This window comes from Mirounga leonina, unplaced genomic scaffold (assembly GCF_011800145.1).
Source record: "Mirounga leonina isolate KUSES-001 unplaced genomic scaffold, KU_Mleo_1.0 Mir_53, whole genome shotgun sequence".
In the NCBI taxonomy this organism is placed as follows: domain Eukaryota; kingdom Metazoa; phylum Chordata; class Mammalia; order Carnivora; family Phocidae; genus Mirounga; species Mirounga leonina.
Genome location: NW_023270807.1, coordinates 71441579 through 71585757, shown reverse-complemented (window position 1 = coordinate 71585757; position 144179 = coordinate 71441579). Strand labels below are relative to the sequence as shown.

The following is a 144179-nucleotide window of genomic DNA, read 5'->3' as shown; positions in this document are numbered from 1 at the left end:
CTGAATAACGTGATTATACAACGCTATCTCCATCACCTCCATGTGCTGTTTTAAAGACTTCCTCTTGTACAGATAGTAACACAGCCAGCTTGAGATGCTAAGTGATATTTAACCCTTGGCATTTTCTTATTGGTATTTGATTTTTGTGATAAGTAGGTCTTTTTTCTCTCAATGAGAACTGATTGACACTTATGTTCCCCCTAATGCAGTAGTAAAAGATTTAATAGAAGTGGAACATGGTTGCTACAGTATATTTTCAGGCACTAAAGTTCAAGCAAAATGGAATAAGGGCCAGGTGGTGGTGTCTACAAACTGTGCTGATAGCTCCATCAACAGATGTTTAATGTACTTAGAGTTATTCTCCACATCCTACTGTTGCTAATACATTTCCTCCCATACCTCCTCTCAACACAAAAATTTTGAGAGGAAAGGAAACATTAATAACCCCAAAGTGTTTAATTTTAAGGGATATTTAAATCTTAATACGGGTCATAGGTGACCTATTTGACCACTGGATGGCTTATTGCAGGCTCCAATAATTTTGTTGCCATCATTAGTAGAAGTTGTTAACCAAGGGAAAGCTTAAAAATGTATAGGTCTTCTCCTTTATTTACCCTTGGATTGCACACTGCTTTGAAGTTATTTTTTGATGGATCAGAAATCTAGAGGTGATACAGAGTGATGTTTTAGCCTTGGGTGCAGGCGAGGCCAACCACCTGCTTCACCATGTGTGAGGAGGGTGCTGGCCTGCCAGGGAGAACTCCTGCTTTTTATCCGGAGTTTTCAGTTCTATGGTCAGTCCATCAAGTCAGGCAACCAAGATGGAGTAGACAATTTTAGAGAGTCCCAAGTCAATTATCAGGGCATGCATTTATTCTTTTACTACAGTGGGAAAAAAAGGGTGAAGAGGTGACTCCCAGCTGGTGCAGCACCATCCGTGAATACCTTGGGAGGTTTATTTATGTGATTATCCAGGCTCCAGGTTGCTAGATACAGAGAATAGGGGCCTCCAGGGATGGGGGAGGAGGGGGCTGATGAGCTAAAGGACAGAAGAGATGCTGTGAGAGAGGAAGGTAAGCAGGCAGGATAGTTTGGGAGCATGTGGGGGTGGCCTTCTAAAAGCTTCCTAGAGCAATTCGAGGGGAATGTGGCAAGGGAGGGAGTGGAAAAATGTGAGCCAGCCCATAGAGGAGTCCTCTACCCAGGCAGCTGCATGGACAGATCCTTGTTGTCATGTACCCCATCCTTGTTTCTCCATTTCATCCCCTTTCTTTCTTTTCCTCACCTGATCAGATTGTCAAGATTTTCCATTTTTAGTATTTTTATATGGAGGAAGAGGCCTAAACATAATACCTCAGGCTCATGAAAGTCATGGTACAGCCGTGCTTGAGCATTCCCATTTGACAAATTTTAATCTGTTCTATAATTTAAAGTCTTCTCCAGGTAGGTTAGATATAATTTGGTTCATTGGTAAATGAGCACAAGAAGAGAAAGGCATCTTAAAACAAAATGATAGCATCTGGGTTTTCTATAACATTTCTTTTAAGTTAGATGTCAACAACAATAGAAAGAATAACTTCCTCTCTAAAATTAGACTGAAAAGGAAACACCATAGGGTGGTTGAAAGAGCTTTGGAAAGGAAGCCAAGATGCCATCTCTGGTTTGTTACTGATGAGGCCTTAAACAGTTATGAAAGTTTGGGAAGATCACCCCAACCTATGTGGTCATCAGTACAATTCAATGACCACTGCTGTCCTTTCTAAAGTGGGAAATGTCTCCCGATCCTAATCATTAGGTTTTGTTTCTGCTTGAGGGAATGCCCACTGACATTTCTGCTTATAACCAAGAACAAAGGACAGGTTAAAGTAGAAGCAAAATTGAGTAACATGAATTCTTGTTCTAATGCAGATTAAAATTGTAGAAGTGCTCTGTTTTATGTGAGATCCTATTTCTATTTAGTAACAACATTAGCAATTATAATGTAAAATATTTTCAATGTAGTGTAGACATGATTTGTCTAATTAAGGCATGAACTTGAGAAAAGACATCTTAAAATGAAGCAACAGGATTTGGTCTTTCCATAATAATTTAATTCCACAATATGAAAAATATCAACAATTGGCTTGGCAGGAAAGGCTGTTCCCTTGAGAAGCGAGGGATGTGCTGACTCCGAATAATGAATTTTTCTAATGACGAAAGGCGCAGAGTAGAAGTAGAAGACCAAAGAGAGTGGAAGACAAAGATATTAAAACAAAGTAGTATTTGAAGAGATTACAATATGATTTAGCTCAAACTATAGATAATAGTTCTAAAAACAGTGATGTGACAATAGCCAAAGTGTGGAAGGAGCCAAGATGTCCATCGATAGATGAATGGATAAAGAAGATGTGGTATATATATATACACACACACACACACACACACACACACACACACACACAATGGAATATTATGCAGCCATCAAAAGGAATGAGATCTTGCCATTTGCAATGACGTGGTTGGAACTGGAGGGTGTTATGCTGAGCGAAATAAGTCAATCAGAGAAAGACATATATCATATGACCTCACTGATATGAGGAATTCTTAATCTCAGGAAACAAACTGAGGGTTGCTGGAGTGGCGGTGGGGTGGGAGGGATGGGGTGGCTGGGTGATAGACACTGGGGAGGGTATGTGCTATGGTGAGCACTGTGAATTGTGCAAGACTGTTGAATCACAGATCTGTACCTCTGAAACAAATAATGCAATATATGTTAAGAAAAAAAAAAAGAAGAAGAAGAAGGTAGCAGGAGGGGAAGAATGAAGGGGGGGGAAATCAGAGGGGGAGACGAACCATGAGAGACGATGGACTCTGAAAAAACAACTGAAGTTTCTAGAGGGGAGGGGTTGGGGGGATGGGTTAGCCTGGTGATGGGTATTGAAGAGGGCACATTCTGAATGGAGCACTGGGTGTTATGCACAAACAATGAATCATGGAACACTACATCAAAAACTAATGATGTAATGTATGGTGATTAACATAACAATAAAAAAATTAAAAAATAAAAACAGTGATGTGAAATATAATGGGAAAACACAATTGAAATATAAAAAAAAGAATCTTTTCTAACACTTTTAACTCATGTCAATGAGACAGAATTCATAGGTTACATATTCTCTTTTTTCACTTACCTTTTTCTGATTGTAATATCCTTGAAAAATACAGAAAATATAAAGAAAAAACACCCTAAACCCAAATCATAGTAACAGTATTTACATCTGGTGTATTTCTTTTCAGATATAACATTTAAAAATAAAATTTGGGTCATACTTTATAAATGGTTTTATATACTTCTTTTCCTTATTGATTTTCATGGCTATTTCCCCACAAGATCAAATAGTATTTAAAAACCTGGTTTTAAGTGGGCCTATAGCATTTGTTGTCTGGATGAAATCATTCCCCTATTGTTGTAAAAATGTCACTATTTGGGGCACCTGGCTGGCTCGGTCACGGTCACGGTCTCCGGGTTGTGAGATCAAGCCCCGCATCAGGCTCCATGCTCAGCATGAAGTCTGCTTGAGACTGTCTCTCCCTCTCTCTCTGCCCCCCTCCCCACCAGCTCATGTGCTCCCTCTCTCTCTAAAATAAATTAATAAATCTTTAAAAAATAAAAGTCACTACTCATCATCACATGGTATTGGGCAGTTGGAAGCAACAGACTCAATATTCACATAGCAGCATGAACAGATCTTAATCCTAAGTGGGAAAAAAGTAGGAAACACAATAAGGTATATAACATAAAACCATTCATATAAGTAAAAACATGTACATTCAAAACAACAGTTCACAGTGTACAAGATCAGGGCTCAGGGGCACCTGGGTGGCTCAGTCGTTAAGCGTCTGCCTTCGGCTCAGGTCATGATCCCAGGGTCCTGGGATCGAGCCCCGCATCGGGCTCCCTGCTCAGTGCAAAGCCTGCTTCTCCCTCTCCCACTCCCACTGCTTGTGTTCCCTCTCTCGCTGTGTCTCTCTCTGTCAAATAAATAAAATCTTAAAAAAAAAAAAAGATCAGGGCTCAGCACACACACTCATTCTGTAACACAGCCTCAGCCGCATTGACTAATGGTAAGCATATTGTACCCACTGTGACTTACGGTTCCACTCCTGGGCAAAGACCTGACAGAGCTGTGGACATATGTTCACCAAAAGATGAACCAGAAGGTTCTCAGCAACACTATCAGCAAGTGCAAAACCAGAACCTACACAAATCCCAACAAGAGAATGGAAATGAACAGTGAATAGTCACAAACTGGGATGTTACACAGCAGTAAAAATAAACAACCTTCACTTGCCCACAAAAACATGAATGAATCTTAAAAACACAATGTTGAGCTAAAGAAGCCAGATATGCAGGAGTGCAAATGGTATGGTCCTGTTTATAGAATGTACAAAACAAGCAAAAGTAATCTCTCCTACTATGTCAGGAGAGAGGCTCCCCTTAGCCGACAGTGACTAGAAGGTGCCCAAGAAATGCTTGTGGGGTGCTGGCCACATCAGCTCCTTGATCCCAGGGCCAACGGCACAGGTGTGTTCAGACTGTGAAAAATCAACAAGCTACACACTGAGGATAAGTGGAACTGTCTATACTTTTATGATATTGCAGTACAGAAGGTTTTTTTTTAAGTTCTACATTAAATACGTTAGAGTGGTTGCCTATCAAGGAGGAAGCGAAAGAATGAATGAATCAACTTTTTTTTTAATCAACTTTAAATGTATGGTTTTCAAGAACTTATTGCTGAGGAATAACAAAGAATTTCTTAATTTTATTATGGGTTTTAGAAGAGTAGGTTGTTCACTTTTTGCTTCAGGGCTTTTTAGAAAACAAAGTCTTGTTACTAATAATTCGGGTAATTAAATCTTAACCCTTCTCCAAAAGTGAAATTAAAAGTGGTAATTATGATTCAGAAAGCAACTTCCTTTGCCTTAATGTAATGTTTTAAAAATTGCACCTTTTTAGTCATTTTCATTTTTAGAACATAGTATTTATTTCCCTTTACTTTTTCTTTTCTCCACATTTTAACCTCAACACCAACCTTTCCAAATGTTGTTGAACATCATCACAGGCACTTCCTGCTGGAATGGAGCATTTTTCCTTCCCGAACAACCTAAACAAATTAGAAATCACAAAATGCTTCTGACTTTAATTCCCTGAAGAGAGTTGCTAGAAGAGTTGTTTCAGGTTATCCTGGTGACATTTATTAAAATCAGAAGGTGCAGAGATAAGACCGTCAGAAATGTTTATCTTGTTTAACTATTTAGATCCTCCCACACCTGCTTAGCTCAGTGACCCTAACTATCCTATAACTGCCTATATTAAATGTTTAGTGGGTATGAGGCAAGAACATATCAGCTGAAGCAAAATGCATGTGGTTTTCTTTTACATCAGTTTTTTGTGGATGGTTCTAATTCCGTTTCATGGATAAAATGAAAAGAATTTCACTAATTGAGTCACTTATTATATGAGTGTATTGCTAGGCATGTAGGAAAGTTTTCGCCAGGCACTCTAATTTTATTTTTCAGTAGTATAACTGTAATTGGAATCAAAATTTAATCTACAAGTAATTTTTTGTCTCCTCCAACTCTTTCAGTTTTGGAAAAAAGATAACTTTTATAAAGAAGGTCAACTTAAATTTTGCCCTCTCATGTGACTCTTTTAAAAAGCAACTTTATAAAATTTATCTAGCAATTGAATCATTTCTTAGCATGTGATTGCTTTTTCTTTTACTTTTAAGCAAAACTGACAATTTAATGTTGGACATGTGACTTACGAACATATAATTTCAGAATGACGTCCTTTTTTAACGAACTGCAAACTCATCCCCGCTACAAACTCCTTCGCTGCATCCTTATTTTTTCCTAATTGCTCAGTTTTGCTAAAATTGCACACCGTGTCATGACATTGGGTTCCAGTAGACCTCCTCAGGTCTTGTGTATGTGCATCTATCGCATAGGGAAATAGACACACATGTATATAACTCTTCGTTCTTGAGGACATGCAAGGAGTCGGAACACAGAATCATGTGCTCTGTGGTTTACTGAAGCCCCATGGAAAACCCTACTGCAGTAGCTATGCAAAGTTCTGGTTAAACATTGTCCTAGCGTTTGCACTGCTCCGTCTGTTGTTTTTACGCTAGACTCAGCCCAGGTCGGAGGCAGTATTGACTTTGTAATTAAACCATTTTACCTTCAGAATTTTGTAATCACTGCATTTAAAGCCATCTGTTGTGGTAAGAAGGTAAACTCTTTTTCCTTTCTACTTTGAAAGAAAAAAATCTACAGTCGCCTTTTTTTTTTTTTTTAACTTTCAGAGTCCTGATTTTAGGGCCTTAATCTGGTAACATATCCTTAGAAAAAAATGGAAGAAATCCTCTCTGAGTGATAGAAAAGGAAGCCTGTCTTAGAATTCACAGTAAATATAGACAAAATACCTGCTCGTTTTTTCCAGGGGTCTATTGTTTCCTCCTGTACAGGCAGAGCTATTGCAAATTTATTAGAGGGGCCATGGCGTGATATTAAAGACAGGTTTTGACATATTTCATGGTGTTGGAAATTTTCTTTGCTAACTTGCCGTGATATTGTCAGGACGGTGAGAGTGTGCCTTTGCTGTGGGTAATGTGGTTCTTATTACAGTGAGGAAGGAGGGCTCATGACACAAGCAGAATGTTCAGGGAAGGGGAAAATACTTTTTAAGTAAGTGGCTTATGAAATGTATTGTCTTTGCAGTGATGTAGAAGCTCTAGGCCTGGCCTTTCTCTTCCCCCAAAGAAGAGGCAGAAGCGTGGCCTAGTATGCGCCTCTGTTAAACCTCTTTTTAAAGGGCCTGAAACGAATCCCATCCCTCACACCCACACGTGCGTAGTGTCTGAACTACCATAAATCGCACCTTTTGCATTGAGGAAATGTAGCAAAAAGAGTTTGAAAGTACGACCTTTAGAGTTAGAACAGGGCCCAAGTCATGGCCGTATCACTTTTTAGCTTGTGGTCCTGCGGAAGTCACTTAACCTCCCTAACCTGAGGTCCCGTCATCTATAAAATAGTGAAAATAGAAGTATTTCTGTCACAGGGTTGCTGTAGGGTTTTTATAAGACAATGGGGTAAAATGCCTCGCACAGTGCCGGCCGTGTGGAAAGCACAGAGAAAATCTGTCTGTCTCAATCAATTTCACCTCTAACTTGCAGTGTAGCTCATCAGTCAAAATACCTAGATTTGTGGTTTAATAGTGGACCGCAAAAGCAATTTCATAGTTCTCTTTGGCTGACATCTATTATGTATGTCCACCTGGGGAGAGAAACAAAACAGGGAAATAACTGCCAACTATCATAATTCATTATTAATTGAATAGTTCTTCCCCCCCCCCCCAAATAATTTGGAGACTGAGCAAAAAGTCCAATTCAGAGATTCCCCTTAACTGGCCCACGGCAAGCCAGCAATTGTTGACTATCACTTGGGACTGGGGTGCGATGGGGGAAGGAACAGGGCACAGGGTCAATCCCAGGCAGAATGGTATTGTCTCAGATAAGCTTTAACCTCAAGATGCCTGGCTTTAACTCAACCCTGTTGCTTACTAGATCCGTGACTTTGGGGAACCCACCTAATGTCTCCAGTGTCTAGTTTCCTCATATGTAAAGTGGAGAGAACAGAAGTACCTATCTCAAAGAGCTAACTCGCAGATTTACTAAGGTAATGCCTATAACCGGTTTAGCACCATGCGTGCCACATGGCAGACACTCAGTAGATTTATTTTGTATTTATTTTTATTACAAGAGCACCATAATAAATATGTGATGACTGCTTACTGAACATCAGTTCCTACTGACGTCATGAAGGTTTAGAAATAGTGAAGAGTATCCAATTTCTCTTATAAATTTACTCATCCTCTGCCAAACTCAAGGATTATTTTTTTCTTTTATAGAGTTATCGTGACCATATTAATAGGAGCTATTTTTAAAACCATGCTGGGGTGCCTGGGTGGCTCAGTCGTTAAGCGTCTGCCTTCGGCTCAGGTCATGATCCAGGGTCCTGGAATCGAGCCCCACATCGGGCTCTCCGCTCTGCAGGGGGCCTGCTTCTCCCTCTCCTGCTCCCCCTGCTTGTGTTCCCTCTCTCGCTGTGTCTCTCTGTCAAATAAATAAATAAAATCTTAAAAAAAAAAACATGCTCATGTCAGACAAACAATAGGTCAATGATCCTTTTTACCCTGGAATGGAAGATGAGTAATTTACCTTTAGCAACACATAAAAATTACTAGGCACATAAAAAGTACTTAAGGAGTGTGCATTCAGTTGAGTGTATCAATAACATAGTTGACCCTTGAAACCGTGGATGTGAGAAAATGTTTATAGGATGGTTCTGATTACAAATGATATAAAAAGACAAGCAAAAACTTCATAAAAATGTATCCTATTGATGTTTAGGAAAACAAGATATGCATAATTTTATGATGCTCATAATAATCCAAAACAATTCTGATACCTATAAAAAGTACTGTATAAACTGATAATCCAGCGGCACATTAGGATATGTACCTGTTCTAACTGGTAGAAAACTTTAGAAAATTTATGAAAAAAAATAAAAGTATGTACACTTCAAAAGAAACTAAAGCTAAGATGAAGAAAAGTATTTCTAAGAAATGGGAATTATTTTGGCAACTGCCGGGATTTCTAGCTGTTTGAACATTCTGTGGATTAAAAAAAAACCCTGACATTCCACAATCAGTTCATAAAGCAATAACTTCTAGAACTCTGAACATCAAAGAATTTCTATTTTCCTTAAAACTCAATCTGGTTTACAATCCCCACGAAGTAGGAAATTTCTCCTGGTTGAGAAATAGGTGCTTTCACGAACCAGTCATAGCTTAGCAACAGATCAGTGGTGCCCCCTTGAGCTGCGGACAAACTCCTTCTCTCTGAGCACAGGAGGTAGGGAGAGGTGGGATGGAAAACCCTGAAGTCTTTTGGAGGAAAAACTGTGTGTCCAACACAAATCACAGCTAAAGGATCGATTTGGCACTGCTTGGGGGAGTTACAAGTATTCCTTCAGGCGTGTATGTGAATATATTAATAACATGCTATCATTAGCCTTTGTCCAGTTCAAATACTTTTCTTATTCTTATCAGCACAGATAAAATGAGGTAAACCAGATGTGAGAGAAAGCTCGGGAACCCATCAGCTGTGCATCAGCCACCCAATTGTTCTTCCGTGGCTGTGCTTTTCCTGCCAGTCAACCAGTCCCAAAGTCCACTGCTTTGATCTCAATCGGACTCTATTTGACAAAGCCAGTTGCAGATGCTCTTCATGGAGACAGCAGATTACAGACAATACCATGTGAAAGAAAAGCTATCTTCTAGCAGTGGATACACTGACAGCTATCTCTTTAATCAGGGATATGCTTGTTTCAAGGAGTCAGAGTAACGAAGCGGCCGTGGAATGGAAGGCATCTATTTAACCCAATTACAAAATCTCTCTGAGAAAGACCAAAGTCAGCAGCAACAACTAAGTAAAAATTGTATATGCCATAAAATCGTGGAGATTCATTTTCAAAAAGTGGCTAGAAAGACTGATGATCCCCCAGACAGCTAAATATGCCCTACTTTGCCCCAAAACACATCCATTTTCAGCTGTTGCAAGTGAGTCACAGTAATAGAAGTAGATGATGGGGAGTTAACTTGCAGGCATGAGATATAAATCTTAAAAATCCATTTTGACCTTTACTATGCCCATGACTTAAGAGAGAGATCCTGATTCACTTTGGCCAACAACTACAGAAGGAAGAGTGTCACTTTAACAATTTAGTTCAAAGTAATCCTTACTACAGAATACAAGGCTTCAAGTTGTCAGAAAGTGCAAAGCCCTTTTCTTTGTAATTTGAAATTATACTATCAGAATTGAGCAAATGACTTTGTGGATGTCAAAAGAATGATCTTTGAGTTTAATCCTCCTGTTGAAGTGGGCACGTTGCACACTGCTCAAGTCCCTCCCCACCTCAGCAACGCTAGAATGTCAGATAAAATGGCACTGTGTTCATGCTGGACTTCAAAATCTTTGTCATTTTTAAGATTTTATTTATTTATTTGGCAGAGAGAGAGAGACAGCAAGAGAGGGAACACAAGCAGGGGGAGTGGGAGAAGGAAAATCAGGCTTCCCACTGAGCAAGGTGCCCGATGTGGGGCTCCATCCCAGGACCCGGGGATCATGACCTTAGCCAAAGGCAGACGCTTAAGCCACCGAGCCACCCAGGCGCCCCCAAAATCTTACTCTTTAATCTTTTAAAGTTAATGAATAAAACTGAAGCCCTTTCTCGGTTTCACTTCCCTTTAAAAACTGAAAGAAGATACACTTATCTTCAAGACACGAAATCTCATGCTCTGAGTGACGTCACTCTAGAGCTGACTTGATGCTTCTCCCCCACTCTTATCATTCCAGCCACTCCTCTTGTCATTCAAATTTGAGAGCTTCTCACATTCTAAGCTTCCTATTTATTTACCTCCCCTGAACACATTCTCCAAAAACTTTTACTTGTCCAAATTAAGCAGTTACTGTTTTAATTCTGGTTTCAGCTGGAAAGGTACAAATAGTCTGCTATATTTTGGTTTTTGTCTTGCCTTGGGCAATTGCAACAATATCTCTAAAATTTATTTTGTGCGTATCTGTCATCAACCAATTATTCCTCTTGACTTGGGACCAATACAATGGGATAATGCAAAGAGTTTCCTTAAGAACAAGGCAAGTATTCAGGGTTTTTCTGTCTACCTATCTGGTTCATCAGGTTCAAACAGGGCTGCTCAGAGGCAGAATTGTCAAGAAAACATACTTTAGCTCCAGGCCACTAGCAAAATATTTAACATTTTTTATGAAAGCTACTGTAACTACACTTTAATTACCAACTCCTACATCTTGATAGTGTATACATTACAATACAAGATGTTTTATATTTTTTCTAATTACAAAGTAATCAACAAAATTTAATAATTATAAGAAATCATGAAACAGAAGGTCTCATATAATTTCCCCCACTCTGGAAAATCACTATCAACAAATTGAGGCCTAATTCCCTCCCCAGAGTTTTCTTACTTATGGTTATACCCCCCTGCCAAATGTATGCTTTCAAGAAAAGTGTGATATCGTGTATCCTAATTTGCAATCTGCTTCCCCACCCCCTACCACATGGAAATGTTTTCATGAAGAGCACTAGGTTTTAAAACTCATTTTGGAGGGGAGGGAAAAACATCTCATTTTGTAGAGTCTTTGCTTTCAGAAATATCTACTGTCTCCAAATATCTACCAAAGGTGTTAAGCTCAAATGGACAGCAAGAAGATATTGCTCAGTGAATAGATTATCCTCCTTAAATGATAGCATTTCCAAAGGCTCAAAGAATATGGAGAATTCTAAGCATGACTTCTCATCCTTATTGCAGATAGGCAGACCGCAGCGGTGGTTGCATGGACCCCTGGGAGAATCCGTACCCTACCAGGGGATCCCTGTGAAGTCATGAGGAGTAACTGTTATCTGGCTCTTTCCCTATTCTTTCTTTTCACCCTTCACCCTTTTCTTCTTTTTTCTATGTACATATGACATTTCTAATTTGAATTTGTTGCAGGATATTATCATTTCCATGACAGCAAGAGTAAAGGATTTATTGGGAGCCACTCTTATTCCATTTTCATGCTCTTTTTAAAAAGTGAAGAATTTGAACGCATGGAACGTGTCCTCAGAGACGATATGCAAATTCATATAAGAATATCTATCTTGTCTTACGTCTTCTTTCTGTTTCTCTTTTTTTCTTTCCTTTCTTTCTCTCACTGTGGTAACCAGGGCCTAAGGGCAACTGGAACATGTGGCCTTTTATTTGATCAAGGGTAATGATCAACCAGGCCCAGAGGAAGGTAGCCCCGCTTTCCTAGCTCACCTGTGAAATAGAATCTTCTTACGTGATCTCCAATTGTGAGTCCATCTGTGCCACCATTAAGAAGGAAAAATGTACAGAAATAAAGGGGCCTGAACACAACAGGAATGAATATTTAGAGTTTATTTGAATATGGATATGTAGGGGCTGCCACTTGATGAATGGAAACGTGTCCTTTATTCCTTTCTGTGAATTAAAAGAGCCCCAGATGGGTTGCTTTTGTTGTGTTCTTGCTTATTTTCATTTTCTTCTCTTGTATCATCATTTTTGTCTTGAATTTCATTTGTCTTTTTTTTTTCTTTTTTAGATTTTAAGCTGAGGGCACAATTCTCAGGATTATTCCAAGAAACATTGAACCATGCAGTTATATGTTTGCTAATCATAGTTTCCAGAACAAATGGTCTTCATTTGTGAAGAAAGACAAAGTAGGGGAATTCATTCCTGGGCTTTCACAATATATGCTACCCTAATATGTTTCTTCCAGCACTTGAGGGAAATTTATACAGTATCTTGGAGTTCCTATGAATCCTATTTTTCAAATACAAGTCATTCAAAATTATGTTAATACATCAGATTTCCCAAGTTTCTGATGGAACAGCTTATTAAACACCACTGGGCTTCCAGGCCATTCTGATGCTACAAGCTCCTTTCTTGCCCGTGTCTGATTCTAGATGCTATTTCTGGGGTGTAAGACTCAGATTTTAATTATTAGTACTGCTCTCTGTGCAGACAAGAACCAGAAAATAAAACGAAGCTTACCTACCAACGGCTGCTGGCTCTGGAAACCTCAGGTTACCACACCTCAGAGCAATAGTGCTTGGTGCTTAACAAGACTTGTTGAGTGACATACCAATGACTTCAGAAAAGGCTTCTAGAGCTGCTAGTGGAAGGAAGTGATAGTTGGCTGTGGGATGAGGGCAGTGAATAAAGAACTGTCTTATCAGCTATGAGCTTCAGAAGGGAAAGATAGGGAAACAGAAACAAGAGAGGGTCATCAATAGAAAGTGAGATGATTAGGAATGAGAAGAAGACAAAACAAAGACATCGAGAAAAGTCATATGCCATCCTAACAAAACTGTTTTGATGGCACTATTTTCATATTATGACTATTCTAAATTTTATGTGCATTCATGAAATTAAGAAGATAAAGCATTAAATTTCCAGGTTAAAAGAACAACCACGTTACAAGCATAGCAGGACACCTTCACCACGCTCCTAACCCTCACTCTGTCCTCCAGGTTGCGCGTGGAGATGGAGGAGTGAGTCCGGAAGCTGGACTGGGGGTCAGGAATGGCATACGGATATCTACTGTGTACTTTATAAAAAGCTGAAAGTTTTAATATCCACCTCTAGATTAGCTTAAGTATGTCGATGGCATGTTATTCCTATATCAGAATTTCCTACTCCACCTAAGTACCAGGAGAACAATATATCTCTGCGTGTTCTCTGTACCTGTGTGTGCAATGCATTAGCCTAAAACCTACCCTAATTTAATTCAGGAAGTCAGAGAATCCTATGAGATGTGCCCATTAACTTGGATTTTGCAGAAATCTCCACCTCATCATAAAGCTTTGTGTCTGCGTTGCTTTGATAACTGAGCTTGTCTTTTAGATGAGGAAAACCAGACCATGTGGTCATTTTATTACTGATGTAGCAATTAAGAAAGAAAACAGAATCCGGTAGAGAAATCTTTCTGGCTAGATCCTGCTTTTCCTCACCAATCACCAGGCCCAACCCATTTTTCTTCTGCCAGGATTTTGCAGGAGAGCTTGGAAGAACAAGACTCACAAATGGCTGGGTCCTGTTACCGGTACTGCCAACGCATGTGAATAGATAAGGAACAGCATGTGAATAGAGAATGTTATGGCACGGTAGTGAGAAGACAAACAATAACCATCAGTGCGTCCTAGTGATGCAGCTAAGCCCGGATGAGAACATCTCTTCCAGTACGTCACTCCTTTGTTACCTCCACCTCTCCTACACCTTCAATGCCTTCCACTCTGCCAGTGGCTTCTCTATAATCCACTCAAAAAGAAGAAAACCAAACAGCCCTCTTTTAACTCTATAGGAAAAGTTTTTAAAGAATGTTCCATACTCACAATCTTCCGTTGCTCACTTCCCATTTACAGCTCAGTCCAAATCCATACAAGCTGACTTTTGCTCAGAACCCTCCACTCGAACTGCCCTCAAACAGCCCACCGATTTCCATCTTCCCAAACCCAACAGATATTTTCCAAACCTTTTCTTATGGGGCATCTACACTACATTTGTCGCTGCTGACCATCACGTATTCTTGAAACTCTCCCACTTTCTTGACCTCAGGTCACAGCTTTCCCCTTTCTCTGCTCCCAGCTCTGACCATCAGTCTCCTTCATGAATGTTCTCTGTATCTTCTCTTTAAACACAGGACTTTTCTCAGGGATCTTCTTTTGGCCCACTATTCTGCCTACCTATGATTCTCCTTGGGCAATAACTTTGTCACTTATAGTTTTAACTAACATGTTATCTTAATGACCAACAAGTGCAAATTTCCAGCCTTTGTCGTTCCCCCCGAGTTTTAGAGCAGAAACAGGCCCATCCAGGCATACCTCAAAAGCACCTCAGAATTAATCTGCATAAAATGATTACGTTTCTTGTGACCCTTCACCCATATATCCCTCATGGAAACACCACACTTGCTCGTATTTCCTAATTCCTTGTTGGCGTCACCACAAACCAAGTCTCAGATCAGCTCTTCTCTTTCTCATCATCCTGCCCTCCAAATCCATCCCCCACAACCAATTAGTCAAGTCTGTTTTCTCTTGTTTTGAAACCTGTTGAATTCATCACAAGAGTTGAGGCCTAAACCACCTTTTACCTGGAATATTGTAGTATCTTCCTCACTGATTATACAGGTTGTAGAAGCCCAAAGAATTCCAAGTACAGCTTTTATATGACACACAGGGCTCTGTCCCATGGATTATTTGTACTCCAACAGAGGCACAGGCCCATAGACCTGCCTCAGGAAATCCAGCCCAAGAATGAGTTGGTTTCTTCAATATAACTTAGAAAAGTCCTTAATTGTTGCATGCTATTGTTTGCACTGACCTTGGGTGGAAAATTAGATTTTATTCCTTCATGGGGATGTGTGGAAGATTTGTCCGAATCATTCCTTTTATCCAAGGGAATGTGTGATACATCTAGCCTTGAGAGCAGAAGGCAGATGAGTTGCTAGGCTATTGAGAGGTGTGTTTGCACGGATAAATACTTTCAAGGGAGGGAGCCATGTGTTTATAACCTCATCAATATTAACTGAACTTGAAAGAATAAATTGTGACATTGACATCGATAGGGGATCAAATCATGACTGCCTGAATTTCACTCAGCATTGTTGCTTGATTTACCCTGCTTCACTCTACTTGCTTGTGTTCTCCTTTGGGAATTGTGTTCATCATCTCTTGCCTAGACCACTAGCATATCCTCAGGGATATGTGAACATGGATATTCATGTGTTAGAAGGTCTTTTTTGACAATGAGACCAACAAGACTATTTTGTGATTGTCTATTTTAAAGGAATCATAAAGCAGTTTCTCTTTACCTTCAGCATGAATGTTAACAAAATTTGTTTAAAAAATGATTAGAGAAGACAATTTCGGTAGTACAAACAAGCTTTATTTAACACTTCATGACATGAGAGTTTCCATTCAGAGAACTGCAAAATGGGACACAAGGCAGGAAGCTTTTATAGGATAAAGAAAAAAGAACAAAGAAGGAAGCAGTAAAAGCCAGAGCTGGCCTGGCGTTTAAGGATTGGCTGACTGGTTATACTGCGCTATTGGTCAAGCGTAGCATTTACAGAAACACTTAGCAATCCAAGTTTCTGTTTGCTGATGTGGCACCCTGGGCAGGAGCAGCTCCATCTTGGACCCGGAAATTTATTTCAACAAATACTTTACATAAGGTTGTTGTGAGTCTAAAAGTTCATCTCCAGTATCAGTATGGAAATAATTCCCATTTAAGAATATTTAAATAATGTAGTCATCCCCTAAGAATTTTATTTTAAACACTTTCAGTGTGACATCCCTTTTCCCCACTCCCAAAGTAAGCAGGTAAAAATCATTATGAGGATATAGTCATTATGAGGATATAGGCATGCCAACTCCCAGACTTGCTAATAGCTAACCGAGATGTCACAGGATCTCCTGGACATCAGACGTGCCAAAAGCATGGGAAATTTAGTTCATCATCTGGATGATTTCGTGTGTTTAAAACAAAAATCGAGTATATGTGTTTTCATGGTGGGATTCAGTGAAAACAATGCTGAGTTAGAAAATATTCTAAACCATATTATTTCCAGTGAATCAGAAAATTACTGTTTCTTTTCTTAAGTCTAGATGTCTTTTTTCAGTCTAAATATTCATCTGTAGGAAATTGGTTAAGTAAATTATAATATATCCCTCTGAAGAAATTCTAACAGCTACTAAGAATCTTCTGGCAAGGGAAACTAAAGAACAGAAAAAATGTTCATCATCTAATACTAAGTGTAAACCAAGTATGCACAGAGAGATGCTCTTAGGTTGTATATGCATAGAGGCATGTGCATGTGTGTAAAAATTACGTTTATAGATTTTATTTGTAAGAATAAGATTATATGTGGATTTTCCCTGTTGTTTTGCATTTCTGAGCATCTTTTGCTTTTGGAATTAGGAAAAATATTTAAATTTCTGTAAGGAAAAACATTCTCCCCATCTTATCTAACAAACCCATTTATTACTACCTAACTGCGTCCCCCAAGATAGGAACATTTGCTAATGAGACTTAAACTGCCAATAAGATATGGTTTATTCCACTCGCTGCTGCATTGCTGAACTAACATGTCTGGGTAAAATTGTAATTTTTTAAACCAAATAGGCTCTCCCCATTTAAAGCTCACTTTTCTCCATTGTAATTTAAGAAATAATTATGAAATATTTAAATCGATTAAAAAGTACACAGAATGACATAATAAACACCAATGTATCCATCACTACACTTTAACAAATATATGGCATTTTGCCACATTTGCTTCACATCTTTTTTTAAGAAATAAAGTGTGTAAGGTAAAATCGAACCTTTACTCAGTCTTCTTATCCTGCCTCCCTCCCCAAGGTAATCCTTATACTGAAGATAATATACAGTGGACCTTTTGAACAACACAGGGGTTAGGGGCACCAGCGCCTACCCCCATGCAGTAAAAAATCCACATGTAAAAAAAAAAAATCCACAAGTAACTTTTGACTCCCCTCAAACTTAACTAGCCTACTATTGAATAGCCTACTGTTGACCAGAAGCCTTACTGAGAACATAGTCATTTAATACTATTTTGTATCTTATATGTATTACATACTATATTCTTACAATAAAGTAAGCTAGAAAAAAAGAAAATATTAAGAAAATCATAAGGAAGAAAAAATACATATATAATGCCATGCTCTATTTATAGAAAAGATCTGCACGTAAGTGACCTGGGCAGTTCAAACCTGTATTGTTCAAGGATTAACCATACACACCTCCCAACCATATATTTATACTTCTACCACATATGTATATCCATAAACAAGAAATACTTTGTTTTGTGGTTTTTTAATTTACATAAATCTTAGATTTTTACCTATTCTCTCCAACTTGCTTTTTCCACTCAACATGATTATGTAGTGATTTAGTCTTGTTAATATGTGTAGATTTAATTCATTAATTTTGCCTAAAGTATAGTATTATATTGCATGAATTTTTTTTTTCCTTATCCATCTATTGATGGTCATTTAAGTTCATTCTAATTTTTTTTTCTGTTACAAATAATGTTGTTAACCCTACCATCTGTCTTGTTAAGCAAAAGTGCAAGCATTTATTTAGGATGTTTAAGTGGATCTCATGACTTACAAAGACATTTTCCAGTCAACCAATCAACCAATCAGTGAGTTAATCAATATTTACTGAGGGCCTAGACTACTAAAATAAGCAAATGGATCTTAGTTTTTAGAACCGAATTGCATTTCACCTCTATGATTCAAAATCAAATCTAAAGACAAAAAAAGTAGCACAACTTTCTTCTCCAAGGAATGTTTCAGATTGGTGACTATACCAGGGCAAGCCCAGTCTCGATCAATGTTCCTACTTTGTGCAGTTCTGGGCCCCTGTTAGATGACAGTGATTTTTGATTCACCCTGCCTCTGGCTTCATTGTGTTGTTTGGTACACAGCATCTTGAGCAATGAACCCAAAGGTGATTATTCATTCCATGTTCAAAAGTGTTCCTTAACAAGCAATTTTAATAAAACATGTGTTTATTGTAGAAATGCGTCAGTAAACCTAACAATCACCTCAGCCATCCCAGAATTTATAGTCACGTTCAAAAGACAGAAAAATAATACATTAAGTGTCACATTGGAGAAGTAAGTCTAGGATCTAAAGGGAGCTTATAGGAGGGACACTAACCTGGACTTCGGGGTTTCCAAGGAAACTTCTCAGACAATGCAACATCTATACTGGGAGGCTGAGTAAGAATCATCCAAATACAGGAGAGGCAGACGAAGAGGAATAGAGTTTATTGTGTTTATTGAATTCCTGTGTATTAACTTGTTTTAAATCTCAACCTTGGCCTCAATTAAGCCTCTATCTGCCATACGTCATTGAGGTCTATCAAGGTCTATTTCCTTAGCCTTTCAATATCACTTTGTCACACATTAGAAAGACGGAGGATTGAGCCAAAATTTTCCATTAAATAAGGTTGCCTTCAGTGTTGTTTGTGTCAAGTGCTAATGTCCTGAAGTATTTTAAAGCCATTAAAGCTATTGATTTTTATAAGCATTTTCTCTCTAGTGACCATTATCATTCATATTCCTACACTTTCTACTCTGATCATAAAACATAAAGGAAATCCCAGTACCTACACAGTGATTACTTTTGACATCTAAAAATCCTATGAACCTTCCATCTGCAGACAAAGTCCCAAAGAGCATATGCATTATATTGATTAATATGGGTTCAAGCAGGAAGAGTGAAAAAGCTAGGCCCATGCTAATGAGTTTGGGCCTTGTTCTGAGACCAAAGAAGAGCCAGAGAATGGTCTTGAGCAGCAGTATTTAAGGAACATCTTTCTGGAAGTGATGGAGGAATGGACTGAGTTGGGGCTAATACCATCGTCCTGATAAGAGATGAGAGTTTGCATTGGGATGTTGTCTATGAGTACGAGGAGGATGAGAGCTCAGAAAGATAATTAGAAGGACAAAACGACCAGAAAAGGGGGAAAGGAGGGAGAAGTGAGGATAACTTTCTGGTTTCTGGCTTCCGGAGCACTGTAATGACAAGAGGGAAAACACAGTAAGAACACAATCTGAGAATGAAGCAAATAGCTACTGCTCTGTGCATGCTGAGCCCTAGGTGCCTGCACAATATCTTGGAGAAGACGCTCAATAACCAACTGTTGATATTCAGCTTAGTGGCTTGGGAGAGTGTTTTTGGCTAAGGTAAAGTTTTTCCTGATAATAATAATAAAGAGAACAGAAAGTACCTTGTCCCCAGCCTTGCGGTTATGAAGGCATTAGAAATGTCCAACACTTGATAATTTTTTATTATGAATGTAAACATTTATATTTTTTTGAAATACTAATTTAATTGATTTTTAAGGGGGAATCAAATTAATCAATGAAAAATATTTTCTTCCTAATAGAAATTTCCACAGAAAAATCACAAATTTTCTTGAAGATTTTATTTATTTATTTGAGAGAGAGAGTGGGAGAGAGAGAGAGCACAAGTGGGAGGAGGGACAGAGGGACAAGCAGACTCCCTGCTGAGCAGCAACCTGAGTATGGAGCCCAACAGGGGGCTCAATTAAGGGTCCATCCCAGGACCCTGCGATCATAACCTGAGCCAAAGTCGGATGCTCAACTGACTGAGCCACCCAGGTGCCCCAAAATATCACATATTTTTATAGCTGTTTATTACAGGTCTGTGAAAGCAAAGACAATCAGACTGAAATAAACATTGACAACTCACTCCTAGAATTATTGATTAATCGAGAAAGAATTTACATCATTGAATGAAACCAGTAAAATACATATAAACGCAAATTATTTTTCAATATTGCTTGTAATAATGTTTTCATATCTAACAATCAGACCATATTGTATCCTGTGAGTGTCACTTCTATGTAACCATATTGGAATAGTTAATGATTTACTACATTTTGCTTTTTTCCTTTACTTTTACATAATAAATTCTTATTTAATTACACCAGCTTAGGTTATCTTGCTAGACAACTCTAGCAATATAGTAGTCTACATTACACATAAAGGCACACAAGAACAGTTTGCATTGCGTTCAATAACATTACTGATTCCATTGGGATTTGAAGAATAATGATAATAACAGTTACCATTTGTTTAGCCTGTGCAATATGACAGAAACTATCTTGCTAAATATATTTTAAGCAGTAGCTCAGTTAACCCTCATAAAAACCTTTTGTGGTAGATAGTATTATTAAGCCCATTTTACAGATGAGAAAAATGAGTCTCAGGGAAGTGAATTGTCACACAGCTAGTATGGTTTCAAACACAGATTTGTCTGACTTTGTAGTAAGCATTTTCAATTGCTTCATATTTTGTCTCTACTTGGAACTCATACTTTATGTTAATCCTATCTGCATATTTTAACAGAAACTTGAAAAACCACTTCAAATAAAAGGCAAATCGGTGGTTCTTGGGAAGATGCCTTTCTTAGAACTCAAGATTAGGATACTTCTTAGTCCTTACTGCACCCTATATGAATCTTTAATGGTCTTATCTTTTCAAATGCAGGGAGCCCAGGAAAAACCATACAGGAGTTTCACTAGGGCAAACCACTTAGTATTGAAGCCTGTGACAAAGACAAACTATTCTTTTTGGTTTCCCCAATTCCCTGGTCCATTCTTGGCCGTTTTTCCCTTATATTCCCTGGGGAGCATTAGGATGCGAGAGAACTGCTAATATGCCAAGGGGTTATCTTTCATCAAAGGATCAATGAACTCTTGGAGGGTTTTCTTTGCTAGTTTGTTGTCCAAATGCCCCCAAGCCCCCAGGCAACAGAAAACTCAGCTTCCTGTGAGAATACATCCGGTACCATCTTCAGGCACATGTTCTAGGTGAAGTTTCTTTGAGGAGCAGAGCGTTGAAATGAATATTATAAATTGTAGAAGTACCCAGACAATGAGTGATAGTGAAAAACAGCATATGTGTGGGGAAAGGGATGGCAAATAGTACAAAAATATTACCCCCAAAATTCAAAGGCAAGGAATCTTGCCTTTTTGCAATATAAAATATAGAAACAGTTTTATTTTCCACAGGGATCACGTGTAAAGCATTAATAAGCTAAAGCACACAAAGCTAAATGACAAATCTTGATTAACAAACTGCCCACGAAGCTCCTATTTGCCTCGCTGTGTTTAAAGATGCTTGAAGGCTGTAAATCTCTGACCCTCATTCTGACTATTGATTGGTAAGAACACCACCCTTGTTTTTAACTAATAAAAACAATGGTTTCTCTTTACTTTAGAACAAGTATCATATTGAGTAGTTAATTTTTCACTTTTGTAAACATGTTCCTCACCCAATTCTCACTTAAAGACACTATGACATCTATTTTAAGAGGTAAAGTCACCACATCACACTGAGAAATCTTGGTTTTGACCTTCTCTTCACCTTTAGTTCCCTTCAACTTTAGGGTCAAAATTAATCACATAGGCAATACAGAAAAATGCCATTTAAAAGCAATAAAATATTTTTTTCTTACCTGATATTTAAATACACTTTTCAAGGGAGGAAGTCTGGGACTGAATTTGTGGAAAAGGAATAGAGAATTCCATTAAACCTAGTTTTATTGGCTGAAATCATCATTTTTGAAAAGAGAACCAAATTAAGACCTTCATGAAGAAAAGCAACACCTAACACTAATACAATGTTAAATGTCAATTATATCTTAATAAAAAAAGAAAACCATGAGATTAATTTCCTTAATTATGTGTTGTCACAGAACACATAAAAGAGGCTTAAAGGCTATTTTTAGTAGTAGATTATAGGAAAGCAATGGTGTTTGTTGAAAATATTTTAGCATTTCAGAGTTTATAAAAATCTCAGCTTGACATTCTTACCAGCCTCATCTAATACTTTATATATCTTCGCAACCATGTTTCTTATGTTTCATCAATAAATCACTATGATCATCATTAAAGCTGAAAGCCTCAGGATTATCATTTGGGCCGCTCTTCCAAACTCTCCAGCGTCTGCCACATCTTTTTTTTTTTTTTAGATTTTATTTATTTTTTTGAGATAGAGTGAGTGAGAGAGCAGGAACAGGGGAGGAGAGGGAGAGGAAGAAGCAGGCTCCCCGCTGAGAGGGAGCCCCATGCAGGGCTTGATCCCAGCACTCCAGGATCATGACCTGGGCCAAAGGCAGACACTTAACTGATTGAGCCACCCAGGTGCCCTCTGCTACAAATTTTTATCTTTTACTTCCAGTCATAGGTTCCTTATAGGCTGCATTCCTGTCCTGCTCAATCCTTCCCCGTCCAGCACCTCCTTTCCCAATCTCACCTGCTTCCCACTTATTCTTCCATTCTCAGTATGTCACTTCTTGCAAGCTCTCCCCACCCCATCCCTGCCCTGAACACATCTCCATAGGCTCAACTCTTGTTTCTCTGAGCAGCTTTTACTTCTTTTCACAATGTCAATAAATTATTTCTTGGTTGTAACCAGTTGTGCAAATGCTTAGCTTAATGTCTGCCTTATCTCATAAAATGTAAGATCTATGAAGGGAGGGACCTTGTTCTTGTTATCAATGGGAGCAGACATCATTTGTTAAAATGTGGGGTGAAACTATCTCTTGGAACCTTCAGCATACTAACTTCTTAACAAAATTTAACAGAGCCTAAGAACATGATCAAGACATTTCATTAAAATATTCAAGCTACAAATAAATTTTAAGTCTTGACATTAAATGAAATATTTATAAATAATGAGATAAATTTTTAAATAGGAACAGGAATCTAGAAGTATTCTATATTTATATATATGTCCGAAGCTTCCCGTGCTATTGAACGGATAGAGAGAACTAGAACCTTCTAGTTATGATAGAACTTTTGGATATGACAAGTAAAATGGTCAAACTAATGAGTGGTCACTTTTATCCCCATAAACACCTGCAAGAATATGATTGAAATTATAGATATTAGAAGAGAATTTTGAGGAAAAAAATCAGAGATCTCTCCAACTGGATTAGATTCTACAAAAAAACCCCCACAAAAAACTAAATAAATTACTTTGCTTATGCTGGACTATTCTTATAATGAGAAACATTTCTACCATAATACTATATGCCCAAGATCAATAAAAATTAGCACTATTTATAAGATTTTGATACTAGAAAACTGAAAACTTTTTTACCAGTCAGAACAGAGATAGGACCTTATTTTGTAATGAAATATCTCAAAATTAATGAATAGATTACTCATTGCAACTACCAATCTTTTCCAGCGATTGCTAACACCTATAATCAAAGAGTAACTGAAATTTATTTTCTTTTCATTTAATCGGTGTGCTTTTGGAACAGACAAGTTGTGTTCTCTGCCATTTACAAACTTGAGGATTTAATTTAGAATTCAATAATTGAATGAGACAGAACAATAACCTTTTATATAAACTCATCATTTCTTATCTTTCTCAAAGCACAAAATGTTCTGTATGCCATAATCATTACTGTTTACTTTTCTGGAAGGTTTTTGTTTAAATTTCTATAACTCACCTGGGATTATAAATCTGCCTTCAAAATATAGTACAACCAGTTTGCTACTCCAGGTCTTAGAAGAGCTCATAGCTGTTAACGTGAGACTTGTATGACAATTAATTTTGCTCCTTGTTATATAGAAATCTTAGTGCCTGTAATATCCCTTTCCAGGGAGTTCAGTTATCATTCTCATTTGTCTCCCGCTTTTTTGAAAAGTTGGAACTCTGGGTTTGGGTTTCAGAAATCATTTATCTCAAAGGGTTTTTCTTTCTTTTTTTCTTTCTTTCTTTCTTTCTTTCTTTCTTTCTTTCTTTCTTTCTTTCTTTCTTTCTTTATCTCTTTTTCTTTTCTTTCTTTATTTTGGGGGGAGGGGGAGGGGGGATGGGTGGGTGGGGGAGATGCACTACCTGGACTCACTTCCAAGAATTGGCAGTCTTCTTTGTCCCATTTTTGTGGACTGCATTTGTATGAGCATAAACTCAGTAGTTGAAAGACATCACCAGTGAGCCTCTAATTTACTGTTTATCAAGTTTTTCCGAAGAAGCGGAAGCACATGCTGCTGTGGACTGGTGGTGTAGGTAGAGCAGATGCCCATTGAATGGCTAAATGGAGACCCTGCCAATAAGGGCTCTGAGGGTAAATTTGAGAGGACAGAGGAGTACTGGGCATTATGCCTCACTGCTCAGGACCGCACAGTGTCAGCTCTGGTGTTCTAGAGATCTAGCTCTGGGCACCTGTTGTCTTGGTGTCCTGTTGAGGGACCTACCCATTGCTGCCTGCTGGAACCCTCTCACAACTCGGCTTCTCTCTAGCTCTCCTTCTCTCTCTTTCTCCCTGCGTTTAGTCGTACTCTACTGCCTGTTTGCTTCTCTAGGCTGTGTGTACGAGTTCCATAGTCACAGTTCCTGAAGAAATCATCCAATTGGGTTAGGTAGATACCATTTAATATAGAGCACCACTACTGGGCAAAGTTTGGGGACATTCGCCTCACAGCCTCCTGGCCTACCACCATGTCTCCCTAGAAGTGTTATTGGCTTTTGAAGTGGGACAGTTCTTCATTGTGCAAACCTGTTCCACACATTACAGGATACTCACATCCCTGGTCATGACACTAAATGCCAGTGCATCTGCTCTCTTTAGGCAACATGGCAATAAAAAATGTTCCCCTTCCCATTTCCAAAATGGGCTCTTGACCTGGGCGACCTTGAGGGTCTCATGGACTTTTCTCTTTCAAAGTGGAAACAAAGAGAAAGATTTTACATCACTGTAATTGGAATTTAGCTTAAATAATTAAAAAAAAATCCTTTCTAAGCTGAAAGCATACTTGGGAACATATAACTGAGGAGAGCTCTAACTTTTCTGAGTGTAGCGCTACCTGGAGAGAGGAAACCAGATCTCTCCTGACCTGTAATTCTATATTAATGATATACCTGGGTTTTTGTTTTTCTTCAAGCTATTATAAAACAGGCTTTTGGTGCCTGAATTATATTAAGAATCCACTGAATTATTTGAAACATTCATTTTTCATTATGCCATTTATCTATAGTAACTACTGTAACACAAGACTTGAAAGGTAGTATCCCAAGAACTGAATTTATAAACCTCTAGCTTTTTTATTTCTAACCTTAATTTTGGACTTCCCATAAGCATTAGCTTCAACAGGTCACTTCTTTATAATTGATACTCCACAACTTCTAAAAATTACTTGAAGAATCATTTATTTACTTTTAAAAACAGAAACACTAAAAAGCTAGGCAAGATCCTTTAACTATATTAAAATTAACCTAAAGAATAGCAGAAAGTGCCTTGAGCCTCCAAGCTTTAGATTCATGAAAGAAACAATTCTCAAATGATCAATGTAGCTGAAGGGCAGAAAGGTATTAAATGTCTCAAGGTGCTTCTAGGTAAAATTAAAGATGCTGTCACTTTTAATTCATGCAGGACTTGTACCGCCTCTCTAGTAGCATTTGGAAATATGGAAGATGTTTTTAGTTGTCACAAGGTTGGGTGACGGGAGTGCTTTTGTATTTAGTGTTTGAGGGCTGGAGATACTCAATCTTATGCAATATGCAGAATAGTCCTGCAAAACAAAGAACTGTCCTGCTTGAAAGCCAATAGTGGCCACACTGAGAAAATTATTATATGTCTAATAAAGATAAACTCAAGTACCACTGCCTGGGAAAAAGAAAATTAGTCTTCTTGATGTCCAAATTTAGCACCTTGTCATCAGCCAGATGCACATGAGGCCCAGAGACAGTGTTCACTTGTCTTCTGCACTTCTCCCTGCTCCAGATCGTTTTCCCTCATCTACAAAGGGGCTATCAATCTACGGTCAGCTATTTACACTGAAATGCTCTGCAAATAGGGTTAAGGAAAACTTTAGAGCCACTACTAACATATTCCTTTTCAATCCCTTATATCTAGTCAGTCGCCAATCCTTCGTACTAAATGATGCTCATGCCTCTTTGAAATGATGCTTAACCTTTCTCTTGTTCCTTTCACTAGGCTTCCATGTAGTCTCTGAGCTTATCTGCTGGACATCTGGATAAGAGAAACAGCTTCCAAAATAGCTATTCTTGGGCTAGTTCCTCTTCTGTCTGGTCTACCTCCCTTTCCAGCTGCTGCTGGCTGTTCCCTAAACATCACTTCTCCCATATTGCTTTTTACTCAAAAATCTTCAGTGAGCTTCTATTTCCTATCATCTCACCCCTTCATCATTACATCAGAATTTAGTAAAGGTATTGGCAGAGCTTTTTTACAGTCTTTGTATTTTCATTTTCGTCTTTTTCAAATTGTATTTTCCAATGTGTCTCTACAAAACAGATGCTGAATATACATATTTAATTACTATACAGTGGAAATTTGGTTCTTAATTTTCAAGACTTCTGTCCAAACATTTTTTAAAGCTGTTTTGTTTTTTACTTCAGTCCAAGCCCTTATTAATTTCACTCCCCTTTGTACTCTTACAATATTACTACAGCAAATAATAGAACGTTTATTGCTATTTCTCATGATTTGTTACTGTTGCAAAATTTTTCTGCTCAATTAATTAGCTCATAAACTACATGCTACTAAGCATGCTACTGAGCAAATGGTAGCAACACTCTGACAAGTCCACAATTCATTGTTTATTACTTGCTGAAAACAATTCCACAGTTTGTCTTCACCAAATTACATCATGATGTATAATGGGTATTTGGGGCTTACAAATCCTTTAAAAATGTACCTGGAGGTCACAGTATAACCCAATCCATAATACAAATAATCTAAGGTCTGTGGTGAGACTATAGGAAAAGCCTGTGAAGTTAATGGAGGTTTGCCATTACAGGCCATGAGTCTTACAACAGACCTCTCAGCTAAGACATATGATAAAGAAAAAGAAACAGAGCTAGATAGATGGTGTATCAAATTCTACTAATGAATTCCTCACTTCTGAATTCAGATGATCCCTGAACACTCATTCATTCTCAGTTTCTAAGCCAAGTACTTGATGAAAGACTGCTTCCAAATCTGTAGAAGTTCCAACAGTCTATCAGCCACAATTTCCTTATATTTAAATGCAGCGATATGATATGCAAATATTCTTGAATTATGATGTTTTGACCAACCAGCTTTAGTCTTTAACTCAATATCCAAAGGAGCTTTGCCTGCAAATCCCAAGCATTCTTCAGAAATATTAACAGCTCTGAGAGCAATTAAGCCTTTAAAAATATTCATACTTTATTTCTTTCATTTCTTCTTATCTTTCTTAAATAAAGAGGGAAAGCATTTATAATCTCCGTTCAGTTACATAGAATTGGAATACTGCTATGTAACAGAAATCATCACACTAATGCACAGGATTGAAAGTCAAGCAACTTTGGTCTAGGCTGAACTGAATTAAGTCTTAACCCTGTAAACATTTCCATAGGAGGTAGAACATACACATTTGACTTTTGGTCAAACAAGGGATAGTAAACAATGATTCTGAGACCCTAATAAATTAAATTAAAGTTATTTTAAGGCATTAAATATTTTTTCCTTTTATAGACCAAAGATGAAACAGCACACAGATCTTCAATAAATTAGGAAGCAAAATATTAAATCTTCATAGTTGAAATGTTTGCATCTCCAAAGCTCCACTGGTTCCACTTGATAATGTTTGAAACTCTAATTAATAATGAGATCACATTTCAAACAATTTGTGTGCAAGGCAAAGTCTGCAAGTATCTCCACTCATTATGGAGTTGTCCATGGTTTTGTATCAGTGACTTGAAAACACAATGTCCTGTCACTGTATATTCCATTTTCTTTACCCTGATGGCAATCTGAGTGAATAATATTCGAGCAGTAGAGATTGTTGGTTTCATTCCCCACCCAACACTGTTGGTTTAAGTGCCTCCGGCTGCTGTTCCCATGAACACAGTGTTAATGGGTGGTAAAGAGGACACCATTTCTCTACCACTCGCTCCGTGGGAATCCAGGGTCTCTTGAGCTGGATACTGATTGGAAGTTCCATACATACACTGAGATGCGGAGGAAGGAATTGGTGTTTGCAAGCTGGATGCTGTAAGGGAAAATATAATCAGCAATTGCATATTGACTGATATGTTTTTTTCTTTAAAGTGCCACTCACATTAAGCCTCTGTATTTATTTTTTGCATTTATCACACATATCTGTGCTATTTTCCTAGACATTGTTTTTTCTTCTACACATTTCACAAAGAAAACTCAATTTCAAACTTAAATTAAGAGACAACCTTATCACCCAAATATATCCCAAATCTACCTCCTCGTTCCATCTACACTTCTTCCATTGTTCAAACCACCATCTTCATCACTTTCTTACACCACACACAAAAACAAACTCAAAATTAACGAAAGACCTAAATATGAAACAGGAATCCATCAAAATCCCAGAGGAGAACACAGACAGCAACCTCTGTGACCTCGGCCACAGCAGCTTCTTGCTAGACATGTCTCCAAAGGCAAGGGAAACAAAAGCAAAAATGAACTATTAAGACTTTATCAAGACAAAAAACTTTTCAACAGCAAAGGAAACAGTCCACAAAACTAAAAGACAACAGACAGAATGGCAGAAGATATTTGCAAATGACATATCAGATAAAGGGCTAGTATCCAAAATCTATAAAGAACTTATCAAACTCAACACCCAAAGAACAAAAATAATCCAGTCAAGAAATGGGCAGAAGACATGAACAGACATTTCTCCAAAGAAGACACCCAAATGGCCAACAGACACATGCAAAAATGCTCAACATCACTCAGCATCAGGGAAATACAAATCAAAACCACAATGAGATACCACCTCACACCAGTCAGAATGGCTAAAACTAACAACTCAGGAAACAACTGATGTTGGAGAGGATGTGGAGAAAAGGGATCTCCCTTACACTGTTGGTGGGAATGCAAGCCGGTACAGCCACTTTGGAAAACACTATGGAAGTTCCTCAAAAAGTTAAAAATAGAGCTACCCTGTGACCCAGCAATTACACTACTAGATATTTATCCAAAGGATACAAACATAGTGATTCAAAGGGGCACCTGCACCCCAATGTTTATAGCAACAGTGTCCACAAGAGCCAAACTATGGAAAGAGCCCAGAGGTCCACTGACGAATGGAATAAGAAGATGTGGTGTACACACACACACACACACACACACACACACACACACACACACACAGAGGAATATTACTCAGCCATCAAAAAGAATGAAATCTTGCCATTTGCGACAATGTGGATGGAACTAGAGGGTATTAGGCTAAGCAAAATAAGTCAGTCAGAGAAAGACAAATATCATGATTTCACTCCTATTTGGAATTTAAGAAACAGATGAACATAGGGAAAAGGATGAAAAAATAAAATAAGACAAAATCAGAGAGGGAGATAAACCATAAGAGACTCTTAACAATAGGAAACAAACTGAGCGTTGCTGGAGGGGAGGTGGGGGGGATGGGGTTACTGGGTGATGGACATTAAGGAGGGCACTTGTAATGAGCACTGGGTGTTATATGCAACTGATGAATCACTAAAATCTACCGCTGAAACTAATAATACACTATATGTTAATCAGTTTATTTTAAATACAAAAACTTAAAAAACTAAAACAAAAAACCACTATCTTCTCCTACCTGGACCAACACAGCAGCCTCCTCACTGGTCTCATGACCCTCACCTTTGCCGTACCCTCTCATTCTGCAGGGAGCCGCCAGGATAATGTTGCCTAAGTGTACAGTACATTGTCACTCTTCTCAAATGCTACAATGACTTCCCATTATTCTTAGAACAGAATCCAAGCTCCTTGCCCTGGTTCACAGCACCTTCTGTGAACTGGTCTCTGTCCGCTGATTTTACTCTACTGTCTTCATTCACTATGCTCAAAACACACTGGCCTTCTTTCTGCCCACTGAATTTTCCTTGTTCTCATTTCAGAAACTACGCACTTATCATTTCTTCTGCCTAGAACTCCACCATCAGACCTTCATGTCAATGCTTCCTCATCACTCAGCTTTCAACTCCAATATCTCTGTCTCAGGATTCCTTTCCCAACTATCTTACCAAAAGCAGTTTCTCCATAACTATTTGTCATTTTACCCTATTCAACAGATTTCAGAGTACCCAACATTATCTTTTTAATGCATTTGTCTATTTATCTATTGCCTTATCTCTCCTTACTAGAATGTAAACTTCTTATAGGCAAGAACTCCATCCCAATCACCACTATAACCTCACGCCTAGAATGAAGTTGGGCACATACTAGTAGGTTCTCAAGAATTTGACCAACTGGCTCTCTGACACTTTTCCTGCATGTATGGTTGCTGACTTCTCATTGCTGTTTTTCTCATTTTTCTAACTACCTACTCTATCCCTGAAAACCAGTCTTTATAACTAAGGAAACAGACAGTGGGTCCTACCTTCCCTTGCACTCCTTACCCACCTACTCTAGTCCCTCTTTTCACTCAGAAGCCCTCTTTGCTATTTACTTGTAAGCCAGCTCTGACAACTAGAGCTTAGAATCCCTCCTACACCCAAGCTATGTTCCAGCAAAGCTTCCACTATCTCTACGAGTAAACAGAACTAATAGTAACAATAGCAGCAAGGTACATTTTAATCTCACGGTGAGGAAACTTCCTGAAGTGGAATTTTCTGCTTCATTAGAGTAACCTAGAAGCAATGACCATCTGCAGATAGCATGAGATGAGCTGCTAGACTCTGCTCAAGGAGCATCTGTGATGGTCACGGGAAGGGAAGAAGTGCTTCCTATTGAGTTATTGGAAAAGCACACTGAGAGGGGAGAGATGGAATTTATCTCATTTTCCCTATGCTCCAGTTGGGTGTCAATGCCCTTGAAATCTATTCCACTGGAAGATTTCAACCATCGCATAAAAGCATTAACACTCTGCCTTGATATTTACATGCATCTATACTTGTCCTGTGATCCCTTATTAGTAATATGGGAAACTAAATCTATCCATATATTTTTGCCCCTTTTTTTCAACTCACTGATGTATGGAGTTCCTACTATGTGGCAGACACTTGGCTGGGTAGCTGCTGATGTATCTAGTACGTTGCAGGATTTTCCCAGGGAGAGCAACCTGGTTGCAAGAAGATGCTAGGGGACTTCCTGGCAAACACAGTTTTGCTAATTTTTACTTAAACTGTATGTAGCAGAACAATAAAAACAGCAACATTTTCTACAGAGCTGTCTAATTACATTTTACATATAATTGAGAAAATGACCGTAAAGTCAGCACTGTTTTAAACCTGGAGTGGTTTTAGGGTACTGCTGGAGAATACGGGGTCCAAAGACACCTCTTGGCACTGCCCCTGGGGCCAACAGTGAACAAGAGAGTGTGAGAAAAAGACAGCATTCCTGCCCTCGTAAAACTTAGTCTTTTAGACTGCATCTGACGGGCTATATTTATTTTTTGCAAACATAAAAGATGCCAGCTATGCTTTGTGAAAGAATAACAGATTTAGCATTAGGATGCACAGGGACATATATAATGGGAACTGGGAAGACGTTACTAATACAAAAATAAGACTTGAGATCCAAAGTGATGAATCACCCGTGGGAACATGAGTGCCCCGTTCACCTCAACAGTCACCCTCCAAAGTAAAACCACGTACTTGAGGTTAATAGCTTTTGAAAATGTTTTTAAGAACTACTAAAATAATTTACCTACTACTGGAGTTCGACACGCAACTGAAGGTGATGTGTCTGCGTAAAACGAGCTGGTCTGCTTTCTACTACTGTCATCTAAAATGTTAAGTGGATCGTGGATGTCACTGTAAGGAGGCAGTGAGCGAACACTGCTGATGACGGAAACATGTTGATTCACCATCGATCCAAGTCTATGAGACTCTGGGTAGTTTATGTTGCTTCCATAGTATCCTATAACAGAAAATGTCAAGAATGTACCATTCACTTACTACAAAGAATATTCCAGGAAGGAAAAAAGGACAAGGTAATAGGGTACAGCCCTAAAGATCCCCTGTTATAAATATGACATTCACATCTCCATTTACTATAGATTTGGATTCGTACTTGTATATGGATATGGTTCACTAGGCTGGTTTTTTGTTTTTAAAAATACAAAGCCGTTATCCTATTGTTAAGTTTCAGATATAAGACTACACCTCTCTCATGTTTTCCTCACTTAATTAACAAGATCTTCCTATAAAGAAAAAAAGCACTAAAAACCTCTCACAAAGACTACACTACTTGTCAAATACCAATTTTATCTACAGATTTATGTTTCTGGAAGAAGGCCTGGCCTACACTTAGGAGAGAGAACACAGCCTGCTTTGGAGGCTGAAGAAGTCCACAGATCTTTCCAATTCCCTAAACTCTAAGTGTTTTATCAGACTAACAGGGGGCACTGTTTGGGTCCTAAACTGTAAGATCTGCTGCTAGTTCTCCAGAAGAAACATTATTCACTAGAAATATTTTCAAAGGACAAAACATTCTTCTTTTGGGCTTATTCAGGGAGATCTCAAACATAGTTTGACGTAAAATATTTTTTCATCATTTGTGGCATTTAGAAGGGCAACTTTAAAAAACCACAAGAATTAGGGACATGTTTGTATGTGGAAGAAATGAGCTCCAAGTATTTAAGATTCCATGAGCTTTAGAAACTTTACATGGGATGACATGCTGCTCAGCAGATCTGGAGCTCAGTGTCTGATTTTGCCTTATTACCATCTCAAAAACCGGGGAAAATTCTTTAAAAATTTCGATACCATTAGGTGAACTAGGAGGCAATGCTGCTCCTTGACAGTTGGTCGCCCCTGTGTTGCTCAGGAAATTGAAGCTTCCTGTATTTAAAAACTGCATACTGTGTGAATCTTGGCTGTGTGAGGATGGTCCATAGCTGGAAGGTGGTCGAGAATTATATGGAGGCCCAGCACAGCTGCCAGTGAAGAAGTCTCTAGAAAGCTGCTGTTCACTCCAGGCCATGCATCGACTATGCTCGGGGCGATGAGGATAGAGTCCTGATGGGGGGTGAGGCTGTGCCCTAAACACAGTCTGATAGTTAGAGTTGGTCCCATAAAAGTCATGATTGCCTTGAGGATGGGTAGGATAAATGGACTCTGGGAATGATGAGCAGTGTGATGGCACTGACAGGACCGGGCCCACACTTGGAGGTCTCCCCGCCATAGGCCCCTGGTTAATGACGCTTCCTCGGCTTGCCATGGCTGGAGAAATGGGTGGTGTCATCAGATGACCAGTACTCTGGGAAAGCTCCATTTGACCTGGAAACAAATTCACAGAGCATTCACCAGTGGCAAATTAAAATAAATGGGCACACATCTTTAAAAATTATCCAAAAGATGTATTAATATACTTTTTTCCAATTTGGTTCATTCTCACTCTCTAAAAATAACAGAACTGGGGAACACTGAAAACCTAGGTTTAAAAGATACCATCACAATAAGTAAGTAAGTAAATAAATAAATAACACGATTGCAATATATGTATATTTCACAACAGGGAAGACTTTTGGTGTCAGTAACTGTGGAAAAAAGTCTGGGATGTCTTCATGTTTCCATGGCTATGAAGATAGTTAGAGCTCAAGCTTGGGAAGGTCAAGGGATCTGCTCTTCACATTTCTCCATAATTAAAAACCAAGCTAGGGGCGCCTGGGTGGCTCAGTTGGTTAAGCGACTGCCTTCGGCTCAGGTCATGATCCTGGAGTCCCGGGATCAAGTCCCGCATCGGGCTCCCTGCTCGGCAGGGAGTCTGCTTCTCCCTCTGACCCTCCTCCCTCTCATGCTCTCTGTCTCTCATTCTCTCTGTCTCAAATGAATAAATAAAATCTTTAAAAAAAAAAAAAAAAACAAGCTGAATGCTAAATGGTTTGATTTTTAGGGTAAAAGGAAAAGGCAATAAAGTCAAAATGACCACAGCTTCAAAGCAGCCGATTCAAACCATCATGCAAACACCACTGATGAACAATGAGCTATGAATGCCACCAACTCCCTGGATGTCTGATTTTCCATTGGTAGAATTAGGCCCCTGAACTCAAAGGCCCTTTCAGATTTAAAATTCTGTGTGTCCAATGAAGTTATATCTATGAATTTCAGAAAAGACGTAAGGCAAAAGCAGACTTAAAATATTATCTAGTAGTGAGTTCTAGCCACTAAACATTCAGATTGATACAAAGGGGACTCTAGACCAGAGAGGAAAATTATTGTCATCGTTATCCTAAAGTGACCAAATCTACTTTTTAATGGAGGAGAAATAAAGTCTCCTCAAGAGCCAAAAATAAACAAGAAGCCCATTTTTTGACTCTCAAAACATCTTCAAGATTTCATATATACCAAATCTAATTTTTTCTTCCACCAAATGAAAATAACTTATTATTTGTATTTCCAACATACCTAAGCAAGCACATCACAGTGTGGTACCTATGTTAATAATGGTATTGACAAAAGTGTGAATGACAAATGCTGAAAGTCACAAAAAATATAAAGCTTTAATAAAAGTTAGTAAAGGCCAGCCTTTTTTATCCTTGGAATGGCTGGATGTTACCAGGTTTGAAGAAAACAAAGGAACGGGCTCCTGAGAGACGGCGTGAAGCCCAAGTGTTTCACAGCGTACCTGTGAGTGGCATGGTGTCCGTATTCCCAGCAGGGAATGGGTGCAGAGCAGAGGGTAAGCCTCCAGGATGACTGGATGACAGAGGAAGATAGGCTGTTTCCACATGGCTTTCATTCTTCACAGTGTCACTGGAAACAGTGCTCCCTTTATTACGGTTGGCCAGAAAGCATGAACTTGGAGAAGCAGTGAAGGCAGCTTTACTTGCATCTGGAAAGATTTTTTTTAATGGGAAAGCTAACATCATTCCCATATTCCTAATAAATAAGCCCAAGAAAATGAAACTGAAAATGTTTTAGGGTTGTGTCACAAATCCAATGTCAGAGAAATATCTTCCATGGGAAACAAGGCCGGCAGATCTTTGGTCGTGGCAGTGGTGCTGGGGATTCTGTGGTCATGGTTATCTGTACATTTGTAAGTGTCACGTGTGTTCTGGGGGGGCACTAAGGAATCCACACTGGAGTGGACAGTCTTCAAAATGCAAATCATCACATCCCAAATAGACATGTTCTCTTCCTTCTCCAAATTCCTATAGAACTTATTTCTACACCATTTATAAGGTGGTATACCACAGGTGTTGTCTTGAATTATGGTTATTTTTTATTATAATCACCGCTCCACCTTCATTTCAATTCTCACAAGAACATCGATTTTATATCCTCCAGAGCTTCCAGCAAAGTCCCTTGACTACTCTATGTGCAAATGGTGGAGAGAAAAAAATAGTGCTCCGATAGTGTTCATATCCTGAGTTATTTGTGACATGCTTGGGAAAAAACCTCTGAGACTATTACAGACCCACTACACATGTACTTACAAATTCTTAAATTTAGGTTTAAAGAAAGAAATATGCAAAGCAAGATATACATTTTAAATTACCTGAATTCTTCATATACTTGTCCAATAAATTCTGTAACTCCTGCTCTTTGTCGTTATTGAACTGGGTCTCCATGGCGAGGAGAATGTATTCATCAAGGAGCATTCGGATCAAATGGAAAGAACCTTGTTGTGGATGGGAATGGGGAGAGGACAATGTCAGATGAAAGGAGGGAGAGAAGGAGAAGGAAAGAGAGAGGGAGAAGTCGAGTTATCTTTGTGACCATCTCACAACACTTTACAAGGAGCAACTGAAATCAACAAATACTTGTTGGACTTTAAATGACCTGCTAAGACCAACATGCTTAACTTGAGCCTCTAATCTTTCTGTGTACCGCCTGCTCAGCTTACTGTGTGTACTGTCCTGCCAGCTCTTTGGCCACTAATTACATCAAAGGAAAATACGGATGAAAGTGAGACATACTTTATGCTCTAAGAGGGCACACACTGGAATGTGATAAGCTTTAACCTGGGGAGAATGAGCTCTACTCTGCTCTATTTCTGTTTGCTTTGTACTAAATAATTAGACAATGGCCACCATGGTCTGAAAAAAGTATCAAGTAAGATGCCTTCTAGCCTGAAACAAAGTTCTCTTTGGTTTGGACAAAAGCAAAGAGTCATTTTCATTTGGAAGTTGTCCTGGAAAACCTTAAACTTCTTTGAACTATTCCACAGACTTCCCAACAAAAGTCTGGTTTCATCACAAAGTCAGGCTTCAATGTTGTATATGTTAAGAAACCTTACATATAAGTAAGAGATTTCAAATAAAAGGCTCAAGACATTTTGTTCACCCTCCAATGCAAGTTCACTGATTTTATCTAGTTCCACTGAGAATTAAATAAAAACAACCTAGTTAACCATAACCTATTTATAATGTGAAAATTTCTTGCAAAGCAACTACTAAATGCAGAAGTACTGTCCACGAGCTAGCATTATAGCTGCAAAACTAAGAATCCCAGAAATTTTAAGAAAACGAAGGTATTCAATTTTTGAAAGAGCTAATTTGACTCAGTTTATCATTTCACAAGTCAAATCGATCAGGAAAGATGTTTCAGAAACATATGAGAGCATGTCTTCTCAGCTGCTCTTTGATTCTCGCAGTGCAGCTATGTGGTTCCTAGAAAAGATGCAAAAATTTGCCATACTGCAATGAGTAGTGCCTCTTGAAAATAATGTACTAATTATTGTTTACTTGCTTGTTTAACAAAAAAAAAATTATCCAAGTACTGATGGCATGTAATGATAATAGCTGCTATTCATAAAATGTTCACCAGGTACTAGACTGTGCTTTTGTAAGTATCATCTCACTAAAGTGCCTACACAACCCAATAAGAGCAATATTCGTCCTCTTTTTTTAAGTGCTTGAAGTTTTTATTTAAACTCTAGTTAGTTAACATATAGCGTAATATTGGTTTCCAGAGTAGAATTTAGTGATTCATCACTTACATATAACACCCAGGGCTCAACACAACTAGTGCCCTCCTTAATATCCATCCCCCAGTTAGCCCACCCCACCCACCTCCCCCCCCACCCCCGCCAGCAACCCTCAGTTGCTCTATAGTTAAGAGTCTCTTATGGTTTGCTTCCCTCTCTCTCTTTTTTTCTTCCTTCCCCTATGTTCATCTGTTTTGGTTCTTAAATTCCACATATGAGTGGAACCATATGGTATTTGTCTTTCTCTGACTGACATTTCACTTAGCATAATACACTCTAGCTCCATCCACATGTTGCAGATGGCAAAATTTCATTCTCTTGTATGGCTGAGCAATATTCCATTGTATATATACCACATCTTCCCTATCCATGCATTAGTCAATAGACATTTGGGCTCTTTCCATAGTTTGGCGATTGTTGATAATACTATTATAAATATTCATCCTCTTTACAGTGAGCAGAACAGCTTGGATTAAAACCAAGCCAGAGAGAAGCAGTGTTAGGATTTAACTGCATGTGGTCTGACTCCAAAACCCAGGTTCATAACTACCATTCTCTACTGGCTCAATAGTCAGATTTGAGAAGTGACAGTCCCCCATGTTTAAAAACTGACAGGAACTGTGACTGGAGAGTGAATGATGTATTCAGGGAGGAAGAGCTTTATAAAGCACATGAGATACCAAAACTGGATGCATTGTTCAAGGTGAGGTTATGCATTACTCGAGCACCAAAAAAGCTCCACTTAAGCAGAAAGTCTTGAGCCCTCTTCTTTAATGATCTTCCATTTTGTTTGCTGGTCTACAAGTAAAGGAACAAAACGAAACTATAAAATCTGTCATCTCATTACTACATGCATCCTACATAAAATCAAGAGGTTGATAAGCTGTCTGACAAATGGACAGATGGCATGACATGCAATTTATTTATCAGATATAATGATCTGTCCAGGGATTTTAATGTTCATCTGTCTTTGTTATCATTTTTAAGGTTAATAGATCTTTATTCCGTATGGTTTTGTTACCGAACAGAATTGGACAACAAAATAAAATAATTCACAAAATAGTTTATCTCATTTTCCTTTGACAGAACTTTAAAAAGAACAGAAGGTGAAGTGTCAAAGAAGGGTTATATATTTCTGTGAATGATTAACTCTGACTTCTCTGGTCCTGAATGATAATCTGTTTTCCTTCCAGGAGAAAAAAAAGTCCCTACACTACAACTAGTTTCCTTGATATGGAATGGCTAACACCAACTAGTGATGGATCTATTTGCTCTTATCGCCTTGTTTCATGAGGGATGACTTGCATGTTAACAGAAGGAGTTGAAAAAACATAGAAAACACAAAATACTGCGCTCTCAGAAATTAAAAATGGAAATACTTAAAACCACATTTTCTGTCAGCATTTATGAAAATTTACTGTTTAGAAAAGGGCCAAATCTTTCCAGTTTTTATCTTTCACTATTGATGTTACTCTGCTGTAAATTCATTGACCGACAGGGAAGGCATAGTGCCTTGTAGTCCTTTGTCAAGAAATGACAAATAGAACTGAATCTATGCCCAACACTCTCGAATCTGGCCTATTCCTAATTTGGATATTTGGGCCACCTTAGTTGCAAGTCTTCAAAAGCTTTTCAAAGCATTGTTACACAAAATCACCCCTCCTCCACCATTCAAGAAATTACAGCCAGTTTAACAATTACTATTAACAAAAATTCTATTTTGGGAATCTGTCACTGAAAAATACCTTAATAACTCTCTGCTCTACCACGGTATCCAACCATTCAATAAAAGCCTCCACTGTGGCATTCTTCTTAAGAAGATCTTTCAGTTCTTGGAACACTGTGATAGAGTCATCTACCATATTAAAACAAAACAAAACACAATATTACTCTACTTTGAACCCAAGAGAAAACCTAAAACTAGAAATCATTAAGAATTTTATAGCATAAAAGAGAAAGACAGATGAAATTAAATGTGTTAAAGGAATTATTTCATATCCTAAGAATAAATAACAAAAAACCCTTAACTTCTTACTCTTCAAAATTTTAATAATGATTGTACATACCTTGGTACATATTGAAATATAGGCTTATGTATTATATAAGTATGTATATACTGGGGAAGAGTAAGTTGTCATTTATAGTTGATTATTCATTCTGAATCCAAAGCTTTCATTAAATGCAACAGATTCACTGAAAACTGATGAATGAATGCTGATTTCCTGCTTTCTGACCTATCCCTTACCTTTAGCAAAAATTAAATTCTGCACTGTGAAACTGAGCCACTTACATGAATAATCTTTTATCTTGTAAAAGTTAAAGGGACCATTTAAGGCTATCATTTATTAAAGAGTTTAAAGTTTCCTGAATCCCAAAGGGTAATATAATTTTCGCTAGGGAACCGAAAACAAGGCTGAAGTTGGACCACCCCAGGGAGCAGCCCATCATTTGTTCAACAGTCTATCGGAGGCTGCACTTGTCTTTTCAGAGAGAGGTTGGGGAAAGAGTGGGTTGCTATCCCTTGAAAACAGAGCCTGGTTGTCTAGTCATGCATATTGCCTTGGTAAATTCTATCAGATTGTCCAAACCTGGGCAGGGAATTTCTGCTTGGAAAACAGTATTGTGTTGAGATATCATTTTGATATGCATCATATACCATATGAGGCTAAGAGTGTAAAACTCAGGAAAATGTGTATGCATGTGATGTAAAATTGGAAGAAAACTGGGACGCCTCAGTGGTTCAGCCGGTTAAGCATCTGCCTTCAGCTCAGGTCATGATCTCAGAATCCTGGGATGGAGTCCCACATCAGGCTCCCTGTTCAGTGGGGAGTCTGCTTACTCCCTCTGCCTGCCACTCCCCCTGCTTGTGCTCTCTCTCTCTCTCTCTGACAAATAAATAAATAAAACAAAAAAAAAATTTAAACAAACAAAAAACCTGGAAGAAAACTCACAATACTCAAAAACATTTCCATTATTCCCAGGTTATTTCTAGGCAATGAGATTATGAATGGCTTTTATTTTCCTCTTAATATTTTCTATATTTTCCAGGTTTTCTACAATCTGTAGCTACAATTGTTTTAAGTAGAGGACAATTTTTTAATTAAAAAAGTTTCTATAAACCAAGGTTTCTCAAACAGATATTTTGTAGTCTAAGGGGACTCCCACCCCCACCCCCAACAAAGAGTTATCCAGCCCAAAACGTCAAACAGTGCCAAGGTTGGGAGACCCAGCTCTAAACACAGGGAAGACTTACGTTCCGTGTAGATATCAGATTCAGTGTCTGTGCTGCCAGAAATGGTGAGAAGGGCCTGTGATCCAATACTATTCAAGTCAACCTTTTCAATATCAGATACCATGGAATTCACAACATGCTGGTCAAAGAGAGCTGGTCTGGCAATCTGCATGAAGAAAGTAAAAAGACACTAAACCATATTGTTGATAGTCTGTCTAAAGGAAAGCTTTGGCTACTAGAGAAATAGTTCCTTGAGAGAAGAGTATCATAAATGTTTTTTTTTTTATTTTAAAACTAAAAGCAATAGCTGAGACTCACGATCATTGTTAAAGCTTTGAAAACTATTTTTGAAATTAGAAAATGAATTTTTAAATCCATGTTCATACAATAAGGATTTCACAATGTTATATTTCTTATCTGGAACTATCCCAACCAAGTCTTTTAAAATTTAGGGGACTAGAAACTTTCACAAAGCAAACAATCATTTGAGAGGAGGGGAAATATATTTTAACAATATACAAACATACAAACAGTAATTGAAGAATTACTTTTTTCCTCCCTATTTAGGAAAACCAAATTAGTAGGTAGTTTAACATGTGTTGTTTGTGGATTTCACAACATCAAATATCACATGGGTGCAGTCCCCACATGTTAATTTTTATTAACTGGGTTCATGTAGCAAATAACAGTTTTGCATTTTACACTGCATTCAGAAGTTTTGTGGTTTTTTTACTTTTCATCCTGAAATAATATTAAATTTACAAAAAAGCTGCAAAGATAGTGCAGAATATTTCCATATACTCCCTATTCATCTTCTCCTAATATTATCATCATACCTAACCATTGTTTATTGCCCAAATCAGGAAATTAACATTGCTATAATACTGAGAGTAATTCAAATTTCCATCAATTTTCCCACTGATGTCCTTTTTCTGTTCTAGCATTCACTCTGGGGTCTCAGATTGCATTTAATTGTTGCCTACTTTGTCTCCAATCTCTGAAAATTTCTTACTCTGCCACCAGATAATTCATTTTTTATATTGGTGATTCAAATACCAACATACCTGAGCAAGGTGTAAGAAAGATGTTTGTCGTTTCAGGGAAGATACAAATCTTCGCACAACAGGTATCTTCTTATCGGTTAGAGCTTCTGGCAAGTTTTCCAAGGATGAAACAACCCACTGTTCCCAATTTTTAGCAAAATTCCTTATATCTGCTAATAAGCTACACACACACACATACACAAAAAAACCCTATGTATTAAATGCTAAATTGCTCAAAGTGCATTACATAAATGTAGTTTAATGGAGGTATACTGTTATTCTATGATTCTAAGAACATGACTTTGAAGTCATATAGATTCAGCCTAGGTCTGCCATTTATCTCTTTGGTCAACATACTCAATCTCCTCAAGCTCTGGCTTCATTTATTAAATAGGAATAAGATTAGTATCTATGTCACAGGATTATTATGAGGACTATATAAAATAATTCATGGAAATTTCTCTGGTCAAACCTGGTGTGCAGAGGGTAATCAATAAATAATACCTTATTATTAACATTAGCTCATGGTTCTGTCATTCTCTATAAAATATTTCTGGGGAAATGTAAGTATGCACTTCATTTCACTTATCTTGGCTTCTTGAGAAACATCACAGAGGGATCATAGTGTCATTTCAAGTATTTACTATTAGTTTCTAGTAACCGATTTTTATAGTCCAAATATAACTGTGGGAAACATTATCAAAAAGGTACTATAGGACTATTTAGAAAATTGCAAATGTTCATTGTGCATACACACAAACATTTATATATAAACACAAAAATTTAAAAAGTAGTCAACAATCTACACACTCTATCTCAACAAAACAGATCTAAATTTACATTTGGGATGGCGCATACGCTGGTGAGCAGTAACATAATAGAGGAAAAAGAATAGAAGTGGAGTTCAACAGCCCTCAATTAAAATCCTGGCTATGCTTCTTACTAATTAACTGACTCTGGGCAAATAAATTAATTCCTTCTGCTGCCAGTTTCCTCATTTGTGAATATGGGATCATAATTGTTACTGGGGAATGGTCTGACAGGTTGTGTTTTTAAAAAATCTAATTGTTCAATGATAAGGAATTGGTTAAATAAAGTATAGGGCACCTGGGTGGCTCAGTTGGTTAAGTGACTGCCTTTGGCTCAGATCATGATCCTGGAGTCCCAGGATCGAGTCCCGCATCGGGCTCCCTGCTCGGCAGGGAGTCTGCTTCTCCCTCTGACCCTCCCCCCGCTCATGCTCTCTCTCTCTCTCTTTCTCTCTCTCAAATAAATAAATAAAATCTTTAAAATAAAATAAAATAAAGTCTAATATTTTTCAGGTGCTGGAAATCTATGCAGCCATTTAAAAAGATAATGTTGATCTGTATTTGTTGATATGAAAGATTTTCTTTTTTTTTTTTTAAAGATTTTATTTATTTATTTGAGAGAGAATGAGAGAGAGCACATGAGAGGGGGGAGGGTCGGAGGGAGAAGCAGACTCCCTGCAGAGCAGGGAGCCCGATGCGGGACTCGATCCAGGGACTCCAGGATCATGACCTGAGCCGAAGGCAGTCGCTTAACCAACTGAGCCACCCAGGCACCCTGAAAGATTTTCACAGTATGTCACACTAATATATATACTATGGTCCCGTTTTTTAAAAAATGTGTATATTTACAGGTATTCTTAGAAAAAGTCTATGAAATACTAACCTAACACATTAAGAATGTGGAGAAATTATGAGTTTTTAATGCATTTATGCATGTTTTTCATTTTCTACAAAGAACCAGTGGCATACTTAAGAGATAAATACATAAATAGTCACTTAGGAGTTAAGTGAAACAATTCATGTGGTCTCAAAGCCCATGATGTGTTTAATAAAGGCCAGCTATAATTATATCAGTTGCATGGCCAGATATCTGCCACTAAGTAAGTGCAGCCATTCTGTGACGTGGAAGTGTTTTGTTTTGTTTTTTAAGATTTTATTTATTTATTTGAAAGCAAGAGAGAACATGAGCAGGGCGGAGGGAGAGGCAGACTCTCCGCTAAGCAGGGAGCCCAATGCGGGACTCGATCCCAGGATCCTGAGATCATTACCTGAGCCGAAGACAGATGCTTAACCGACTGAGCCACCCAGGCACCCTTGTGACATAGAGGTGTTAAGAGTACTTATTCCTTCATTAAATGAAGGTGGTAATTCTGTTACCCTACCTTCTGATTTTGCAATTAAGACCAAAGTTAATAATAAAGATAAAATAGTTCTTTAATTTTTATCATTGTGGTTATTTTCCATCAATTATCCCCATTTATATTCTTCTAGCCAGTTTCCACAAGGTCAATGACCCCTTAATATTTATTTTTCACTTGGGCATCTCTCATATTAAAAGGATTTCAGGATGGTTCCATCAATTTTGTTCATTGCGGTTTGACTATAAGCATTGAGGCACATCATCTAGCTACTACAAAGGGACAGGAGCAGGCAAATAATCTTGATAAACAAATGAATTTCTATTTAATGTTTTCCTTTAATATAATGGATAGGGTTAAACCCTACCCTAAGAAATTATCACATTTTATTGACTGAACCTACCTTTCAGGCATTTCTTGCATTGTTGCAGGAATGAGTACATCTGTAAGAACCTTAATCACAGCAAAAGAGAGTTAACATATATCCTTACTTAGTATTTTTGTAGAAAGACATTTACTTGTCAATTACTTTTTAATTCCTAGCTTTCTAGAGAATAATATGTTAATTCATTTCTGGAAGTTATATTTTTATCTCTAAAATTAATGTACATGTAAGGGGTGTGTGTGTGTGTGTGTGTGTGTAAAAGGCGGGGGTGGGGATCCAGAAACATTGCAATACTAGGTTAAGCAAGCAACACTAATATACTGGATCCAGAGAGTTAATTATCAGAACAGAAAGAATACTGAAAGAAAGGGCTAGACTGAGACCGAAACATTGATGAGATGGGTAGGACCTGAATGAGAACTGGTAGAAAGAAGAAATTAGGTAGTGCTGACTGATCCCAGCTCAGGAAAAACTAGACTAAGTAAAGGAAGTGGGGACCAAATAGGATATGAACAACGCAGATCCACGGGGCTGGCTGATAAACTGAGTGGTCCAGCCTGACAAAGAGGACCAAGGGGTCTGGAGAGAAGATATTTCAAAATGTGGGTAGACACTAATCTACAAAGGCCTGTGTATCCTACCAGCAAAATGCACATGTATTCCATGTGTATGAGACAGTAATGTATATACCCAGTACGTTAGTTACCAATGAATTGACCTTGGTAATCATGTGTTGTTTTATAGACTAAAAGCTGACCATTCTTTAGAGATGGAATGAAGATCTTGCAGAAACTCATTCTACTGTTCCTCCCTGGGTCCGCTATGAGGAAGGAAACAGTTCATTTAAAGGTACTTAAACTCAGGACTTTTGTGTTGGACTAAAAATAAACAGACCATTTGTAAAAAAAATAAATAACATGTTTTAAAGAATATTTCTGGGAGGTACTGAATGACAGTCCAAACAGATTTATCCAGATTAAAATGCAGTTTTCTCCCTCAGCTTGGACCTTACTGCTGCTCTAAGTAGAGGTCAGACTACCAAGGAATTAGTGTCCCCTCTTCCCAGATAAATGTTTGGCTAGAAGGCCAATCAGCTCATCTTTGTTCGTGATGTCTTCAGGAACCTTCTGTAGACACTTGAGGACTCTTACTTGGTTTGAGAACAGAAATTGACGTTAATACATTAAAGCTAGAGGTTTCCAGTATTTTTAAGTTGTTAATCCGATAAGAGTGGTTAATTCTGCTTTTCCCCCAGAACACCGATAGTGAAAAAGCCATTCTGTTATTCACTCTGAAAACACCTTAAACAGTTAATAAAAATTAACTAAGTTTTCATGTATTATTAGTGAGTATGGGACATTTAGAATCATTCTTAACTGTAAGAAATTTGTTTTCATGTAAATGTACATTAAAATACACACCTACTAAATATTGCTTTCTCATCAGAAAAAAATAACATTATATCTCCAGCCAGAAATAACAAATTTATTGAAAATATAATGGAAAAATGTAGACAGAATGCTCATTAAAACAATACATGGTTCGTGTTTAAGATACCCCAAAGAGCTTACCTTATAAAGAATTGAGTCACAAACACAGAAAATGTCAATGATAACAGGGTTTTCAAGCAGGGGAAGAAGATGATCAGGCATTCCTTGCCAAAAGTGTAATAAGAAATGCTGGATCTAGTTATAAAGCAAAAAGTATGTACATTAAGATTCTTCCTTAACACGAACTCATAAAGAACAGGACGAGAAATTACACATAATATGATCAGCAAAGCATTCTTTGTCACCCTTACCTCTTCAAAGTTTCCATTAATTGCATTGTCCAGGATGCACTGGCAGTGAGTTTTATACATCATTATGAGGGTATCAACCTATTTCAAGGAAGAAAACGCTTAACCAAAGAGTCCTTTCAACCCTGCCTTCATTTGTTTATGCATTCATTTGTTCATTCATTTATTCAGCATGCATTTTTTAAGCTCCTGTTAGGTACCAGGCATGGTGCTCAGTGTCGAGGAATCAAAACCAAAGGCACAGTTCTTATTTCCAGGAGCTTACTGCCTTGTGAAGGGAGAAAGGCAAGTAAATAGACGATTACAATATAGTGTCATATGAACAATGAAAAAGGTGACTGTGCAGGGAGATGTGGGCCAAAGCAACGTTGAATTTTTCTACCTAATAAGCAGATTACCTTCGATTGCGGAAATAAACGTAAAATGGTAAAATATATCAGCTCTTCATACAGTAGAAATAAGTGAGTGCTTGGGCAGTGTGGCATAGCAGTGTGAAGTCAGCTAAAATCCAGCACCCAGTTCCCCTGCACTACAGTGCACAGGATGCTTGGTCTCTGAACCCTAAGCTTTTTCTCTTTAAGTAGGGTATGAATAATATATTACCCAGATTAAATAAGATATGATGCACATAGAGCAGTGCCTGGTACACAGTAAGATCTTACTAAATATTACCTGAAATTAGTAATATCAAATGACTCGAAAATTTACCCAAAGAAGATTTGAACGGTGAGTGTCTGTTATGAAGAGTCTCTGTTTCCATGTTACCACAGACATTTGGATAGCATAGGTAAAAAGTTGTAAACATATTCTAAAATGGACTAGAACTAAATAGTATTTTAACAGACTAATAATATTCAAATTCAAATCTCTTTATTTTATCAGCTAGAAATATGGCTACTTGTTGCTGGTTGTGTAGTCTAAGTGAACAAGAAGTTGGGCTTAGAGGTTACAGGTGTGTGCTTTGCCCATGGACTACCTGGATTTGAAAACCAGCTCTGATCTGCCACTTACTAGCTATATGATGTCAAGAAAGCCACGTAACATTTGCGTGTTTTAAATTCCTCATCTGGAAAACGGAAGTGATAATAACAGTAAATTTCTAATAGGGCTGTTATGAGGACTAAACAAATTAACACAAGCAAAGTGGTTGGAATAATCCATAATACATGTTAAGAGATTGACCGCTGGAGCTAATTTTATCCCAACAGTACCTAGGGTGATGATGGTGACGGGAGTGTCCTACTCTAACCCTCTCCTCTCCAGCCTTTATCCCAACAGACTAGTGACAGCGCACATCTTGTAGTTTAGCTCAAGGCTATATCACAGTGACGTGCAAATTACTAATCTCCCTGCAAGGAGGTATGCTGATTATAGGATACCTCTAGTGGAATATGTCACCACTGATGCAATTGAGACATGCTCCATACTTTAGGCAATGATATCATATTTTTAGATAGGTTGCCAAGACATATTTTTAAAACTAAGGATAAGGACCATATGAAAGATAGAAAGGAATTCATAACTGCTGTCAAAAATTAACCCTTTGATCCCTGAAACCTACTGAAGTACAAGTAAGCTTTTATCCTCACAAGTATTTCCATTTATGTGTGTCAAAATTCCTTTATACACAAATCAGTAAGAGTTTTTAATCTTACTATTGGTACTACATTTGCTTATTTAATATTTACATAGTTTCAGGACAATAAATTTTTATTGTGGCATACTTTTATTTCTAAACTTAATTTTGCTCAATTTTCTGAGAATAGACACCACATTTATAGAGCGGGCAAGAGCAGAGGCAAGGTTTATCTTGAGAAAAGTTAGTGAGGGGGGTGGGGGGTGGCAACTGTCTTGAGTGATACCATGATGAGGCAGAAAGTGGCCCAACCAATCCCCACCTCACTGGGATCAACTTCTCCCTGGAAAGTCCCATCCTTTCTGCTTCAAGAAAGGAGGTGAATAAAGTACTTAGCTCCAGCCCCACGCCTCTTGCTAGAAATTGACAAGTTACCTGGGGAACTTGGCTACTGGCTAAGAGGGTGAACAGCAACGTCCAGCTGTCTTCAAGGGACAAAGAGGAGTGTTAGTCCCTGGTGCTCATGATGAGGACCACTGGGAATGAACTTAGAAACCAGGGTTTTTTTAAGCATCCTGATACCTGGGTGAGAAATGATCTACAGACCAGTTTTTCAAGTTGACAAGTAAGGAATTCCTTGGAGACTAGCAGAGAAACTGAAATAAACTACTGGAACATGTCCTCACTTCTCTTTTTTTCTTTGTTGCTCTCCCCATCCCCCTCTCTCTCACCAGGAATATTTACACAGCAAACATCTTCATGATACGTTTGCATGTAAGCCATTCTCTTCACAAAGGGGACCTAACAATACCCTCCCCAAAGAACCATGTTCCCTGGACTGTCACTGATTTCCACAGGTTCCCCCACAGACTGCCACATGTTAACATGTACTGGAGATGTCTCAAATCTGAAGTCATAATATCATATAATATCCATAAGGTTTAAAAAAAAAAAGGAGACTTGCTTGGAATCAACATCTGAGAATTATCTTCAATATTTTGCCTATTTTTTTTTTAAGATTTTATTCATTTTTAGAGAGAGAGACAGAGAGAGCATAAGCAGAGGGAGAAACAGAGGGAGAGGAAGAAGCAGACTCCCCGCTGAGCCGGGAGCCTGACGTGGGGCTCCATGTGGGGCTCGATGTGGGGCTCGTCGTGGGGCTCCATCCCAGGACCAGGAGATCATGACCTGAGCCAAAGGCAGACGCTTAACCATCTGAGCCACCCAGGCGCCCCTATTTTACCTATTCTTAACAGGAAGAGTAAGTCATCAGAATGCACCCCGGAAGTTACTGTTATCTGTCAATAGATCTTTTTATCAATGTGTTATTTTATTGCCAGTTTCCCCAGAAAGCCCACTACTAAAGTAATCAGTTGGACATTAGTTACTCATATTCCTCTTGAGGTGCTGTCTTTGCACCTCAAGAATATGAACTGACTTAAAAATATATTAAAGATATTTTCCTGGGGCACCTGGGTGGCTCAGTCGTTAAGCGTCTGTCTTCGGCTCAGGTCATGATCCCAGGGTCCTGGGATCAAGCCCCACATCGGGCTCCCTGCTCCACAGGAAGCCTGCTTCTCCCTCTCCCATTCCCCCTGCTTGTGTTCCCTCTCTCCCTGTGTCTCTCTCTGTCAAATAAATAAATAAAATCTTTAAAAAAAAAAAAAGATGTTTTCCTTAAGGGGCACCTGGGTGGCACAGTTGGTTAAATGTCCGACTCTTGGATTCCTCTCAGGTCATGATCTCAGGGTTGTGAGATCAGCCCTGGGGTAGGCCCCACCCCCGGCTCCCCACTCAGTGCATAGTCTGCTTGAGATTTTCTCTCCCTCTCCTTTTGTCCCTTCCCCCTGCTCATGTGCCTTCTCTCTCTCTAAAATAAGTAAATAAATCTTTTTTAAAAAGATATTTTCCTTAAGTACTAATGAAAAATTAACTTTGGTTTAAGAAGAATGTAGAAATCATTATACCCTGATTTAATACTACTAGCAGGAGCTATCAATCATTCAGTAGATACCTAGCAAATGACTTTAGAAGTTCAGAAATAGAGGAGGATTTGCTCTTAGATTTTATTATATAAGCATTGAAAAGTCACATTGAGGATTATTTATAAACTGAATCCTATGAAAGTGTTTCTTCCTTAACTTTCAAAAAAATTGCAAATATATAAGGGAACACAGAATTTTCAAATGGAAAGGAAACTTTGTCAACCTCTATACAGTCGTTGCATTCATCTAGGTATCTCCCCCTCAATGCTTGGAAAAAATTCTGTCCCAGAGAAGTGTCTGATGACTATTTACTGAAATTATACGAAGCTAATCAAAAACATAAAGCTTATAATTAAAGAAATTGCATGTGATAGACACATTCTAGTATTTTCTTCCTTGATATTGAGTTTTAAATAAAAAATAATCTTTACTCTTTTGAGGTTTATTTTACAAACTTCTGATTACATACTATCATGGAGATGGTAAATAATTAATTGGAAAGTGTTTAATCAATGGTAGTAAACATTTGTCCCTCCTATAAATCAGTCAATTATGTGTGATTATGCAGATTTCTGACTGCTTCCTGCAAGTGCCATGAGATTCCCAGCAAATTGAGATATGGAAACAACATATCAGAAAATCAATAGAGAAGTATCTTTAATTGATACCTTGTCTTTAGAAATGCATCCTTGGTACACAAGGTGTTGAGCACTGGGGAATTCTGGAAGAAGCGTTCCAGTTTTTGAACTTAGTGAATATTTACGAGTGAAGCCACCCTGTAATTGGAAAAATGAAAAGAAATAAGTCATGATCAACTATTTGGCTCCAAAATACAATTCTAATAAAATAGAAACCCACAATTTAAACAATTTTGCTTATTACTTTGGATTTTAGTTTTGAATATTTGTCAGTTTGCACAACTTTTAGAAATCTAATTTTAGTTTACATTCGTTAATGGCATAAATTTTGAAAGATCCACTTTTAAAACTGTTGAAATTATTTTAACTATAAGAGGATCAAGGATTGCCAAATCCACTTATGGATTACTAAATCCTTTATGGATTAAGTAAACAACATGATAAGAAGTTAACTAACTTATGTAGTCTCAGAAATAATTAGTGGTAAAATTGTGAATGGAGTCTAAGTCTTCTGATTCCCAAATTAGTACCATGGACTTTCTCACCTCAACCTTCCCCCACCCTAAATTTAGTTATGTGTTCTTTTTTTGAATCCCTTTTGGGGGAAAGTACACCTCTGGTAGTCTTCAGAAAATTAGAAAAAATGACAAATGACAAAAATATATAATGTTGCAGGATTGACATACCTACAAAAAATCCACACAGAAAGGGAGAATGCATATTTATGACAGAACCAGAGCCTCAGCAAATCAGTCTCCCCAGGTCATAACTACTCGTTCCTGCCCCTCAAATAAAGTTTTAACAAACTGATCTCTAATCAAATGTTTGGGCAAAGAATGAAATTGTGACTATGGTAAAGGAAGTAAGGTATTCCTGGCAAGGACAAAATTTCATTCTTTCTCATAGTTTTCCTATATTTTCTTCTAGAGTTTTTGTGTTTCTTTGTCTCTGTCATATTGAACATTTAATACTTATATAAGTTGGGTTCCTACCCTGCCTTATCATTCCCAACCTTTGTAGACTTGCAGACTTACATGCTAAATCAGGAAGAAGTTTGGAGGACTTCTCAGTCCTTAAAGCAGATATTTTAGATATTTTGATTTCTTATTGACTGATTTGATATAAACTTTCCAAAGATTTTATATTAAAAGTGCAGTAGAAATATATTTCTTTCAGGTTAGGTTTTAGTTTTCATCCTTGCTACTCTCCGTTTTCAAGTATAGATAGAGAAGGCTTATCCTGATTAAGTAATTTTTAAGAAATTAATAAAGAACTACTATATACATGATTAACTATCATGAACTGATATATTAGCACAGTTTATCCCAATCCATTCTATTTAATCAGTCTTAATTATTCAAGATATGCACACAAATTCTAATTTCAGGAAAGTTTACACTTTTTTCTTATACCTTTTCTCATGGGTGGAAAATCATGTTTATTTGTCCCAAGAAAGTAATTTAGTGAAATTGGAAGAGAGAGAGAAACAGAAACAAAAAAATGTCAATACATAGTGTTGTGTTAAATCTAAGTTAGGAATAAGAGAATATTCTCATTTCCATTAGCAAATATAATTAATAATCAAAATCTTACTGCAAAGGGGGGAAAAACAGGTTCAGAAGATTTTTAATAGGTGAGTTTTATCAAGCATTCAGGAGACAGATATTTTCAAACTTTAAAAGATTTTTTTCAGATAGTGGAAAAGAAGAACCTTGTCCCAGTTCATTTAAAAACTTTTATGACAAAGGTGGACAAGGACAGAAAAAGAAAGAAAAATCATAGGCCAATCTTGGTTACTATCATACTTGAAACAGTACCAAATGAAACATTAGCAAACCAAACCTAGCAGTCTATAAGAATGATCATAACCAAGTTAGGCTTTAACTCACCACATTGACAGAAGAAAAAAAGGGGAGTGGAGAATACCATATATAATCATCTCAATTGATAACAGAAAAAGCATGTGTTAAAAATCCAACTACCATTCACTTCTCTCTCTCTCTCTCTCTGCCTATCAATGCTAGAAAAGAAGAAAATTTCCTTAATCATTTAATAATCAAAATATTAAAAAAATCAAAATAATCTATCAAAAATCCATAGCAAATACCATACTCAATAGTAAAATACTATAAATGTTCTCTTAAAAATCACAAATGAGATAAAGTTGCCTACTCTAGCCTCTTTTGTTCAACAGTTAATAGCCAGAGCAGTAAGGCCCGAAAAAGTAATGAAAGAGTAAGTTTATTAAAAGGGAAGAAAAAAAACTATCATTATTTGCAACTGATGCAGTTGATTACATTAAAAACTAAAACAAACTGCACAGAAATTTTTACAATTAACAACAGGGGTTTTTTTAGCAACAATGCTGGATACAAGATCAATGAAAAAATCAGCTGAATTTCTAAAACCAAAGAACAAACATTGAAAACATGCAATAAAAGAGACACTGTATAAAGTAACAACAAATATTAGAAGATGCCTAGGAATAAGTCTAACAAAAGAAGAGCAAAATATTTATAAGAAAATGATTAAACTGGGGCACCTGGGTGGCTCAGTCAGTTTAGTGTCTGACTCTTGATTTCAACTTGGGTCATGATCTCAGGGTTGTGAGATCAAGCCCCATATTGGGCTCCACGCTGGGCATGGAGTCTACTTGAGATTCTCTCTCTCCCTCTCCCTCTTCCTCTGTCCCTTCCCCCTGCTCACCCTCTCTCCCCTTTTCTAAAAAAAGAAAAGAAAATGATTAAACTTTATCAAAAGATATTAAATTATGAATAATAAGATTCAATGTTGTAGAAATGTCACAGATTGATCTATTTCTTCAGTGCAATTCCAATCAAATCCCATCAGGGTTTTCTGTGAAAATTAATAAGCTGATTCTAAAATATGTGTAGAAATGCAAAAGACCAAGAACACACAACACTCATGATAAAGATGAACCAGCAAAAAGAAAACAGGAAAAATTCATATATTTGTGGAATTTAAATATACTCTTAAACAACCAATAGATCAAAGGAGAAATCACAAGAGAAAAGAGATAATGCTTAGAAATGAATTGAAGTAGAAATATGACACATCAAAATTACAGGATGCAGTAAAAGTGGTGCTACAGGGGAAATTTATAGCTATAAATGCTTACATTAAAACACAAGAAAGATCTCAAGTCAATAATCTAAAGGAACAACTTAAGGAACTATGAAAAGAACAAATTAAACCCAAAGTGGGCAGAAGAAAGGAAATAATAAAGATCAGAGCAGAGATAAATGAAATAGAGAATACACAAACAATAAAGAAAATCAATGAAACCAAAGGTTAGTTCTTTAAGGTCAAAATTGACAAACCCATAAGTAGATTGACTTAAAAAATAATAAAGAAAATTCAAAGGACTAAAGTAAAAAATAAAAAACTACTGATTCCACTGAGAAAGGACTTTAAGAGAGTACATGAACAACTGTACATCAACAAGTTGGATAACCTAGATGAAATGGATAAATTCCTAGAAACACAAATTCAACTAAGGTGGAATCATAAAGAAAGAGAATAACTGAATCGGTCTTACCAGTAAGGAAATTGAATCAGTAATCAAAAATCTGACAAAGAAAGGCCCTGATCCTCATGACCTCACTAGTGAATTATACCAAACATATAAAGAAGAAATAACATCAGTCTTTCTTGAAGTTTTCCCAAAAATTGAGGAAGAGGGAACACTTTCTAACTCATTCTATGAGGCCAACATTATCTTGATACCAAAGTCAGACAAAGACACCACGAGGAAAAAAAATAAATAAATCTCATGAACACTCATGAGGCTCCCTGCTCAGCGGGAAGCCTGCTTCTCCCTCTCCCACGCCCCCTGCTTGTGTTCCTGCTCCCGCTGTCTCTCTCTGTCAAATAAATAAATAAATAAATAAATAAATAAATAAATAAATAAATAAAAGAACTAAGTTGGAGAATTAACACTTCCTGATTTCAAAACTTATTACAAAGCTACAATAATCAAAAGAAACTAGAGCTGACACAAAGACAGACATATAGGTCAGTAGAACAAATTAGAACACCCAGAAATAAACCCTCACGAAAACTGCCAAATGATTTTTGACAAGGGTGCCAACAACATTCAATAAGGAAAGGACAGTATGTTTAACAAACGGTGCTAGAAAAACTAGATATTCACATGTAAAAGAATGGAGATAGACCTTTACTTAATACCATGTAAAAAATTAACTCAAAGTGAATCAAATACCTGAAGTATCAGACCTAAACTATACAACTCTTAGAAGAAAAGACAGGGCAAAATCTTCGTAACACTAGATTTGGCAATGATTTCTTAGATATGACAAGAAAAACAAAAATAGATAAACTGGACTTCATAAAATTAAAAACTTCATAAAATTAAAAACTTTTGTGCATCAGAGAACATTCAACAGAGTAAAAAAGGCAATCAATGCAATAGGAGAAGGTATTCTCAAATCATATATCTGATATGGGATTAATATGCAGGACATAATAAAGAACTTGTAAAACTTAACAAAAAACAAGCAACCTGCTTCAAAAATGGACAAAGGACTTAAATTGACATTTCTTTAAAGAAGATATATATTAATCAACAAGCGCATGAAATGGTATTCAACATTACTAATCATTAGGGAAATGTAAATCCAGGCCACAAGGAGATACCTCTTCACCCTCATTAGGACTACCAGTATTAAAAAAAAAAAAAAACAGAAAATAAAAAATGTTGATGAGGACATGTATGATTATATACTGTTGGTAGGAATGTAAAATGGTATAGTTGTTGTGTAAAGCAATATGGTGGTTCCTCAGGAAATTAAATAAGAAATTAGTATATGATGCAGCCATTCTTCTTTTGGGTGTACATCCAAAATAATTGAAAGTAGGGTCTCAAAAGAGATATTAGTAAGCTATGTTCATAGCAGCATTATTCAATCCAAGTGTCTGTTGACAGATGAATAAATAAGCAAAATGTTGTATATACAAGCAATGGAATATTACTCAGCCTTCAAAAAGAGGGAGATTCTGACTTATGCTACAACATGAATGAACCTTGAGGACATGATGCCAGTCCCCAAAAGACAAACACTATGTGATTACACATATATGAGGTACCTAGAGTAGTCACAATCATAGAGACAGAAAGTAGAATGGTAGTTTTCAGGGGCTAGGGGAGAGAAAGGGGAGGGAGGAGTTATTGTTTAATGAGCATAGTGTTTCAGTTTTGCAAGATTAAAAGTTCTGGAGATGGATGGTGGTGATGATTACACAACAATATAAATGTATTTAATACCACTGAACTGTGTACTTAAAAATGATTAAGATAGTCAATTTTGTTATGTATATTTTACCACAACAAAAAAAAATTGAAAACACTGCAGATGAAATAAGGACTTAAGTGTTAAGAGTAACTTTCTACTTTTAGAAGAATATATAGAAAATATTTTAGGATCTGGAATATACACAGATTTTTTAAAACAAGATACAAAAAACCACTAATCATAAAATTAAAAATTATCTTCATTGAAAGACACTATAGAATGTTGAGCCATGCCACAACAGGGTGAAGTTATTTACAACACATAACCTACAGAGTATTAGTAACTAGAATATTAAAGAACTCCTAAGAATTGAATTTTTAAAATAGAAAAATTATGTGATCTGAGCAAATTATTTCATAGAAGAGAACTGACCATTAAAAATAAAAAAAAAATGCAAGCTTATTTTTTGATGTAGTTATTAAAACAATTTTCAAATGAAAATCACAGGTACCATTTTACACCCATTGGATTGGCAAGAACTAAAATATCATTCGAGGCCAAGTATCAGTGAGAATGTGGAACAAAAGGAACGCTTACACACAGTTGGACAGACATAAATTAATACAATAATTTTGGAAAACAACTTAATCTTAACCAGTAAAGTTACACATTAAGCATATCCTAGAACCTAGAATTCCATTTCTGTACCTGTTCATAGAATGTTCATAGCAATATTGTTTTTCAGCCAAAAAAAAAAAAAAAAAGATTCACCAACAATGGAATAAATAAATGCACTGTGATATTTTCATACAGTGGAATATTATACAGCAGTACCAATAAAGGTATTAAAACTACATGTACATCAACACTGATGAATCACAAAATCTAATGCTGAATGAAACCAGAAAGTCACAAAAAAATGAATCCATTCTATGTAGGGCAAATAAATACAATAATAAACAATAATAAATGGCAATAATAAACAATACATAGAACTATCCACCACTTTTAAGTATACAGTTCAGTGGTATTAAGTACATTAATATTGTTGTGTAGCCATGGACCACACTGTTTAGGTATATATTCATAAGTGATCAACTTTAAGGAAATACAAAGGAGTGATTAACACCAAATTGTGGAAACAGTAACTTTTTGTAGGGAGGGAGGGAGAAGGGATTGGGGTGGGAGCACAGAGAGGACTTCTCTCTGTTAAACTATGAGGTAGGTCTTGAGTTTTTATCTTATGGCTATTTTAAAAGTGTGTGTGTGTGTGTGTGTGTGTGTGTGTGTGATAAACAATACACTTCCCAATAAAAAATATTAGAGTGCTAAGGAAATACATATTAAAGAACAAAGTATATTATATGTCTTTTATTTAAATATCTATTTAAAACTCTCATCTTGATAAAGAGTAGTTTTGTGTCCTAGCAGCTAGCAACATGGGGAACATCAACATGAGGCAAAAGTGCCCAAGGAAGAATTTTAAAAATTAAATATGTTGGATATGTAAACAATGGTGTGCAAAGTTGGTATAAATCAAATAATAATATGCTGTCTAGAACATGTAGCACAAAAAGAAAGGAGCGATTGATAAGCTGGGAAAAAAAGTAAAACATGATCATTTTAATTACACTAATACGTTTGCTATTTTAATTGCACTAAAATTAGTGCCAGGTCATAGGCCAGCTACAGAGGTCTGGGGTGTGTGTTGAGTGGGGGAGGGTTCCCCTCATCTGATGACTTCAGTACTCTTGGGTAAACTATTAAAAATCTTATGTCCAAAAGAAAACAAGAAGAAACCTACAGAAAAGAAACAATATGATTAGAAGGCAAGAGGGTCTGATTTATGAGGAAAGATTAAAGGCTTTAAGCAGCACAGTTTGACTAAGTGATGACTAAAAGAGAGCATGATAACACTCTGCAAATATTTGCAAAGCATATATCAAGGAGGGAGGATTTGTTATTTATCTTGGTGCAAAGTTGTTAAACTGGCCATGAATGGTCGATGTTAAGGAGAAGGAAATTCAGGCTATCAGGGAAACTTCCTGGTTGAAATGTACGAAGTCAAGGGGCTGACTCCCTAAGAAATAATAGCAACTTCACTACTGGAGCTTAGTTAAAACAAAATTTGGCTCACACTAAGAGATTCACAGGGAAAAAAAAGGCTTTCTTTGATCAGGGCAAAGTTTTGAGACTAGGCTTTGTTAGTTTTATTCCTGAGGATTAAAAGAAACATTCTCTAAGACATTTCTGAAATTTGAACCACTGCATTTGTGAATAAAAACTAAAAATAATTTAAAATAATCAAAATTCATACCACTAACTGATAATTACTCTTACAATCCTCTTCCTGTCTTTCTGTTCTGCTTTTCTCATGTTTTCATTGTTTGCTTTTATATTATGAACGATCTAAAACTTTAAAAAGCTGTAGATAAAAAGTAATAAATAGCCATGTACTAACCAACCTGATGGAGACATTACACATTTGAAGTATGAAATCAGCCTCTGTAGCCTTCCCTAATCTTATTCCCTTCATTCCCCACAAGAAATAATGTTCTTCGTTTAGTTTATATCATTCCTATTTAGACCTCTAAAACTTTACCTCATCTGTAAATACTCTTAAGCAATATAGACTATTGCTTTAAAATCAGTACCATACAGTATGTATCCTGCATTCAATGAGGTTTTTTTTTCCACCCAACTGTAGAGGTTTTTGAGATGAGTCTAATTTGATTCTTATAGCTATAGTACATTCATTTCCAAAGCCCTGTAGTATCACCTTGTATAAATATACTAAAATTTATTCTCTCACTACATCATAATGGACATTTTTTTACGAGCCTTCTGAGATCGCAAACACCACTCCGGTTTGCCTGCCTGTGCGGTGTGAAGGTTTCTGTAGGAATGCAGTCATAAGGTGCGTGCATCTTCACCTTTACTGGTGACACTCCCTCCTGCTGTTCCTGAGACTTCCTTTGCTCCACACTTGTAGCAACGCTTATTTTCAGACTTTTTAACTGCTGTTATTCCAATAATAGTGAAATGATTATTCATTATGGTTTTAATTTGCATGTCCCTGATTAAAATTTCCCTGATTAAGTTGAGCCCTCTTCATACGTTTATGGGCAAGAATGGTATTCAAAATATTTGTTGACCATATGTTAGGAAACCTGGTCAATCAGAAGGGGCGCCATGAACACCAATACTATTTCTGGTTATTCTTTCTCATCTTGTGTGAATTGCATGTTCATATAGCATGTTATATTTCTATTGGGTTGTCTTTTTATCATGGAGTTGAATATTTTACATGTTCTAAAACAGTGCTGTCTGACAGAACTTTCTGTGATGATGAAAATGTTCTATGTCTGCACCATCCAATACCATATGTGGTTTTTTTTTTTTTTTTTTAAGATTTTATTTATTTATTTGACAGAGAGAGAGCACAAGTAGGCAGAGTGGCAGGCAGATGGAGAGGGAGAAGCAGGCTCTCCCCTGGGCAGGGAGCCGGATGTGGGGCTCGATCCCAAGACCCCAGGATCGTGACCTGAGCCGAAGGCAGCCGCGTAACGGACTGAGCCACCCAGGCGCCCCACCATATGTGGTTATTATGGACTTGAAATGTGACTAATGTGACAGAGAAACTGAATATTTTATGTAATTAATAGCTACATGGGGCTAGTGGCTACTATATTGCACAGCATAGTTACACATATTAATCCTGTCACCCATCTATGGCATATAAAAATCCAATTTTCTTTACATCTTTGAAGCCATATATACATATATTTGCTTTGTGTCCTCTTTTCTTCCTAATTAATATTTTTCCATGTCATTAAAAGAGACTCTTAATAAATGAAATCATATTCAGTCCCATAAAAGTCCTATAAATGATGTAACCATTCCTTTATTAGTAGTAATTTAGGTTGCACAATTTTTCACAATAGCCAATTACAATTTTTGCATAATATTTTGTAAGCATTTTCTGTTACTTCTTTATGTGAGATTCATACAAAAGTGAACCTGTGGGAGAAAGAGTATGATCACTTTAAAGACTTGATACAGACCTTCCAACTATTTTCCAGGGAGTTTGTTCAGTGGTCACCAGAAGGATACGAAAGAGCTTATCTCACCAGACCTTCACCACCATCATAATAATTTCTTAATATGTGATAATTATATAATTTTAAATGTTATTTATTTTTTGCTTATTTGGCAATCCATCTTTTCATGCATTTATTGGCCTTTTCTTCCTTGTGTGTATTTTCTATTCATGTCTTTTATTCTTTCTTGTTGTCTTCGTATTTTTCTATAAATTGATAAGATTTCCTTATTAGTAGAAATATTATCCCATTGTCATATTTGCTGACAATATTTTCTCCAGTTTTTCTTTTTCTTTTTTTTTTTTAAAGATTTTATTTATTTATTTGAGAGAGAGAATGAGACAGAGAGAGAGAGAGCATGAGATGGAGGATCAGAGGGAGAAGCAGACTCCCTGCCGAGCAGGGAGCCCGATGTGGGACTCGATCCCGGGACTCCAGGATCATGACCTGAGCCGAAGGCAGTCGCTTAACCAACTGAGCCACCCAGGTGCCCTCTCCAGTTTTTCTTTTGACTTCAAATTTTATATATGATGCTTCTGATACAAAGTAGTTTTCAATTTCTCCCTTCTATATTTTTCCTTTGAAATTTCTTGTTTTCATCTTAGAAAATCATTCCTTATCCAGAAATGAAGTAGATACAAATGTTCCCTTCTAAGTATTGTTTTTATATTCAATAATTTATATGAAATTCATACAAGGCATGAGTTATAAACTTTTTTCCAAAATAGTCCATTTTTCTAACATTATGCAATGAAGAATTTTATTTATTTATTTGGTACTATATCTTCCTCCAAAAAGGACTTAAGACAATTGACTGAAAAAAAAATTTTTTTTCCTTCATTGGTTGTAATGTCTCTTTGGTCATACATTAAATTCTTATGTATACTAGGGTCTTTTTTCGGGTATCTAATCTCTGTTGTAGATTTGTTCCACCTACAGTTGAGTCTGTATCATAGTGTCATAATATTTTGGTATCTGCCAGACAGGTCCCTTTTGGCTACTCTTGTTTACATTTCTCTTAACTATTACTTTCTGTATATTGTTCTAGATCGAGTCTACAGCCATTTTAATCATTTCCAAAAATTAATTACCCACGCAAAATTTTACTGGGGTATTTTATGTCAAAATTAATATAGGAAGAATCGGTACATTTATAATAGCTAGCATAACTATCCAGGTATGTGGTATGTCTTTTCACTTAAAATTCCCATTTAAAATAGAAAGTTTCTGCACAGGGGCACCTGGGTGGCTCAGTTGTTAAGCGTCTGCCTTCGGCTCAGGTCATGATCCCGGGGTCCTGGGATCAAGCCCCGCATCGGGCTCCCTGCTCAGTGGGAAGCCTGCTTCTCCCTCTCCCATTCCCCCTCTTTGTATTCCCTCTCCCGCTGTGTTTCTCTCTGTCAAATAAATAAAATCTTTAAAAAAAAAAAAAGTTTCTGCACAGTGAAGGAAACAATCAACAAAACTAAACATTAACCTACAGAATGGGAGAAGATATTTGCAAATAACATATCCGATAAAGGGTTAGTATCCAAAATATATAAAGAACTGATACAATTCAATATCCAAAAAACAAATAATCCAATTTAAAAATGGGAGAAGACATGAACAGTCATTTCTCCAAAGAAGACATACAGATTGCCAACAGACACATGAAAAGATGCTCAACATCTCTCATCTTCAGGGAAATGCAAATCAAAACTACAACGAGATATCACCTCAGACCTATCAGAATGGCTAAAAATCAACAACCCAAGAAACAACAAGTATTGGCGAGGATCTGGAGGAAAAAAAACCCTCTGCATTGTTGGTAGCAAAGCAAACTGGTGCCGCCCCTGGAAAACTGTATGGAGGTTCCTCAAAAAATTACAAATAGAGCTACCTTACTATCCAGGAATTGCAGTACTGAGTATTTACCCAAAAATACAAAAACAGTAATTCAAAGGGATACATGCACCTTTATTTACAATAGCCAAACTATGAAAACAACCAGTGTCCATCAATAGATGAATGGATAAAGAAGATGTGATATATATATTCTTTTATATATATATGTATATATATAAGAATATTATTCAGCCATTAAAAAAGAATGAAGTCTTGCCATTTACAACAGCATGGATAGAGCTAGAGAGCATAATGCTGAGTGAAATAAGTCAGTCAGAGAAAGACAAATACCATGGGATCTCACTCTTCTGTGGAATTTAACAAAACAAACGAGCAAAGGAACAAAAAGGAGAGAGAGACAAACCAAGAAACAGACTGTTAACTATAGAGAGCAAACTGATGGTTACTAGCTGGGAGGTAGATGGGAGGATGGGGGAACTAGGGGATGGGGATTAAAGAGTACACTTACCATGATAAAAAAAAAAATAGTTTTAAAAAATAAATAAAATTTTCTTCTATGCCTGCATTTTTTTTGAAATAGGTAATATGCTTCTCTTATTATGGTTGCTCCTAAATATTTTGCATTTCTGCTGGTTCCTGAAATTTAGTATTATAATGCCCTACGTTTCTGGTTTTTCAGAGACTGTTCTCACCTCTCTAGTTGGGAATCCGTGAGAAAATTAAGTCCTACAGAAAAAGATTTGAATGACCACTTTCAGAATTTTCCAAAGGATAGCACTTAGCCAGTACCATTCTATATGCCTAAAAGAGCTTGTTCCTTACAAACCTACAATCCTTACATACAATGAGTCCCTTGGGCTACATCTCTGTGGGCATCCTGATTGAGAAGAACTGGTACTTTCTTTAAACTCTTCAAACTCTTTTCTTCCCCTATGATTTTTACTCACTGCAGGTGACTTAACTGACTAATAATACCACAGAGAGAAATATAAAATCACTGAACTACCTTAATTTCCTGCCACAAAATCTACAAATCTACTTGCAACTGAACTTAACCCTCTCCTCTTTCCTGTTTTAAGGAGAGAAGTGTTCCTTCTCTCTAGAGCCACTTCCTCCACTCTGAAGCTCTTCCCTGTGTACCCCTTTGGTGACTCTGTGCTCTCAGCTTTCCCCTCTCTTTCATATCTTCAGTCTCTACTCTTTACTGGATCTGTTTTACCAACATTGGAACGATAGTCTAATCATCCTTCAAAACTAAATTTCAAGTCCTCGCCCAACTATCACCCTCAACTTGACTAAATTTTCTACATTCACTGACACTTCCCACTCATTTCACAAACCAATCAAACCCCAGCTCTCCACTGAAAAGTTTCTTCCTAAAGTCATTAATTCTCTCCACTTAACTAATTCCATAGACCTTTTTCAGCCTTTATCTTGATGACCTTTTAGTGCCATTTTATAGCAGTAACCATTCCCTTTTTTTGAAAGCATTCTTTTTTCTTGCTTCTGTGCCACCAAATTCCCTTCCCTCTCTTCTTACCTCTTTGGGTTCCCTCAATTATCTCACTGATCCTTATCTTTCTTCCCCACTTTTCACAACTCTTTTCTCATAGCTTCTGTTATCATTTAATTTTTTTCCCTAGACAATTTTATCCATTACCATGGCTTCAATGCCCATCAAAGTAAATGTCTAGCTAAGTCCTCTGTTCCAGTCAACATATATCCAGCTGCTCACTTCAAGTTTATACAGGATATTTCGCAAGCACATCAAATATGATGAGTCCCAAATTGACCCCATTATCTTTCGATTCTTTCTACCTGCTTCTTTTCCAATGTTTCCTAGCTAAAATTCTCTCCATCCCTAGAGCTATTATCCTAGTCCAGAAATTCTCTCATCCAAACTTATCCATATACCTATAACATGACGCTCCTCTTGCTTGCCTTCCCCATTCCAGTGGTTGACACTTGGGAACCTCAGAGACATTTTTGGTTGTCACAAGGGGGAGGGTGTGGAATCTGGTGAATAGAAACCAGAGACCCTGTGATGTGGCTAAACATCCACAGGACATCCCCCACAACACAGAATTATATCGCCCAAAATGTCAGTAATACCAAGTCTGAGAAACCTTAACCTATACACGGCTACATCTACTTCATCCACTGTTCCTCTCTTCCCCATCTCCACTCCTCCAAACTCTCACTTATGCTCAGTTCTTTCCTTAAATGTCACTTCCTATGAGAAATGTCCTTAACCACTTCAACTAGGTTAACACCCATGACATGCTTCATAATTACATATGATTACTTTTAAAGACATATTTTCCTGCTACACTGTAAAAGAGCAAATCCATCAAAGATTCACTATTTGTCCCCTAGTACCTGTTACTCCATACACCTATTGATTAATATCTTGCCCATGAGTTTTAAACAATAGAACTTTATTCAGAATTTTTAAAAAAGCAAACACAACTCTTGTAAATTAGCAATGTTAACACCTATTTTCCCCACCTCACAGTTATTAATGTTCAAATGAACTGAAGTATATGTAGGTTTATACTGAAAGTCTCGCGTCCTGAGCAAACTGATGGTTGATCACCTCAGGTACAAAATAATTTTTTAAAATGTCAACTTTGTTAAACAAAATTCTATTATTGTTTTTAAAAGTATTTAGAGTAGTTCTGAGCCTTCAGAAAGCCCTCGTGTTCATTTCTGTAATCATCACAATAACGATACTCTAAAATTGTTTCTGGTGTCTTCGGAAATATAGGCTGTGTAGCCTAACAAAAATACTTTATTTTAAATTTATTAACAAAATCTATACCTGAATTTGTAGTGGACCCTTCCAAGGAGGAAACAGTACACTTGAGAAACGTTTTTCTTTTATTCGGTAGAGTGAGCCTTGCCGTACACGTGTTGTAACAGCTGATGGGGTCACCAGTACCACCAGCCTCATCAAAGTGGTGGAAAGAACACCTGAGAGAAATTACTGAAATTCCCTATTGACATAAACTTCAGTCAACTGAAGTGTATTTCTAAGTCAATATTTTTGCACTTTCGCAATTGTTTATCTAATAAAGAGCTATTATTTCATTGATAAAAAGAGCAATCTAGAGGATTTTATTATGTAATTAGCCATTAACTGTATTAAAAGCACTGGTGGGAAGAAATGGGTCATTTCAAAGGGTTGGGGGCTTTATATTATTTCTTAAGATAATATGCTTGCATCATTTCACCAAACTAATGGGGTTACAATTTACCCTAGGTCCAGATTTACCACACAACACATTGTCCTGTGCCCTTAGTTCTGTGGCACCTCTTTTTAATGATTAGATAACTTGAGGATAATGAAGGCCTTATCGTGTGCCTAATTAGCCATGCAGTCCCTAATGGTAGTCTAACTCATTTAGATAAAGGCAGTTTGCTGATCTGTTCCTTGGTTGGGGATGGAGAGGGGAGTCTAGGGAGAAAGTGTGTGAGTGAGTGTGCTAGAGACACGTACCCTTTCTCCCTAGCTCCCACCTCCACCATCCACCCCAACTCCACATTGCAGAAGAGATCAGCAAACTGACTACACACACACACACACACACACACACACAGTGGTTAAAACAGAAACAAACCACAGCATAACATTTGGGCTTGCTGATTACTATTAAAGGTTTTGTCTAAATGGGTATATTCCAAATACCAATTCCTTCCATATCCTCAGCTTTAGGCTTTCTGTTTATATTTAATGGAAATTTCTTAGATCAGTAATGGTCTTTTTTTGCCACCTCTTAAGTATCTGATATTAGGTAAGAATAATCGAAAAATTACCCTTCCTAGGCTAATCGGAAATTGTTCAGTAGGTCCATGTAAAGAAACATCAGTTGCCCCAAATCTAACTTAGCTCTGTCTGAAGTTCTCAGTCATTCACCAGGCTCCTCACAAATTAACATGGATTTGTATATTTGCCAACGAGGATGGTTAGCACTTATTGTCCAGTTTGTAGTACATATTATGGCAGACACAAAATAGAAATGAAAACAATTCTTACCTCATTCTTCAGCTTGCTTCCAGAAAACCTTAAAAATCAGTACATTTTCCATTAGTTAAAATATAAATACATAGTTACAGCAATCAAGGAAATGCAGAGGACCCACAAAGGTGGTGATTTCATATCATGATTAATGAAATAAACCTGGAGAAATCGATTTGATTTTCAGAGACCCACACATCCTTCTCAACTTACTTAAAAAACAAGCTATTAAGGGCAAGTAAAATGAAGAATATTTAAGGAAGTCAGATAGGATCTGAGGCAAGCAAAGCACACTTGACAAGAAATATTCGTTTTTGTTCCAGCCTGTACGTTCACTTTACAGTGAGTGTAGCCAGTAAGCTACCAGTATGTTCTTTACCATTTCTGAGTTCATCTTCGTATGACTCAGGTGACTAAAATGATTTTTTTATACAAGTTACTTTACTTTTCAAATTAATTTATTCCTTTGCGAGCTCAGAGCAGATTACCATAAGGCAACCTCAGATGCAGATTTAATTATTCAGAGCTCCAGTATTTAAAAAATAATAATTGTGTAGTATCAATGGTTTTGTTGGATGTCACCCCACTTATTCATGACCTCCCCTTGATAGCTAAGGGTAGATTAGAGAAGTGTGTTCTTTACATTCATTTGTGTTTTTCCTTTCATAAAGACTCAACCAGGTCAGTAACTTTAACTCACTTAAGGTAAAGCTGGTATTCAAAGTATGCATCATTAGAGATGATTTATAATAAACTTTTCATCTCTGTAAGGTGCTGATCAAGCAGATAGATTTTTATTTTATTTTATTTTTAGTAGGCTCCACACCCAATGTGGGGCTTGAACTCAGGACCCTGAGACCAAGAGTCGCATGCTCTACTGACTGAGCCAGCTAGGCACCCCAAGCACATAGATTTTTAAAACAGCTTATCTCTTGGAAAAAAAAATACATTTTCTGCCTTTATTTTATTGAATCCAGCCAGAAAACAGACTCCAGTCTTATGAGTAAATACTAATTTAAAAGCAATTCTGCTTCCTTGATTTCTCCTTTTCATCTCTCTGGGATACCTTGTTCACTATTAATTTTTCATTAATGATTGCAAATTATGTAAATTGCCCAGTAATCTAGACCACATCATTGTAAATGTCCATACAAAGTTGAAACTAAGGTCTGATGCTTTAAAGAAAACATTTCAATAAGCAAAATGAGAAAGTCTTTTACTCAATTGCTATTATGCATAGTTAAAGAAATACAGAGAACTTGTCTTGAAGAAAATAGAACTCTACCTTGTCAGGCCCTTTCCAGAATAAACGGAGTGGTAATATGCACTGCTCTCTTTGATGCCAATCCCATAATAATGATACCTGGAGCAAGGACAGGAACCAGCTCTGTGTTAATGAAGGAGTTTTTTGAAGGGGAAAAGGAAACTAAAGTATAGTTGAGGGGAAAGTGCAAGCAAGAACTGCAACCCCTTGATCACCTTCTTTTCCTGATTTATTTTTTCAAGTAGCACCTTAATGTGCTAAATTCCTTTGATGGTCATTAGTCCTACTTATGGTCATATTTCTGGCTCTGAGATTAAAAAAGGAGAGCCGCCTACCACCAATCCCCTACTGCCCCCTAAGATAATTAGGTTTCAAAAACCAAAACACTTGTCAATGTAGGCATTTAAATGTAACCACTTAAATTTGTAAATGTCAGCACCGGCTCCAAGTATACAAGCATCTATCTGCAAATTGCTGGTTCAATTTGCATATAGTCAATTGAATAAGAAAATGATAGTTTTCCTTTATGGTATATTTATTGGATGGAGAAAACAGTATGACACTGTATGAAGGAAGATATCAATATCATGCATAGGAATATGTATGAAGCATGTGATCTTTCAAAAATCACTTTCCTCAGGAAGAATGAGAAACCCAATTTACTGTCATCTTCACTTCAAACTTTTGTGCAACAATGAGGGAAAAATTATGTCATGAATCAATAAAATTTGAAACATGGAAAGTAACAGTGTTACAAATAATTTGTTATAAATGTGTCTATGGATCTTGAGTCACAGACAGGCATAGCATTTCATCAATTCTCAGGCTGTAGCTCATTCTCCTAAGATGCAGACTTCTGATTTATGACACACCCAAGTACAAATGCTACAACTATGATACAAAAGCTCATCAAATAGTGGGGATTTAGGAAGAGTGGCCAACGCCTGCTAACTTCTGCCTCCCCTCTCCTTCCCCACCCCTAACGCATGCAGCCCCACCTGCTTGGTTACCCATTGTTTCCATTTGCATTCATCTAAAACCAGGCAAGGAATGAAATAAAAGTGAATAAGGGGGTTTCCAGTGGAGTTCAGTGTAACCATATTTAAAATTTCATTACTTAGCATCATCATCTGAGTTTAAAGTGGACAAGATAGTGCAGGATCTGTTTTAAGGCCCCTTTTCTGATCTAGCAATAAAGAAAAAGACTTGGCAGAGCAAGTTCACCCCTAAACATTTTCAAGGTCCAGGACAAGAGTACAAATGAAAGCCCACATACCATATATCTAAATATTTAAGTATAAATCAAGCTAACAAACTGCTCAATACAATACCCCTGTTCTATCTTGACAATTTACCTCTGTAATGATCTGGTAGGTGGGTTTGAATTTAGAATTCTTCCACGTGTGAACATGGCAGTGGGAGAAAAGCCACCCTCGACCCTTCTCTTCCCAGGCCCTGCTCTTTTGTTCACTGTGAGGAGCCTCTTGTGAACACACAGCCTCCATGTCCAAGATCAATCCAACCCCCCAACCATCACCACCAAAGAGCTAGGACCTCCTGGTCACCTCTCAAATCTATGTATACTGGTGGAGCCCAGCACCCTTCTCAGGATGGATGGGGGAAGAGTCCCACATAGGAGGGAGAAGGCAGGCCTGGGGCTATTTGGACAGAGAATTCTGGGGCCCCAGGGACCAGCAATGTGGGCTAGAAGGAGAACATGGTCTTTCACTGGACACATTTACTCAGGCTATGAACTTGTCTCCTGGGGAAGAGAATAGCAGGAGGAGGGCCACTTTAAAGTGTGAGGCCCAGAGACAGGTTCTTTCCCATTAAGTTCTAAGGGCAAAGAAGTCACTTCTAATGACCCTCTTTGAGATGGAGAAGAAAAAGTCTTTAAATATGAAAACAAAAAATTAAATATATTATGATAAATGTTTTCAGAAAGAGCTGTTATATTTGAGAAACAATAAGGAAGGATGATCAAGATAAATGCAGATATTTTATGATTGCTTCAGATTGGGGACAAGTTTTCAATACAAGGACAATGAGTAGTCTGTTAACCTGAACAGAGTAGGTTTATAACCGCTCCTGTTTTATAATATAGAAAATACTCCTATAGTAGATGTGGAATAAAAAACCCCTAAGGTATAGTGGAACAAAGGGGGAAATGAAGGAAAGATGTAAGTGATGGAAACTCCAAAATATGGACATGACATAAGTCTCCAATGAGAAACTAAAAGAAGGAAGCTTATTTAAGTCACAAAGAAGTTAACAAAAGCAGCTATATTAACAGGAATAGATAACGGAAACACCTAAAAACCATGAAAAAAATGAGCAGATTCAGATGTTATTGGGCCAAGTATATTAGAATTAGTTAATGAGTCTAAGAGTCTGAAATAAGTATTAATATTTTTTTTAACATTTTATTTATTTATTTGACAGAGAGAGTGCACAAGTAGGCAGAGTGGCAGGCAGAGGGAGAGGGAGAAGCAGGCTCTCACTGAGCAGGGAGCCTGACGCGGGACTTGATCCCAGAACCCTGGGATTGTGAACTACGCCAAAGGCAGACGCTTAATGGACTGAGCCACCCAGGTGTCCCAGTATTAATATTTTCTTGATTAAATTTTGGAACAAAGATATCAGAGGGAATGTCTTTGTATTAGAAGAAATAAAGCAAGGGATGTTTGAGAACAAGGGGAATGATTACAATGGAAATATATTGTAATTTCATGTTCTCTGGCAAAGTTTTCCATTTATTCTACAGATGCTAGAGTTTAATTATATTTTAGCCACTTGCTGAAGTAATATATGTTAAACATTGCTTTAAAAGTTGATCATTTTCTTTTATTAGAACTTTGATCCTCTTGTTTCTCATCTATAATCCTTTTTTCAACATGCAGATAATATTATACCATGGTAAGGTGGTTTGTCATGCAGATTGGAGAAGAAATTACATTGTTTGGTGGTGGACAAAAATCACAGGACCAGTCAAAAGGATGAGCAGGAGTTCAACAAACATTAGAAGACATACTGCATCCTGACGACTATGCTAGATGTCAGTACAATGACAAAACAGACATGGAAGATCAGGTCAGGAATGTGCCTCTGAATTACACTGTTGTTCATGGCATCCTGAGCCAGACCACTTGCCAGACACGGAACACTGACCACACTGACCAATATGAAGGCACATTTTACTTCCATTTTTAAAAATCACCTTATGGTCACTTTTTAAAAAAAAACTACAACATCCTTTAGGACTCAGTAATACCGACTAATACGAATTTGTAAATTTTTTTCGTACTTATGACTTTAAGGAAAGGGTATTCTCATGACACAATTCATTTGTTCCTTATTTTTCTAAAATGACTGTATTACTTTGCCCCCTCCTTTCCAATCATTAGGGAAAAACATCTTTAAAAATGGAAGTATGTAATGCTTCCAACTACATTCAGACTCAAGATTTTACATTTTACTGCCCCCCCCCACCGCCCCAACCCCAGCAAAAGAAAATCCTTTTAATTAACAAAAATCGTGCCTTGGAAAAACTTCATTGGCTACGATACTGCCACTGTGCAAAGCTAGAAAATCCTTTTAAAATAGTGTATTTTAAAGATTTTATTTATTTATTTTTGCGAGAGAGAGCACGCACACGGGAGCCTGAGAGCATGAGAGTGGGGGAGGAGCAGAGGGAGAAGCAGACTCCCCACTGAGCAGGGAGCTCACCATGGGACTTGATCCCAGGACTCTGGGATCATGACCTGAGCCGAGGGCAGACGCTTCACTGACTGCGCTACCCAGGCGCCCTAAAACAGTGTATTTTATTCACAGGCCAAACGTAAATGACACTATCAACCCAGACACAACTGAGCCCTCTTTGTTTCAACCGGCCATGTTGCCTCCATACTCTAGAAACAAAAGATATATATATCTTTTATATAATTTTGTATCCTAATTTTGTTTGTAATTAGAAATTCTTAAGTGAAAATGTTTTGAATATGTTTGCGCTCAGCAGAAACACTCCTTCTAGCTCAGCATGAATCATATTAAGCAAGCATTGATAACTAACAGGAACCTCTAAGATTTATACCACTGATCTGGATTTTTCATATTTGATGATCCATGTATAAACAAAGACTCCTTCTAGAATGTAAACTCCCTATAACAGAAAATCAATAAATACTTGTTGAATAAATAAATAACATGAAAAAAGTTAGAAATAACAATGTGTCATAAAGAAAACTTTATAAACAGGAATTTCTCAATTAAGGCCACACATCTAGTATCATATACTTAAATATATTAGCATAATTTTAAATTTGGTAAAGATTAAAGAATTCCTTGTCTAACATGATATAAGGAAATATACTAACTCCTTTAACCCTACCATGAGCACTGTATAAACTTATCTATTACTGTCACAATTACTTGCACTCCATAAATAACGTGTTTTCTCACCTCGGCACCCTTACTTGGTTGAATTCTTCATTGGGAACGCCCTTCTTCCTTTCTGTTCTCTTTTCTTAAGCCTCAGGCCATAGCTTTAATGCATGAAGCTTGCCTGGTTTCTCAGACAAATCTAATCTCTCTGTCCTTTAAACTCCTCTCTTGGTCATTTATGCTCTATAGCTTTATACCTCATACCACTGGTGTGTGTATACCTGACTTACCTCTCCCACTAAACTATAAGGTTTAGAGGAAAGGAATGGACCTTTTCCTTCATTGATTTCCTCCATAGAAATTACTGTAGAAAAATCCTCACTTATTGGAGGATGAATCAATGTCTCCTGTTAGAAATTTAGACACTTATAAAACAAAAATTCCCTTAAGGCCAACTGTTTCACTAACTGCCTCGTAGCACTATGCATTCCCAGGTCACCAGTAAAATATTGGGGTCGAACAAGAGTTATATAGCTAAACAATGTATACAAGGGGCATGAAATCAGTGTATTTAAGTAGAAAGACTGTTGCCAGGAATATAAATTTTAATATTTTGTAATGACTATTGTAATGCTTTAGCACTTACATATCTAGTTTCTTCTGGAACCAATAAAATTAATAATCTTTCCCCCTTAACCTTCCTTTTAGTCTACATGATACATGTTATCACTTGAGTGATGATTTAATGTCTTTGAGAACAGAGAAGAGATAATAAATGAGCAGCTCTGTCTTCCTAACAGCTAAAGGTAAACCTCATAAAACTAGGGAGAGTAATTTCATGCAAAGTATACATGGATTTTTCATCTCAAGCCCAACATTTTACAACATTATTTTACTGTTAATATATTCGCCTAAAATAAATCTTGCTAGGAAATATTTGCCAGAAATATTCTAGTACAACAAAGACATATGGTTGGTGCATGTCAAATAAAAATGTGTCTGCCTAAGTGTGAGCTAGCTAGTTATTTTCATTTATATACCACTACCCAATGCTGATTCTGTGGGTTACTCTGAATAAAGATTCCCAAACATTTCACAGTTCTTTCTCTCTATATGATTCTTATCCATTTTTATTTTAAAATTATATGATAAGTGCTTAAAAATCCTGGGTATAACTAGCTAATTTCTCTCAGAAAATGTTTGCATAATAACAAGGATCTTTGTGATTATCTAATAAATTGTGTTCATTCATTAGTGTCAATTATCCTCAGCCTTACATCAAATGACAGCTATCATTTACATTTTAGCACGAAAGAAGATTAATTCATTAGTTTTTATGTCCACATTTTAAAGTGAACATGTTATAAAATATAAAAGATTTTTAACAGGACAAAGGAAATTATTGCTGCTCTTACTACTAAAATATTTACATTGTGTCTAACACTTTTCTTCACTTGTTGATAAACTTCTACTTGCCCCTATAGTTCTTCCTTTCCAGTTCAGTCCTTATATAGAATTCCTGAAACATATGTTTCCACTGAGCTAGTAGCCCTGATGTTAGTTTACACTGCACAAATGATCACTGATAAGGAAATGATGGGATTAAGCTGTTCAGGGACTTGCAATAACTTTACTATGATAAGAGCAGCTGCCGTATCAGTTTTATTAACCCACTAAATCACTACTAATAAATAAGATAATAGCTTTTGTCCATCATGTCTGAAAACCAAGATTCGACTGATCAAAGTCTACAAGAAATTAAAATGTAACTTCAAATCAAACAGTCTACCCTGTCTATGAAATCTACATGGTGGGTCTCCAACAGTGTTCTCCCTTAGTCTTCTGAGCTATTCTGAGCAAGGGTGAGAAGCAGGTGCTTTTTCTTCACCACTCTATCCCCAGGGCCTCGCCAGCACCAGGACACTCAATAAAATGCTCATTAAATAAATGAATATTAATAGTGAAACTTTTTTGATAGCACGTACCCTATCCCCACTACTTGCACCTTAAAAACTCTTCAGCAGCATGCTTTGTACGTTGATAAAAATATGAATGGATTGATTACTGATATAATCCATTCATAACATGAAACAGGCAAAAACTACTTTTCATTAGATACTCTTTTGTGCCTATCTGATTTTGTTTCACTGTTACTTTTTCAAAATCCAAATTTGAAAATACTGCACAGAAAAAAAATCAGGTGTATAATTTGGCATTGGTAATAAATCAAAGAGAAGACAACAAAAACCTCAAAAGCCAAGTCAGTTTTTATCTTGGTATTGAGAATGTGCAGAGTCCGCCGCTGGGGCTTCTTGGCAGAGAGGGGATGGTGATAGTGAAGGAAGGGATAGAGAGTGAAGCAACAGAGAGCAGAGCTTTGTCCCTGTAAACTCACTGGCTTTGTCCCCAAGGCTCACTCAGGTTAGATGTTCTAGAGCCAGGCTTTCTGACACCAGATGTTAACCTTTAAAGACCTTTTTCCGGAACCATTGGCAGCAATGACTTCTCATGTAGAACATGAGATGGGCCAGTGGAAACAAATTATTCAATTTTTAATTGTTTCTAATTTTGACAGTGCGTGATATCTCGTGATTTGTGATATCTACCTAGTGATTCTGTCCATCTGGATTTTTTGTTTGTTTGTAATGTATCTATTTTATATATTTTCTCTCTTCCTTTTGGTTGAATAAATTTTTGCCTCATTTTATTCAGTTACTTTTTCATCTTTCACTTTAATGAGGGAAAGAAGTAGCGCCTGCACAAAGGTGAGGACGAATCCTTTTAATACCCAGTGATGTCAGAACTTAGAGAAACAGAACCTGAAAATAGACACAAAATTCACTCCTATTTTTTAGATCCTACTAATCAATCTCTTCCTCACAAAGATCAGTGCTTCCCAACTATCAGATTTTATACAGGGAGTAAAATTTGAAGAGGTTCCATGAACCCTAAAGGCATCCAAGGACAGTTTTAGAAACAGTGGTGCTATCTTGTGCCCAGAATACAGAAGAATCTTTTGAGTTAATCATGATCTAAAATAAATTCTGTCTGAAGAACTCAAATGAAATGACTGGACATACTTTCGCTATTCTATGACATTTGGGCAAAAACTGAGAGCTTCTGTTTTTAAATAACCAACATTAAGCAGTTATATAATATTAATATATTTTAATATATGATCCACAGAAGTCAAAATAAATTAATATTAAGTTTATTTATATTTTTGAAATAATTCAATAAATATTTAGTGACAGTATGTTTAAGGCACTAGAATAAACACCACTGCAGTAAAATGCGTTTTGCAAAATTAATGGTAAAATTCACAGAAATTATAAGTTTCTCTTTCTCCAAGATATTCTTACTTCTTCATTTATATTTCTGTGTTTCACCAATTGTTCATATTTCCATAGACATAAAAATATTTTTCATAAGATGTGAATTTTTGAAATATTAACTAGCCATTAGAAATGATGATTGTAAAGATAATATACCAACACAGAAAAATGTTTAGGACAAAAATTAAAAGCAAAAAGCAAATGTGTGGCACAACCACACATTTATATAAAACATAAATATCTCTAAATAAATATAAAATAGTTTAAAGTGCCTTACGATTGAGGCTTCAGAAAACATTAGCTCTTTAGGAGTGCCTGGGTGGCTCAGTCAGTTAAGCTTCTGCCTTCGGCTCAGGTCAGGGTCCAGGATCCTGGGGTCCTGGGATCAAGCCCTGCATCAGGCTCCCTGCTCAGTGGGGAATTTGCTTCTTCCTCTCCCTCTGCCCCCCCACTTGTGCTCTTTCTCTCTCTCTCTCCTTCAAATAAATAAATAAAATCTTTAAGAAAAACAGAAAATGTTTGCTCTTGAAGAATTTATTAATAAGTTTTTAAAACAGATTAGGCAAAAAATGAAATTTATACCTCAAAAAATCAAAAGTTCAATTAAATAATTATTTTGTTGATATGACTGATACCAGAAAAAAAGTAGGATTTACTAGTTGACAAAGCACAAACTTTAGAGTCAGATAAACTTTGATTTAAATGCCAACATTGTTATTTTACAGCATGCGTGTGGCTTTGGGCAAGTCAATAATCTTTGAACTGCAGTCTCCTCATTTGTAAAACACAGTAATTCTTCTTTTTTTTTTAAAGATTTTATTTATTTATCAGAGAGAGAGAGCACAAGCAGGGGGGAGCGGCAGGCAGAGGGAGAAGCAGGCTCCCTCCCAAGCAGGGAGCCTGATGCGGGACTTGATCCCAGGACCCTGAGATCATGACCTGAGCCGAAGGCAGAGGCTTAATCGACTGAGCCACCCAGGCGTCCCTAAAACACAGTAATTCTAATCTTGCATTGTCTTTGTGAGGATTTGAGAGTGTGTGGTTGTGCACGTGCTGTGTGTGTGTGTGTGTGTGTTCAGTGCTCAATAAATAACTTTTAATTGCATTGCTGATGTTTGGATGAACTGAGAGATTAATTTCATATTATTAAGGACAGTCAGGTTGAAAGTATATTCATTTCTCCAACCACTCCTATACTTTAACTCATTTAATTCTCACAACAAACCTGTGAGACAGATACTGTGTACCCTCTTTACTGATGAAAAACGGAACAATTTATCTGGTGTCACACAGCAACTCCATATGGGAGTAATGGGATTAAAGCTTAGAATTGCCCAACTCTAAACTTCATGCTCCTAACTCTAGGCAACTCTTAGAAATAAATAAAGATGGGGAAACTGTCTGGCTAAGAATAAGTACATCAAAACATTGCCAGTTGCAAGATACACAAACTCTACATCTCGCCATTATCTTTCAACTTACTTAGTTTCCCTATGGAAAATATCTTTTTCCCCAAGATATCGAAATACCATGAATATAACAGGCAAGTTATAAAAAGCAAATGGCATATCAGGAAGGTAGAAAAAAATTCAAATTATTAATGCTTTGCTCTTGGGCACATCTGTTCTTAGATATCAAACACATTGCCTGAAGTTACCACATGTTGTTACATAAACCTAAACACTGGAGCCTCACAGTGTCACAATGGACAGGGTTAATGATTCATCCCTAATCCTAAAGGCTCCTTCTAGGATTAATTGACTTTCTCTGCAGCCTGCCTGCCTGCCCTCTTGCAGATCCTGTGAAGACGATTTCTCTGCATTGCTTTGCCTTTTTTTCTACTATCTACGTCAAACACCATCTGATCTTTCCTCCACCTACACAATTCAGTAGGAATCAAATTCAGTAGAAATCAGCCAGTTAAACTGATTCAACTTTGAAAAACAAGTCCTCACTTGGTTAGAAGGGAATTCAGTCGTTTTCAATCTGGCATTTCATTCCTCCTTCTCAGACCACAGGTTATTAACATTAATAGGAGTCAATTAAATAAGTTTTAATTGATCATCGATTATGTAGCCGACAACAGAAAGGATATGAAAATGAATGAGACAAAGTCTCTATCCTCAAAATATTATCTTCTGGGGCACCTGGGTGGTTCAGTTGGTTAAGCGTCTGCCTTCAGCTTGGGTCATGATCTCAGGGTCCTGGGGTCGAGCCCCGCATTAAGCTCCCTGCTCCACGGGAAGCCTGCTTCTCCCTCTCCCGCTCCCCCTGCTTGTGTTCCCTCTCTCGCTGTGTCTCGCTCTGTCAAATAAATAAATAAAATCTTTTAAAAATATATTATCTTTTGAGGGGAAAAGTTAAGTTAATTTCATATTAAGATAGGTACCAATGAACTGCTGTGAGGGTATAAAGAAAGAGCCTACAAGAAATCAAGAGGTAAGTAAAAATTCAAAAGAAGAGGGGGTTCATGAGGCATTTTTTTCAATGGATAAGCTTTCAACATACCTGTAGGGGAAAGGGCATTTTCCATGGAGGAAGACAGCATAAAGAAACAAATGACATTTGAGGGTGAAGCAGAGGGTACTGGGCCCTAATTTGGTGGGAACACAGGCTACAAGCTGAGAAATGAGAAGCAGATGATAAGGTAGGCAAATGGTTTGCAACTAAATCATAATGGACCTTGAAGGTCAAAGTGAGAAATATTCGCCATGAGCTGCTAAAACTTTCTGAGCACGACAGACATATGATTGAATGGAAACTTTAGAAGGTCGATTTGGAAGAGTCATACTGACTGGACTGGAAAGACAGAGTGAAGGCCAGATTATGAAAGTGAGAATGGAGAGAGACCAATTCAAGAGAATTCATAGAGTAAAATTTATTCTTTTTGGCAAGTGACTAAGGCTGAGCTATCCACTAGGGTGGTTCCGAGTCACATGTGGGTACTGACCACTTGAAATGTGACTAATCTGAATTGAGATGTGCGATCAGTATAAAATACACCCTGGAGCTCAAACACTTAGCAGGGGAAAAAAGAATGTAAAATATCTCAATAATTTTCATTTTGATTATTTGGTGAAATGACAACATTTTGGATATATTGGATTAAATAAAACATTAAAATCAAATAACATCTGTTCCTTTTTACTTTTTTAAGAGTGGCTACTAGAAACGTTTGAATTAAATATGTGGCTGCATTATATTCCCTTGGGCAATGCTGAACTAGATGTTAGGGCAAAGAAGACACTGGATGAGCTAGCAAACGAATGGTAGAACAGGGAAGAGGACTTAGCAGGTGCTGTGACAGAGAAACCAGGGGAGACACTTCACACGTTGATTTATCTTCAGAGGGCTCTGTCAGCAGGTTCACGCGCTAGATGGGTGCCAAGGAAGATGACTAATGGTAACAATGAGCCAAGGAGTTTCTGTCCAGGTAAAGACATGGGCTAGGACACAAGCATGTGAACAATGGTAAGGGAAGGAAGCAGAGCTACTCTTTCAAGGAACAGCAACGAGAAGCAAAATAACAGAGCAACTGTGAAGAGTAGAGCAGGTTTGAGAGGATTTTATTTTTATCCACCTGAAATAGACCTGAATAGGTTTGTAGGCTGGAGGAAAAAAAACCCTGAAAACGCCGTGGACAGAGGCAATCATGGATGAATCAGAACCTGTGCCTGGGGTCCTACAGAGACTCCCACAAGAGAAAAGAAAAGCTGAAGCTATCAAGAGAGAGAACTTACTTTATGTTTCTACGTACATGAAGAGATGACCAAAGAAGTCATTTGTGCAGGTCACTCGTCTTAAAGGGAAAGGAAGAGGATATTAAGAAATCATCACCTGGGAAAGAAACGCAGAGGAAGAACCTGAATCGTACTTCACCTCCTGGCTTTGGCCTTGCCTTTGGGAGTGCTGTGGGCTCCATCGGACCCCCTATCAGCCATAGACATGCCCCTTTCGTGACACTGGTGCCTTTGTTAGTGGCTTGAAGATTATGACAATGATTCATTTAAATATTTTATCGGAAGAAATAACATATTATGATTTTTCAGTATAAGTTTTGTTTTTTAAACATCATTCTAAAATCCACTTTTTTTTCTTCTTAGTTCTTACAGATGGTACAAATCTGCTTCGTCAAGAAGAGAATACCTGCTTCCACTCACTGATAAAGACAATCCTTATTTTACATGCGTCAGTCCTCATGTACAGTGTATCATATGTACAGATCTGATATATGCTCATCAGTGGGTCTTACTTTGAATGGCCTCTTGTTCCAAGTCGCCGAGTTGTCAAGAGGGGAAATTTCTGGCGAATTGTCTAAAAGGAAAGTCAATTACTTTAGTTTTTAGGAAGTGTGTGGTTCTATTGCAAGCAACTTGTAACCACTTAATTAGAGAAAGTAAATGTTAAATTTTGAGTAAATATTTAGTCTGGAAGAAGTAACATCATACATGTACCATATTGATAAGCAATAATACATCAGCAGAGGCAGGAAGATACTTTTTTGATGAGATGATCCTACTGCTCTTGTCTCAATTCCAAAGCGGATCATACCAGTATCTGCTTTCACTTAATGTGACTACGAAAGCAATTATTACCTTACTTACATACTTAAAGGAAAAATTTGAGTATCTTTATAATAATTTTATCCGGAGATTTGCCACAATTAAATCTCCATCTCCAACCCTGAGAGAACACAGGAAACTTTCTCTGCCTTACCAGATCTCCACAGCAGTGTTTTAAAGTTTTTCTTTTCTATGTTCTTTTCTCTAAAATTTGCTAAAAATTAGCATTAGTGATTAAAGAACGAAATCTTTTCTACATGAAACATGAAACTGTATGATCTCCTAAGGGCTCCATGGCAAACTTCTTGTATATGTTCATTTCTTGGGGACTGGTTCTATAGTTTTAATCAGATTCTCAAGGTGCTCCATGATTCCCCAAACAGGATGATTGCCATAGGTGGACTCATTAAATAGCAACGCTGAAGTGGACATTAGAAATTGCCTTACACAACTTCCTCATTTTAGGGAGTGAGTGAACTGAGTTTTTAAAAAGGTGAAGTGCTTTCAGAAGATCTCACAACAAATTAGTTAATCACTGTCTAGGCCAGAACCTAAAAAATGAGACTACCATGCAGCATATCACACTGACTCCCGTAAGCAGATACGTTTTCAAAATAAATTTATAAATTATTTTATTTTCAAAAACTGAGAAGCCAGACTACAGTATTCATTATTTTCTAGACAACGAGTCCCTCTACAGGTTAGAATTTGGATTTCAGTTTACATGCGATGCAATGTTTGAGACTTAAGCTTCCTATAGTTTTTCTTTTTTTTTTTTCCATGCAGAACGTGCCCTCTTTAATACCCATCACCAGGCTAACCCATCCCCCACCCCCCTCCCCTCTAGAACCCTCAGTTTGTTTTTCAGAGTCCATTGTCTCTCATGGTTCATCTCCCCCTCTGATATCCCCCCCTTCATTCTTCCCCTCCTGCGATAGCTTTTCTACGCGATCCTAGGTTCTTAAGACGGCAGAGCATGAGACGAATCTCAAAGAACAAGGCTTTCCCAAGAGACTGGTATTGTTTCCTGATTCTCAAAATAAGATCAACATACGTAAATATAGTAATGCCAATTCTATAGATTCCCATCCTAACCATACAGGTTGGGCAGAAAGGAATGTTTTTAAATGAGCAATATTTAATCAATCCTCTCACAACATCTTGGAGTTTGCGGTGTAAACATACCCAGAGTGAAATGGAGAATCAAGGGAACTATTTATGAAAGAAAGTAAAAATCTATTAAAAACCCATATGCTTGGACTAGCTAGACTATAAGCAAATCACCAATTGCATCAACAAGATACTTGTCACCTCCACTTAATTTTGCTTCTCAATACAGGCCATACCATACTCTTTAACATATTCCTCTTTGAAGGAAAATGTATGTCACTGCTCAAAGGGAGCTTCCTTTAATGTCACATGAACTCTTCTGATAGCCAGGGTTCTAATATTCAAAACATAAAGTAGTTCAAGGTAAAACCTATAGTAGGTAAAATCAAGACAAAACATACAGTAGTTCCAAATACATCCGTAAGAATTTCATTTATGCTTGTGAAACAAGTTTCTTAATACTCTGTAAGAAAACTTGCTCAGATGAATGTGTTTCCACACCGTCTACCTGACGTGAGTCGAATTGTAAAGTAGTGTAGCCAATATGTGTCATTTACCTTGCCAAAGGTGGCTGCGCAGGCTGGCTCCAGTTTCTCTTTCCTGCAGAAATCTAAGTAGTGTGCATAAAGGATGCACCGCGGTAAGCAGACTCCTTCACATACGATGTAATTCTCTTCAAGCCTAAAAAAAAGGCAAAAAATTGGGTCAAACCTTTTCTTTTTTTCTCCTTTCCTTTCCCCTTTCACATTGGTCTAATGACAGCTCTGAATACAAACTCTGTATAAATGGGTTCATGAGCAGACATGAGTAGACTTGCTCTATTCCGGATATTATTAAAAGTCAGATCACAAGAACTAATGTTAGAAGAGCAACAGGCCCAATGCACTCCTGTTAGTGCAGTTAAAATACCATGGTGAACATAATACCACTCCTACCTGGTCTATATCCCAAAGAACAAGGTCTTACTTCTATGGAAATCCTCACTATTCATTACGGTTTGCCCCGTGAGATAAAATGGGAATGATGAAATTGAAGATGATGGGTTTTTTTTAAAGGATATTCTCAACCCTGAAGGGCTGCCCGGTTTTAGGTCAGCAAATGTTTACAATCTCTAACTTTCATTCACAAACTAGTTCTAAACCCTAAATGGTTAGGGAAGCATGATGATGCATTTATTTGCAAAATACCTAAGAGTAAACTCGCTTCGCTTAAGTCTGAAATGGTACTGATCTATTTCTCTTCCTACGCCTTGTGCTGTGATCAGTACTGTAACTACCTAATCCATACCATACACTTGAAACACAATGTATGTCTTCAGAGACATTTCCAAATATGACATACATAAATTCAACTCTGTTATAAATATACTTACGTAAATTTTGAAAATTTAGACATAATTCTATTTAACTTGAATGTCTACAATCTCAATTAAACACGATTTACATAAATGTGATAATATATATTTAAGTATTACAAATATCTGAACAACAATCAAGAACTCAGAACTTGTAGATTGTATTCCCAGTTTTTCTAACAATTCAGTAGGTGATTTTGACTAAAATTTATGTATACTAAAATTATAATTATTCCTATATAGGAACAATGCAATATAGAGTATGCATTCAGATTAAAATTGAGTGCAACTATCCAAGATCTCTGATTTAACCTATTCCCAAGACACAGGAGATAAAAGCTAAAAGAGATGTTCATCAGATGTAAAGCATCAGATGTCCATTTTTCTATGAAGAAAGAAAAAAAAGAACCATAACCCAGTAAGATTTGCATCCATAAAACCAAACACCTAGTTGACAGTTGAAAACTGGAATTACTCAGCCAGATTTTTCACTTTAATTTTCAGCTCTAATTTTTAACATCCCTAATAATCTACACAACCTTAAGGGAAAATTCTCAAAATACAGATAACTCACATCATTTTTAAAAAATATATACATAAGACTCTTTTTTAGGAAAGGCTGTGGAAAATTCAAACAAAAATTACAGCATTTTATAGCTTCAAAAAATATGAAAATCACTAAGAAAACATTCAACTATTTAAAAATTATATTTTAATGGCATGCATAAAATGTCAACTGTTCCCCTGCTGTTTTGATGTTCTTGTAGGCATTGTCATTACCTTCAAAATACTGAATAATTCCAGCCCTGAGTACCATATTAATTTTGGGTATGACATTTTTTTCCTTTAATTATAATGCAATCATATTTACAAAATAAAAAAAAAAACAAGTTTGTTTCCACTTGATTTGAACTGAAAAACTGGAAGTGATCATTCAACAGCTCTCCATAATATATCTTTAATCAACACTTCTGCCCCAATTATCCTAATAAAGTAGTTGTATCCTAAATATTCCAGATAATTAACTCAAATATTTACTGCTTCAGTGTATTTTTAACCAGTAAGTGTGACATCAACTTCCATAGTTAAACCATAACCTTAGAATATTTGATTTATATTTCAAATATTTGAAAAGGTTTAGTATATAATCACAAAAATTTAGTATATGCAAATTTTAACTCAACTGAAAATAAAATTTACTAGGTTTTTCTGGTAATTTTTTTAGCTATTATTTTTTCTATTGTATTTTTCTAAGGTTTAGATCATACTTCACATATAAACATCTTATACAACTAATCAGTAAATAGACCTTTTTAATTATTTGCTTGTTATTTGTAACTTGGGAGGAAATTTATACCCCTATTTCTTCATAGTATGTAAGAAAGCCTAGAGTTTTTACTTTAGATCCCCCTTCCTTTTAGATAATATTACAAAATGCTCTCTATATGTAGAAAGCCTACTGATAAACTCTTGGTTTTAAAAGGTTTTCCTCAAAATCCAATTCATGATATTTCACTGTAATAAATCATATATGACAGGTGCTATAAAAATAGTTGAACACTTATTTAAGATAATAGTAATATTTTAACTGGTTTTTCTATGTCTTCTCATTCACACATATTTCACCTAATGACCAATACACAATTGTTAATTTGCCCTCATAAGGATAAAGACAGTATTAAGGTACTTCCTCCTTATAAGTTGTTTTAAAGAATCATGTTTTATAAACACAAAACTACCACATAACAAATATATAATAAGGACCAAATTGATTTTATGTTAAGAAACCAAGTCATAAAAACATTTGTCATTGCTGACATTTGACAAAATTATACTTTGGGTCAATAATGAACAAAGTGATGGGGTTTTGCATTGCAGATCATTTTTTATCAATACCAGACTATTTCTCCATACCAAATATTCAGTGAAAAAAATGGATAAATTTCCTATTGGTGTTTTAAACTTCCCCCAAAAAGTTTGAGGGAGAAGCAAACTGAGAAAAGCAGATTCTGAAGATACTTTTTTTTTTTTTTTAAATACTGACTTTTAAGACTCAACAGGTGCTGAAACGTACCCCTGTGGGAGTCTTACCATTGCAGGGTGAGCTGAGTCTGCTTCTTTTTATCCTTCATCATCTGCGTGATGGTTTTTTTCTGAGAGAGGTGTAGATCGGCTGCTTTGGTTTTGTTGTCGTGACTCTCTCCATCCTCTTCTTCAGAGGAAAAGTTACCATTGCTTAAATGCATTTCTGATTGCAAGTTGAAAGAATGATAAAGAAAATCAGAACGCGAAATCAATTAAATCGTCTTTAAAAGTACCCTGGCGTCAAACGCGGTGGTCTAAGGGGGGGTGGGGGCGGTGAGAGGAGAACTATGTAAAATCCCTCAGAGTTCATTTCCAGTTGACAAATCTTTTCCTAGGGAAAATACAAAGATCTGGACTGAACACTCTACATACATGTTATGCTTGCGATGTGTTTACTTTTATTTGCCCTTCTTAGAATTCACCCGCTCCCCAGTCCCATCCCCCGCGAGGGCAGAGCGCTCACCTGATTTAACTCCCACCGGCAGCTCCGGGTCTTGCCCTCTCTCCGCTCTGCCCAGCGCGCCCCCGGGCTGCGCTTCAGCCTCCAGGTACACCCTTTCCTCGGGGTAAATGAGCAAGCCCTTGCCCAAGAGCTGCACACAGCACTCCCCCTGGGCCTCAGGGGAGACTTGGGGCGAAGGCTGCGCCTGCAGGAAGGCGTCTTCCAGCACCGGGACCTTGGCCATCCTCCTGGCCGCGGGAGACCTGCGCACCCGCCGCTGGGCCGGCGCCCCGCGGAGCCCGGAGCCCAGAGCCCGGGGCGGGGCGGGGCGGGGCGGGGGCGGAGGCCGCAGGCTCCCCGGCCCCCCGGCGTCGCGGAGAAGGAAGGCGGTGCACAGGTCCAGCTCAGACCCGGGGACGGGGTGGGCCGAGGCGGGACTGCCTTTCTCCACCTGTCTGAGGTCTGGGCAGATGCTCAACTAGGAACTCACTTCCCCACCTGCGCCCGTCTCGCCGGGAGTCCCATTCCCATCTTACCCCTTCTTTCCTCCCTTTCTTACATCTTGCGCTGGACCGGAGGACACTTTTCACACCCAAAGCTCCCAGAAAGATCTGAGAAAACCCCACTCTCCTGTCCGAGGGAAGAGCGGCTGCAACTGTCCCCATCCCTAGTCTCTTCAGACACAAACGACGCCCTGGCCGGGCAGCCTTGATTGTGCGAAGCGGGGCAGAGGTGGACCCTAGAGCACCGCTCAGTCTTTGCACCCCTGAGCCTGGTTTGTTTTTTCTCGGATTAATCTTAGGGGTTGGTGAAGGCTCTTCTCAGAGACTTGGGGACAGACGCCATCGCATCACCCGCGTGTCCAGACTGCCCTGCTCGCGGATGCACAAGGGCTCAGAATCCCAGGCCTCGCCTCTTTTGAGGATTCATTTGCTCCCTGCAGTATTTTGTGACTTCAAGCATCCCTGACAATTCCTCATCTATTATACCTAGGGGTAGTGCAATGGACGTTTGTTGAGATGAAGAATGAAATCGCCGTATTTCATTTCCAATCCAAAATGACAAGAGAGTCATGCAGGGTGCAAAAAATGATAACTTGTGCTCTTTTGAAGAAGGAGAAATCAGTTTAGAGTTGGGGTGTGTGTTGCCTGACTGCCACATAATCTTTCATTCCTTCCATCTTCTGTTCTTTTGACAAATATGTCCTGTGCTTACTGTATGCCTAGCCCCCCCCCCCAAAAAAAAGCAAGGAATATGCTTTGGTTCACCTTGCCCCACCACAACCAACAACCTGCCATCCTCTCGTGGAGCATTAGAAAGAGAAATCACCCCTGAACTTGAATTTAATATTAATCTACATTACATCAAAATTTTACTTAGGAAAAACAAAATGGGACTCACAGGGGTGGATGGCTGAATGGGTGAATTATTGAGAGGGGTAATATAATCTAAGAGCATTACCCTGCTTAAGCAGCCGAGATTATGGACATATTTGAACCTTTCCTTGTTTTTAGCACCACTTGCTGGGAAAGGCATCACTTTGCTGTCAAAGATTTTCTTCCTACCTGGAACTTCCAGCAGCAGGTCCAGGCTGGGGCCACCCACCCATCCATACATCCAAAGGTTGGAGGCTATTACCCACCCCTCCCTCAGGGAGAACTTTGTCTATCAGTCTTCTCCACCCAGTTCCCCAAAAGCCCCAGAACTTTCTCAGTCCATGGAGCTTAGCTCTTCAAGTTTAGAATGTTTCCTCTTTATAGAGATACCCTCAGATTCATCCTATAAAAGTTCTAGTGATTAACTATGTGTACACAAAAAGATTCTACTACTTCTTTCACATAAACAGAAAAAACATATTCAGGAATATTATTGGGAATTCTTTTTGAATTTTTAAAAATGCTGACCACTTGTTATCCAGGCTAATTGTGTGTGTGTGTGTGTGTGTGTGTAAGTCATACAAACACTAAATTAGTATCTGGCAATTACCCAGTTGAATTGATCAATGGAAACACAAACCAAGCTCATTTAATGCCTTTAGTGAACTTTTTGCCTTAATTTTAAGTAAACCATCTGCCTAACAAAATAACATTTAAGTTCTTTGTGCTTCTGGTTAAAAATATAAATTAAATAGAACCATAACAAGTAAAGAAATTGAATCAGTAATCAAAAATTTCCACATAGGGGCCCCTGGGTGGGCCAGTCTGTTAAGCGTCTGCGTTTGGCTTAGGTTGTGATCCCAGGGTCCTGGGATCCAGCCCCTTAAGCCCTGTGTTGGGTTCCCTGCTCAGTGGAGAGTCTGCTTCTCCCTCTGGGCACCGCCCCCCACTTGTGCCCTCTCTTTCTCTCTCTCAAATAAATAAATAAAATCTTAAAAAAAAAAAAAAAGACCTTCCACATAAAAATCCTAGGACAAAAGGCTTCACTGGTGAGCTACACTAAATTTTAAAAAATAATTAATGCCAATTCTTCTCAAACTTATAAGAACAAGTGAAAACAGTACTCAAAAGGGGGAAGGGGAAGTGTCATTATCCTAAATTTTTATTTGTAATTATTATAATTAATTTGAGCTCATGAGACCAATGTTTTAAAGATGTAATAATGATTAAAAAAAAAGTCATATCTTAGGGAGGAAAATAGGTAAATATGGAGAATGATCTCTTAAATAGTGATTCTTAACATTTTGTTTTTTAAATTCCCTTTAAGAAATTTATGTAAGCCATAAACTCTCTCCCTGGAGGGGGAAATATATATATATACACAAAATTCCGCATGCAATTTGACAGATCCCAAGTTAAAAAAAATCTATAAAAGTTTATTCAGTTTTAAGAAAAGGGCATAATGATATCTGAAACAGATTCTTGGAAGTTCCCAATGACAGTGTCTTTGTGACTGGAAGCCCCACATTAAAGGGGAAATAAAAGGAATTTGGAGTCACACACATTTGCACTCATTCTCTTTGTGACTCTGGGGACTTAACCTTTGTTTCCTTCTCTCTCAATTTTCTGAGCACCCTTTCCCCAGCTTCCAACTCATCTGGGTATCAGTCACCATCTCCACCACCACCACCTGAGCACAGGGACCGCCCTTGGTTGCCAGACCGCCATTGCCCATAGTCAGAGAGCCCAAGGGCCTCAGTGTCTGCTCACTCCATGGGTTTCCCTTAACCAATGACTGGTGATTAGGGAGAATAAAAGCCTAGTTCTTTGACCTCATGGTAGATAAATTGGAGTTGCAATTTACAACTCAGAGCTCCTTTGTGGAATTGGACTAAAGCATCCTCAGCTGGACAATTCCTGAAATCCCATCCTTGCTTGTTTTTTTCCCCTTCGCTGTCCTGCTATCTCTACTCCCTTACCTGGTTCTCCTGGAAATATTTCCTTAAAAATCACTCGTAGATGACTACTTCACTCAAGTTCTACTGACAAAGACATCACATTATAGGGATTATGTAAGAATTAAATGAAATATTATAAAGACAAACTTAATACAGTACCTGGAACAGTAAGTTCTCATAAAAGGCATCTAATATTTCATTCTGAAAGTTTAGATCTCTTTTAGTGCTCATGGGCAAGGAAAGAAATTTTTCTCTTTCATTGCAAAATGATTCTGAAAAACACCTTTCTCCTTTCCTAGACTATTCCTGGGCTTAGTATGATCTGGAGGGATCATATACTATGAAACTTTCTTCTGTGAAAACACATGTCTCCTCTAATTTTTCTTCTTTTCACCAAGATTACTTTTTAAATATGGAAAATACTTCTTATTCTGCCTTCAGGTAATAAATTTCACATAGTTGCTGATTTCAAATAAAAAGTAAGGACAGTTATGAACTAACAACAGAGCCCAAAAATACATGAAGCAAATACTGATTTTGACAAAGGCACCAAGACCCTTCAATGGAGAAAGGATAAACGTCAACAAATGTTGCTGAGACAATCAGATATTCACATGCAAGAGAAACCCTTTTCCACATGAATTTGAAACTCTCCTTCATGCTACATACAAAAATGACCATGAAACAGATCAATGACTTAAATACAAAAGCTAAAACTGTACAACTCTTAGAAGAAAATCTAGGTATAAATCTTCCTTGCCCTGGATTAGGCAAATATTTCTTAAATATGACACCAAAGGCGCTGGCAACAAATGAAAAAATAGACAAACTGAACTCCATTAAAATGTGCGCATCAAAGGACACTGTCAAGAAAGTGAAAAGACAACATACAGGTTGGCAGAATAGTTGAAAATCATCTATCTAATAAGAGTGTAGTACCCAGAATATACAAAGAATTCTTATAATTTGATAATCAAAAGGTAATAGCCCAATTTAAAAATGGGTAAAATATTTGCATAGACATTTCTCCAAAGCAGATATACAAACAACCGATAAGTACATGAAAAGATGCTCAATATCATTTGCATCAGGGAAATGCAAATCACACCCACAGTTGGATAATACTTCACTCCCACTAGGATTAGAATAGCTATAATTTTTTTAAGAAAGAAAGTAAATGTTGGTGAGGATGTGGAGAAAAAAGGAACCCTCATGCACTGCTGGTGGGAATGTAAACTGGTGCAGCCACTCTGGAAAAGAGTTTGGCAGTTCCTCAAAATTTAAACAGCATTCCCAGATAACCCAGGAATTCCATTACTAGGTTTATGCTCAAGAGAACTAAAAACATGTTCACACAAAAGCTTGCATGCAAATGTTTGTAGAAGGGTTATGCATCATAGTCAAGGTAGATACAACCCAAATGCCCATCAGCTGTGGAACAGAGCAATACAATTTGATATATCCATAAAAAGGAGTATTATTCAGCCATAAAAAATGAGGCACTGAAACATGCCATAATATGGACGAAGCTTGAAAACATGCTATGTGAATGAAGCCAAATATAAAAGGTCACATATTATATGGTTCTGTTTATGTGAAATGTCCAGAATAAGCAAATCCATAGAGACAGAAAGTAGATCAGTGATTTCCAGGGGTTGGAGGGAGAGGGTGATGGGAAGTGACTACTTAATGAATATGGAGTTTCTTTTTTGGGTAATGAAAATGTTCTGGAATGAAAGGTGACGGTTGCATAACATTGTGAGGATGCTAAAAACCACTGGAGCGTACCCTTCATAATGGTCAAAATGGTGAATTTTATCTCAATAAAGAAAAAATTTTTTAAATAAGCAAAGTCAGGTTATAAAGAAACTACTTAAGAATCTATTAGATTCTTACCAGATAAAAATCACTAATTTGGACAAACTTCACAGGCTTATTCTTAAAATATGAACCATACTTTTGTAATTGTCCTGTAAATTTCAATGAATTATATCTTGATTCCTTCTTCAAGTCTCATTTCTTCCTCCTTCAAACTTGGTTGTGCCATGTTAATTTAATTTTTTCTTTCTTTTTCTCTCTTCTGTGTTTATTGCTTGTAGGATGAGAAGGAAATAGTAGGAAATGGGGAATGAAGAGGAGAAGGGAGAGAAAGGCTTAAGAAATGATTGAAAAGATTGAAAGAGTCAGTAAAATTAAAAAAAAAAAAGAAAGATGAAATTCATCCAGTTAGTTAAAAGTTAGGAGACGGAGCTGCTGGCTCCAGTCTCAGTATGGGCAGAACCATTTTTTCCAGAACTGCAGATCAATGTGAAAGGTAAATTAATTTGGAGAAAATCCAGGAAAGGGCTTTTCTAGGCAGCTACAACTGGATTACATCTGGGCAGTGATCAGGGCCAGGAAAGGGAGTGTCTGGTTGGAAATGCAGTGAGTGGCAGGCACTAAGGTGATTTAAAGGAAGAATCAGTATTTCCTGGTGACTAATGGGTAGGTCTTGCATGGAACAGAAAAGTTATTTCTCAGATTGCAGTCTTTAGGAGCTATCAAGGAAAATAAGAAGGACTTTCCGTGTAAAATAATTGCTCAAATAGTGGCTCTGGGCCCCAGAACTCACTACAGGCATTGCCAAACACAATGTTACCAGACAGAGAACTCATGAAAAACAGCTACCTCTTTTCCCACCATCATTCCAAAAACAGACATGTGTCTTAAGCTCAGAACAGGGACTTCAGCCTGAACTGGGGCCCAGAGCTAATGACAGCACTGAACCATAAGTGTCTCTATTGAGAGCTGCTGAAACCCAGCCCAGTGTCTAGACATTTCATCAGATTTTCCTCAAGGCTGTGAGAAGATGCTCTTCTTGATTTGTAACTCTCCATACTGTAAATCCTACTGAGTGACTGATACAAGTATGTTTATTTATTGTTCTATATGTTGTTTAGGAAAATAGAAATGGAGGAATAGGGAGTACATGGGTGTTTTTTAGATTACACTCATAACTTTCCTCTAGGTTAAAATTGTTTCAAAATAAAACTTTAAAGTATGATAAGCTTTTTTAAATTTAGTAAAAGTTGACCTAGGGCGCCTGGGTGGCTGAGTCGTTAAGCGTCTGCCTTCAGCTCAGGTCATGATCCCAGGGTCCTGGGATCGAGTCCCACATCGGGCTCCCTGCTCGGCAAGAAGCCTGCTTCTCCCTCTCCCATTCCCCCTGCTTGTGTTCCTGTTCTCGCTATTTCTCTCTCTGTCAAATAAATAAATAAAATCTTAAAAAAAAAAAAAAAGTTGACCTATACTTGTTTATAAAAAAAATATTTACATAATTCTAGGGGTGCCTATGTATACATAAAATATGTTAAAGCCAAGGATATATGTGTTTTTATTACAATGCTACTGTTAAAAATGGAAAGAATACATTTAAAATACTTCAATATTCACTTCTCTAATTAAATTAAAGTCACTCTATTTTTTATGGAAAGTTTACTTTGTTCAACCTTTACACCCAGGGTCTCCAGTAACCTTTATCCTTCACATATAAAAAACCACTTAGCACTCTCTCCATTTCCAATTAAAAGATAGTCTAATGATCTTTTCTAGATTAATATAAAACTAATTATATGTTTGCAATAGTGAAGAAAGAAAATAGGCTAGGTTAGTCTGTATACAAAAGTAAGTAATGTGCTGCTTTATGTGTATTTGAGATCTTCTTATATTGTATTATATATTGTATATATTATAATAAATATAATAAATAGCAAAAACATGACTTGCAAATCAAATTAAATATTAAATGTATATGTTAAATAACAACTGATACATAGTAGATACCTACCAAATATTTGTTATAAAAATGAATAGAAAGTAGTGGCAACCCTCTATCTTCTCCTTCATTCAACCAAAAATAATTTATCATGACCTGAGGATTCAAAAATAAGGAAGACATGACACTTCTCCATTCCGTACTCTCGGTGTAGTGGAAAAGGCAGATATATTAGAATACAACATGATGAATATTAAAAGGGTGATAAACACAAAGTGCTTTAGGAGCACAGAGCCAAGAATGACCAGCTCAGGCAAGGGTAGCCTTGGTCCAAGGACAGGCAGAAGGTTTCATAGAGAATATGACATTTGAACTAGTCTTGAAGGGCTGGTATGCAATCACAGGTGGAAGACAGAAGGAACAGAATGTGCACAGGCACAGAGGCAAGAAAGACAAGGCTGGTTGAAGGAATCAATAGCTGGGTACAGTTGGAGGATAAGGAACATCATGGAACATGAATGATCATGAGTTAAGATCAGATCTTGAAGGCCTTGTTCAAGCTAACAAATACACATGATAACTAATAATAACACATCACTGAGGGGTTTTAGGAAAAAAGTATAAAGAATGAGTGGATTGTGAGGAAGGGGAATTAGGAAGACCATGTGATAAAACAAAGGCCTGGCCTAGGACAATGGCAGTGAAGACAGAAAAAAAGAGGTGATTCAAGAACATAATAAGCATTGATACATGGTGATTGTGACAGATTTTTACAGTATTGGCCCCTTCAGTGATTCATGAATCCTTCATTTATGCACTGAGAAATCCCATCCTATGTTGATTCTGAGCTTGGCCATTAGCAGACATCAAGCAGAGGCTTGAAAAGCATTTATGCATTGGGGTTTCACTTCTCTCACTGATGCTGAAAACTCTGAGACCATCACCATGTGGCCAAGCCCAGACTAGCTTGCTAGAAACATGTCATACCCATTACTCTAGTTACCAGCCAGAATTAACCAATAACTAGAACCAACTACAAGACATGTGAGTGATGTTAAATGAAGCCATTTTACAATAACCAGCCTCTGGCTAACTTACCAGCTCAGTGCAATGTCATGAGTGAGGCTTAGGAGTAAGCTCAGCCCCAATTTCTGGCCCATAGAATTGTGCACTAAAAAATAATTATGGTTTCAAGCCACTAAACTTGGGGGTGGTTTGTTACATAGCAAAAACTAAGTGATACAGTAATGGATTAGTTGATAGTTTATCTCCTTGAATGCCACAAAAAGTTGGTTGAACTGCAGAACTTAGGAGTAGCAGTAGCGAGTGGGAAAAAGTTTGAAGAGTGAGTGTGGACTGATTTTGTTTGGTTTTCATGGTGTTTTTTTGTTTGCATTTGTTTTTTAGATGAAGAATAGAACTCAAAGGTGAGGGAAGTTTTGAATAATCAAACTTACTTCAAAGGGTTCATATAAAGATCAAATGCAATGATATACACAAAAACACCAAAAGAAAAATAATTGTTACCTTATAGGTCTGTATATATGTGGATTATACGTACTTTATTTTCTATTTGACTTTAGGAATTCACACAAGTGGCTGTACACATACAGAGAGAGAGATATACACACATCCCATTTTGGGGAGAAACAACTTGGGGTGCCCCAGTACACTTTAAAACAGCTCCCTAAAGTTTCTTACTATAGGAAGGATATAATTTTCACAGGCATAATTATTCTACTTCCAAACACAGAGAATTGTGCATTTGCTTCTTCAAAATGAAGTGTCCACACAGAGACACACGTTATGGGTGTGCGAACCCTAAACCCTCCAAATAAATTAAGCATGTTTAAGGCTAAACAAACTCAACTCTATTTTTGAATTTTTTAGTTATAATAGTTACCACATATTTTCCTAGTGGCCTTGGGGCTGGGGTGCCTATTATTCCAAATAATAAGTTATATAATCAGAAATGCTAGTTTATCAACATTTAATTTCAAAACACAATGTGTAGTCTACAAGAGGAAGACAATAAACTGTTTCATGTCATATCAGTGTTCACTTGGGAGAAATGGGCAAGACCGGAATGTTTTTCAGCCTTAATATTCCTATCATAACAGGGCAAATAATTGAAATTAGAAGACTTATATTATAAGCATAAAGTTTTAGTCATGTTTTACCTACTGTCATGGCTAGATCACCTAGAAACTAGGTGATCTAAAATTTAAGGCAGTATGCATGATTTCTCATAAATTTGTTTTTAATAGTTTGTAATCAATAGATGGTTCCAAACTTTTCTTCTCAGTGTACTTCTGTATATCACTCCTTAATTGTGAAATACACTCTAAATGTTTCCTTTATTTAGAATCCCTCTTCCACGAATATTGAAGATTGTAGTTTTTATTTTCTTCTCAGTCTTCCCATTTTTTTGTATTTTATAAAAGAGACATGTGAAGATGCTGATTGTAATCATTTTGCTGTATATAATAATTTGATTAATAATTATTAGTAATTTTGCTGAATACATTGCTTTTTAAATACAATATTGAAATCAGTAACTCTTTTCAGAACTCATGTAATTTCTCTAAGCTACACAAGATCAGTTTTGCTTAAACTGTTAATTTTGTAACTATGCCTACTAACTCCAGGCTGTGGTTCTAAGATTGTGTGTACAATGCATTTATTCCTCATGCCTCACTCTGTCCGAAAGCTTTTGAGCTCAGTGCATCATCTTTACTGAACAATTTATCAATTGGAGTTGCTGAGTAAATGCTACTCTTTCCATAACTGTTTGTTTATTTATTTTATTATTATTTTTATTTGGGTGCCAGTAGAGGATAAATAATGAGAGAATGGCATAATAAATTAGATCAAGAGAAAAGATAGTTGGTTATATCTAACATAAGGATTAAGATGATACTTCTTGAAGTTGGACCATCTGCACCAGCGTTATCCAAAGTACATGTGAAATATGCAGATACCCACCTCAGAACCAGGGAATCACTGCATAAAATGGATTTCAGCAATTCAGTGTCACGTATTATAAATTTCTCCCATTAAGACAAGGCAAGTTGGCCTTTAGAAGACGTGAGGAAGGATAATGTGTCCCAGCCTAAGTCATAGTCTAAAATCTTAGAGAGATAATAGAGGATGCTTTCAGGCAGATTATGGCTCATTCGGAAAGAAGTGTGCTGGAAAGAGTGAAAGGAAGGAGGAAAGAAGAGTGAAGTGGCCAGGCTGAGGAATGAGAAGATGATCACAATCTCCCAGTAGCCTCAGTGGTGTTTTCCTGGTTTTTCATACCATGGTTGATGTAGAAAATGGCAATGTTCTATACAGCACATTGGGGTAAACAGATGAGTCTGCTCCTAGAAAGGAGGAAGCAGACCAGAGATTCTGAACACTGCAAGAGACAGGGGATCAATGCCATCTCCATGCAGATACCCTGTTGGGAAAATGCTCCAGGGAACATCCATCTCTCTATTGGTGTTCATCACTGCATGCTCTCAGCAAAGCCTGGCACTGGCTTTATCTTCTCTACTTTGAAGAATAGGAAGGTTAATACCAGGATGTTGCAGGACCATTTTCCAGCTCCTTGTAAAGAAGGACATGGGAGAGTTTCCCCATTTCCACAGTCAATTATGGAATACTATTAAGTGGATATAATATTACACGTAGGACATTTTTCTTGGTTACTCTATGCTATTTACATTTGAATGAAATAATTTAATTGTATTAGAAAGCACGTACAATTTATATATCTTGTCTTTTCAGTTAGCTATCTATGATGATATGAAGTGAAATTTTAAGAGAATTTTTGTTACTTTACATAAAATATGAGACTATAATATAAATAACAAAATATAAAATAAGAAAGTACAAAATATATAGAAAGGCAATAGAACTTGTTTTAATCCTTAGATGAAAATTACTTACATGCTGGCATCTTAAAAAAAAAATCATGTATTCCAGATTAAAAAAATGAATAAAGATGAGGAGAAGAAATCAACAAGAGATAAAGAAGAAAAAACCACCTTTGATATTAACTTTTATAAAACCAAAAATAGCTAAAAACATCAAATGATTAATATTTCAAATAAAAAATGCTTATTGATTATTTTCCTAAATTATGTAGTACTAAAAATGTGAGTTTCCATATATACATGTCAAACTAGGTTGAATTTTAGTTCAACATTATATCTTTCAACGTTAATTGGGTGCATCAAAATAAATCAGAATATATAACTTTGAAAATAATGCATCAACCTAAAAAAAATTAAATGGCACATAGTACTAAAAGTAAACTATAGTAACATTTATACTAACATGGAAAGCAAATAACGATCACACATTTTGGGTTGATCTACTTGTAATTTCTGTTTACTCGTGTCTCCAGAAACCTAACTCATTGACAAGTAGGGCAACTTGAAATCAGATGTTGCATATTAAGTTGCATATTAAGCCTACTCACCAACTGACAGTAATGTGAACTAAGCTTCAGTTTTATGAACTGAATAAATAGCTACTTCATCCTTACAGCATAGATATTATAACTACTAATTTTTAACCTAAATCACATCAGAAAGGTGGTCGATGATCTGTTTCTAACTATGAGTTAATTTTGAAGGGAGACATGAGAGACATAAAAAGTAATTGATCCCTCCAGAGATAGTAGGGCAATTATCAAGGTCATTATATGACTTGCTAGTGGACCACATAAGGAAAATTAGACTAATGGAAAATTCTCCTACAATGTTTCCATTAAATCATCTATGGATTGCCAGCTGCTTTCAGAATTCACTTAGAGTTAGAAATAAGAAAATTGAAGATGACTATAAAAAAAAGAAAATTGCAATGGTTGAGACAGGAAGTGATTAAAGGTAAAAAGAAGAGTTTTAGTTGAGTCAGGGTCATGGTAAGGACGATTTCTGTTTTGACCCTGTTCCAGTGTATTGATAATTACAAACCTATGGAGAGAAAAGGTAATTCCACAGTGCCAACATATGGCATATGTTGGACTTCCAATTGTTTCATCATCCACTTTGACGTGAATGAATCCAAATATTAAGCTAGAAAAATTGGTACTCATGAAAATTTGTGGAAATATGAATGCATGTCATAGATAATGAAATCCTAGGTTTAACTTTTTTCAAAATTTTTTAAAGATTTTATTTATTTACTTGAGAGAGAGCACAGAGGGAGAGGGAGAGGGAGAAGCAGACTCCCCGCTGAGCAGGGCGCCTGATGAGGGGCTTGATCCCAGGACCCCGGGACCACGATCTGAGTCCAAGGCAGATGCTTAACCAACTGAGTCACCCAGGCGCCCCTGTGTTTAACTTTAAAGTTAAGATTATAAAGTGATTTTTAAAAAACTCATGACCGGGCGCCTGGGTGGCTCAGTTGGTTAAGCGACTGCCTTCGGCTCAGGTCATGATCCTGGAGTCCCTGGATTGAGTCCCGCATCAGGCTCCCTGCTCGGCAGGGAGTCTGCTTCTTCCTCTGACCCTCCTCCCTCTCATGCTCTCTGTCTCTCATTCTCTCTCTCAAATAAATAAAAATAAAATCTTTAAAAAAAATAAAAATAAAAATAAAAAACTCATGACCTTCCAATGTCTTAAGATTCACTGCACCAGAGAATGGAAGGATATGAATAATACCTTCACTACTTCATTCATTGAGCAGTAGGCAGGATGTGCTCTCTGTAGTGTTAACTGTGGAAAACCCTGCAGAAAATGGAGCTCCCTCCCTGTCAGGGATGCACTTTAACTCGTGTAGAGAGAGAAGAATACATCCAGGCTTGCTGAGTAAGCAGGCTTCTTAGTTTCACCCAACAAACCATCTCTGCACAACAGATTCATGACACCCAAAGAACCCTGAACTCACATTCACCTGTGTACAGTCCTGAAGTCCAGCAAGGAAATAAGAAATGCTGATAAGAATATGGAGAATGAGACAAAGGGAAATGGAAAAAAACCCAAAAACTAAGTGTTGATATATTTGAATGCAAATTCAAGACCCAAAGGAAATAACCAAGATCAACTGAAAGGAGTAGATTTTGGCACAACTAGAAAAACACATGGTGGAATAATAGCATATTGAATCCTATGAGCCAGAATAGAGGAGCATTCCTCAGGAGTGAAAGAATAAATGTAGAGACTTTATCAATATCTATATTATTAATAGTAGATAACACTTTGCTCATAATGTTTATTATAGGAATTCATTAACTTCTTTGGTTTCAATAATAACATATCATATACCAAACACATGATGGGCGATATGTTAAGTACTTTATACCTTATGTCATTTTATCTTCACTGGTTCTATGAGGTAGGTGCGAATATGGCTTTTTGACAGGTGTAGAAACTGAGACTCAAAAATGGAAGTGACTTGCCAAACATCTCATGATTAGTAAGTGAGGAAACAGGAATGAACCCAGCCCTGACTGATGTAAAGGTTCATATCTTAATTATTACAATGCCAAACTTGTTGGACCCCCCCACCAACACAAGCACCAGGTCTGTCTCATACATGCTTGGACCAGTGTTTCTCAGTCCTACCAACACACGTCCCCACCCCAGGCCCCATTTTATAGCAAATGTTTTGTAATATCCTCCTTACTACACCAAAAGAAAGTTACAGTAAACTATATACATATATTTAGTCAATGTAATGTACTGGCTCTAATATAAACAGTAAACTAAAGAAAGATTTTTAATAATAAATAATAGGCATTTCAACAGATACATGCTCAGGCATGACAATGCTAAAACACTTTATTAAGAAATTTGATGTTTGCATCTAAACATAGAATCACCATAACGGAAGAGTAATACACACACAGAGCTTTTTTGGTCACTAAAATACATGAGAGGTATTGCCATTGGTAATGCAATTTTCTGAGATAGTAAGCAACTGTTGTGAGATTTCTATGCAAAATATGGTCATTATATTAGCATAAAACAAAGTAGAATTCAAGACAAGGAATATTATCCAAGATAGAGACATTGCATATTGATAAGAGGGGTAATTCTTTAAGACCTTAATATGTATGCATCTAATAACAAAACTTCAAAATTTGTGAAGTAAAAACTGAGAACTAAAGGAAGAAACAGAAAGTCCACAATTACAGAGATTTTGGCATTCATCTCTTAATAATTAGGAGAACTAAGTAGACAAAAAACTAGTAAGGATATAGAAGATCTGAACAAAACTATCAAGCAACTTGATCTAATTGATATTTACAAATCACTGTGCCCAACGATTATATACACATTTCTTTTCAAGAGTATGTGGGACATTTACAAAACATACTAACCTATTAAGAAACAACTATCAGCGTACTTCAAAAGGTTGAAACCTTACAGGGCTTATTTTAAATAGAATTAAATTAGAAATTAGCAACAGAAAGATATCTAGAAAATCCCCACATATTTGGAAATAATACATTCCTAAGTAACACATGGGTCAAAGGGGGAAAAAAATCACAAGAGAAAAAAAATATATTTTAACTAAATGATAATAAAAACATAATCTATAAAAATTTGATTTTGAACAAAAATTGGTGAGATTCAGCTATTGCAGTACTTACAGGAAAATTTATAGCTTTAAAATAACTGTACTAATAAAGAAAAAAGGGTTTAAAATCTGTGATCTAAGTTTCTATCTCAAGTAGTTAGCAAAAGAGACACAAATTAAAACCAAGTAAGTAGAAGGAAAGGCATAATAAAAATATGAGGAAAAATTATTTCAATAAAAAACAAACATTAAAGAATATTCAGAAAATTGAATATTTGAGAAGATTAACAAAAGTTATAAACCCCTAGCAAGAATAATTTTTTAAAAGAGTAAGATAAAACACAAATGACTACTCTCAAGTATAAAAGAGATACTACTATAGATCCTGGATATAGCAAAAGGTAATATTTATGAACAATGTTTGACCAATAAATTTTAAAATCTAGACAAAATGGACAATTTTTTTCCAAAACACAACTCATTAACGCAGATTCAACAAGCAATGGAAAATCAGAATAGCTCTATTCTATTTTTAAAAATTGAAATCACAATCAAAACTTTTTCCATAAAATTACAGGTCTGAATGGCTTATTAGGGCTTCCTATCAAGTATTTAAAGAAAAAATAATGTCACTCACACAAATTTTCACAAAAATAGAGGAGGAAATACTTTCCAATTCATTTTATAAGTTCAGCAAAAGCCCACTACCAGAAGCTGACAAAGACATTACACAAAAATTCTCAGCAAAATTGAATCCAACAAGATATTATTTGGATGATCCATTATGAAAAAGAGCTTTTATTCTGGGAATGCAAGCATACTTTGACATTCTAAAATCAACCAATATCTTTCACTACCTTAACAGAATAAAGAAAAACAAACATCCCAATAAACACAGAAAAGGCATTTGACATAATTCAACACCCATTCAGGTAAAAGCACTCAGCAAACAAGGAGAGTTGGGATTTAATTGGGCTCACAAGGGAGGAAACCATTAGAGAAAAAAAATTAATAAAAAATTAGCTGAGGCACTGCTTTGCCTATTGTCTCACAAAAGGAATTGCATTGGTAAAATTGCTTTGCAATTTAGGTTTGCAAGCAGTCACAAAGGTGGTGAGGATGATGATGATGATGGTGGTGATGAGGACAATGATGGTGATTGCTTTCTATTTGGAAAACTCTTTGTTCTCAGGATTCAAAGCCTTACCTACTCTTTGACTCAAAAAAATACAGTACAGATGTCTGCACATTCAGAAAATTCAGATGAGCTAAGGTTTAACATACTTTTCTTTCTAAAACTAAACTATACTTCTGGAGGCCCCATATCTGCTCAGCGGTAGATAATGTAACCTTATTAATTCAAGGTAAACTCATCTACTCCAATAATTAACAAATATTTACTGAGTATTTATATGTGCCGGGCACTTGAGATTCATCAGTGAAAAAAACAGAAAAAGAACTTGTCTTTAAGAAGTTTCTATTCCAGCCAAGAAGAAAGACAATTTAATAAAATTATGAATAAACAAGTTGTATAATAAGTTAAAAGGACATAAGTATGGGAAAAAGTCAAAATAGTATCAGATAAGTGGGATCAAGAGTGCTGCGGGTGGTGGGAATGGGGGAGGGGGGTAGGATAATTAATAGCATTAAATAAGGTGAGCAGGGTAGGCCTCATTGAGATGGTGACATTTGAGCAAATACTTAAGGGAGGTGAGGGAGTTAGCCAAGTGGCCATGCGGAGGGACAGTATTCTGGGCAGAGGAAACTGCTAGAGACATTAGCAGGAACATGCTGAGTTGTTTTTCAGGGGAGCAGAAGGCCAGTGTGGCAAGAGATGAATGAGCAAGGGGGACAGAAGCAGAGAGCAAAGTTAGATAAATAATAGGGACTGGATCATGTAATGCCTTGAAGATCACTGTAAGAACTTTGGGTTTTACCCATTACTGAGTTTTGGACAGAGAAGGGACATGATCTGACTTATATTTCAGTGTTCCCTCTGGCTGCTGTGTTGAGGATGGACTGCAGGGAAATGTTCTGGGTATCTATTGCTGGCTAACAATTTACCCCCAAAAGAGTCTTATAAAACAAGCACCATCTTATTATATCTCCTTATTTTATGAGTCAAAAATTCAGGCAAGTCTCATCTGGGTAATTCTTCCGTTCCACGTGGCATCAACTGAGGTCATTTAGTGGTATTTTGCTGATGGAAGGGCTGTTCCGGAGAGTCCAAGATGACTTCTTCACTCACGTGTCCAGTGTTTTGGACAGTTGGGCTGAGACTGTCCACTGGAGAACCTACACATAGCCTCGCCACCATGCAGGACTGGGAGGACTGGATTTTTACACAGAGCTGCCAGGCTCCCTGACTGTTCCAAGAATCAGGAAGTCGAAGCTGCCCATTTCTTAAGAGTTGGGCCTGAAAACTGGCAGAGTGTCACTTCTGTGACCTTGTAGGGATCAAGGAAGTTACAGAATTAGCCAAAATTCAAGGAGAGGGGCCACAGATGACATATCACATCTCTCTAAGAAAGAAATGTCAAAGAATTTATGGCAATCTCTACAGTCTATCCTCTGACCACAAATTACTTATATTCCTCCACTTGTAAAATACACTCCTTCCTTCCCTAAATCCTTAAGTGTACATTCTCTTATAACACCAGCTTCAGGCTCAGGTCCAACATCTCATTGTCTAGATCACAACCTTGCCCCATCTTCTGCTTCCCCCAACCTGTGAGAACACTATCTAATAAGGGTGGGGAATCTGCTTCGATATCATCATGTATTTTGTCAAATCAACTTTACAAGGCAAATACTTCTTGCTCCATTGTCTCTGGGCTTCATCTTTGCATTCTTTTCTCTCACAAGCCCAAGCCCATCAGTATCATCAAAAACTGAAAGTCTTGGCTTTAAGACTATAATGTCTTTGCTAATTTTTTTCAAATCTTTTTTTTTTTTTTGAAGCTTATTCAGAAACATAAATCCTTCCTTCTTGTTTATCACCATGAGAAAATTAATGTCACAGTGCAGAATGGACTGGCCTGGGGGGAAGACCCAGGGCAGAGAGGCAATTTAGGAGGCCATTGCAATCCTCTGCACTTAAGACAACGTGGACGCAAGATCCTGCTTTGGACTGGGTCCATGATTTGTTCTCTTGCCCAGTGATAATGTTGAAAATGATTTCTTCCTTAAGGTATACTGACTCGATCCAAAACCTATTTTATTATTCTGTGGTTGACCATGTCATAAAGCTCTTGAAAAGGTCTCTAACATCAAGAAAGTGCTCAGTGCACGTTAATCATTGTCATTATTAGTAGTAATTTATTTCTTGGAAAACTAGGAATTTTCAGTTCTTTCAGTTATTGTAATATGTCATTCTGCAGAGTTACCAGTAGGTGGGGATGTTGAACAATATTTTTCTGCGTTGTCACTTGTTCCTGACTTAAAAAAAAAAAAAAGGCCTGCGAATAAACAGCTGCCCTATTATATTGCAAAATCTATTTTTAATGAAAATTTTTTCAAAAATTATAAATAAATTTTTAAAGGTTTCAAAATAGTTCTAAAAATGATTGGATTCAGCCTAGAAGGCGAACTCTGGAGCTCCTGTAGAAAGAGAAAGCCTCTCACTGCATCAGGTCATTTCAGCCTCTTGCCTCTTGACTGCTTAGCGGATTCTAAATCAGTATCTCATCTCAGTTTTGGGCTCAGGGCTTCGAGAGTGGATTACAAAATACAAATAATGAATAACTGCCTGTGTCTGACTCACTTACTGAAAATATTAGAGTAGAGCCTGACTTAACTTACTCTCCTTACATTAATAACAGCTATTAAGCAACTACTGGTGCTAGGTGCTAAATTAGGTGCTTTCCATACTTGGTAATATTGCATCTGCAGAGCGGCCCTAGGAGGGCAGGATTATTAGCTCTATTTTACAGATAAGGGAACCGAGAAATTAAATTACTTGGCTAGGTTCATTCAACTACTAGGTGGTGGAGAGAGAATTTTAACTCACCCTTGTTGACTCATATTTCATTTTTCGTCTGCCTAATAAGACATCAAAATTCATTTACCGATTTTTAAAAGAGAGACTAAGTTTGGCATGTGTGTTGTAGGTCATACTTCTGTTGAAATATCTAATTGAGGGCCTGTTTCATCCTTGGTTTCAATTCTGACTGAAGAGCCTAAAGATTAAGAGAAACTAGCAAATATTATCTCTCCATCGAGGAAACTACAGCGCGGGACAGCAAATGTAGCTTCTGTCTCAGGGTGGGGGTTTGTTGGCATCTATGGAAGCTGCTGGTTTAACAACAAAAGAACAGTTTTCCTGATTTACCCAGAGAGTTCTTTCCTTGAATTTGTCATCCTGACCTAAATGAGACACTATTTTTCTCTGAAACTTTAGGGAATAACAATGGAGAGGTATCTGAGAAGACAAGAGACAGAATGTTAGAAAATATTTTAAATTCATGTGTTTAGCAGACTTTATAAAGAACCCCTTAAATCAATAAGAAGACAGAAAAACTCATTTTCAAATGAGCAAAACCCTTAGAGCATGCACATCATGGAAGATATCTCCATGTGGCCCTATCCCTCTAGGGTGAATAAAGGCTGAGAAGTGAGAACCCTGGGAGTTTCAGAGGGAGAGGAGGGGTCTGATTACTTAGCTCAACCCAGTGTATCCCATTTTATTTAGATCAAAAATCCTTTTATCAAAGGACAACTAATAACATCTTAAGGAAGTTTAGGAAACACTGACCTAGAGATTTTATTCTTTTTCTCTTTTTCTAGTAACTCACATAAGATTCTCTATTAGATTTTCCTAGTTCCCATACTAGGAAGTCATCAGACACCTCCCTTTGCTAGGATTCTCTCATTCACTGAAATGTTAATTCACCAGTGTTTTGTTTTTGTGTGTGTGTGTCCCCTAAAAGATGTTTTTCTGAACTGGAGTTAAAATTTGTGTTTACTTTATAATCACAAGAAAATTCTTTCATCATTTCTTGTTTACTGTAATAAATTATAGTGGTTTAAACTAACCAAGAAAGTGAAATGTGAAAATACACTAAGAGATAGTAACAGAGTTCAAAACTTGAAAAATGTCAGCTTTTATTCTTTTCCTGTTTTCCTGTTACTGTCTTTGAAGCCAAATGAGAAAACTGTTTGATCTTTTCATTTTCCAAGATGGACATATTCTGTTATTGTTAGGTAAACACGAAGACAGAAGCATGAAGACCAAATTAAATGTTTCAGCCACACCTCATTAAAAATTATATTTACTACGTACTTAGTAAGAGAGAAGACGGTTTGCATTTTACCTTTTATCCCATTTTATCTGAGTATTCTGGGATAAATATAATAATAATACAACGATACTGAGAAATATTATACAGTTTTCTTGAGCTTTTATCTACCTCAAGTTACAGTCCATATAGCCAAGGAACATGACCTTCTGAATCTGTCCCAGTATCCTTAGTGTATCTGCGGATGGAAAGGAAAGGGAAAAAAACATGAATTTTAGAGCTGGCAGTTTTTCTAGGTAATGACGAAAGCAAATTCTGATGGCTCTACTTTTTAAATATATCCAGAATATGACTACTTCTCACTTTCTCCACTGTTACCAGATTCATCAGAGCCAGCATCATCTTGCCTAAATTATTGCAACAGCCATCAACTCACCTCCAATCTATTCTCAACGGAGATAAAATGATCCTTTAAACATGTAAATCAGAATACATCACTCAACTACTCAAAATCTTCCGGTAAGTTCCCATTTTAGAGTGAAAAGCAAAATCCTTCCAATGATTTTCAAGGCCCTCATGATATGGTCCCCTGTCATTTTTCTAATTCATTTCTTACTACTTTCCCCCTTGTTCTCTTTTTCTCCAAATATGCTGGCCTCCTTGCTATTCTCCTTCTTCGGGTTTTTCCATTCACCTCTACCTGGATAACTCTTCCCTCCCACATCCACAGGGTTCCCTCCCTCATTTTTAAATTTTTTTTTAAATTTTATTTATTTATTTGACAGAGATAGTGAGAGAGCACAAGCAGGGGGAGCAGTAGAAGGAGAGGGAGAAGCAGGCTCCCTGCGGAGCAGGGAGCCCGATGCGGGACTCGATCCCAGGACCCTGGGATCATGACCTGAGCTGATGGCAGACGCTTAACCAACTGAGCCACCCAGGAGCTCCCCCACCTTTAAATCTTTCCCCAAATGTCATCTTCTCAGCAAGGCCTTCACTGATTAGCTTGCCTGACCAAAATTCCAACCCTACTCTGGAACTTTCTATGACCCTTCCTACTTTATTATTCTTTATAACCTTCTTAATACCTTCTAAAATATGATAAAACATACATTTTGTATAATTGTTTGCCTTATCCATTAGAATGTAAACTTCATGAGGGATGTTTTCCTTTTTCCTGTTTTGTTCACTTGTGTTTTCGAAGCACCCAGAACAGTGCCAGAGACATAGTAGACATTCAGTAAGTATTTATTTAATAAGCACAGTTTAATATGCTTCTCTCCCAAGAAAGGAAAGCATCTACAGGCAAATGAAAAGTAACTTTGATCAACTGCCAGCTAATTTAGCTAATTCTGAGGCTAATTTAGATAAAGCATGCCTAAGAATAGAATTGCAAGTACAAATGACCCAAGTTCCTCCTACACTTCCCTAAAGCACTGAGTTGCTACATAATCAGTTTGCCTTTGATAGTACCTCAGGAAATTTGATAATAGTCTGTCAGCACATGATTCAAAGGGGCACATGCACCCCAATGTTTATTGCAGCACTAATAACAATAGCCAAATTATGGAACAAGTCCAAATGTTCATCGACCAATGAATGGATAAAGAAGATGTGGTGTGTATCTACAATGGAATATGACTCAGCCATCAAAAAGAATGAAATCTTGCCATTTGCAACAACATGGATGGAACTAGAGGATGCTATGCTAAGGAAATAAGTCAGTCAAAGACAAATATCATATGATTTCATTCCTATGTGGAATTTAAGAAACAAAACAGATGAACATAGGGGAAAGGAAGGAAAAATAAAATAAGATAAAAGCAGAGAGGGAGGCAAATCATACGAGACCCTATAGTTAAAAGGACAAACTGAGGGTTGCTGGAGGGGAGGTGGGTGGAAGGGATGAGCTAAATGGGTGATGGATATTAAACAGGGCACTTGTTGGGATGAGCACTGGGTGTTATATGTAAGTGATGAGTCACTAAATTCTACTCCTGAAACCAACACTACACTATATGGTAACTAACTTGAATTTAAATAAAATGTCTTAAAAAATAGTCTATCAGCACAAATATATATATAACTCAATCTCAACTCTCATTTTCTACTTCACAGACTTAAAGAATTACATACACTTATTTCTACAGTATTTGAGGACAAATTGATGGATTCAAAGAGCTAAACTGAAACAACTAATCAACTGACTCTAACAAAGTAGGATTCTATAAAGCAGTCATAAGTAGAATTATCTTTCTAGGGGCGCCTGAGTGGATCAGTCCGTTAAGCAGCTGACTCTTGATTTCGGCTCAGGTCATGATCTCAGGATCCTGGGACCGAGCCCCGCTTTGGGCTCCCCACTAATGGGGAGTCTGCTTGAGGATTCTCTCTCTCTCTCCCTCTGTCCCTCCCACCGTATACTTTCTCTCTCTCAAATAAATAAATCTTTAAAAAAAAGAATTAGCGGGCGCCTGGGTGGCTCAGTTGGTTAAGCGACTGCCTTCGGCTCAGGTCATGATCCTGGAGTCCCGGGATCGAGTCCCGCATCGGGCTCCCTGCTCGGCAGGGAGTCTGCTTCTCACTCTCCCGCTCCCCCCTCTCATGTGCTCTCTCTCATTCTCTCTCAAATAAATAAATAAAATCTTTAAAAAAAAAAAAAGAATTAGCGTTCTAAATTAATTATCTGTTACTCTGTCTTTTTCAATCATAATAGAGAGGTTTCTATTTTTTCCCAAGAGCTCTACTATCCCTTTGTACAAGAAGCTTTGAAAAAAACTCTCAAGGATTGCTTGCCAACTTCAGCAGCCAGATCTGCAATAATTCACCAACCTAGTCTAACCAAAGTTGTCTGCCTTTGTTTGAGGGATTAAATCTGTTGATCGTCTGGAATCTCAAGGGAGAAGACCCGAGCTTGTCTCTTCCACAGTGTCCTACTTCCCTCCCCAAATCACCAACCTCTTACTTTTGCTTAGATCGATGGGAAACCTATACAGACAAATATTTTTGTTGCTGAGCAATCTTGCAGTCTTTCCACTGGTAACCTGTTCATATGCCAGTTTCTGATTTTGTTATCTATTACCTATCATTTACTTCGGCATGTTCCCCGCTGCCGAATTGAAACCAAGAGCGGCACACAGAGCACATATAAAAAGGTGTTTAACCTTAAAACACAAACATGTGACACTCACAGCATGAACCGTGAACTTAACGGAGTAGGTTGAGAACAAGTAATAAGTTGGTAGTGAACAGTCTGTTGGTCCTGCAATCAGCCAGGTGCTTACTAGGCTGCCCCATTAAGAGTGGAGAGCAGAGAACCAATAAATAGGAAAGCAGGTGTCACCAATTCCCCAAACAAGTCATCATTCTGACATTACAAACTGGGGAAAACCAATGTGAACTTGGAGTTCCTGCTTTTAGCTTGTGAATGGTCTCCACTGATACACAGCTTTGAGTTCCTCCGAGTGCTGCAGGTTCTCAAAGCAACATCCACCCAGCTAAGAAGGGCAGTCCAGGCTGTAATCACACATTTCTAGGCTGTTCCGACGTACTCATTCATTTGTTCAACAACTCGTTAGTGAGTGTCTACCATGTGGCTAGGCACTGCATAAGATACTGGGCATAATCAAGTAAAAATATGGACATAATCTCTGTCCTTAGAGAGCCTTAAAATATAATGGAAGAGATGCACTGTAAACAAATAAATAATCAACAAAGATGCACTGTAAACAAATAAATAATCAGCAACAGATACTAATAAATGCCTGTGAAGAAAATGAATACATTCTCTAAGGGAGTGACGTTTAAGCCAAAATCAAATACAAGAAGGTTGAAAATCCTCTAGTGTCAGTATCTGCAAAGTAGAAGAATGTCTTTATACTTTTTCAACTTTGAGCCCAACACGGCAAACTGGGTAAGAAGGACCAGGCTTCTCGCCAATGTAAGCATCCGTTGTGTGCAGAATGTTTCTTCGGGAATGTGGGGATATGGTGGCACAGTTTGTAAACTCCTGAAAAAAATTTTTTTTATAAATTAAGTAGTACTTATTTATCGTAGAAAAAGGAGAGCCAAGTGGTTGACCTGCACTATGTCTAAACACATCAAAAAACTGATTGAAAATTAAGACATTCATTCAATCAACAAACTGTATCAACAGCACTTGAAGTAGTGATATGGCAGATTGGTTTTTCCTTTGAATTTACAATTTAGTTTGCTATTAAAAATGGCTTTCGAGTACATGCAGCTTGTTATGCAAAAGACTAAAACCTTTTAGTTTTTTAATAACACCACTAAAAATAAAATAGAGTTTGCAATATGAGAGAGTCAATTAACACATAAGAGAAGATTGAGGCAATGACTCGATACTGAGGTAGGTCTGTCAGGATTTTGATTTCCTTGCCTATTTTACCACAGGTGATGAGATGGGAAAAAGAAGTACTTTTGTAAGTGGAACAGCAATAGCAGAAGGGAAAAAATAAAATGCTGCCTTACCATTCCATGTGAGACTATACAATGTAGATCTAAATGGTAACCTAAAATATTCAAGTTCTTCCCTTCAGCAAGAGGGGAAAAACACAAACACACACACACACACCTTCAAGTCACAATAAAACATTTTAATAACAGTATCTTTTATATGATTTGTGGAAAAAATACAATGAAAATAGCTCTGAAAACTGAACACCTGGCCTGTTCTGTGGGAACATTATAATCAAACACTAGAGACTGCCTCTCCTGCTTAGCTTCACCAGGAAATAAATACCCTTCACTTCATTTTGTGGTAAGTAGGGGAAGTAAGTGCGGGGTTTTTAGGGTAGTGATCTAGTTGTGTTCTCCTCTGTGATGGGTGAGAAGTGACTTGTGGATCATAACGGCTCACATAATCTTTTGACTGGTGGTATTAAATGGTGATGTGTATCAAGCAAATGATGAAGCTGTTGGTGGAAGACCAGTCAGGATGGTTCGAGTTACAAATGGGTAGCAACAAACGCTGGATCATTATCTCAGAAAACATTCCTGGGTTTCCTGGGAAGCAAGGCTTAAATCGAATAGACAGTGTTTTTAATTTTCCTGGGGGTAACAGATCAATTTGATGATCTGATAAAAGCACCAAATGCTCTCCCCAGAATAATCCACATATGCATGTTCATTCAAAATTTTTACACAATTTTAAGGGATTCATAGACTACCATGAACTCCATCCATAGACCTCCAGGGATGCCCTAAGTAGGATAATATCTCTTACATTTCATATTAAAGGAAGTCAGAGACCTAATGTTAAAACTATATATGAAATGAAAAAAAAAAAACGCTAGGAGAGAACTTTTGATTATAGACAGCCATACAGCAGAGAAGATGATGTAGGATGGAACAGAAGTGTTGCAGTGATAAGTGACAACTCAATATGGAATAGCACAGTGAGGAAATACGAGACAAGGTGGGTAAATACAGGGGGACAGGGGAACTGATAGGGGAAAGATTGTTAAGAGGACCAAAATTTGACTGTTATTTTATAATCTTGCTAAGAACCATCTCTGATCTTATTGATCTATTTGAAATCCAACTAAATGAGATAAATTTCTTAGCTATGCAGTCAATGGGGTTCACTGGGGACTTAGGCCTTTGCCACGTAATTTTACCCTTCGCTGAAGTTTTACTGAACTCTGTGATTTACAGAACAATGGTATTCATCTAGCACTCCCTGCTATTTATGCAATATGAATTGATATTTTGATTTTTGCAAGTGAATGATAATGATAATAGACTATAAAAATGCTGATCATATCTAGTATGTACTCTAGCTCAGATTAGCTTACTGAGGCTCATCTGCTATGAGCTCATTGATGACTTGTTAAAAAGATCAAACTGAGCAATACACTTGTAATGCTGCTAAATGCATCACAAAACTGTATTTTTTCAGAAAGACAATAAATTATGAGATGTACAAAGACCTATCAAACCCTATCTCAGCCCTACAAAAAGTGTCCATCTAGTTGAAGAGATAATAGTTAAGCACACAAAAAATGAGGAAACAGTAAGAAAAGTAAGTAAACATGAAAGACATTAGCCACTAGATGCCAGTTGAAAGCGCCTGATCATTGGATTCCTGGCTCAGCCCTGAGCGTTGTGTTCCTAAGGCTGCGATCTCCTGTTACAACTCATTGATAAGGGATTCTTGTGAAAGAGAAGCACACAAGGAACATAAAAAAACACTCAAATTTCATGTTGATCAAATAAAATGTCGTTTTGGTATTGTGCTTTGAATACCTGCTTGTTGTAGCTAAATATATTCTTGTTAGTGCAGCCCTGAAAAAATAAATAAATAACTACCGGCGATGGATGACGTGGACTAATGGATCAGAACTCTTAAACTCTGTTTGTCTTCCCCCCAGGCTGTAGATACTGGCATCTACCTGCATAACATTGGGGTGGGCTTCTTTCCTTTCAGGGTGAGCACGCTGAGCTGTTCTGTCGGGCTGGCTCTGTGTGCGGTCACTGCCTGGCTAGTGTGGCCCAGAAGTCCCCCCACGAACCTCTGCCATGCTGGACCTCCCTGCAATTCCTCTTGCAGATAACCGAAATCAACTGTTTAAATTGATTCTTTTAATTTTGAAGATGGTTCTGTTTTTAAGATCTCATTGCAGATGCAAATAGCACTGTGGTGTCATTTTTAGTATGAAATGTAATGAAGCATGAAAGAGGGCTGTGGAGTTGGGGTGGACGGGTGGAAAGCTGTGGTAGCAGGAGAGAAAGCTCACGTGCTAAGAGATGACAGGTGTCAAACTTACTGACTAGAAGTTTCTTAGAGGGCTGATGCCATACTGTGAGCCTCAGGTCCCAGAGGGCCATTTCCAGCTTGACCCAGTCTTCACAGCAGCCTTTTAGCTTTGGGGTGGGGCTGGGGGTCAGTCCCTCATCAGTGCTACAGACAAATGCTGACAGGACAGAGCATCCCTACTCACTGAGTATATGTCCCTACTGTACTTGTCCAAGCAGGGCAATGGTGTCTCTGTGAGAATATGTGGGTGGTGCGATCACTTCCACACTATTCCCTTTAAATAATATTAACCAAATAGCGCTTCACATCAAGATAGTAACAAAGAAACACAGAACCTGAGATCAAAAGGAGGAAAGAACTACTGCCATCAGTAATTCATCTCTCAAACTTTCTTCAAGAGCTTTTATCCTTCAGAAACTGTTGTTTAAAAAAGATCTTTTGGAATAGTAATAGTTATTGCTGTCATGACATGTCAAACATAAGCAAGTGTTTGTATTTTTTTTTAAGATATATTTATTTATTTACTTATTTACTTGACGAGAGAGAGAGAGAGGACACAAGTAGGTGGAGAAGCAGGCAGAGGGAGAAGCAGACTCTCCGCTGAGCAGGGAGCCTGGTGTGAGGCTCCATCCCGGGACTCCAGGATCATGACCTGAGCCGAAGGCAGACGCTTAACTGACTGAGCCACCCAGGCGCCCCTGCAAGTGTTTTTAAATAGCAGAAAATATGGAATAACTTTAGATTCAAAATTATGGCTAAAAGTGCTTTCCCTAGTCCAAAATTACACCTTGAAAATGACAGAAACCACAACAGTGAAGAGAATATGTCCAGTGGAATTCTGAAGTAATAAATAGACTCTCTATCTTCCTTCAAGCCTAACTCAAAAATGATTTACCTTCCAGGGAGACAATAACTAACCAGTGGTACTATTACAAGCACCAGCACTACTACCAGGCATGCATTTATGGTGTTTGAGAAAGAGCTCTGGGCAATGCCAACTGCAGAAAGCACTCCAAATTTAAGAATTAATAACTTTCAGCTTGGTTTTGGGAAGGGGAAGGTGGGAGCTGCTATGTTCTGAATGTTTTGTGTCTCCCCGAAATTTACATAATGAAATGGGACCCCAAAGGTTGTGGTATTGGGAGGTGGGGATTTGGGGATGGGATTACATCATGAGGGCAGAGCCCTCCTGACTGGGATTAATGCCCTTATAAAAGCAGCTTCGAGAAAGCTCCCTGGCCTCTTCTACCACGTGAGATTTATAGCAGGATCTCACCAGACATTGAACCTGACAGTGCCATGATCTTGGACTTCCCAGCCTCAAGAACTGTGAGATAAATGTGCGTTGATTATAAGCCACCCAGTTTACGGTATTTTTGTTATAGTTGGTCCTAATGGACTAAGACAGGAGGTAATTATTGAATGCCTACTAGAATACAGGAGCTTTACAGATCAATTCAGCTCAAGTCTCAAAATGTACCTATGAGAAAGAATAGCCTACCTATTTTAAAAATTAGAAAATGATTGTTCAGAGAAGCGTAGTAACTCATTCATGGTCATATGCTAAGTGGTGGGCAGAGCCAACCAGTCTGTCAGATTCCAAAGTTTGAGCTCTTTCTGCCACATAACACTGCATTTTACAGGACAAGGGCTTGCAAAACCCTTTTTTCCCACCTTTAGAAGGCTCCTTTATAGAAACAGATTTTCCAACTTTGATTATATTTATTAAAAATAAGAAAATGTGATTTGTCTTTAATTTTTATCAGATAACAAAGTCCCTAAATATTGTTAACATTGCAACCTATGAGAAATCATTGGTCCAACTTTGTCACTGATTTTTCAAATTAATGTCAGGTTTGAGCAATATGGTCACAGGAGGGTCATACCTTCAGAATCACTCTGAGTTATTTAATACCTATTATATAGTTTTGCTGGACAATGATCTGAGCTTACTATGTTTTATTATATTTTTGCCAAAATCATGTTTGAATTTGTAACTACAGCAGACCTTGCAGGTTATCTGAGCAAAAAAAAAAAAAACTACATTGATAAAAACAAATATATCCATTGCACACATATATATACACAAATGAATAATAAGGTTAAGAGGGGCAAAATGCAATTACTATACATTTGAAGAGACTTCAAACCCATGTATATTAAACTTTCTGAACAACTGAAGTTAACTGGTTTGGATCCTAAGAGAAATCCTGCCAATGGTAAAAGGTAGGACTTAAGGAACGTTGGACACTGTGTGAAGAGCTGTGACCTCTCCACTTTTCGGCTGGTGTAACTCCACATGTCAATGGAACCTAAGGCTAATCTGGATGATGGAAAACACTGTAATAGCCATTGTATTCTTTTATCTTCCAAAATTCCTCTAAACATGTCTGCGACCCATCAACAACCTGGCTGTATGGGGTTTGGATCTGCCGGCCCATGATATATTCCTTCTTAATCCAATGTCTGGAAAAGATTGATTTTAAAAAGGAAAGTAAAAAAATTTTAACTTTTTCTTAATGGTTCCTAAGTCACTGAGGAGTATCTATCCCTGAAATCCATTAAATCACATTAGTTCAGATTCCTAAGCATTTAAGAACATGTAGACTAAAATTCATTCCAAATTTATAAAAATAAAATCCACAGAATGTGGCAATGTCGACAATCTGTGACAGACCTTTTTTGTTCAAAACCAAACACTATCAGGTAAGTTTTGTCTCAATTTTAACTTTGCCCATTATCACCAAAACTACTTATTTCTAACACATGTATACTGAAAGTGATAAATACTTACACTTAACTGAATTTCTTTTTTTTTTTTAAATGGAGCTTTACTGGAAAAATAAAAGCAGAATGCTATTTTTCTAAACAGTTTATAAATGACACTGAAGCTTTTGGGCCTTGAATACAAGGAAATTTCCAAATACTTTGGAAATGCAAAACTGTTCATTGCTGAAGTGGGAAGCCTTTCCCAAACTGCTCCCTCTTGAAGATTGTATATTCTACTTCAAAAGAAATGGCAACATGACCCAAAGCCCTGGGCATATCAGTGAAGTAAAAGAGTACTATCCCAGCGAGGACCTGTGTTTCTAATTCTATGACTTTTTTCCCAGCATGACTGCTAGTGTCCATCTCCAACAATGGAATGTTAGAGTCTGATATGTTCTTATTGGTGAAGAATTGTTTTGACTATCATCAAGCACCTGAAAACTGAATGTTTCCAGCCTTTGACACTGCCCTATATCTTACATGGTGTTTACAGGTGAAATAGAAACCATGTTGTTGGCACTCTGTGAGCTTAGTGATTCCTAAGAACTCACATGAACGGAAAAATTAGATCGAAGCATGGCACTATTGATCATACCGATGACCTGCTTTGGGAGTACTCTTGCTACTTCCCAGCCTTGCCAGACCCCTGATGACTTTGTGGCTGCCACTTCTCCAGGACATATCATGATCGGAGGTTTATTTGCCATTCATGAAAAAATGCTGTCCTCAGAAGACTATCCCAGACGACCAGAAATCCAGAAGTGTGTTGGGTGAGTAGAGTCTCAAAGAACACATTTAGATTTCCAGATTATACTATGAGACTAAGGCATGTAAGCATTCACTTGTATTAACATCTAAATTATTTTAATAAAATTTAAACTCACATATTTTTAAGTTGCATATAGTTAGTCTTGCAATCCTTCCTTAAAAGAGAAATATATCAGCCCTGTATGTATAATCAACCGCTAAGTGCAGAGGCAGTGAATGCTTTCCCTTAATATTTGTATTTAGATTTTGCCTAAAAACAAACAAACCCTGAAGTCACGTGAGAAAACCAATTAGGAGACACTGTAGCCTGTCCACAACAAACATACACAGCACATTTCTATTTATATTATATATGTATATGTATTTATTATATATTAATATTAATGTATATGAATTTATATTACATTATCTATTTATACTATGTATTGTTCATGTTTATATCCCCCACAACATGCATTTTGTTTTAAATATGTATTATTTAGTGTTTTGTTTAAAATGGGCTACATTTAAAATTTCTCTCTACACCAGCATTTTTGTCAATGCTGCATTCATTTCATTCTTGAAATTATCAAATTCTTTCATGATAAATTAAGGCCTTACTTCAACTTAATGTGTTCCTTCTTCTTTGATGAACACTTTCCATTGACTGTAGAAAAGACACGGCACAGTGTACTATGGAAAAGTAAAGCTGGGCAGAGGATGTTACGAATGGATTTTCTTTAAGGAGAGCAGGATATTTGAATTCTAATTTCAGTCTGGGAACAAACTACAAAACATTTTGTAGACTTGGGCAAATCACTTAAACTTGTTGAGTTACAGTTTCTGATTTTCTCTTTTGTAAAATAAGGGCCCGGATAACTTGGGCACACAGGCAGCATCGGCTTCTGTTGTTATGGCAAATGTGATCACCATGCTTCCTTCCCCTCAGAAATCCTGCTTTCTATCTTGATGATTTTGTATGTAAATTTAACCTTCTCTTTCCCCCTCGCTTTTTTCTTTCTTTATCAAAAAGTATTGACCAACTCCTCTAAGAATGCTGTCAGATAAAATGTGATTCCACATCACACTAACATTCCTTCCTGTCATTCACCCTAGAAGTTGGGAGCTTTGAGCTACTGTCTTCTTAAATGTTGGTTATCAGGAATACCAGCAAATGCCTCAAGATAAATAATGAAGATTTTCAGAGCACTAAATTGGTACCCAGAGAATGACTGCAGATTTGAGGCCCACAATTATAGGCCAACAGTTAAGGATGGAAAATATGAAAAAATCATTGATCTAATAAGCAAATTTATTCTGAAAAAAAAAAAATTACTGACTTGAACATCCTTTCACCTTATTGACACTCCTTAAGAGAAACAGTATTCATTCAGCATCAAACAACTATTTATTAAGTGCCTACATTAACTAGGCCCTATTCTAGGCACTGGGATACAGAAGTGAATACACCAAAGAGGTTTAGACTCTCATGGAGCTAACATGGGGGGACCCTGAAAATATACATTTTAATTGTTATACAATGCATTATTTTTATTATGATTCATTACATTTACTTTTCTTTCTTTCTTTAAATTAAAAACTTAATGCTGATTTGCCAAACTTCACTTTTAGATAGTCTCCAGTGACAAATAATATTATTAAAATACTTTATCATAATTCAGTGAACTAAAAGGACACTTAAAAATATCAAAACCCTGAACAATAATATTCTCCTCTATGAATGGATAAAGAAGATGTGGTGTGGTGGAATATTATTCAGCCATAAAAAAGAATGAAATCTTGCCATTTACAACAACATGGATGAGTCTAGGCAGTATAATGCTAAGTGAAATAACTCAGAGAAAGACAAATACCATACAGTTTCACCCATTTAGGAAACAAAATGAACAAAGGAAAAATAAAGAGAAAACCAAAAAGCAGACTCTTCACTATAGAGAACAAACTGATGGCTAACAGAGGGAAGGTGGGCAGGGGGATAGCTGAAATAGGTGAAGAGGATCAAGAGTATACTTATATTGAGCACTGAGTAATATATGGAATTTTTGAATCACTATATTGTACACCAGAAAGTAATATAACACTGCATGTTAACTGTACTGGAATTTAAAATAATAATAATATTCTCCTTTATTCATTTAAAAAACATTTGAATCTTTACTATGTATTAGGTACTGTTTGCAACCTTTTGTATACGGTGGTGGATGACATAAACTTAACAGTAAATCAGTAAACAAACAACTCAGTGCCCTGAAGTAATCACAAATCAAGAAGTCAACTGGGAAAACCCACCGAAAGAGGAAATAGCTATGTTTCATAACTAAAATAGTGCACTTTATCTAGGAGAAAGCTACTGAGCTTATACCCACAGCCTGTTTTATATGTGATTCTTAAGAGTCTTATTAATCTGGTTTCCAACCACAATAGTTTAGAAGCCAAAAAAAAAAAAAAGGCCAGGCTAGTGAGTCTAAGGAGTAGATATAAAATGGACAGCAATAAAATGGTGACACCTAACTATAAGACACATCTTCATACTGCAGAATACTAAACTGAGTATTCAAATGATCCCAAAATTAGTCAAGAAAAAGTTAAATCCTGTTCCACAGACTCTATTTAAGAAACTATATACCCTTTAGAAAGGTTTCCATCAAGAACTATTTTTAAATAAATGGAGTTTAGTGAAGTTTACCCTTTAAGAGGTAAGCTTTAGTGATCCAGAAATTGTCCATTGTAAGGCAGAGGTGTGAATAAAATGAGTTACCATCATGTCTATAGAAGAGTTATGTTCTGATTTTCTAAAATAAACCAACCAACCTTGTTTCCCAACAGCTTTGAGATATCAATTTTCCTTCAAGCTCTTGCCATGATTCACAGCATTGAGATGATCAACAATTCCCCACTACTATCTGGAGTCACACTGGGGTACGAGATCTATGACACCTGTACCGAAGCCACAGTGGCAATGGCCGCCACTCTGAGGTTTCTGTCTAAGCTCAGCTGCTCCAGAGAAACCATGGAGTTTAAGTGTGACCATTCCAGCTACATGCCAAGAGTTAAGGCTGTCATAGGCGCTGGCTACTCAGAAATAACGATGGCTGTCTCCAGGATGCTGAATTTACAGCTCATGCCACAGGTGGGTTTTGTCTTACTGCCAACGTTGGTTTTGAGCATATTCTTCATTATGAGAGGATCAGGGTAACCTGGGAAACTAGTTATGGAGTTGCTTTTACTTTAACCTTTCTTTCTCTTCAGTCAAAGAGGGTATGGTGCCTATTCTGGATAGTATAGTGGACAGAGCACTAAGGGAAGATAGTCTCCCTCAATCCATCAGATCGAGTTTCTGAAGGTTCTCAGCAGGATTCAGATAAGACCAAAATCTCTGATTGCCTCAACTGCCTTGTTTCTGAAATAACATCAGTTGGGTGCTATGAAGAAAACTGAAGACAGACTGAGCGGTAAGGGGACATGCAGGTCAAGGAACACTTCTTGAAACTCAAATGAGAAGGGACAGCCAAGGGAAGATGGGGAGGAGAGGACAGCATCTACGCTGAGAAAACAGTAAGTACAAAGTTCAAATGCTGAAGAATAACAAAAGGTCAATATAGCTAGATCAGGTGTATAGAAAAGAGTGCAGTAAGAAGTGTATTTGCAGAGATAAGCAAGGGCTGGTCATTCAGCATCTCTGAGACTCTGAGAGTTCCATTATATAGCCTAGTGAAGTTGATTTAAAAAAAAGTTTATATCCAAAATGACAAAACAAAAGAATTACTCCCCAAATAGCTCAGAGATAAGGCTTTGGCTCAAATTTTCTAGACTCTCTATAATGCTGGTTAGGTGATAAGTAAGAAAAGTAGACTTTTTTTTTTTTTAAGATTTTATTTATTTATTTGAGAGAGAGAATGAGATAGAGAGAGAGAGCATGAGACGGGGGAGGGTCAGAGGGAGAAGCAGACTCCCCGCCGAGCAGAGAGCCCGATGCGGGACTCGATCCAGGGACTCCAGGATCATGACCTGAGCCGAAGGCAGTCGCTTAACCAACTGAGCCACCCAGGCGCCCCAAAAGTAGACTATTTTTAACAATGATTATGTCATGTAAAAATGTCATTTCCATGACTGACAACACTAGACAACACAAAAGGAAAGGGGACTCTCCGCAGGGGACACTGATTTTACTGAAGCCCAGGTGTCAAACGTAGATGAGCCCAGCAATGCCAAGTATAAAATGTAGGTCTGCATAGCAATGTCAGGAAACTAAGATTTAGGCACATGTCCACCGTGTGCCAATATCCATTTAAATTTTTTCCTTGAATCTTCATAAGAATCTTATTATTTCACAGGTAAAGAAATACTAGCTTTACCAAATTTATTGAAGTCAGGATTCTGACAGTTTGTCTGACTCCAAAACCTACTGTCTTTCCACCATACCAGGTGGCTGCTATAAATAGTGGATTTATAGCACTGAGCAAGTGACACAGTGTGGAAGGTAATAATTCCCCCTAGAATAAAATTCCCAGAGCTGTAAATCAAGCAAAGCTTTGCACATATTAGGTAGGTCTCCCAAAATGCTGATGCTTGTTTAAGTACATCAGGAGTCACAAAACTATAGCATGTAGATCAAATGTGGCTCTCAAGCTCTTGAGCTGTCAAGTAAGAATGGTCTTTACATTTTTTAAAAGGTTGTAACAAAAAATACTATATATATAAATGTATATCTGTATACATATATATATGTATATATGACAGAGACCATATGTGACCAACAAAGCTTAAAATATTTTATATCTGGTCCTTTATAGAAAAAGTGTGCTGACCCCTAGACTAGACGATTATTTGGCTGGATGATTTATTTTACCTAGAATAAAAAATCATCAAAGTTATCAATTAGACAAAATGTTGAATACACCAGGTGTTCCAAAATGCATTTTGCTTATTTGACCAGCTGCATTTTTCCTGTATTTATCTCTAAGTATTTAAATAATATTCACTATTGGCCTTGGCCTGAGATATAAGATAGATGTAACTGGATACAGAAATGTAGCTGGAGACAGAAGATAGAGCCTGAACCTTCAGAGAGCTTGTACGGTACACAATATGAAATGACTGAAGAACAATGACTCTAAATAGTCACCATTTAAATGTCACGATTTAAGCTATTTATAAGTAGAAGCTATTTATAAAGTAGAAGTTCATTGAAGGGGAAGAATGTAAAGGACCAGAGAATTTAGGAAAAGATTACAGAAATTCACCGAAATGAAAGAGAGTATGAACAGCCATCTGGAGTTCCTCAACACCATAACTAAAAGAGTCTATCAATTTCCAGGTGAGTTATGAATCAACCGCAGAAATCCTAAGTGACAAAATTCGCTTTCCTTCATTTTTACGGACTGTGCCCAGTGACTTCTATCAAACTAAAGCAATGGCCCACCTGATTCAGAAATCTGGATGGAACTGGATTGGCATCATAGCCACAGATGATGACTACGGACGACTGGCCCTCAACACTTTTGCAGTTCAGATTACAGCAAATAACGTGTGCATAGCTTTCAAAGAAGTTCTCCCAGCCTTCCTCTCAGATAATACCATTGAGATCAGAATCAATGAGACACTTGAGAAAATCATAGCAGAAGCCCAAGTTAATGTCATTGTGGTATTTCTGAGGCAATTCCATGTTTTCAATCTCTTCAGTAAGGCTATAGAAAGGAATATAAATAAGATCTGGATTGCTAGTGATAATTGGTCAACGGCCACCAAGATTACCACCATTCCCAACATTAAAAGGATTGGCAAGGTTGTGGGGTTCACCTTTACAAGAGGGAATATGTCTTCTTTCCATTCCTTTCTTCAAAATCTGCATATATTTCCCAGTGAGAATAATAAGCTCTTACATGAATATGCCATGCTCTTGTCAGCCTGTGCATATGTCAAGGACAGTGATTTGAGTCAATGCATTTCCAACCATTCTCAGGGGACTTTGGCCTACAAGGCTAACGAGGATATAGAAAGGAACTTCTCCCTGAGAAATGATTTCCTGTGGGATTACACCGAGCCGGGACTTGTTCACAGTATCCAGCTTGCGGTGCTTGCCCTTGGTTATGCCATTCGGGATCTCTGCCAAGCTCGAGACTGTCAGAACCCCAACGCCTTTCAACCATGGGAGGTACTAACTCACACATCCAAGAAAATTCCCCTACAGTCATTTTTTTCCTTGAGTTGATTTGCAAATATTTATATTAACTGCTCTTAATCGTATTCCTTTTGTAAGTAGATACCTTCAGTGAATAACCTGCATTTCTATCATTAGCTCTTTGTTCTTGAGGATAATAGAGTTGTTATTTTGCCTTCACTACTACTACACTGACCCACTAAAGTGGTGTTCTTTCATTTTCCAAGAAGATCCAGTTGATAGAAGTATTTTCCGTGAGTTTATGAATTTGTATCTGATCTTATAGTTTTTCAATACTTCATATGAATTATTTCTTTTAGTGCTCTTGACAAACACAAGACCGGGCATGTTTAATGGTCCTTTTTATTATCACTAAATATTATCAATGAGGAAACTAAAGCTAGAAAGTGCTAGAAATATGACTCTAGTCTGGGTCTTCTGCCTCTATGCCCTTTGTTTTTCGTGGTGTCTCTGGTAGTTTATAGTCTTCAAAGCCTTCAGCTACAACTCTTAGGACAGTCTCCCTAGGACTCCAGTCTTCTTCAAATGAACGTTGTGAGATCAATCATAATAATTCCTATGATATCTCAGGTTGAAATGAGCCACAAATTGCGGGTAAAGGAAGTCTGCTTTGCTTTGATTAATTTGTAGAAACTCAAATTCAAGCTTAATGTGACCCTTTTTAGTAAAAATTTTACACTGTGCTTTTTAAATGCCGATAAACAAGACATTTAAAAGCAAATTGTTGCTTTATGATGATAAATTTTACTCATTAAAACAGATTTCTCAATAGTGTGTACTCAAAGACAAACTTGTCTGTCTTGATGCAGAATTATGTTCCAAAAATGTATTTATTATAAATGTGTAAAGGAAAAAGAAGGTGAAAGGAAATAAGACTCAATTCTTACCATATACATGAGTATCCAGGACAGGCTATGTCTACTTTTGTCATTTTTACTTTAAACACAAACACAAGCTCCAAGGTCTGAGGTCATCAGCTTACATTTGGGTGGATCATGTTTCAAATTGCTCATTTTAAAGCTAGTTCTGTAAATGCAAGGCAGAAAACCTAATGAAGATGGAAGACTAGAGATGAAGATTTTTTTAAGTTAAAACTATCTTTTTAAAATATATACACTTACGTCTAGCTATTTTAAGATGTCTGTTTGAAAACACACTCTTTGTAATGTAAAATTTTAATGAGGGATTGGTAAAAACTATAAATTAAGTGAACCACAATAATGAAACCACTACACAAAATTTTAGGAATGAGAGGTTGAGAAGGAGTAATAGAGAGAAATTAGACATTCCTGGAGACAGATAGGATAAAGGGAAGGAGACATAAGGAGGCTCATAAGGAAAGAAAAATACAAATAAAGCTATTTATCCACTAAAGATCTGGGAAAGTATTTTAAATCAGGAATAAATCTCAAACATTCTGAGGAAAAGACTTGAGAAAGTATAATCTAAGCAGAGTCTCCTAAAATGTTTTATTTAAACAGTAGGAGCCTGGGGTTGTTCTTTATTCCCCTGGGAGCCTGGTTATCTAGAAACAAATGAAAATAGATTGGAAAGGAGGAATATGTGAGTGGTTTGTTCCTTTGATCACAATGTGAGTAAACCACATCTGTGCCAGATTCAGTGGGACAAGTAATGCAGACAATTGTCTTTTTATGAAGAAATCTCCATACTCTTTAAATTTAAAAGATCAGCAACATTTAGGGTCACTAATCAAAGATACATTCCCAAAGATTATTTTGACCCCTGGTAAAATTCACTCATATTTAGATATTACTTTCTAAATAATTTTACATTCAAATAACTTCAAAGGAGTTTTTCCCAATATTTGGGGATCGCTCTTACTTTGGCGCCACATTTGATGGCATCTGTGAGCAGTATTCAGGAATGGCGCAATCAGAATTGTTTTACTTCAACAGACTTTTAATGTTACTCAGATGTGCATGAGGATACCTCCTCCTTGTGACCGGTGATTTGGGGGTTTTTGTTTCCTTTACTTATGATGAGGTAGAAAGTAGTAAGTGATGTATGTGGAATGACAGAATGTCTAATAGTCAACTTTCTAATTCATACATTGATTTAGCAAATATTTATTGGATGTCTCAATGTTCCAGGCATTGTGTTGAGTGTTGGAAATAATCTGGAAAACAAGACAATTCTCTTCCTAAAGGAGTCATCTCTCTACTGGTGTATACAATCAAACAATTAAGGAGCTGATTACAATGCAGAATGATGCATTACTATGTTTCATAGAGACACAAAACGGCAGAGAAGCACATAACTGAGGCAACCAATCCAGTATTAACAATTCAGAGAATATTCTCCAAAGATCATGACATCTCTGGAGAATACGATGGATGGGTAGGAGTTAGCCAGGACAGAAATACTCCGAGAAGGGAGAGAAAACATAGCATCTTCAGAGATAAGAAAACAGTGCCAAAGAATCGGAATTTTTTGTGGAAACTACAGGTAAATGAAAGTAGAGAGATTAGTGAAGGATCCATCATTAGGGCCCAATCAATCACAGCATCTCAAATTTTGATGTGCAGTTGAATTGCCCGGGAATCTTACTATCATGCATATGCTAATTCAGCCGGAGTTGGGGGGATACCTGAAAGTCTGCCCTTCTAACACTCTCTCAGGTGATGCTGATACTATGAGTACAGAGACATCCTTTCAGTAGAAAGTCTGCAAACTCTGTTTAAGGGTTTGGACTTGATAGAGCAAAGGGGAGGCAATTAAAAGTATTTTTTTAAAGATTTTTTATTTTATTTTATTTTATTTTATTGAGAGAGACAGAGAGAGAGCATGAGAGAGAGGAGGGTCAGAGGGAGAAGCAGACCCCCTGCTGAGCAGGGAGCCCGATGCGGGACTCGATCCCGGGACTCGATCCCGGGACTCCAGGATCATGACCTGAGCCGAAGGCAGTCGCTTAACCAACTGAGCCACCCAGGGGCCCCACAATTAAAGGTATTTTTAGACAGGAAAGTCTCGTGATCTGCTTTCCACTGCAGAAATAGCATTTCCACTGTGGTGTGCACTGACTAGAGGGACACAAGACTAGAGGCAGAGGGACCAATTTGGTAATCCAGGCATAAAATAAGGATGGCTTATACTCCAGGTACAAGTACTACAAGTACTGTGTGTGACAATGAGCATGGAGACATGCATACATGGATGGTTAAGAGGAAGGATGAGGAGGATCTGGAGATAGATTGGGTGTAAAGGGCGACAGACAAAGAGAAGCAAAGATGTTGCAAGTGATTCCACATTTGGACAGTTGGTACCGTTTGTTGAGATGGAAACAGAGAAAAGTAGAGGTCTGGTGGGTATGAAGCTTTCTGTTTTGGAGATGTTGAATTCGAAGAGCTTCTGAGACATTCAAGTGTAGCAGTGGCGGTCAGATACTAGTCCAGAAGTCAGAAGAGACATGGGCTGAGAAGATAGTGATTTTGCAGTGATAAGGAGACTAATAACTCATAATTTTTTTAAAGATTTTATTTATTCATTCATTTGAGAGAGAGTGAGTGAGAGAGAGTATGAGCAGGAGGGAGGGGCAGAGGAAGAGGGAGTCCAACCCGGGGCTCAATCCCAGGACCCCAGGATCATGACCTGAGCCGAAGGCGGAACCTTAACTGACTGAGACCCCCGGGCACCCCAAGAGCTAATAATTTTTATGGGCTACTATAGTAGGCATTGACATGTATCCCCTCTAATCTCCATAATATTCTAGTAGGTCCACAGGTTCACGCTCCTTACACTCCGTCCTAAAGAGGTGGCAAGAGGAAATGTTACTGGTGACCAAGACTTGCAGCCGTTTAGAGATGGAGGGGACCTCCACAATTAGGGTCTGGCCCACAGTCACCCACACACGTAGCAGTGAGACTGTCCCAGCCTTAGTCCAGGGTGCTTTCCACTACAGCATAGAAAACTTCCTGAAAGGAAAAGACATGGTTGGGCACCAGACAGAGAAACAAGGCCATGTCCCCTGGGCCATGTCCTCTGGGCCTTGTTTCTCTGTCTGGTGCCCAACCCATGTCTTTTCCTTTCATGTCCTCTGGGCCTCGAATTTACTCACCAGCACAGTTTCATTAGGGAGATGTCATGGACATCTGAGAAGTCAGGGGAAAAGGAAAAGGAAAACAACATTAACCACAACAGTTTCAGCGGTGTGGCCTCCTGGCCTTGCGTTCTCAAAAAACAGGTCATTGCCCTCCACAGGGTGAATGCTATAATCATGGAAAGGCAAATCCCACTGTTTAAGATTTATGGTGTTAATTCACAGTGACTTTCAGAGTCTCCATGAAAAAAATAAATAAACAATTGACAGAAAAAGCCTTCGATAGCTTCATAACCAGAGCACCGATGTTCAAAACAGAGCAAATGTTCTGTCTTACTTACCAGGTCAGGAGGGCACTGTTTTGTTTGCCTCTACCGTCTCTCCTGTGAGGACAAGCATACAGTTATGCTAGTTTATGTACATCATACAGTGTTATCACTATTTACAGAACGGGTATGTGTCAGGACTTTACCCTGGAAAACCTAATTAAGTGCAGGTAAAGCCAGGTGGAAATTATAGTCCCAAACTCGAGAGTTGAAGAGGATCTGCTCCCTAAAGAAGTGAGTTTTCTGGGGCTCATGGGTGTGAACTGCTGAAGGAAGGAAGAGAAGAAAATATTGCAGCACACAGGTAGCGGTGGAAACATTGACGGTAGGTCCTTCCTTCCTTTTTTTCATTTTTGTTCCCATCATATTTTTTCTTCCAGGCAATTGCTGGAAAAAGCTTTTGTGTGTTAATTCCACCCTGTTAGATCTGATATCCTGCTTCTTTAAAGTAATACTAATCAATTTAACATTCATTAAAAGAACTAAGAAATCTGTGGGGACACATAATAAAATCAATATACATTGCTTAGAGATTTTACCGAAGTGACATTTGGTCACTGACTTGATATCATAACTAATATATTTACCTTAAAATATAACTGGATTTTCTATGTTCTAATGACAAAATTGAAGGAAAGAAACATTCATAAAAGATCAACTGTGAAGGAATAGAATAATTCTGTTCAAATAGAGTAAATGTCTGCCCCATTCCACAGATTTTGTGCACAACACAAGCCTCATAGACTTAGAGGAGTAGGCCCAGCGTGTTTGAGAGGGTATTTACTTAGCTGTCATTATATATCAGGTTAATGGTGGGGCAGGGTGTTCCTCTTTCCCAGTCCAGTATTCTTCCTCTGCAGCACAAACTCAATACAGCTGCCCTATTTGTCAGTAAAATATTTCCTGTCCTATCTGCACTGCATACAAGTTCTTACTGTACAAATTGGGTAACAAGACAAGTAATTTTTCACTGCATTTCTTTCCTCTCAAGCTAAAAAATAATCATTTTATGAATTACATTGGAAATAGAATTTAGAGGTCACTTTACTAGACACTCAATCACTGCAACAGATTTGAAAACCATTGGAGATAATAAGATCCATACCTCCCACCAAATGGAGTAATAAAATATGGATTTAGAGGGCAGGCACCAGCAGTACCTTCCACCCACCCGCTCATCTTCTCTGGTGGGGAGACACCCCGAGAACAGGGTGCTGTTGTCACTGGACTGTCTCCCACATTTGCACCTCTGTCCCCATCGTCCTCATTGTGGGGGTGGTGAGCATAATAACCACTGGCTCAGATTACCCACTCAGGCTTGGCCAAGGATCCAACTGTAGCTAGAAGGAAAGAATGAATTCTATAGCTCCAGAAGACACACTGATGACTGCTTTTGAGTCAGAAGGAAAAAATAAGAAGATATTGAATTAATATATTGTTAGATGCAATGAAAAGACCTGAAAGTCAAAATGTGTGTTCCCAGATAAGGCCCTTCACCCCTTGGCTGGTGGTGCTCATCTAAGAAAAGAGGAAGATGATCCTTGCTCAGTGTGTTTCACTGAGTTGTTACGGGACAGAAGGATATCACACTTCTGAGTATTAGCAAGTAATATATGAATGTCAGGTGGCATCATTAATTGATAGACTCAAAGTATTTTTATTTATTTGTACAATATCCCTATTAGTTAATTAACAGTATTAATAGATATTAATCAAACCTTTACTAATCTGTGCCCAATACCGGGCTAAACTCTTTATATGTTTAATTACATTTAATCCTTACAATAGCCCTATAAGGTAGGTTTCATTTACTTCATTTTACAGATGGGGAAGCTGAGGCTTAGAAAGAACTGTAAGTGTCAAGACCACATCACTAATGAGATATAGAACCAGGATTAAAGCCCAGGCAACTGTCCCATAGGACCTATCTTGAAATTCTATAACGTGGAAAAAGAAGATGCTCAGATCCCAGTTTGATAATCTAGAGAAGCTGCCCGCTGTAAACATTAGCTTGATTCCTCAAATTTACAGAGCAAGACTCTGGCAGAAATAAGGCTAGAATTCTCAAATTGTTGCCAGGTAGTTAAGAACCTTCTCAACTAGTTACCACACTCATTGATCCAGAATGTCTTTTTTCTACCTCTTAGGTGATATTCCTTAGAAGGCAGTGTCATAAGCGGGATACAGATACATATTTCTATTAGTGTTTGTTTCTATTTTTATATTTTATAGTTACTTGATGTACTAAAAAATGTGACATTCACTGAAGAAGGGAATTCATTTCATTTTGATGCCCACGGGGATATGAATACTGGATATGACATTGTGCTCTGGAAGGAGATCAATGGCCACATGACCATCACCAAGATGGCACAATATGATCTGAAGAATGATGTCTTTATCATCACGGACCAAGAAACAAAAAATGAGTTCAGAAATCTTAAGGTAATTTTGTGGTAGCCTGCTTTATAGCATTCAAATCAAATGAGTACCTCAGTTGCAAAAGTGCCACCAATACCTCCAATGACCCTGCCTGTTTACTGTCCCAAACTTCCCTCCTCAAATTCTCTGGTCAACTTGTGCCTCCCTCCCTTGTACAAGCTCTCTTCATCATCCTCATTTGACCAAAGCATTATCCTGGTTAAATTCAACTCTGCCTATTCACTATGGCCCCCATATAGCTGAACTTGGCAAAACAAAAACAAAAATAAAAACACCTTGTTGACTATTTTCACTCTAAATTCATGATCTCTAACCTCCAGTGGGCCCTTAATGCTGCTGGACAATCAGACTATTACCCTAGTCCATTAACTCACCCACCTTCCTAGATAGCTATTCCATGATTTTTCTTCTCTCCTCTGACTCCAACACACCTTCCCCATCTCCACTTTCAGTTGACCTTGCTTCCTATGTCACTAACAAAACTGAAAAAATCAGAAGAGAATGGCAGTGTCGCCCTGCCGCCACATCCGCCTTCCTTCCGGCACTGTGGGCGGAATGTGTTCCTGGCCAAGGTCAGCTCCTCCCTTGACCTCTGGATCCCAACCACTTTCCACCTATTTGATGATACTGCTCGGCGATTCTCCACTCTCTCCCACGTCCTCAAGAATTTTCTTTTCTCCACTATCTACATGATGACATAAATATGCTGTTATTCCTTTCATCTTCAAAAAAAAGGAAAGAAACTCCATTGATCCCCCATTTCTCCTTCTATATACTGCCCAATGCTTTATTTCTCTTTATAGCAAAAGTCCTTGAAAAATTTAAATACATTCAATGGCCCGAATTTCTCTCCTCCCATAATTCTCTTGAATTCTCTTCAATTCTTTCTATCCAGTTCACCAATGTTAATAAATCCAAACATCATCTTACTTCACTTACTGGTTAATTGTTCTCTCTGTAAGATGCTTTCTTTCTCTGTTTCCACAACACCATGCTCCCTTAATTTTCTTCCTCTGTCTCTGGCACTCCTTCTCAGTCTCTTTTGCTGCTTCCTCATCATTCCAGCTGCCTATAAATATTGGCATACCCAGAGCTCAGAACTGCTCCTCTCCTGTGTCTGCACTTTTCCTTAGTGATCTCATCTGGGCTCGTGGATTTAAATAATGTCATTCATCATATAGAAGGCAGATGACTCCCAGCTTCTTATCTTCTAAATTTCAACCCAAATAAATATACGACTGTGTAATTGACATCTCCACCTGGGTGTCCAATAGTCCTCTTGACTGAGTACCTCCAAATCTAAGCTCCCAAACCTACCTTCGTTTCAGTAAATGGCAATTTCCTTTTAGCGGCTCATGGAAAAACCTGGTGGAATCCTTGTCACACTTCCTATCCAACCTAAGTTTCACTTTCAAACCCATAGTCCAAAACATCAGATAATCCTAAATCTTTTGATATCCCAAAGTTATTAATACCAGACTTTAGAATGTCTTTGCTGTCTCTTGGGGGTGGGGAGAGAAAGAAGGCCTCCCTTTTATCCCCTAATGACGTCCTGCCTGCTGCAAACCCAGATCAGGATGTAACCGTGTCGAGAAGAAGAAAGCCACTGCTTGTGGACACAGGGCTACCAAATCTTGGCTACTTTTCTCTCTCAGCCATATCATTTTCATCTCCCAGAGAAAAGACAAGTTAGCTTAGTCCTTGGATTATGTTCCTGGCTCAGGAACAGCTATTAAGAGAATCTAGACAAACCCTCATTTACCCATTTTGCTTTTGTTTCCCGAAGGTAAGGGTGAGATAATAAAAGATTTATTTCACAAGATATGCCACGAGATAGGGACTGTGAATGGAAAAAAGGCACAGCTGACGTGCAAAGAATTATTAGTTAAATTGGAAAGGCCTTCATAAAAATTAGATGCTACATATGATTCACATTGTGACATGCACAATTATAACCTAAATTCTCAGGATTTTTAAAATATTATTTATATATCTAGGGTTGCCTTTTTCACTAATACTTCAATGGTTCTAAATTCAAAATTTCCACTGGTTTTCTAAAAGATTTTATTTATTTATTTATTTATTTATTTATTTATTTATTTATTTATTTAAAGAGAGAGTGTGTGTGTGTGAGAGAGTGGGAGGAGGTGCAGACAGACAGGGAGAGAGAGAATCTCAAGCAGACCCCCACTGGGCGAGGAGCCTGATGCGGGTCTTGATCTCACGACCCTGAGATGATGACCTGAGCCAAAATCAAGAGTCGGATGGACGTTCAACCGGCTGAGCCACCCAGGTGTCCCTCTACTGTTTTGTTTTTGAAGACTAGACTGGACAGAGTCCTTGGACAGCATGATTAATAACCTTCTTCTAAAAAATATAAAAGCCCAATAAGTTACTATTTTCTTGTATAGTTGAACTCTTTATACAACACAAGATTGGAAATTTCCAAGCCATTGTCTTCTTTTGTTCCATCATTACACATCTGTCCCTCTACTAGGGATTTTCTGAAAGAGTTAATTTCCCTTATTTGCTTACAGAAGTTATTAATGCAACAAAAACTACTTCTTCCTAAGGCAGTTTCACTGTCTGAAATATTTTCTGTTTTTTAAACTTGTTCACATTCCTCCAGATGACAAAACAATTCTGTTTGCTATTTTTTTTAAAGAGACTAAAATACTATTTAGTAAATGTATCTTTAAATTAAGTCAAGGTTGGAGCACCTGGGTGGCTCAGTCAGTTAAGCGTCTGCCTTCAGTTCAGGTCATGATCCCGGGGTCCTGGGCTCAAGTCCCGCATCAGGCTCCTTGCTCAGCGAGGAGTCTGCTTCTCCCTCTCTCTCTCTACCCCTCCCCCCTGCTCGTCCTCTCTCTCTCTCTAATAAATAAATAAAATCTTTTAAGAATTAATTAATTAATTAATTAATTAAGTCAAGGTTACTTAAGATAAATCTTTTAAAAATCTATTTGAGATTTCTTTCACTTTGCAGCAAATTCAATCTAAATGCTCCAAGGAATGCAGTCCTGGACAAATGAAGAAAACTACAAGAAGCCAGCATATCTGCTGCTATGAATGTGTGAACTGTCCTGAAAATCACTACAGTAACCAGACAGGTAATTATAGTCACTACAGCATGTACAGTGACACACCTGAACCATTTCTCCTAGGCTGATTTTTTTTACATGACTCCTACTTTGTTTTATTTTTTTTTCATTAAAAAAAGCAGCATTTCATCTTGCTAGATTAAATTCCAGTGAAATTTCATTTGATCTTGGAATTTGCTCTATTATATCAGCAGATGTATAACCAATACATAATAGAGACATAAAAGTAACTTTACTTCCAAGGGAAGTTGTCACCCCCTCAACTGGACTTCCTCTCTCGCATCTCTCAAAACCATGTGAATTCTGTCAATTTTTGTCCACGTATCCCCCACATAGACATGCCTGCCTTGTAACTGGGGCACAGTAACTATAAACAAATAAATGCTGAGTTAGCTAAACAGAGCATGATAGAAACCCAGAGGTGTGTATACCCTGGAGATCTCATTATTCCTACCAAGAAGCAATGGTAAAGCCTAAAAAGAACCTTCTGTGAAAGGAAGGGATGAACCGTTGACATAGATGAGATGCTACTGATTGTTTGACAAACCTATCTTTAACAATTTTACAAGATCAGAGCAAAATATACAAATTAAAGAACAAGAATAAGGTCAGCAGCCTTCAGGGTCTTAAAAGGAGCTATCAGCACTTTCCCTGGAGTTAAGCCTATTTTAAAAGCATCGTGTTCCCTTGTTTACTGTTGCATCCCTCTTCATCTATAACAGCTGAGAACCTGAGAACTGGAACAATTCTCAAATGCTTACTCTTTTTTCTCACTGGCTCCAAGGGGAATGTATCGCAATGTTAATATTCCAATAGTCATGTTCTGTCATTATCTCACAAAAATGCCACTTGTCCCAACCTGAGATGGGCTCTGCTGTGTAAATAATTAGGTATTGGGGGTTGGATTTTCCAGGTAATATGGTGTCTAGCAGCTGTCTGCCTAGTGGGATAAATAAAAACGAGAGAGTATGTGGTGTTTATTTCCCATAAAGATGTACACGAGTTTTCAAAATATAATTTGGGGTTGTCTTTGGATAACCAGGGAAAGAACAAGTGTAGAAGACTGCCTTTCCTTTGGAGGAAAAGCAAGGATTTAGGGTGATCTAAGAGGACATTCTCTCCTATTGTTCTCCATGTCTCCAGGGCACAGCTCTTATACAGAGACAAGGCATTAAATGTTCACCAAACAGGTGAAGAAGAGAGCACATGCTAGCAGTGGCAGTTAGGGGAGGACGGAGAAGAACGGGTATTTGTAGGGAAACAGGGCTTAGAAAGAGGAAGAGGCTGGAGAGGTAATGAAGTGTATAGACAGACACACAACCTGACTTTGAGGTTAAGGAAGAAGAGAACGCAGGCCCCGTATAAAATTGAATGGGCACTGTGGAGTGTTCTCAGATGGATGCCCAGAGAGGGGCTTCTGGCAAGAGATGGGACCCCATCTTTAGGGGGCAAGACTGGAGAGCAAATGCAATCACACTCCCAGAGACTCCGCTCTGATATCAGCTCTTCATGCGGCCCTGCCATCAGAATAAGCAGAAATCACTTCCAAGCTTATCACCGCCTGTGTGAGAGACTCAATTTTACTGATCCCCTAGACAAAAAAAATTAACTTTAATTCTTCATTCACTGTCACTGGTTACAATCTTGCTTTATCTCATTTTTAGGGAGCTTTTAGGGTGACCCAGCCATATTTTCTCTGCTTTTAAAAGAGCTGCTTCCTTATTTACAATAGCAGTTCTCACTACATTGAGTGTCTACTGTGTGTAACGCTCCATGCAAAGCATTTTATATTTATTCTGTCACTGAATGCAGAACCCCCGTGAGGCAGAGTCTTTTTTAAGTTTTTTTAAAGATTTGGAAATAGACTCAGAAAGTTCAATTTACTTATTCAAGATTATGGGAGTCATAAGTGATAAAGAAAGGGACTTGAGATGCATCCAATGCCAAAGCCCCTCTTCTTAATAGAGTTTGAATAGCAAGTTTCTAAGAGGCTAGTATCTATCCTGAATACATTGATTTCCTAAAGACTCACAGCCCAGCTGGCTTTTTCTTTTCTTTTTCTTCCCTCACCCTCACACTTTCTCTCTTGACTTCTTTTGGGTTCTGTGCATGCTTTATTTCAGTAAGTAACCAATACGACAATGATCTCTATCCCTTTTGTCCTCGGGACTATAACTAAGGAGTCTCATTTGTAGCATCATTGTGGACAATCACCTGTTTTAACTGTTTGCAATGTAACTGAATCTCCTGTCTTTTAGATATGGATCACTGCCTTTTATGCAACAACGAAACTCACTGGGCCCCTGTAAGGAGCACAAGGTGCTTTGAAAAGGAAGTGGAGTATCTCAACTGGAATGACTCCTTGGCTATACTGCTCCTGGCCCTCTCCCTACTAGGAATCCTGTTTGTTCTGGCCATTGGCATAATATTTACAAGAAACCTGAACACACCCGTTGTGAAATCATCCGGGGGATTGCTGGTCTGCTATGTGATTCTTCTCTGTCATTTCCTCAACTTCGCCAGCACGGGCTTCTTCATTGGAGAACCACAAGACTTCACATGTAAAACCAGGCAGACATTATTTGGTGTGAGCTTCACTCTCTGCATCTCCTGCATTTTGATGAAGTCCCTGAAAATTCTGCTAGCCTTCAGCTTCGATCCCAAGTTGCAGAACTTCCTGAAATGCCTCTATAAACCCATCCTCATCATCTTCACTTGCACAGGTATCCAGGTTGTCATTTGCACCATCTGGCTGATCTTTGCAGCACCTGCTGTGGAAGAGAACATCTCCTTGCCCAGAGTCATCATCCTGGAATGCGAGGAGGGATCTGTCCTTGCATTTGGCACCATGCTGGGCTATATTGCCATCCTGGCCTTTATTTGCTTCATATTTGCCTTCAAAGGCAGGAAATTACCTGAGCATTACAATGAAGCCAAATTCATAACATTTGGCATGCTCATTTATTTCATAGCTTGGATCACATTCATCCCTGTCTATGCAACCACATTTGGTAAATATTTGCCAGCTGTGGAGATTATTGTTATTTTAATATCTAACTATGGGATCCTGTGTTGCACATTCTTTCCCAAATGCTATGTTATTCTTTGTAAGCAAGAGACTAACACAAAATCTGCCTTTCTCAAGATGATTTACAGTTATTCTTCCCACGCTGCGAGCAGGCTTGCCATAAGTCATGTTTCACTGGACTCCACTAACAGCAGCATCACAATGACCGATCCCAGCTCTGGCGGCAGGTCTGCAGCCTGGCAGGAAGGCAAGGATCTTCAGGCACAAGCATTTGCACACATATGCAGAGAAAATGCTACATGTGTATCTAAAATTTTGCCTCGAAAAAGAATTTCAAGTATATGAAAGCATCCTTAAGAGATGGCATGTCCTAGAATAAAATGTGTCTAGGATCTTTGTATTTAAAATATGCATTTATTTTCCAACAAATATATTCTATGTGTTTCTTCACTGCCACCATGTTCACCAGTGCTCCCTCTGTCCAACCACCTGTTTAACAAAGAAAACAGAGCCCTCACCCTGAAACCACCTTCATTCCTCCATCTGCCTCCATCTTCACCCCGTTCCTCTTAGGCACATTTCTATTCAAAAGTAGCCCAGAATACATCATCCCTATTATGTCCTCTGTCTCCTCTTCTCAAACCTCTTCATATGGGTTCTCCTTCTCTCCTAAAGCATCTTTATCTTCCCACTTCCCCTGCTTGGTTCAGTTGAACAAGCATTTGAACAGTTACCATGTGCCAGGTGATAGGCTAAATACGAAGGTACAAGAAGGATCAAGGCATCCTTTCTTACCTCAAGGAGTTCCAAATCCTTGACAGTTACATATTGACATCTTCATTTCAGCGTGGGGAATTCTAAGATTGCCATGTGCATGGGGCACTGTAACAGTATGGTGACGTGGCACTTAGCCACCCTGGGGGATGATGAGAGAGCTTCGAAGAAAGCTAAATAAACGATATGACGTTTAGGTGAAGTCTCAAAAGATGAGGAAGAGTTAGCTAATCAAAGAAAGTATAGAAATCTGGTCCAGATAAAGGGGGAAAGCTCGGGGCAGCAGCAGAAAGTGTCAAGAAGGTGTGCTCAGGGGAGTACAGTCATTTGGTATTTATGGAGAGGAGTCCTGGTTTGTATGTAGAGGTTAGGTCAGGAAGGAATATCACAGACTAGAGTCCTTTTATAGGAAGTTTAGGTCTTTATCTTGTGGGCAGAAGGTCATCAAGATGACAGGTTCAAAGTTCCATTTTAGGAAGATCACTCTGAGATAGGGTAGATGATGGAGTCTAGTTGGGAGAGGATTAGGATCTACACTAGGCAATAGAGAAAAGAATATGGATATGTATTTAAGCCATATAGGAAGTGGTAATTTACCTGAAGTAGTTGCAGTATAAGCTTCTAGTTTAGTTTATTGAAGGATATGTGCAATGCAGGAAGAAGACTGGTTTAGAATAGAAGATGGAATACTGAGTTTGAAGTGCCCAGAGTAATTTCAAGATGTATCAAGTGTTCATATGGATATAAGACTCTGAGCACAGGGGACAGGGCAAGGCTGCTGATAAGGATTTGAATGCCATGTTCACATTGTCACCCATCCTTATAAAATGGATAAGCATACAAAATAACATTGTCTCCAATCTTGACGTCCTCTTTAACTACAACTCTCTCTCTCCCTCCTCTTCACAACTGAATGTTTGAAGGAATAGTGTCATTATTGATTTGTGACCCACTGAGCCCACTAGAATCTGGCTCCTAGTTGTACCACTCTGTCAAAATAGTTCAGAGAACAGTTGCCTGTGACTTTTTATCTGTCAGATTCAATGGTCATTCTTAAGCCTCCATCTTCCTTGAATCTGATAGGCATTTGTGGTATAATTCCTCCTCCTTGAAATTCTCCTTCTTCATTCCCTATGTGATTTTCTAAAGCTTTCAGTTATTCAAAACTCTTCAATCTGATGCAAAGGCTCTTTGGGTTTTATTCTGGCATCCTGACCATATGTCTTCCTCCACTTGACTCTTAAATGTGGGTAATCCCCAGAGTTCTACCCGCAATCTAAATCTCTTTTCTCTCCACACACTCTCTCGCTACAATATCATCCATCTTCATACCTTAACTTGGACCCAGATAACTTGCCAAACCACATCTTTGGTCCAGGTCACTCTAACCAATCCACCTACTTGTCCCTTGTACTTTGACTTGTCAAAGTCAACATGCCTAACATTTAATCCATTACTTCCTTCTCCTGGCTCCTCCTATTTTCCACTTCTCAGCATGTTGCACCACCTTTGGACTCATCACAACCCTGTGGTTCATCTTATTCATCTCTGATCCCACCATCTGCTGCACCCTTCTATGCCTTTAATTCATCATCTTTTATTTTCTAACTCCTGAATTTTCCTCAAAACCTTGTCTAGATCTCTATCCCTGTCACTACCTCCTTAATCTAGGCCTTCCTCTCCTCTTGCATAGATGTTTACAACAGCTTTCTAATTTGACTCTGGTCTTTCATTTTATTTCAAAGACAGAGAACATCTCACTAAGGCTTCCACTCATTTCCACCTGATGTATTTCTAGAGTAAAAACCTCTTTATGTTACTCAGTTGTCTTAAAACCTGCAGTAAGTCAAAACTCCTTATCTTGATGCCCAGGCTTTCCACTTCCAGTACCAGTGGCTGCCCCTTTCTAGCTGGTACATTACCCTTGAGAAATGGCCACCTGCTGGTGATCGTCTGTACCCCCAGCATGCTTCTCCATGCCTCACATTTGGCCTTTCCTCTTGGCCTATGATGGATGTCCTTTCCACCCCTGTCCTCCTGGAACACTCCAGCTAATCCACCAGACACAATCAAGCTTCTCCCCTTCTACCAGGCCATCCTTTCTGCCGTTGTCACGACACCTGCTACACTTCATCACATTCACTTGTTTTTATTTTAATTGATTCAACTAACACTTAACAAGTGCCTACTATATACCAGGCATAATTCCATGCACAGGGAATATACAGTGATAAGAAAACAGACAATTCTTTCATCTCAAGGAGTTTATATTCTGATGTTTTCACCATTTTGCAGTGAGCAATCAGTTCTCTTTTTGGAGTAACGCTCTTGGCTGCCCTTTCCTCTCTACTAGCACTGCTATCATCACCCCAGTTTAGGCTCTCGTGATTCCATACCTCTGTTGTTGAAATAGTCCAAACTAGTTACTATCCAGGACTCCCCTTCTATTATATACAATACATCACCACAGATCAATCTTACTCAAGTTAGTTCCAATACCATCATTCTCCTATTCAGAAAACTTTAATAACCTCCTATCACTTTCAGAATTAAATTCCCCTACCTTGCTAAGCAAGATCTTCCACAGTCTTACCCTGACATAGATTGAATGTTAAAAAAAAACACCCAAGATATTAATCCTAGTTTACTGCTTAACCCACATGTATTCACATATAATATGATGATAACATCTCATAAAATTGTTAAGACTAAAATATCCTGATGTACATGAAAATGTTAAGAAATGAGTACTCTTTTTGTTATTTCACTGACTCATTGCTCTGTTGATATGAAAACTGTTTCTCCTATTGACATGAGAGCAAAGCTGTAGGAGAGCTTCCAGATTCTTGAGTGTGATCACACAAAACAGAAATCCCAGCACTGTTGTGTCAATAGAACAATGAAAGGAATATTGTTTCATAAGAGTTGTAACTTTTACTACAGTTATGTAGCTTTCAACAATTATTCCAGATTTTTAAAAAATGCTATTTAACATAAGAAATTAAGTTCTGAATTCCTTGATACTAAAACTACATCTTTGCCATCATGTAGAACAAACAGCAAGAGAATGATTATGGTACTTTTCATTTTTCTGTCAACTTTTGAGGCTCTTGAATTCAATTGAGTGTAAGTTAAATAATTTGCTTACTCCTTTTGGAATAAAGTGGGGTTTTTTTTCTATTATAAAGCCAGTATCTAAACATTATTAAAAAATAAGTAAATAAAAATAAGCCAAAACTGACACACAAAAAAAGAACCTATAACTCTACGACCAACCAACAGTCCACCATTATATAAGTAGTCAACTTTTTACAGGTTGTTTTAATCAAGTCCAAATCATTATTCAGATAGAAACATTCCCATTGGTCAAGACAAAGTGATCTAAGAGTGGGGGATCATTTAGAGTTCATTGACAGACTGGTTCATATAGTTATCCTCTTACCCTGATCACAGAGATACACTTACTAAAATATTTTATTGCTAAAATGCAGGGTTAAGGGAACAATACACATTACACCATAGTCTTTATTGGCAGGATGAAATCAGAAGCTGGTCAGCCCAAGCTGTGAGGATCTCAAGAGCAAGGTCCAAGTATAATTGTTATCCATGCATTCATACAAGGTGATCCCCAAAATTAATAATCAATAAGTGTTGAATGAGTAACTTTAATGTTCTCATAAATATTCTTAATGTCTTGATCAGCACAGTAACTCAACAATTTTTTTTTCCCAACTTTCACCTCTCATACTAGAGTCTCCACAGCTCTTGAGCTGTCTTTAAGCCACACCTTCAGACAGCCCCTTACTGCCATTATCAACAATACAAGACTTCTGGAAAGTTAAAGTAGAAAGCAGTTAATTGCAGAATCCTTAAAACTTGGGTTAAAAGAAGATGAAGAATAAACATATGAACAATTGAACATAGAAGTGGTAAGTGGAACTTCCCCTGTGACATTAAAAAGAAAGGAGTGTGCCCTTCCTCTACTTCCATCCCCCCCTTCCTGCTGGCTCTTTTGCAGAAGTGGAGCCGCCATCTTGGACCCTGAGATGCGATCTGCCAGCTGAAGAGGGCAGAGCAACAAGACTGAAGAAGCCTTGGTCACCAACACTCTGATGTTGCTTTCCAGCCCTGGATTTCTTCTGCTTAGGAAAGCAAACAGCCTGTTAAATTCATGTGTGGGCTGCCTGTCTGCTCTAATAAATGGCCAAGTCACAAAAACAATGTGAAGAGTTGGAAGACTGAACACAGCAAAGAGATGCATTCACATCCAAGAGCCCCTTGTAGGAAAATCTCAGGTGATTAAAATTTCTTACATTTGGGCGCCTGGGTGGCTCAGTTGGTTAAGCGACTGCCTTCGGCTCAGGTCATGTTCCTGGAGTCCCGGGATCGAGTCCCATGTCGGGCTCCCTGCTCAGCAGGGAGTCTGCCTCTCTCTCTCTGACCCTCCCCCCTCTCATGCTCTCTATCTCATTCTCTCTCTCAAATAAATAAATAAAATCTTTAAAAAAAAAATTTCTTACATTTTACAACTTCTGCTCTTACATAATTTTTCTGATACCTGGCATTACATTTCCACCCAAATTCAGATTATTAGAAAATGAAATTTTGAAAATTCCAGACCTACCTGAAAAGAAATTAATCAAATATTTTCTCATTTTTACAAATAGCCATCCTTTAATATCCATAAATATGTGAACTTGATCTGTTTCTTGCTTGTTAGACATCAAAGGTGTGACTAAAAAGGTGTAAGCTGAAGTGTAAAATATAGTCTGCAATTAACCAGTGGGTCTGTGTTAAGAATATTTCTCATCTAAAGAACTATCAATTGTAGATACTAAGGTAAAATAGAAAACCTAGAGCCAGGTTTCGGGAGTTAGCAGTGCAAAACAAATGGAATCTGGCATATTCGAAAAATTTCTAAGTCCTTATATGAGACTGAATAGAAGCAAGAATATCTAGTGAGAGACCACCATGTTGGTAAAAAGCACAGGAAAACTGTTGGTGGGTACAATTTATTTATTATGTTTGCAACCATCTATTTCCAAGATCTAAAGTGGATTTTATGAAAAGAAAATGTATTTAATAAAATTCTTATAAATAAGTATTGGAGTGGGACAAGGCAGATAACTGAAATCGAGGCAAGGAATAGTGGTTGCTCTTGTCCTCTGGACATTGTGACAGACAAAAGAAGTGGACACCATGGCCCTCCACAGGCATAACCTGCAATAATCCTGGAAAGTTCGTAGCCTAGGAGGTTTGTTTTCTGGTTTCAGCTCCTTCCGTATTTGCTCCCTAACCTTACAAGGCCCCATTCCTCTTCAGAATTCTTTGGGTAACTATCCACTCTACGTGCCCATCACCTGGAGCACCACAGTGGTGGAAAGGTGGCTCACACTGAGACATAAGAGTCCTTCTGGGTCCTCTCTACCCTTGGAGGGAGACTCTCCCTGATTTCAGTTTGTGAATGATAAGCCTTCCAACCATCACCTTTCCTGTCACAAGAAGGAAACCAGTTTGACACAGGAGATAATGAGATTAAAATTAAAAGCGAAGCAGAGCCAAGTGACAGAGAGGAAGAAGGAAGGGCCAGAGGAAAGAGGGGGGAGGTGAAGGGGGGGGGAAAGGGGAGAACGAGGGGAGGAGGATGAGAAGATTTGAGTACCTTGATCTAGCAGTGCCTAAAGCTGAACTATCCTTAGACTTTAGCTGTGCCCAAAGCTGAACTATCTTAAACTATTGGCTACAAGAGGCAAAATTTTCCTGTTTTTCTTCAGCATATTTTTTGGGATTTCTGTAATTGAAGCTAAAGAACCATGACTAAAACCCTTGTGCTTCACATCATTAGTTACATGTTCCCATCTGTAAAATGAAAGGCATGGAATAAATTTATTTCAAATTTCCCTTTTCAGCCTAAAATTCTATAGTTCTTTTTTTTTTTTTTAAGATTTTATTTATTTATTTGACAGAGACAGAGATAGCGAGAGCAGGAACACAAGCAGCGGGAGTGGTAGAGGGAGAAGCAGGTCTCCCCCTGAGGAGGGAGCCCGATGTGGGGCTCGATCCCAGGACCCTGGGATCATGACCTGAGCCGAAGGCAGACGCTTAACGACTGAGACACCCAGCCACCCCTTCTATAGTTCTAACTAGATGAATATGTGAACTCCTTCAGGACAGTGATATTATCTCACCTAGTTTGGTATCCAGAATTTCCAATACTTTGCAGGCTCTCAATAACTATTTATACTCTCTAAGCCTATCCTTTATGAAAAATTTTTGCTTACTTATTTCCCATTTATATCCCCAATAAAGCAGTGTCGGATACACGTTCCCCAGTCTCCCTCTCCTGAGAAGGGAGCTAAATAATGTAGTTAAATTACTGAATGTGTTTAATCCCCAAGTGAGAAATACACATTGTACTGCAAATCTGATTCCATGGGAAATACAAAACTCCAAAAGAGTTATTTATTGTTGACATAGACCAAGCTAGAGAGAAAAATGATTAATCATTCCATTCATAATGAACTTGAAGATTTGATATTTCTTGATTTCTGTTGCTGGGAAACAGAGAATATTTTAAAGGATTTACTGGACTGGTAGATTTAAAAAGTATAATCCAAGTTTTAGAACTTGTGCTCATGCTTCTGTTAATGTCAGGGCTTTCTTTTCTTTCAAATGTACCCCCTTCCCCTCAAAAAAAAATATGTATATATACACAACAGTGCTTGTAATGAAGTTCTAGGGGAAGCCCAGAAAACAGAAGCTACAAGTCAGATGCACAGCTAAGGCTTCCAGTGGTGATCGAGGGAGGAAAACTTGACTGTCCTATCTTCGTTGGGCGTGGAAGAGATGAAGTGCTATAGGAAAGCAATGCCTGTCTGATGATTCTCAGTTTCTATACAATGTAAGCGTTTAATAAATCACACGCCGATTTTTATTTTCTAGTAATTAAGCTCTTCTCTATAACCATATACAAGGGTTTGGATGGGAAAAGTGAAGGGGGAAAGGCTGGTCACAGACCAGTCTTTTCCTCACAGCAAACACCCTCTGGAACATTGGGAAAAGGCATGCCATACACATACTGTCCTCCCCAAAGTTCCTTGCCAGCAACACTTTCGTGTTTCCTTGTCCTTGGTATTACCTTTGTGAAATAACTTTAACTTCTCGAAGGAACATTTGTTGATATTTTTGCCAAATCTTAACTGTACCTTAGTTTTCTTATGTGAAAACCCAATGATAAAAATGCTTGTCCTCTCTACCATATAAAGTTATTATGAAGATCAAAAGAGATAATGGGCATCAAAGTGCTTTGGAAGCTATATATCACTACTCAAAATATTATTACTACCCTCATCACTGTCATTATTTGTTTTCACAACAAGCTGGTGAGGTTGGTAACTATTACCAAGGAGGAAATTAGGGAACAGTGAGATTAAGTGTCTTGCCTAAATTCCCACAGCTATTTGGTGGCCAAGGTGATATGAATTCACACACCCTAAGTTGCTACTAGACCATAAAAATTCGTGTACACTGAACATCAGGAAGAGAAAAGATCTCCAGAGTTGTATATTTTTTTTCATGCCTTTGACCTAACATGCCTAAACTTTTGAAGAAATATGTTAAATAACTTTACAGGCATCCGAATCAAAATGCCAAGGTAGAACCATAAACCTGTTTCTCCAGTGCATCAACCAAAACCAGATATGGAACAAGAGGTAAGGATGTGTTTGTTCCACAGAATGTTTACCCAACCATAAAAAGACAGATATTCTCAGACTTTCAAAATATGTTAAATTTACTAGTTTGGAAATAGGAATTATTATTATATGCTGTAGAGGGAAGGACAATTCAGAGCAACTTTTTAGAGGCCAATTTGTCAGAATGTATCACAATTAAAGCAACAGTTTCTGACTTAGCAATTCTTCTGTTACAAATTTAGAACTCAGATATAAATTCTCAACTACACAGAGATATATTTATTTAGAGGATGTTCTTTACAACAAGCCTTATAATAATAAAAAATTTTTAGAAACTTGAAAAAATTAAAGGTCCATAAAGAATTTGCTAAATAAATTATAGCACATTTATTAAATAAAAGACTGTTCTGCCATTTGAAAAAGTGAGGTAAGTTTATAGGAACAAATATTAAACGACCCTGCCATCCATTATGAGTAATGGAAACCAGTTTCAGGATAGTATAATTTTTGCATAGATAACAAATGCAAAGATTGGAAAAACAAGTATCTAAGTGTTAATACAAGTTTTCCCTAAAAAGTGTGTGATTGAGAAGACTTTCACTTTCTATGTTTTATTGTCTGAATGTTCATTAAAATGAGCATGTTTTATTTCAAAATAAAAATTTAAACAAAAATAATTTTTAACCAGTCCATTCATCGATTTGGTGATATCCAATGAAAATCATAGAAATATGTTTTATGTGATAAAAACAGAAAAATAAGTGGTAACGAATATTCTAAAAAAGAATAATGATAAAGGTGGGAGAAGTGCCAAGCATCACTAGTCCTTCCAGATAAAGTAACAGTAATTAAATGATGCAATACTGACACAAAGACAAACATAAATAAGTTAGAATTTTAAAACCCAGATAATCCAACTTATATATTATGTTGAAGTGTTCAGTGAAGTAAAAATCACATAATTCCAGGGTGCCTGTGTGGCTCAGTTAAGGGTCCAACTCTTGATTTTGTCTCAGGTCATGATCTCAGGGTTGTGAGATCGAGCCCCCACGTCAGGCTCCCTGCTGGACATGGAGCCTGCTTAAGATTTTCTCTCTCCTTCTCTCTCTGCCCCTCCCTCCCTTTTCTCTCTCTCCCTCTCTTAAAAAAAAATCACATAATTCCAGGCAAGTAAACATTATTTAATAAATAGGGATAATTATAGTGCAATATAGACAAAATTGATTTAGATCTAAAACTTATACCCCAAGTGAACTCCCTGTCAATTATTTGGTTATAGAAATATAGAAAGAAAAAAAAGAAAAGAAAAACATTAGTTACAAAAAATAAAGTTATGCTAACATTTCCAGACTTTCAGTAAAGTATGAAGAAACATCCTAACATTATATTACTCAGACTTTTTAGTTTGTTTGTTTGAACTATTTCCTTAAGTCAATTTCCCAGAATAAAACTCTTGGCAAACACAACACACACATTTACATGGTTCTTGACAGGTGCTGGGAATCAAATTCAGAACATGTTTTGACAAAGATGAGAGTATTTACAGACAGAATTAAACAAGATATCTGACCTCAAGCCCATCCAGAACATCATACATTCTATAAACTACAACATATAAAATTAGATACAACCTGTATCCACCACAAAAATAAATTATAACATGTCTTTGTAACTAAATATTAAGATGCCATGCAAAAAAAATAAATATAAAGATGAGGCTAAAGATAAAAAATGGTTTACGAACTAAGTGAAAAATTTTCAATGTTAATGGGTACCTAATTAGAGTTCTGTATAAATGTAGATAAAGATTCTCAAGAAGCATAGAGGGAGAGAAAATATTCGTGTTGAGAATGTGAGAATATGGGATAATTGCGTGTTACCTTTAATTTTATTATAACAATATATAATATATTTAAATAACCTAATGGAGTATATTGAAATGTTCAGATGATAAGAGTAAGATTGTTCTCACCAACCTGCAACTCCATCACCACTAGTTTGGATGTGACCGAATACCTTGAAAGTACAACTGCTTTCACATCAATAAATACCAGTTTCAATTGTCTAGAAGCAAAGGAGTAACATGAAAAAGGCGCAATGCCTAAAACCACATATGTTTTTAGTGGAAATACTATCACAGAATGTCTATTAGACTAATTCTGGGGCAGAAGGGGCATGACACTATGCTCATAATATGATTCCAGGAACGTCACAAAACCACTTGGTAGTTCAGGCTCCACACTAAGCAAAATAGCTATGGTAGCCTCATTTTTTCTTCTAACACAAGACAATAGTCTGTACTTAGAATTTTTACTACCAAAAGAAAAAGAAAAGAGACACAAAGTACATATATTTGAGCTGCAGAACAGATTGTGAGTTAGCTGAAGGCAGGGACAGAACTCCATTTCCTCATATCCCAGGAATTCAGTAAAGTGCCCCTATTTTGCAGATGTGTTTGTAGAACATTTTGACATACTACTGCCACCTGGTGGACAGTTATGTTTTTACTTTTTATTTATAGACCATAGAATAACTGAAACTGAGACTCTCATGAACACTTTTAGATAAACATCAGTAATGATGTTTCCACTTAGACCAATACTGATTAATACAGGCATTAAATATATATTTTATTTGTTTACTGAACATAAGAAATTAGGAAATGTTAATGTAAAAATCTTAAAAGCAAAGATTCTTTGAATTGATT

The 144179-nt window shown here is 37.5% G+C and overlaps 2 protein-coding genes and 1 pseudogene across 4 annotated transcripts; 1 reads left to right on the top strand and 2 right to left on the bottom strand.

The window, feature by feature from the left end:
- Positions 1-28082: 28082 nt before the first annotated feature.
- RFX6 (regulatory factor X6) lies at positions 28083-83961 on the bottom strand. Its single transcript, XM_034991465.1, has 19 exons — positions 83739-83961; positions 83282-83438; positions 80394-80517; positions 78417-78478; positions 66471-66548; positions 65204-65231; positions 49977-50084; positions 45751-45828; positions 45521-45634; positions 43968-44017; positions 41419-41578; positions 40376-40520; positions 38868-38977; positions 37803-37920; positions 35692-35814; positions 34819-35025; positions 32958-33470; positions 31897-32109; positions 28083-28258 (listed from the first exon to the last, which is right to left on the bottom strand). Exons 1-19 carry the CDS (start codon positions 83959-83961, stop codon positions 28083-28085), a joined length of 2787 nt encoding a protein of 928 aa, XP_034847356.1.
- Positions 69848-70032, bottom strand: LOC118001641 (annotated as a pseudogene).
- Positions 83962-113677: 29716 nt separating the features above from the next.
- On the top strand, positions 113678-133349 carry GPRC6A (G protein-coupled receptor class C group 6 member A). 3 transcript variants are annotated; one of them, XM_034991464.1, is made up of 6 exons: positions 113678-113871; positions 116696-116999; positions 119187-119498; positions 126666-126878; positions 129862-129985; positions 132235-133349. In XM_034991464.1, exons 1-6 carry the CDS (start codon positions 113678-113680, stop codon positions 133347-133349), a joined length of 2262 nt encoding a protein of 753 aa, XP_034847355.1. The 3 variants fall into 3 exon arrangements, with proteins under 3 accessions (XP_034847355.1, XP_034847353.1, XP_034847354.1); XM_034991462.1 differs by having other exon boundaries at positions 119187-120023; XM_034991463.1 differs by lacking the exon at positions 126666-126878 and having other exon boundaries at positions 119187-120023.
- The last annotated feature ends 10830 nt before the right edge of the window (positions 133350-144179 follow it).

Bases quoted from the DNA above. Each gene is read 5' to 3' on its own strand.
- GPRC6A (XM_034991462.1), top strand. From the start codon at position 113,678: ATGGCACTATTGATCATACCGATGACCTGCTTTGGGAGTACTCTTGCT. The intron at 113,872-116,695 runs GTGAGTAGAGTC...GTTTCCCAACAG, and splicing joins GAAATCCAGAAGTGTGTTGG to CTTTGAGATATCAATTTTCC. The intron at 129,986-132,234 runs GTAATTATAGTC...CCTGTCTTTTAG, and splicing joins TCACTACAGTAACCAGACAG to ATATGGATCACTGCCTTTTA.
- RFX6 (XM_034991465.1), bottom strand. From the start codon at position 83,961: ATGGCCAAGGTCCCGGTGCTGGAAGACGCCTTCCTGCAGGCGCAGCCT. The intron at 80,518-83,281 runs GTAAGACTCCCA...CCTTTTTTTTAG, and splicing joins ACTCAGCTCACCCTGCAATG to GCTTGAAGAGAATTACATCG. The intron at 28,259-31,896 runs GTAAATTATTTT...TTTCCCTTACAG, and splicing joins GTGTCGAACTCCAGTAGTAG to CATCCAGCTTGCAAACACCA.